Source organism: Festucalex cinctus, chromosome 1 (genome assembly GCF_051991245.1).
Source record: "Festucalex cinctus isolate MCC-2025b chromosome 1, RoL_Fcin_1.0, whole genome shotgun sequence".
NCBI classification, from domain to species: domain Eukaryota; kingdom Metazoa; phylum Chordata; class Actinopteri; order Syngnathiformes; family Syngnathidae; genus Festucalex; species Festucalex cinctus.
Window position 1 is genome coordinate 36,821,703 of NC_135411.1, and position 144,179 is coordinate 36,965,881.

Genomic DNA, 144,179 nt, shown 5'->3' on the forward strand with positions numbered 1-144,179 from the left:
GTAGTCAAGTGTCCGTCCATTTTATGCCAACTACAAGCAACATTGAGGAAAATAACGTGACGGATGGACTGTAATTGCTTATACGATCAGACATCAATTGTTTCTTTACTTTAATAGTACTGTAGGTAGCAAGATCCCTGATTTGTCCAATTCTAATCCATTCTCCTTGAACTCATTACTGATAATCCGTTCTGTTTTCCTGCTTGCTCCCATGCTGCTACTGTCCAATGTAAAACACGGCCGAGAAAGGAAGTCATGATGGAGATGGGAAAAGTAATGACATTCTGCACTAGAGTAAAAGTACAATTACTTGCATAAAAAAAAAATGTTGGTAAAGGTACTAATTCAAATTACTCAAAAGTACATGCTGTAAAATGTACTTCACAAGTATTTTTATTTTTTTTTTTAACCAATGTTTCCTTTTAAAAAAATCACTGAACAAACCCTTAAAACTGACTAAGGCCGAGCTCAGACTGCGTTTTCTTTTTCTTTTTTTTTTTTTGTGTATGTGTCTTTCACGACAGTTGCACAGTCATTTATGATTCATCTACAATTGGTCATCAGATTACCCGATAAATTTGCTCTGTGTTGTGGACCGGACGTGTTGTCACACAAGTCTGAACATGACAAGACACCACCCGATCATGGCAAGATGTCATGCTAAGAGCACGTGTCGGCACTGCTTTTTGGGGAGGCGGGACCAACGAAAAGCAAAGCCTGGCAGAGTAGGGACAGTTTATTTGAATGGAGCGCGCGACAAGTGTGGCGCCACTCTGCATAGGCCCACATGAGCGCACTATTGCTTGCGCTCCGTGCTCAGTATATGATTTTGTACAATTATAACTTATTTACATGTGGTGGGGTAATATAGCCCATTTTGTCAATTAATTTGAAGATGACTGTTTTATTAAAAACTGAAATATTAGGCCTATATTGTGTTTGAGTACATAAATTCTATACTGCTTAAATATTCATATTTGAGTTCCTCGGAGGGAAGGTGGGAGGAAAAAAAAGATGCATGCCAGCACAGCTGTCAAGGTGCCTGGCCTAACTTCTATTAAAAAAAAAAAACATATAGGCTGTATGTCCATCCCAAAGCCGTGATAAATCCTCACATGACCAAATCATACTCTAAAAATATTTGAACAACAGTCACAATATTTTTTTTTGTACTCGACCATTGCACATGACGGTAGCAATGTCGCAAGGCGGCTCCCATCCATAAAATCAAAAATGTGACTTTTGATGTTTGCGGAGTATGATTCTGGGATGATTATAAAAGTGCACATTTGGTGAAGATTGATCACAGTTTTTGGATTTGCACTACAAAACTTTTAAATATAAATACGCCTTTCTGACATCAGCCCCAAGAGTTCCCTTAGCTCTTTCCTCAAAGCACAGGGTGTAGTGTGGCAACACATGGAACAGTAAACAGGAGCTGAGGGTTTGAAACCCCCTTATACTGGCTGCAGTTCAACTTTTCTTTTTTCATTTATAATTCCTTACAATTTCTCATTTGTAATGTACAAACAATTTATCTTTCATTATTCATTTAATGTACGTTTTATTTATTGCATTGAATTTAATGTTCAATGACACTGGTTCTGCGAGACATCTCTCAATTACATTTCACAACACTTCAATGATGACAAGTCTACTGTGGGTCCCCTGTGGGTCAGTGGATAGAGTGGCAGCGCATGAAACAGTGAATTTCAACTCTTGTCTTTTCATTTATAATTCATCGACCATTGTTCATTTCTAATTTTCACACAATTGATCTTTCATTATCATTCGTTTAACAATTTAATGCATTCAATTTAATGTTCAATGACATTCACTGGCATTCAATGACAGCAAGTTCACCGTAGCTTACTGGATAGACTACTGAAGCAGACCTGCAAACAGGAAGTGAGGGTTTGAATCCCACCTTAGGCTGATTGAAGTTCAACTTTTGTCTTTCATTTATGATTCATCTACAATTGGTCATTTGTAATTTTCACACAATTTATATTTCATTATATGTTTAACACTATATTGATATTTAGTGCATTCAATTTAATGTCCAATGACACATTCACTACTATTATTAGTAATTACTAGTTACTAGTAATACTACTACTACTACTAGTAGTAGTAGTAGTAGTATTACTAGTAACTACTAGTAGTAGTAGTAGTAGTAGTAATTACTAGTTAATTACTTTGCAATTTTCACACGTTATCCTTCAATTTACTTCATGAGCATTCAGCTTTGCATTCAGCTTTCAGCATTCCCGTGCAATTTCTTAGAAATTGCACTTAGTCTAGTTCATAAATATATTTTAAAATACCAAGGAAAATGCTGACATTACAGAAACTGCCAACGTGGAGTGAGCATTTTTGGCTAGCAAATTACTTGGAACCAGTTAACAAATAACTTCAATGTGTAGGCTAAATGCTAAAAACATAGCATTGTTTCCCATAATGCCATGGGGTATTGACTTGAGCATTTGCAAGTAATACAACAACACACATTTGGCATATATTACACCAACATGTTTGAAAATAAAAGTAAACATTGTTTATTCATATTTGCATTATTCCATTTGGATTTTTTCACATAATACCAATGAAGTATTATGATAAAAGAAAAAAAAAAAAAAAGATGTCTTTTAGTATTTAACCCATAGATATGATCAGATCACATGAGATAAAGACGTCACTGTATTCGGCCATCTTGGGTCAGGAACTACTCTGGTACGCCGTGTCATCTTTTGTGTCATATTAACGCTGAATTCGAAGATGGGCGGAAGTCGGATATATCTGAGTTGGTTTTTCCCATTTCCGACATGAAAGCGTTCGAGGCAAAAGTAAACAACTAAAATGGCGGATAGTGATACATTGTTTTTTATTTTGGTCCTCAAAACTTATTTTGACCATAAACATATATCTTCTTGCAATTTTGCTTGTTTTATATTATTTCATAAGCATTCCATACAGTTCAGTAGTTGACCGTATAATTTCATGGAGGGAGACAGCTGCAGCATGCTGTCACGTAGGCTACGTTGCTTTACGTGAAGTTATGTTGAATATTTATGAATGAAGAAAGCTATCTAGTTTGTCATATATGTTTAGTAAGGCCCCCGTTGGTCAGGTATGGCCACTACATTTATATGTGGACACTTCCTGCTACGATCAAAGGTTAAAAGCAAGATGGCTGCCTTAGGTTTGGTTGCGTGTGCGTGTGTGGGAGGTGAGACAATAAGCTATAGGCAGGCCTCTTGGCTCGTTAAGGTTTTTCAAGCATTATTTGGCCCTTGTTTGACATTCTGCATGATTTCAAGTCTAAAAGATTTGTATTGTTTATGTATCACCTCTTCAAACTATCCAACATCCATAACCCGCCTCCTGGTCTCATCGCCTGAGCAAACAATTGGTGAGTCAAATGAATGCTGTCCCATTTTTGTGTGCAGCTCCAATTTGGGCCCAGTTGGGTCCACAGTACATTAGACGTGCAGTATGTTTGTCAAGCAGCCTGTTTTCCATGCATGCTTGTCTCCTCATTCCAACACAAGTGATTGCTGTCATTGGAATCACCTGTGTTGGAATAGGGAGATGCCCCGAGGTCCAGGCAGGCTTGACAAACACCGCATGAGACGAACGCACAGTTTCCTTCATCACAATGTGACAAATGTCCACACATTTTTTTGCTCTCAAATGGCTGGAAAAGTCAACGCGTGCTAATGCTGCTTTTGCTGAACTCTAGTCAAGTCTAATAAGTTAACCTCGCTGATGCAGGACATAGAAGGAGCGTCAAGACTGTGTCTGTCCGCTTGCACTCTTAAAGTTGACCTTGCGACCTTGATGTCAGCCAGGATGCAAGCGAGTGCAAATATGGACCTGCTGCACACTTTGACGTCCTTTCAAATGGAGGCCGAGGACGCGCGCATGCACGCGCGCATCAAGATGAGCACAAATGTGTGTGGCTTCTTTACTTGGATACGCGCGCACGTTGCTCAGAATATATACGAGCGTTATCTAAGCTAATAAACGAAGGAACGTGTTGTGCTCTTGCATATCTTCATGTGGTCAAGGTTGGCCACACAAGAGGCAGAAAACCCAAAAAATGGCGGGAGCGAGAGATGAGCTGTCAGATCAGGCCTATCCTCCCTCCCTCCCTCCCTGTCGCTCTCCTCGGCCCTTAATTCGCTTTGGCAAACAGGGCTCCTTCAACAATACTTACCACTTTCAAGAAGAAAAAAAAAAGCAGTAAAGTCATGACTCCCTAAAAGGATGGCGATGCCAAACAAGTGGCAACGTATACGATGGCCGCTCTCTCATTTCATGCCCTTCAAGTCGTCACCAGCAACAAAGTGGCCTGCGGGCATGCAGCATGATGCTGCATGCGTCCAATCAATCGACCCTGCATGCACAAACGTTTTGTTCAATACATAGTCGAGACTTGAGAGGATAAGAAGAAAAGAAGAGTGCAAGTGTCTCCATGTGCACATGCGGGTGAATGCAATTCATGTTGACGTGCAGTCTGCTGAGATTCTAATTGTCTAAAGTGTATATGTTCTCAAATCACATTTCATCGACACAACTTTTTCTTTTTTTTTCTTTTTTACCTAATTCAGCCAAGAGTCATAAAGGGAAGAGGAACACACTGTTAACTTGCAAGCTTATCTCCTTCAGGTTAAGCCTTGCGGATGTTTATTAAAATGGTTCGGCGCGGTTTGCGCGCTTGCTAATGACGTCACACGACAAGCGGGAATGTTTCGTTTCTTTGGGGATTGTTTTGTGGTTATTCAAAAGGAAAACATGGTCACGTTTTATGAAGAAATGTTTCACTTCATACACATACATTAAATCTTATACGCTATGTGGTACGACAGCAGACAGGAAGTGAGCTAAAGCGGAAGTGATGTAGCACCTTGAGTACGTTCTCAATCATAAACATGTCTTCTTTATATGGAGACAAATGCAGCGTAAAAGCGTAAAAGTCCGCGTACAGAAACGTTCTCTCTGTGACGACATTGTGGCTCGTGCACGTGTGTGTGCGCGCGTGCGCGTGTGTTGCGCAGGCCTGTGAACAGAAATCACACCATCTTTGGTCCGATGACAAAGCCTGTGTGGCCAGCCTTGTCTACAGCGTGACGTCACGCGTGAAGCGCTGCACGTCGAGATATGAAAGCGACGCGGGAGGGAGGACGGACGGACGGACACGCTTGGCAGTGCCTGCAGAGAAAGGTGCTCTTCCCCGGTGGGTCTCGTCGGCGCATCCCAGCCGGGTAGCTCGCTCCAGTCTGTATCCAGCTGCTTCCTCTGGAAGCTTGAAGATGAAGAAGAAAAGTGCACGTGGGCTTCTGGCGATCCTGCTGCTGGTGGTCGGTGGCTGGACTCCTCGTGGTAAGGAAAGATTCGTTCAAAACTTGTCTTATAGTTTTAAATTGACAGTCACTCTTTGTGATAGTTGCATGGGTCGTGTCAGTAAATGGGTGAACAATATGTGCATTTTTATTTTGTCTATAACAAAATAAAGGGGTATATTACAAAACGGCAGTTTGCTCTTAGTATAACTGTTACTCTTGATACACAGACAAAACGGATTAAAAAAAAAAAAAGAAAGAAAAGAAAGCAGACATGCTCACCAGTCAGCCACAGCATGCTTTCAACCAAGTCTATAGAAGACAATTATTATAGCGTAAGATCATTAATAAACAATAGAGGCCACAAGCAAGTGTTTCAATGTATTTGCTTCACATTGACAAATTATTTTACGTGAAGGTGTATTTTTATTTTTTGAATCTCGTTTTTTATTTTTGTATTTATGGATTTATTTTTATTTCCATTTATGTTTATTTTTTTATGTAATTTTAAAAGTAGATTTTTTGTTTTTATTATCAGTTTAATTAATTAATTAATTAATTAATTTATTTATTTAGTCAAAGATTTATTTGTAATTTTGGCAGTTGTTTCTAAAGATGAATAGTGGTAAATTAGAGCCTATATTTATTTTTGTGTGTGTGTGTATATATATATATATATATATTAGGGGTGTTAAAAAAAAATCGATTCGGCGATATATCGCGATACTACATCGCGCGATTCTCGAATCGATTCAATAATCGGCAGAATCGATTTTTTTTTTTTTTTTTAGGATTCACACCTTGAGCATGGAAGAATGTTATATGAACGGCACATTAAGCCTTAATATTTTTATTTTAATGCTGTTCAAATGTGAAACAGATTGCAAACTGTTTGTGTACAGTGGCTCACGGTTATAAGCCTCAAGTTTTAGATAAATATATTCATACAAATCTTACAGTGTACATGTACAAATTTACTGATAGTATTTTCTAAATTTGAATGGAAAAAAATCGCAACAATCGACTTATAAATTCGTATCGGGATTAATCGGTATCGAATCGTGACCATTCGTATCGGGATTAATCGGTATCGAATCGAATCGTGACCTGTGAATCGTGATACGAATCGAATCGTCAGGTACTAGGCAATTCACACCCCTAATATATATATATATATATAATAGTGCTGTCAAAGTTAAAGCGTTAACTAATTAATTAATCAATTAACACTATTAATTTTTAACGCAGATGATCCTTTTTAGCCAACAGCAGATGGTTACATTAAAGGTAGCTGTTGGAGTTTGAGCAATAAACATAACTACATGCATTAAAGTAAAGCATTTAATAAATGTTTACATATGCCGTAGGTCATTTTTTTCCCCCATTTAAATTATGCAAATAATTAATTGATTAGAAAAAGCAGGATGAGCGTGTGCAGTGGATATAAATTTTTGAAGCCATCCTCATAATATTCAATGTCGCAAAAATTAACACATAATAGACGCTCTTCAAATTTAGCGGGCAAAATATGTTGGGAAATAAAGCTTTTTTAAGTCAGTGATTAATCATGATTAATCAAATTTCTAAGATGTGATTAATCTGATTAAAAAATGCAATCGTTTGACAGCCCATCCATCCATCCATCCATCCATTTTCTTGACCGCTTATTCCTCTCAAGGGTCGCGAGGGGGTGCTGGAGCCTATCTCAGCTGGCTCTGGGCAGTAGGCAGGGAACACCCTGGACTGGTTGCCAGCCAATCACAGGGCACACAGAGACGAACAACCATCCACACACACACACGCACACCTAGCGACAATTCGGAACGCCCAATTAACCTGCCATGCATGTCTTTGGAATGTGGGAGGAGACCGGAGTACCCGGAGAAGACCCACGCGGGCACGGGGAGAACATGCAAACTCCACCCAGGAAGACCAGAGCCCGGACTCGAACCGGAGTCCTCAGAACTGGGAAGCGGACGTGCTAACCACTCAACTACCGTGCCGCCCTCGTTTGACAGCTCTAATATATATATATATATATATATATATATATATATATATATATATATATATATATATATATATATATATATATATATATATATATATATATATATATATATATTATTCATTTCTATTCATTATGTTGTATTTAATCTGTTTTTATTTTCACTTTTATTTCTTTTTTTCGTTATTTATTAAGTCATTTATTTATATTTAATTTTGGCATTTGGTCCTCCAAAAAGATCAAAAGATGAAATATTATCGCCTATATTTCAAATATTATGTGGAAGTTTTTTTTTTTTTTTTTTTTTACTGCATTCAATGTCATGTTTTCTTTTGTCAGTGTGCAGATGTTGTCACATGACACATTTGCATTTCTTGCGTTTATTATCACATGACCTAAAGTTGCAAACAACCGAGCATGCTGCACTTCACGAGGTCACCTGCATGGGACTACACCAGATTTTGATGGGGCTGTAGCGCCACCTCAGCCAGCTTCTCACCTTGTTATTGTTGTTCCAGTGACGTGCGGCTGCCCGTCAAACTGGAGGCGCAATGGGGAACAATGTTACTTCATCTCCGATGTCGAGAAAACGTTCACGGAGGCTGAGGACGACTGTCGCGCCCGCGGCGGACACCTGACCAGCCTTCAAGACGCCCAGGAGAGAGTGAGGCGCCTCGCTATATATATATATATATATATATATATATATATATATATATATATATATTTATTATTATTATTATTATTATTATTATTATTATTATTATTTTGTTTTAATCCATTTGTATGCACTGATCTCTTGCAGTACTGGCTGAAGTCCTACATTGGACAGGAGCGTTTCTGGATCGGCTTGAGGGACGAGCTCAAGAACGGACAGTTTTGGTGGACTGACAGAAGTCCTGTGACTCAAGTCAGCGTGTTAAGTGCGAGCAGCAGCAGACGCCACAAATTGGCCCAGATCCAAATCTAGAAAGGAGGATGATGATGGTGATGATGATTTCATAGAGAACAACTGCTGCATGTGCACACAATGTACTTAACAATCTTTTGAACAATAAGGCTATTACGAGAATAAAGACAAGATTTTTTTTAGAGGGGGAAAAAAGGTACACCGTAAAAAAAATGTTTTTGCTGTTTTTACGAGGAAAAACTGGCAGCTGTGGTTCCCAGGTAAATTCTGCAAAAAATAAAAAAATACAGTGGAAATGTAAACTTTACAGAACTTGTTAATTTTACTGGTATTGGATGTACTTTGCATTTTGACTACTCATTTGACAGCATGAGGAACAAGTCAGGTTTCATTATCTTGCTCATGGGTCTTTGACACCATCACACTACACTGGGATCAAACCAACAACCTCACCGTTGCAAGACAACCACTCTACCACTAACGCGCGCCACCCTGTTGTTATCAGTAAAGGACTGTTGAATCTACAACTTTAAAAAGCTGAAGGCCGGTTATGATAACACTGAAGGTTGTTATTATAACACTGCAATGATGTAAGTTTAACTGCAACCAAATGTTTTTTTTTTTTGTTCTGTTGTACAGTTTGTGTGTAAATTACATTGATTTGTGAATTCTAAAAAAAATCCATCTTTTTAACATTTTCTAACTGCCAAATCAACAGTTATAACAGTGACTCCTTATTCACTTTAACATTGTCATAGTGATCACTACTTTTTTTTGTGATGTATTGTTTTATCTTATTGGAGTGGTTTTTAAATGTTATTCTTAGGGATGGGCGAGTACCGATACCAGGTATCGGTATCGGGCCGATACCAGCCTTTTTTCAAGTACTCGAGTACTCGTGACGCAGACGAGTACAAGCGACCGATGGCAGAGGGGGAAGACGTTAAGTGAGTCCTCACTGCCTGTAACTGGCGCTAGCTTGCAGCAGTTTTTCACCAAACTTCACCGGTTTGGAAATACTTCAAAATTGTGAATCTTAAACTAAAAGAGCATTTTTGTGTTTTATTTTGAACGATAAGACTATTGAAGCGTGACTGTGCTGTTTTTTGTTTTTTTTTTTTAAATCAAAATTAAAGGAAATATATTTGTTTAAAAATATTTTTTAGTGATTTTTTTTATTTGTCAAAATGTACTACTGGTATCGGCAGTTCGTATCAGTATCGGTGAGTACTGAGGGTCTGAGTATCGGTATCGGTCTGAAAAAAAGTGGTATCGAACATCCCAAGTTATTTTGTACGGTGACCATGAGTGCCTAGAAAGGCGCCTATAAATTAAATGAATTGTTATTATTGTGTTTGGTTCAGAGTTTAGCAAAATATTAATCTAAATTACACTATTCATTGTTTTGTTGTTTTTTGTGTCACGATTTTATAGAAATTCACTCTTAATTCTAGACACAGTGTATTTTTCTGAGAACCACAACGAGAATCAAGCCTTGAAAAAAAAATGCAGAAAATTGTTGTCCATGGAGAACATCACGACACAACCAATTCCTCCAACAATAACGACCATATTGGTCATTTTGACTGTCTCTCACGGCAAGGTGCAACTAAGTTGCGAGTATTTGCGCCAGGCGCCCCCACGTGGCCGATTTGTGCGCAAGCGCCGGCAGTTAACCGGCTGCCTCTTGCGTCAGAGGCCAAAGGCGGCAAAAGGCCAGCGTTTGTCTGCTGCACGCGACTGTGTGTGAAGGCTCGTCTGTTTGCAGGGAGTGGTCCCATGCAGAGCCGAACAACTTGGGTGGAAAGGAGTACTGTGTTGAGATGGGCCTCTATTCCCGAGCTCGCCTGAACGACTTACCCTGTAACTCCCTGAGAAAATACATCTGCAAGCGAGCCTCGGGTGAGTCGCTACACCAATTTGGGGCTGCATTGCGTCAAGTACGCAACAGTGCCACGCTGGGTGGGGGTAAACGTCCAATGTCGGCCATCTTCTCACGTGCTTCTTCTTGCTCCAGTGTTGTGTGACTGTCCCACGGGCTGGCGAAGCAACGGAGACGAATGTTACTTCTTCTCCGGAGACAAAAAGACATGGAATCAGGCTCAGATCGACTGCTGGAACAAGAAAAGTGAACTGACCAGCATTCAAGACGCCAAGGAGAAGGTGACACGACAACCAACCTCCTTCCCTCCCCCACCTCCGCTTCTTGCTAATTAGCATACGATTTCTTGCAGTCATGGTTGAGTAGACAAATTGGCCTGGAGCGCTATTGGATCGGCTTGTGGGATCCCTCATTCTTGTGGGGGTATTGGCAGTGGTCAGATGGAAGTCCACTGGTGAAGTCACAATGGTAAGTAGCATCAACAAGTTCCTCTCAACAGAATTGCTCACAATCTTCATCTTGTCGAGATGAAGGAAAATTAATACAAATAAAAAACATTGTTTTTTTCTGTTTTGTTTTTTTAAAAAAACAAACAAAACGAGCTTATGCAGTCACAAAATCAGACTCTTCCTAACAAATATTGATCACGCGTGTTGTGCAAACGCCAGGCGGCTTTTGAAGGTGCGCCTCCGTCTGCATGGTTGGAAGATGTCTGTGTGAAAAGTTTTGTCTGTTGCAGGGACTGGTACCCCGGTAGGCCTGAAGAGAAATATAAATACTGCGCTGTGATAGCAGGCGACCTGAGCGACCGCTGGCACGACTACACTTGTCGCAGCGACAAGTTTAAATACATCTGCAAGCGCGCCAACTGTGAGTCCTCACCTTTGTTGCTTTGTGGCAGCGGTGCGTTAGCATGGGGGAAATAAAGTGGCGCCCAACAATTTCCACTTTTATTTAGCTGGAAATGTTGACCCATTGAGAAGTTGTCCTTCATACATGTCATCAAATGATTGCTTCCCAATTTGGCTGATTGGATTCTGATCAATGAGGAACTTCAAAACTTTTTGTTTGTTTTTTCCCCCCAGGAAATCAAACAATTTTTAATGTTTTTCAGTTTCACAAACGCTATCTAACAGAATGACGGATGATGAGTTTGGAATCGTGTGTCGCCTTAAAAAAAATAAATAAATAAAAAAATGGAAAAAAAAATGGAGAAGTGCATGTCCAACAAGAACATTTGCGTGTCGTCGCTTTCACCTTTGGCCATTTTTGTCATCTTTTACATTTGGATGTTTTTGGAATGAAACTGAATGCAGACATCCCAAAAACATAAAAATGGACGTGTTTTTCACATAGCAGTGACGATGTCTTCTAACGTGCTTCCATCTGCAGACCAGATCCGAAATCCTCCTCTTCCTTGCCCCTACTGTTCCTGTCCTGCTCCTCCTGTGACCTGTCCGCCTCCTATAACCTGTCCTACTCCTCCTCCTCCTCAGCCAACCTGTCCTATTCCTCCAGCTCCTCCAACCCGCCCCCCCACTCCTCCTCCTTGCCTTCCTCGCGGTGCCCTCCTCCAGCCAGCAGCAGGTGAAGGTGACGTCCCGTCGGTGGAAACGTCCCCTCCGGCACCCCCGGCCAACTCCACGGAAGTCCCCTGTGTGTTTGTTTTGGACGTGCAGCAAGTGAGTTTTTGGTGAATTCCCCGGTGGTGGTCGTGTCTTGCGATAAGAATGGTTTGTGCTGGCGCTTATGCAGGGTGAATTCCTAGCCAACCTTTCCGGTCTTCTGGACGTCGGCCGCCGCATCGTCATCCGAGGACGAGTCCGAGAGGTGGCAAAAAGGTACGTGAGCGCACGCACGCGAGTGCGCCCCAGGTCACGTGACTGAGCTCCTGTTTGCAGTTTTGCCTTCGGCCTGAGCGCGGACGACGGCCCGGCGCTGGTGGTGCACCCTGACCTCCAAACGCAAAACACCACGCTCAACTACAACAGCTTGGTCAGCTGGAAGGTCCTGAGGGAGACGGAGGACGCCGCGTTCCCCTTTGCACCCCGATCTGACTTTGAGGTAAGGAACGTGAGAAAATGCCGTTTTGGGGATCAGCATGGAGTGTGATGTTGACGACGTCTTGTCGCTCTTCAGATTGTCATCGGCTGCGAGGCCCAGCGTTTCCACGTGAGCATGGACGGTGACTACTGGCTGGATTCCGCCTATGGCGAGCGCGTCCAGCCGGGCTCCAGCCTGCAAAGCATCAGCACGCTGGCGGTGGGAGGGGACGTGGATCTGATGTATATCCAGCTCATGTAATCGCCACAAAATGGGAGCTTCCTGTTTTCACCATCATGGTAAACATTGGCGCCAACATTTTTATTCCATTTGTTGTATTGCTGTTTTATTCCATTTATTATCTTCTTTATTGTTTTATTGCATTTATTGTAGTGTTTTAGGAACTCAATTCTGTTGTAAGCACTAATGCGACTTTATTATTCAACCATCAGAAGCACTGTTACCATCACGTTATCATTCATCAATAAAAGCATCCAATCATATACCAGAACTCGTCATTGGCTGAATGAGCTTGGTCTTGGTCACTTGGTCTTTTTTATTTTTATTTTTTTTTATTTTTTGGTAAAACTTAACACCATAAAAACAAACATGGTAAAACACCATAAAATGTATTGTTTACAACATGAATTAACCTGGGGCATTGTGAATTCCAGGCATAGCATTAAGAACAGTATTCCAGCTTAATCAAATACGCTAGCATCAGATGCTAACAAATGCTATAACCTCTGAAATTAAGACTCATAACATTTTTAGCATCATTTTAAAAGAGCCAGTCTTTTGAACGGTTCTTTTATGTGAACGGCTCCCGAATGAACGGCTCCCCTGAAAGAGCCAAAAGTCCCATCACTAACAGACTGCTAAGCTCTTAAATGACTCCTTTTTAACACATTTGCATCCTCAAAAAAAATCTTATTTGCAAGCATTACATTAGGTTACAGGAAATGACACATTTGATTACACAAAGTGCATTAATTGTGCCACCTAGTGGTCAATTTGCGTTCAAGCCGGCACGCGCTGAAGTTTGATATGAGAGAGAGAGAGAGAGAGAGAGAGAGAGAGAGAGAGAGAGAGAGAGAGAGAGAGAGAGACTCTTTTTCACCGCAATTGGTGGCAACCGGGCCCGAAGCAGCCGCTTCCACCGTACCGGTTCCACACCGAAGCGGCAATTTTTGTTCCCGGATGTTAGTGTCTCCACGGGACTTTTTCGGGGCCAAGCCGTTCCGTTGTAATCGCTGTTTAGAACCCTTTCGACAGCGGTTCTGCAGCGCCGGTGTTCTTCGCCAAAGCCTAGCTGCGTTTTTGTACATCGACAAGGAAAAGTGACCTGGAACACGACTGAAATGGGAGATCCATATAAGGCCCTGTTCACACAGAAGCAAAGAAACCTTAATTCCTCAAAAACAATCTTATACAGACAGAAACGTCTCAAGACATGAGTGTCCAAAAGAAGATGCTGAGGACATTTAATGGATGTAATGTATATGCCAAGTCTGGAGTGGCGCGGTAGCGCAGCCACAGGGAGTTGAGAAACGTTTCTTGGGAGGAGTAATATGGCAGCCTCAAAAGTCTTGGCCTATCGGCGCGCTGTTCTCTGCAGCTTGAAGTGAGCGTGAAGCACGTCAGACACACTAGCCAGAGACGCCGGGTCGCGTTCGCTTTACTTTTTCATTGGTCTCATCAAGTAGTTCTTCCGGTCGGCGGGCAGTGCGCTCAGGCGCCATAAAAAAATAAACTAAAATGCGAATGATTCCAGGATAATCAGAATGTTCTCGACAATAGAGCGTTTTCACAACACGTCATCAGGCGCGTCATCAACCCGGAAATAGCCATCTTGGCTATACCTCGTTGTCCACACTCCGAGTCTGCACCACAACAAAGAACTTTGTTGAGGACAATGGTGAACCTTTGTCCATTAGATGTTGATTTTGATTAAAGTGTATTCCATATTCACTTTGGAAATAAAATACCATTAATCATTAATAGATGACTATTTTTTGTTTAGTAACTAAAACATATATTTAAAAAAAAAAACACACAGATGAAATGCTATATGCATCAAGCTTGATTAGGGTGTTTCTGTATTAATAATAGCTACTATCCCGTCTATACCCAGTGAGCTGTTTTCAGAAAAAGCAATGACAGAAGTTTGTTACAATTCAACAATCAGAATGAAAGGATAATAGTAATACAATAGCGGTCTCTAGTGGTGAGAACATCCATTCATTATTTCGTTGCATATACTTGCCTGGACTGCAAATATGTAGCCTCACGATATTTCTAAAAGATTTGCTATTTGTCGTAATCATTGTTACTGTATGGTAGACAACATACAGAATGTCACTCAGTAGCACACACATTTAGTCAAGAAAGCCATGCATCTCAACCGCATACAACAGTGTATATAAGAGTGTATTATAAATTATGCTATGGCATAACAAGCGTTTTTTCGACCTTTCCAAAAAATAAATATATACATAAATTAATTCAACATAATTTCAAACCACAAGTAAACCATCTGAAGTGCAAAACTTCACAGCAGTTCACTGAAATACTTATTAATAATTAATTATTTACTTATTATTATCCATCCATCCATCCATCCATTTTCTTGACCGCTTATTCCTCACAAGGGTCGCGGGGGGTGCTGGCGCCTATCTCAGCTGACTCTGGGCAGTAGGCGGGGGACACCCTGGACTGGTTGCCAGCCAATCGCAGGGCACACAGAGACGAACAACCATCCACACTCACAAGCACACATAGGGACAATTCAGAGCGCCCAATTAACCTGCCATGCATGTCTTTGGAATGTGGGAGGAAACCGGAGTACCCGGAGAAGACCCACGCGGGCACGGGGAGAACATGCAAACTCCACCCAGGAAGGCCGGAGCCTGGACTCGAACCGGAGTCCTCAGAACTGGGAGGCGGACGTTTATTATTATTATTATTATTATTATTATTAATTATACTTATTTAGAGGTTTCTTTCCTTTTTTGATCCAGACTATGATACGTTGATGACTTGGTAATGTGTCTCCCTCACCCATGCACACACCATTTGGTTGTAAGCTTCCAAACCTTTGTACGATTTAAGGTATTCTGCTGTGTACGGGCTCGGCGAGAAAATCAGGTAGTTAGCTCACAATGTCGGGGTATGTAATTGAAGGAAGAATCGGTGGGTCGTCGTGGATCCAAGAAGAGGTGGCCAACTCATACGGATCTGTGCCGCTGCTAAGACGTATTTTTCCAAATCGCGGGCTTTTTCCTGTTGCCAAGTCCGTTCCTATATGCCTTAGCATCTTTGGTGGGCTTTGCCGAGCTTTAGAAGTTGTTTTGACATTGATAAAGACTCGCCAAACAATTCTCATTGTAATTCTCCATTAGCTTGCGTTAACTTGATTACGGCAATATTGCCAATATGGCCGCGCATCCGGGTTACTGCCGAGTTCGTGACGTCAGTGAAAACGCTCTGTAACGCCACCACGCACCACCAAGATATAAAATGGGGTTGTCAGATTGGGGCCCCCCTTGTGGCCGGGCCCAAAGCTGCTGCTTAGTCTGCGTATAGGCTGCAAGACCAGAAGAAATGGGTGAACATTTCTTGACCCCAACACAAAAACTTCATATTTTTGTCAAATTTCTGCAGGTTAAAACTTGTTGAAACTGCGACTTGGCTCTGAATAAGCGGTAGGTAATGGATGGGTGGATGAAAGTTGATGGATAAAATCTGTGAAGCCTATCATTTTTCAGGAAATCTCTTTAATTTGTTGAAGTGGTAAAAGTGTCAGGTGAAAGCAGTCATCAATCAGTGTGTGCACATGTCGTCGTCACTTAATTGTGGGTGGAGTCTGCAGCTAGAAAAAGGTCCTGTCAACCTCAGCACAAGCAGAGTGAACGTCCTCTAATGACAGAACGCAATCCGCTTGTGGAACGACAGCCCGTTTGGACAACTAAAACCTGCTTCTTCATTTTCTTACTTTGTTGCCTAAAAGGATGAGCTGGAAGACGTTTGTGCTGCCCCTGGTGCTGCTGTGCTTGTGGGGGCTCCAGGAGGAAGGAGCACAAGCCTGTAGTTGTTTCCCAATTCATCTGCAGCAGTTGTATTGCCAAACAGACATTGTTGGTGAGTTGAACGGGGTCCCCCCCCCCTTATTTATTTTTTATTTTTTTAAACATTTAATTTAACAGCTTATGCTTACAGCTAACAATTTGGTTACATGTCAAAGTGAAGCATGTGTTCTCAATGAAGACTAGTGTTTACTAGGGGTGTGAATTGCCTAGTACCTGACGATTCGATTTCGTATCACGATTCACAGGTCACGATTCGATTCGATACCGATTAATCCCGATACGAATTTATAAGTCGATTGTTGCGATTTTTTTTTTTCATTCAAATTTAGAAAATACTAATCAGTAAGCTTGTAGAGTGTAAGATTTATATGAAAATGTATTTATCTGAAATTTCAGTCTTATAGAGGTTGTTGTTTCATGTTTGAACAGCATTAAAATAAAATATCAAGGCTTAATCTTCCGTTCATATAACATTCTTCCATGCTCAAGGTCCTAACCCGAAGTCAGACGTTTTGTTGAATATTTTTCCATTAAAAATGGAAGTTTAAAATCTATTCACACACACACAAAAAAAAAAAAAAAAAGGCAATGATGGTAAGACTAACCGAATGAACAATTCTGAGCTCTTAAAAAAAAAAATATATTTTTTTTTTTATTAAATCGATTCGAGAATCTCGCGATGTATCGCCGAATCGATTTTTTTTTTTTAACACCCCTAGTGTTTACCGTTTGTGATAGTATTCTAATTGTTTTTATTTTTTGTAATTAACATGCTAAAAAACGGTTAGAGAACCTTTTTTTCTCCCCCCCCCCCCCCCCCCTGTCTTGATCCCAAATCCTCCAACCTTGGGCCCTATTTGGGTTTTAATGTGTCTGTTGAAAACATGTCGTTTGACTTCCTAGTCATCAGGGCCAAGGTTCTAAGAGTGATGCCTGGTGCCCAAGGTAAAGGTCGACCCACCAAGTATGACATCCAACACTTGATGGTGAGATACTAATTGGAAAATGCATCTTCCTGTACAGTACGCATGTGAGACATGAATCTTTTGCTTTTCAGACCTTCAAGGGTGTTAAAAAGCTTTTTGCTGCCATCTACACTGGACCCAACTCTGCAGCATGTGGAGTCACTCTGACTACAGGCACTGAATATCTACTCATGGGTATAAAAAGCTGGAACATTTACAACATATGTAAAATCAAACTATAGTGCTAAAATGTAAGCCTGAGAGTGCTTACAAAAATTCCTAACAGTTTTAGACTTGTGATATGTATTGTAACATGCGTCCTTTTACTGGATGACCTGACACTTCCCATCCTGTCTTTACAGGCAAGCTGCAGTCTGACGGCACACTGCATGTCTCCCTATGTGACTTCCATGAGCCGTGGGATGCCTTGAGCACCACGAAGAATCTTTTGTCCAGCTATGCAGAGGGCTGTGGTTGCACGGTAACAAATGGATTTTAACCTTTTAATTTGTTTATGCAGTTATTTAGAGGCCCCTTATTCTACTAGATGTGCTTTAAATTTGTCCTGTAACGCACAGATCAAGTCCTGCTTCTCCTTTCCGTGCTGCATGAACGGCCCAACTGAGTGCTTGTGGACCGACTTTCTGCCAGGGAAGATGAACAGTCATGACCAGGCCCAGAACTTTGCTTGCATCAAAAGCAGCAATGGCTGTTGTGACTGGTACAGGGGGGCTGCTGGATCTGTAAAGCAATATCCAGCTTCAAGAGGCTAACTATAAATAAATCAAATCAATGCAGGTTTTTTTTCTCTCTCTCTCTCTGACTCAAGTATTTCTGATTCTTTCACAATGATGGATGTAATGTGTACACAGGCCTATTTGGTTGACCTTATGACAATGCCTTTCAAACAATACAGACTTTTTGAGTGGCAGTGACTCATTACTGTTGGTGTTCAATGACTTATTGCGAGTCATTCACACTAACGATGTCACAGACGAGGCAACAAATGTGTAAGATGTTTAACACTGGCTGGCCTAAAGGTTTAGAGTGGAGAACTTAAATGGCCTAACCCTGCTCAGAATCTTAATTTCATTGTTAAAACAAAACCCGGTGACATGTCTCGTAGGTCGTCTGGGGACCCATTGAACGGAAAAAAAATAAATCCCCTAGATAACCCACATATCGTTTCTGTATACTGACATACCTCAACTCGCGCTTATTTATAAGGCACTTTAAAACATCCATTGCTGCATCAAAGTGCTGTGAATGGAATATATATCAGTCCTGCAGTAGAGACAAGTGAAAAAAAACAAGTTCAAGGCGAATATTTCTGCACTTACCCCACCGAGGACTTGCAACCACTGCATCCACCTGTCCCAGACCATTGTCGAGCTTCAGGAACGGATCTCAATGCTTCATAAAATCCATGACGATGAGAGGTTCCTCGACTCCATGGTTATACTTGGTGCAGCCTCTTCTGCTGCACCTGGCATCAAATTGGACTCCACAGTGCCCGTCCAACCTCTGGAAGATGGCCGTTGGAACGAGCTTGGAGCCAAACCTAAAAGAGTGGGGCGTGTTTCTCTCACTCCGAGTCCTAACATCCAGTCCTCCACTCCCCACTCCGACTGGCAAACTGCCCATAATAACAGGTCGAGTAAATCGCCTCATCTGCCCGACCCGTTGAATCCACGCGATATCCAGCTCTCTAACCGTTTTGGGGTCTTCCATGAGGAGGACTTCCCGCCGCTTGACCGCCATTATGGGTCGGGTAGCCGGGACCAGAGGGGGAATCAGCCGCGCTCTCCCGGAGCCCGTCCAGCGCAAGGCCGTCCGCGGTCTCCGTGTTCGCCGTCGGCAGCCGGATCCGCAGTGACCAAGGCTACACCCGCCGTGACCAAGCGTAGCCGGGACCAGAGGGGGAATCAGCCGCGCTCTCCCGGAGCCCGTCCAGCGCAAGGCCGTCCGCGGTCTCCGTGTTCGCCGTCAGCAGCCGGATCCGCTGTGACTAAGGCTACCCCCGCCGTGACCGAGGCTGCCGTAACTACTCGGGGAACGCGACCGGCGTTGGCTCGTGTCACAGCAGCTCCGACCACTCTCATCATCGGAGATTCGATCGCGAGGAACTTGAGAGCGGAATCCACCATCACGCGCTGTTACCCTGGTGCCAGAGTTCGTAATATTTTAGAGCGGTTTCCTAGCATGTTGGCTAAATTTCCTTATGTTCGGAACATCGTAATACATGTTGGAGCCAACGACACTTCTCTCCGTCAGTCCGAACTTCTAAAGCAAGATTTTATTGATTTGTTGGAAGCCATTAAAGACTGTGGGAAACATGTTTTTATTTCGGGTCCGATTCCTACTCTGGGCCGAGGAAGCGAGCGCTTTAGCCGACTTTTGAGCCTCCATTCTTGGCTACAGTCTGAATGCTGTTTTTATATGTCTTTTATTGATAATTTTAATTTGTTTTGGGAGCGGGCATCTTATTTTAGAAATGATGGTATTCACCCCTCAATACTCGGTGCTCGGAAATTAGCCGAGAACATTGTTTATTCGTTAAATGTGTTTCGTCAATGACTAACTGCCCCCTCGGTGTCTGAAGTTCTGTATCAAATTCCTACAATTAGTACAGTCACTACAGTTAGAATGCATACAGATAACAGTTTCCCAATTTCTACCATCACAGGCAGACGATTTCCCCCCACACACAAACAAAACATTTTTAACAATCTTTTATATGTTAACAATTCTTTTAATTGTGACTATGAGCGCACATTCGGCACAAACATTAAATTGGCTGTGCTGAATGTGCGCTCTCTTTTAAACAAAACTTTTATTATAAATGACCTGATCTTAGACAACAACCTAGAAGGTATTCTTCTATCAGAGACATGGCTCGGCACAGATGCCCCAGTTGTTCTCACCGAGGCTTGCCCATCCAATTTTAACTTTTTATTTTCTAACAGGGATGGTAAACGTGGAGGTGGGACTGCATCCATTTTTAAAGTCACTTTAGCTTCAAGGGAAGTTATTTTTAATACTTATCTATCATTTGAGTATCATGCTTTTGTTTGTAGCAATCCTCCTATTCTCTGTGTTTTAGTTTATAGACCTCCCCATCATTCTACTTCTTTTATTAGTGAGTTTTCAGAGTTCCTATCGATTTTACTTACTACTTATAATCGAATTTTAGTAACTGGCGATTTTAATGTCCACGTTGATAATATCTCGGACCCATTGTCCAGAGAATTTTTAAACCTTTTAAACTGTCTTGATTTTAAACAGCATGTCACACAGCCGACTCACAACAGAGGACACACTTTGGACTTGGTCATAACCTTTGGCCTGTCCATTGGTGTGTCCTCTGTTGTTGACCTGGCTGTGTCTGACCACTATTGTGTATTTTTTAACATCGCCAGTTTTAATCATCAGGATGCCCCGGTGAGAACAGTGAGGAAACGCTACCTAACTTCTGAGGTGGCTGCAAATTTTATTGAGAATCTTAAGAGAATCCCTGCAGACTTTCTACCTGCTTCATGTGATTTTATTGTTGATAATTTTAATAAGAACTTAAGAACAACTTTGGATGAAGTAGCTCCACTTTTAACCAAAACTATAAAATTAAAGACTATTCCCCCGTGGAGAAATGACGAGATTAAAAAATTAAAACGGAAATGCAGGTGTGCTGAAAGGAGGTGGAGAAAAACTAAACTTTCAATACATTATGAAATTTTACGTGAACAACTTAAATCCTACAATAAAACAGTCAAACAGGCAAGAATATCTTATTTCTCAAATTTAATCGCAGTTCATTCAAAAGATCCTAAATTTCTTTTCTCCACTTTCGATCTTTTAACCAATCCTGATTTTAAAAAGCCATCACAGACTCCATCAAACACTCTCTGTGATGGCTTTGCAGACCACTTCAGAAGTAAAATTAATGGCATTAGGTCCAGTCTTTTAGTTTATCAAAATATAATTTTTAATAAATATGGACAGTCACTTTTACCTGAGGAAACACTGGAAAGTTTTACCCTGGTTGATGCAAGGACACGTGGTCGAGTTTTCTCCCAGGTCAACCCAACAACCTGCCTTTTAGATCCGATTCCCACATCACTTTTTAAGACATTTTATGGACTTTTTGAGGATCAGATTTTAAATATAGTCAATTGCTCTCTTCAGACGGGTGTCTTTCCTGCCGCCTTTAAAACGGCGGTGGTGAAGCCCCTTCTGAAGAAAAGCAATTTGGACCCCAACAGTTTTAATAGTTACCGACCTGTATCCAACTTACCCTTTTTAAGTACGATTTTAGGGAAAAAAATGTTTTTATTCAATTTAAATTCATTTTTAGATACAAATAATATTTTAGAGAAATATCAGTCTGGTTTTTGGATGAACCACAGTACCGAGACTGCCCTTTTAAAGATTTTAAATGATATCAGTTGTAATGAAGATATGAAAAAGCTTACAGTCTTGGTGCTACTGGATTTAAGTGCTGCCTTTGATACAGTAGATCACCACACTTTATTAAACAGACTTAGAAGCCTGGTGGGCATCTCTGGTACAGTTTTTAACTGGTTTTATTCCTATCTCACACACCGATATTTCTTTGTAAGTATGGATACATGTTCCTCTGAAACCCATGAAATTAAATGTGGGGTTCCCCAAGGCTCAATCTTAGGCCCATTACTTTTTAATCTTTATATGCTTCCCCTTGGGGAAGTCATCAGGAGACACGGCGTCAACTTCCACAGTTACGCTGATGATACACAGCTGTATATCACCGTGTCACCTGATGACATGGGGCCTATTGATACCCTTTTAAATTGTATTTTAGATATTAAGTCATGGATGGCAGAAAATTTCCTGCAGCTCAACCAGGAAAAAACAGAGTTTTTAGTCATCGGTCCTGAAGGTCAGAGAGAGAAACTTTTACCTAAACTACAAGATTTTAAACCCACGCAATGTGTAAAGAATTTGGGCGTCCTTTTTGACTCTGAGCTAACTTTTAATCCTCATATTAAAAATGTAGCCAAGATCGGTTTTTACCATCTTAAGAATATTGCCAGAGTCCGCCCGTTTCTCTCACAGGCCAACACGGAGGTGCTGATGCATGCTTTTATTTCTTGTCGTTTAGATTATTGTAATTCCCTGCTCTCTGGTCTTCCCAAAAAGAATATTTCAGTCCTACAGCTCCTTCAGAACTCAGCTGCACGTGTGCTGACGGGGACCGGAGGGCGGGAGCACATTACACCAGTTTTAAAATCGCTGATTGGCTCCCCGTGCGTTTCAGGATTGATTTTAAGGTGCTTTTATTAGTTTTTAAATGTCTTAACGGTCTTGGCCCATCTTATTTATCTGACTTGCTTTTACCCTATTACCCCTCGCGGCCTCTGAGGTCTTCTGGCAGCGGCCTTTTAACTATTCCAAAGGTGAGGACCAAGACACATGGTGAAGCTGCCTTTAGCCACTATGGTCCTCACCTATGGAATGGCCTGCCAGAGAGCATCAGGTCTGCAGAGAATATTTATGTTTTTAAGAGGAGGCTTAAGACTTACTTTTTTAGTTTGGCATTTGATTGACCTTTTTTTATTTTTATTTTATTCTATTTTATTTTATTTTATTTTATTTTATTTTATTTTATTTTATTTTATTTTATTTTATTTTATTTTATTTATTATTATTTGTATTTTTTTATCCCCTTTTATTTATTTAATTTTTAATCTATATTGTCTTGTAGCTTTGTTTTTATTTATTTATTTTTTCTATCGTGTTTAACCGTTTTCTTTTAGTGTTTAAATGTTTTTATTTGGTAGTTATAAAATTTTTAGCTCCAGTGTTTTCTCATGGGGGAGCCTCCACACTGAGAGGGATGATTGGTCTTCATCCATCTCACTGTGGATGAACTCCTCCTGGGTGCCTTTCCTTACAGGGTACATCTGTGCCCCGCCATGTTGTGGTTTTCATGTGTTTGTTGGGTTTTGGGTGTGTCTGTGGGTACAATCATGGGGATGGGGGGGCTTTTTCTTTCTTTTCTTTTATTGCATTATGGATGTCCAGCACTTTGAGTTGCATTTTAAATGTATGAAAGGTGCTATATAAATAAAGTTGATTGATTGATTGATTGATTGAAGTAGGTAAGTATACATGCAAATAAAATGAATATTGAAAAATAAGATCCATCCATTTTCTTGACCACTTAATCCTCACAAGGGTCGCGGGGGGTGCTGGAGCCAATCGCAGCTGGCTTCGGGCAGTAGACGGGGTACACCCTTGACTGGTTGACAGCCAATCACAGTATAACAAGTTGTAGGGAAGTGAATAAGTCAATAAAAATGAGTATAAAATAAAATACAGAAGGCAACATAAGAAGTGAAATGATGCTGAAATGATGCTCATGCTGAGTCAAAGACCAAAGAATAGAGATGTCTGACAAAAATATCGAGTTATGAAATTTCGTCCATATTGTACAGCCCTGAATCCAAAAAGCAAATGAAGGCAACTGCTAGCCAATTCCAGATAGAAGATGCTGGGTCACAGAGTCATTCATTCAGACATGGTTGTTTACAGAAGTGATGAGTGCTTTTGTTGCAAATGAACTTTTGAGATGAGTAAATGCAAAATGAAGCACAATTTTTCCCCGATTGTCTTTTGGATTTCAGAATAATCGCGTTTAAGTAAGAAAATATTTCTGAACACATTTGCCGTTGTCAAAACGCCACTGTTCACCCTGAAGAACCTTAGATTTAGGTTGAAGTGTGCCCCACCCAAAGAAATGACGCATATGCTGTGGTCGCTACTCTGTTGTGCATATTTATGAGTAGTGGTGTGCCAAAAAAATCGATTCATAAAAGAATCGAGATTCTCATTTATGAATCGAATCGAAATTAATATCCAAAAATCTATTTTATTTAAATTAGAAATGAAGAAGATGGGGAAAAGGCAGTTGTAGCCCACATGCTGTTTTTGTGGGAAAAGGCACTTACAATACAAAATTAATGAATGTTTAAACAAAAAAACGACACTTTAATGTCTCTATTTCAAGGGTACAAAAATATACATTAACGAGGACTTTACTGACACTGTTAGGAAAAAACGGAAAGAACTCATACCAAAAATGAAAGAAGCACGAGAGAGAGGAGAGATTGCCTACATAAGATATGACAAACTGATAATTCACCCTCGAACAAGCACATCAAGACATCATGACCAACGCAACTCACTAATAAACTGAAAGAATATATAGTATGCTGGGTATAGTATACTTGACTAAGATCTACAAAATGCCAAAATGGCAAATTTGTACACAAAGGGAAATAACCTTAAAATATTTGATTATACGGAACATAAGATATCTGATCTAGAAAATACCCTTGACCCAGATACATTTTTTGGTAGCGACAATTATATCGTTTGTGAGTATTATACAAATGAACAATTAAATGTAAATATAGATAATGATTGTTATGCACTCTCAATTATACATTTTAATAGTAGAAGTTTACATAAAAATGTTGCAGAAATTAAAGAATGCTTGCGTAAAATTAACAAATTCCATGTAATAGCCATATCAGAGACATGGCTTGAAAATGAGATAACAAATGATATAGAGATGGAAGGATATGAACTGTTTACAATGAATAGGGAAAACAGAAGAGGAGGAGGGGTTGCAATTTATGTCGATAAGGTTTTTAAATGTAGTAAAGTTGAACATCTGACAACTGCCATGGATAACGTAATGGAATGTGTGACAATTGAAGTACATATAAAAAATGTACCAAATGTAATTATAAGTTGTATATATAGGACACCTGGGTCATGTCTTGACACATTTAACGATAAACTAGTAGAAATTCTTAGTTATACAAATGATAAAAAAACGCGAATAATGTGTGGTGATTTTAACATTGACCTGTTAAATCCTAATGGACACCAGAAAACAACCGACTTTATAAATATGATGTATAGTAACAGTTTATTCCCTGTCATTACGAAACCAAGTAGAATAACAATTGATACAGCTACACTAATAGATAATATATTTATAAATAAAATAGATTTTAAAATAGAAAGTGGACTCCTTATTAATGATATAAGTGATCATCTTCCGGTCTTTGCAGTTCTTCATGATTATTTTGAAAAAAAAATTATGAAGCCGTCAACTTACACAATTGAAAAAAGATTAAGAACACCTAGGTCCATGGCTGCCTTTAAGCTGGACCTAGAAAAGCATAACTGGTCTGAGGTCTATTCAAAAAACGATCCTAACACTGCATATAGTGAATTCCAGTCAACAATTAACTTTTTATACAATAAACACTGTCCAATAGTTCAAATTAAAAGGAAGTATAAAGGTCCAAATAAGGTATGGATGACAAAGAGGATAGAAAATGCATGTAAAAAGAAAAATATTTTATATAAAAGATTTCTTAAAACAAGAACTATGGAATCTGAAACAAAGTATAAGACCTATAAAAATAAATTATTAAATATTATACGTATAAGGAAGAAAGATCATTACCATGCATTACTAGAGCAGAATAAAAACAATATGCAAGAAATATGGAAAATACTAAATGATGTAATTAAAAATAGATCTAAAAAAATAAATTATCCAGAATATTTTATAAAAGATAAAGACAGTGTAATCGATAAAATTTCAGACATAGTCAATAACTTCAATGAATATTTAGTTGATGTGGGTAGTAATTTGGCAAATGAAATTCCAGAGACAAGAAATAAACATGAAATAGATAAGTACGTTGTAAATAATTCATCCACTATGTTCTTAAATGGTGTTAATGATATTGAAGTATTAAATGTTGTAAAAACATTAAAAAATAAAAAGTCTACCGACTATTTTAATATTGATATGACACTGGTAAAAAGTATTATAGAATATGTTGTAAAACCTTTTACATATATTTGTAATTTGTCTTTCCAAACTGGTATATTTCCATCAAAAATGAAAATAGCAAAAGTAATTCCTATTTATAAAAGTGGTGATAGACATATATTTAGTAACTATAGACCAATATCATTGTTGCCACAGTTCTAAAAAATTCTAGAAAAATTATTTTTATATAGACTGGATAATTTTATTGAGAAACATAAGATTTTGAGTGAATATCAGTACGGTTTTAGAGAAAAACGGACCACCTCAATGGCAGTCATGGAACTTGTAGAGGAAATAGCTACCAACATAGACAATAAAAAATTTACTGTTGGGATATTTATGGATCTAAAGAAAGCATTTGACACCATAGACCATTCTATATTAATGAATAAATTAGTGAAATATGGTATAAGAGGCTTAGCATATAAATGGATAAAAAGTTATTTGGATGATAGATATCAGTATGTGCAGCTTAATAATACAAATTCAAAACAATTGAAGATTACACATGGAGTTCCTCAGGGGTCTGTGCTGGGCCCAAAATTATTTATATTGTATATGAATGATATCTGTTGTGTCTCGACAATACTCAAGAGTGTCTTGTTTGCGGATGATACAACTTTCTACTGTTCTGGAGACAACTTGAAGCAGCTTCTGACTACTGTGGAGTATGAATTAAGTACAATAAAAAATTGGTTTGATATGAATAAATCATCATTAAATTTAAATAAAACCAAGTTCATAGTTTTCGGTACTAGACCAATCACTCATCAAGTTAAAATTATGGTGAATTTAATTGAAATAGAAAGGGTGTATGAAAATAAATTCCTTGGAGTAGTTATTGATGATAAATTATGTTGGAAACCACACATAGAAAATGTTAAAAGGAAAATGTCAAAAATCATAGGGATACTCTATAAAACCAAGGAGGCCCTGAATATGAATTCACTATATACATTATATAATACATTATTATTACCATATTTGACCTATTGTGTGGAAATACATATAAAACAAATACCGACACTGTTTTTAAATTGCAAAAAAGAGCCATAAGGATTATTAATAGATCAAAATATACAGAATCAACACATCCACTATTTATTAAATTAAATACAATGAAATTTTATGACTTGGTTGAGTTTAAAATAGCACAAATAATGTATAAAGTATACAATAATCTACTCTGCCACAGTACTCAAAAGTTGTTTGAAATTAGAAACTGTCCTTATGAGATAAGGGGTACAAGTGTATACAAAAAACCCAAAACAAGAACAAATATTAAGCAAAGGTGTGTCTCCGTTAAAGGAGTTAATTTGTGGAATAACTTGGGAACTGAACTGAAAAGATGTAATTCACTTGTTGAATTTAAAAAAATGTTTAAAAGTAAAGTTCAATATTATTATTTAAATCAGATATGAGTTAAGAAGATTGTAGAAATGATTTATTCATTTACTTATTTTTCTTTGATGTATTGATATGAGTGTAATGAAATTTGTATATATGTGTGTGTTACTATTGTGTATTTTTTATTTTTCTATTTATTTTTTATTTTTTATACGAGTAGGATTATATTTTCTTTTATTAAAATGTAATTTATTATAAATAAGTGATATGATATGAAGAATAAGGGGTAGGACTGGATAAGTTTTCAACTTCTTCCTACTCCCTTGAACATATACATCGATATTTATTGGATGTTTCTTTTATTTTTTACTTTTGTATGTATATATGCATATGTTCAATAAACTTCAAACTTCAAACTATTTGTTATTTTGTCTTGCAAAGCAAACTGAAGTAGATCATGACAATGTTCTGCATATCTGTAAATTGAAGCAGAAATCATTTGTCAATCAAATAATTTGGAATCGAAAATCGATTCTGAATCGAATCGTAGACCCAAAAATCGTAATCGAATCGGATCGTGAGACAGTCAAAGATTCCCAGCCCTATTAATGAGAATAACGTGACCTATTTTGAGATCAACCCACTGTCGTTCGCTGAACCAATGAGGTTGAGCTTCAGCCCGCCCAAATCCTCCAGAGCCCGCCCCCTTCTCTACGCATACAAATCACAGACCTCTACGAGTACGAATCAGTTTTGCTTTTGCACCATTTGTAGCGAGAAATTTGGGGCAAAAGTCACATGACTGGCGACTTCTTTGACTACAAGTTGTCATTTCTACAGGTACAAACACTTTTGCACCATATTTACCTCCATATTCACCAGTCCAGTGTCGCTGCGCGTCCCGCGGCCAGCCGCTTCCGCATTCTGCGACTGGCTGAGTGCGCTGCCACGTGACCGCTTGACACAAACGTTATACTTATCAAATTAAATACATGAATTAGAAATTGAATTGGAAAGCGGGGATTTTTTCCCATTCAGATTAGACACAGTAATTAATGATAGAAAATTGAATTGGAAATATTTTTCCATTACAGATACTTGTTTTTTAGCGTGGGGAATACAAGTAAAGCGTGAGAGCATGAGAATGGAGAGAAATGCGTGTGTCACGATCTTAGAAATTCTGCTCTTTCATAGAATATAATTCTCAAAACAAGATCAATAAGACTGTGGCTTGATATAAGAGTTTAAGTCTGGGTTCGATAGCTGATTTTTGCAGTGTTCATAGACGGATGTCCTCTTGCGACTCTCAGCCATTTTCAAAGTATGCGGTAAGATCAGTGGAGCTACGATGAATGGCTGAATCCGAAGCAGCAGCTCAGCGGCTACATGATACAAACACTCGAAGTGCACATATGCAGCTAGGACGATGTTATGGCAGATTGATTGGCGGGATCGAGAACCAATCGTTAAGATGATCTACCTCAAGGTGTCTCCAAGTTGGGTCCTCGAGAGCCCCTATCCAACCTGTTTTCCATGTTTCTCTCCACTAACACACCTGATTCATGATCGGGATCGTTATCAGGCTTCTGCAAAGCTTGCTGATTAGCTGATCATTAGATTCAGCTGTGCTGAAGGACGGAGACATGGAAAACTGGCTGGATAGGGGCTCTCGAGGACCGAACCTGGAGACCCCTGGTATACCTGGAAGACACAGTGACATAAGAGCATTGAATACACCTTTAATTAAAGGACGAGGTGTGCTTGGGGGTAACACCTGATTTATGATAAAGATGGTTCTCAGGCTTGTGTAAAGATGAGCTGATAATTTAATTTAGATGTGTTGGATTAGGGAGACATGGAAAACAGGCTTGGATCTGGCTCTCAAGGACTGGACTTGGGCACCTGTGCTTTTAAGGAATAAGCATTTCATATAGATTAAATTCATGATAGGACATAACTGCATATCTTAACGCAGTCGGTACAAATTGCGTGTAAAAAAAACCTCTGACTTCCCACTTTCTTGGAACGCAGCATTGTTCATTTTAATGCTGTGCTTTAGTAGATCAGAGAAAGAGAATGAACAGTTGTGTTACTCTTGGGTAGACAGACGCACATTGATACTTAAAAAAATGACAACAACAACAAAAAAAAGTATAAAAATGATGTAATAAATGGTGATAATTTACACCACAATTGTCTCCTGTATGGACAAGACCAGAACAAATGAGTGAACTTTTCTTTACCTCAACACAAAAACTTTATATTTTTTTTGTCAAATTTCTGCAGTTTGAAATTTGTTGAAACTGCGACTTGACTCTCGATAAACGGTAGATGATCGATGGATGGAACTTGGATAAAATATGCAGCCTATTATTTTACAGGAAATCTCTTTGTGTTTAGATGATAAAAATGTGTCAGGTGAAAGCAGTCATCAATCAGTGTGTGCACGTGTCGTCACTTAATTGTGGGTGGAGTCTGCAGCTAGAAAAAGGCCCTGTCAACCTCAGTACAAGCAGAGTGAACCTCCTCTTATGACAGAACGCAATCTGCTTGTGGAACTGCAGCCCGCTTGGACAACTAAAACCTGCTTCTGCTTTTTCTTACTTCGTTGCCTAAAAGGATGAGCTGGAAGACGTTTGTGCTGCCCCTGGTGCTGCTGTGCTTGTGGGGGCTCCAGGAGGAAGGAGCACAAGCCTGTAGCTGTTTCCCAATTCATCCGCAGCAGTTATATTGCCAAACAGACATTGTTGGTGAGTATTAAGCATTAATTTCACAGGATATGTTTACAGCTGGCAATTTGTTTGCATGTCAAATTGAAGCAGGTGCTCTCAATGAAGGTTAGTGGTATTTCTAATTGTATTTTTTTTCCCCCTTTTTAAAATGTATAAACAGTTAGATATGCTTGTTTGGTTTGATTCTTTGCTACTTCGTTGGTGCCCCCATTTGGGTTTTAATGCATCTTTTGAAAACATGTCGTTTGACTTCCTAGTCATCAGGGCCAAGGTTCTTGGAGTGATGCCTGGTGCCCAAGGTAAAGGTCGACCCACCAAGTATGACATCCAACACTTGATGGTGAGAATACTTGTGGACAAAAACAAACTTGTGCATGTGAGACATCAATCTTTTGCTTTTCAGACCTTCAAGGGTGTTAAAAAGCTTTTTGCTGCCATCTACACTGGACCCAACTCTGCAGCATGTGGAGTCACTCTGACCACGGGCACTGAATATCTACTCATGGGTATAAAAAGCTGGAACATTTACAACATATGTAAAATCAAACAATAGTGCTAAAATGTAAGCCTGAGAGTGCTTACAAAAATTCCTAACAGTTTTAGACTTGTGATATGTATTGTAACATGCGTCCTTTTACTGGATGACCTGACACTTCCCATCCTGTCTTTACAGGCAAGCTGCAGTCTGACGGCACACTGCATGTCTCCCTATGTGACTTCCATGAGCCGTGGGATGCCTTGAGCACCACGAAGAATCTTTTGTCCAGCTATGCAGAGGGCTGTGGTTGCACGGTAACAAATGGATTTTAACCTTTTAATTTGTTTATGCAGTTATTTAGAGGCCCCTTATTCTACTAGATGTGCTTTAAATTTGTCCTGTAACGCACAGATCAAGTCCTGCTTCTCCTTTCCGTGCTGCATGAACGGCCTAACTGAGTGCTTGTGGACCGACTTTCTGCCAGGGAAGATGAACAGTCATGACCAGGCCCAGAACTTTGCTTGCATCAAAAGCAGCAATGGCTGTTGTGACTGGTACAGGGGGGCTGCTGGATCTGTAAAGCAATATCCAGCTTCAAGAGGCTAACTATAAATCAAATCAATGCAGTTTTTTTTTTCTCTCTCTCTGACTCAAGTATTTCTGATTCTTTCACAATGATGGATGTAATGTGTACACAGGCCTATTTGGTTGACCTTATGACAATGCCTTTCAAACAATACAGACTTTTTGAGTGGCAGTGACTCATTACTGTTGGTGTTCAATGACTTATTGCGAGTCATTCACACTAACGATGTCACAGACGAGGCAACAAATGTGTAAGATGTTTAACACTGGCTGGCCTAAAGGTTTAGAGTGGAGAACTTGAATGGCCTAACCCTGCTCAGAATCTTAATTTCATTGTTAAAACAGAACCCCGTGACATGTCTCGTAGGTCGCCTGGGGACCAATTGAACGGAAAAAATAAATCCCCTAGATAACCCACATATCGTTTCTGTATACTGACATACCTCAACTCGTGCTTATTTATAAGGCACTTTAAAACATCCATTGCTGCATCAAAGTGCTGTGAATGGAATATAAATCAGTCTTGCAGTAGAGACAAGTGGAAAAAAAACACAAGTTCAAGGCGAATATGTCTGCACTTACCCCACCGAGGACTTGCGACCACTGCATCCACCTGTCCCAGACCATTGTCGAGCTTCAGGAACGGATCTCTGTGCTTCATAAAATCCATGACGATGAGAGGTTCCTCGACTCCATGGTTATACTTGGTGCAGCCTCTTCTGCTGCACCTGGCATCGAATTGGACTCCACAGTGCCCGTCCAACCTCTGGAAGATGGCCGTTGGAACGAGCTTGGAGCCAAACCTAAAAGAGTGGGGCGTGTTTCTCTCACTCCGAGTCCTAACATCCAGTCCTCCACTCCCCACTCCGACTGGCAAACTGCCCATAATAACAGGTCGAGTAAATCGCCTCATCTGCCCGACCCGTTGAATCCACGCGATATCCAGCTCTCTAACCGTTTTGGGGTCTTCCATGAGGAGGACTTCCCGCCGCTTGACCGCCATTATGGGTCGGGTAGCCGTAACCGGAGGGGAAATAAGCCACGCTCTCCCGGAGCCCGTCCAGCGCAAGGCTGTCAGCGGCTTCCGTGCTCGCCGTCAGCAGCCGGATCCGCTGTGACTAAGGCTACCCCCGCCGTGACCGAGGCTGCCGTAACTACTCGGGGAACGCGACCGGTGAGTCCCACGTCCATGGCTCGTGTCACAGCAGCTCCGACCACTCATCATCGGAGATTCGATCGTGAGGAACTTGAGAGCGGAATCCACCATCACGCGCTGTTACCCTGGTGCCAGAGTTCGTAATATTTTAGAGCGGTTTCCTAGCATGTTGGCTAAATTTCCTTATGTTCGGAACATCGTAATACATGTTGGAGCCAACGACACTTCTCTCCGTCAGTCCGAACTTCTAAAGCAAGATTTTATTGATTTGTTGGAAGCCATTAAAGACTGTGGGAAACATGTTTTTATTTCGGGTCCGATTCCTACTCTGGGCCGAGGAAGCGAGCGCTTTAGCCGACTTTTGAGCCTCCATTCTTGGCTACAGTCTGAATGCTGTTTTTATAATATGTCTTTTATTGATCATTTTAATTTGTTTTGGGAGCGGGCATCTTATTTTAGAAATGATGGTATTCACCCCTCAATACTCGGTGCTCGGAAATTAGCCGAGAACATTGTTTATTCGTTACATGTGTTTCGTCAATGACTAACTGCCCCCTCGGTGTCTGAAGTTCTGTATCAAATTCCTACAATTAGTACAGTCACTACAGTTAGAATGCATACAGATAACCGTTTCCCAATTTCTACTATCACAGGCAGACGATTTCCCCCCACACACAAACAAAACATTTTTAACATTAATAATCTTTTATATGTTAACAATTCTTTTAATTGTGACTATGAGCGCACATTCGGCACAAACATTAAATTGGCTGTGCTGAATGTGCGCTCTCTTTTAAACAAAACTTTTATTATAAATGACCTGATCTTAGACAACAACCTAGAAGGTATTCTTCTATCAGAGACATGGCTCGGCACAGATGCCCCAGTTGTTCTCACCGAGGCTTGCCCATCCAATTTTAACTTTTTATTTTCTAACAGGGATGGTAAACGTGGAGGTGGGACTGCATCCATTTTTAAAGTCACTTTAGCTTCAAGGGAAGTTATTTTTAATACTTATCTATCATTTGAGTATCATGCTTTTGTTTGTAGCAATCCTCCTATTCTCTGTGTTTTAGTTTATAGACCTCCCCATCATTCTACTTCTTTTATTAGTGAGTTTTCAGAGTTCCTATCGATTTTACTTACTACTTATAATCGAATTTTAGTAACTGGCGATTTTAATGTCCACGTTGATAATATCTCGGACCCATTGTCCAGAGAATTTTTAAACCTTTTAAACTGTCTTGATTTTAAACAGCATGTCACACAGCCGACTCACAACAGAGGACACACTTTGGACTTGGTCATAACCTATGGCCTGTCCATTGGTGTGTCCTCTGTTGTTGACCTGGCTGTGTCTGACCACTATTGTGTATTTTTTAACATCGCCAGTTTTAATCATCAGGATGCCCCGGTGAGAACAGTGAGGAAACGCTACCTAACTTCTGAGGTGGCTGCAAATTTTATTGAGAATCTTAAGAGAATCCCTGCAGACTTTCTACCTGCTTCATATGATTTTATTGTTGATAATTTTAATAAGAACTTAAGAACAACTTTGGATGAAGTAGCTCCACTTTTAACCAAAACTATAAAATTAAAGACTATTCCCCCGTGGAGAAATGACGAGATTAAAAAATGAAAACGAAAATGCAGGTGTGCTGAAAGGAGGTGGAGAAAAACTAAACTTTCAATACATTATGAAATTTTACGTGAACAACTTAAATCCTACAATAAAACAGTCAAACAGGCAAGAATATCTTATTTCTCAAATTTAATCGCAGTTCATTCAAAAGATCCTACATTTCTTTTCTCCACTTTCGATCTTTTAACCAATCCTGATTTTAAAAAGCCATCACAGACTCCATCAAACACTCTCTGTGATGGCTTTGCAGACCACTTCAGAAGTAAAATTGATGGCATTAGGTCCAGTCTTTTAGTTGATCAAAATATAATTTTTAATAAATATGGACAGTCACTTTTACCTGAGGAAACACTGGAAAGTTTTACCCTGGTTGATGCAAGGACACTTGGTCGAGTTTTCTCCCAGGTCAACCCAACAACCTGCCTTTTAGATCCGATTCCCACATCACTTTTTAAGACATTTTATGGACTTTTTGAGGATCAGATTTTAAATATAGTCAATTGCTCTCTTCAGACGGGTGTCTTTCCTGCCGCCTTTAAAACGGCGGTAGTGAAGCCCCTTCTGAAGAAAAGCAATTTGGACCCCAGCAGTTTTAATAGTTACCGACCTGTATCCAACTTACCCTTTTTAAGTAAGATTTTAGGGAAAAAAATGTTTTTATTCAATTTAAATTCATTTTTAGATACAAATAATATTTTAGAGAAATATCAGTCTGGTTTTTGGATGAACCACAGTACCGAGACTGCCCTTTTAAAGATTTTAAATGATATCAGGCATGAAGACCTGAAAAAGCTTACAATCTTGGTGCTACTGGATTTAAGTGCTGCCTTTGATACAGTAGATCACCACACTTTATTAAACAGACTTAGAAGCCTGGTGGGCATCTCTGGTACTGCTTTTAACTGGTTTTATTCCTATCTCACACACCGATATTTCTTTGTAAGTATGGATACATGTTCCTCTGAAACCCATGAAATTAAATGTGGGGTTCCCCAAGGTTCAATCTTAGGCCCATTACTTTTTAATCTTTTACATGCTTCCCCATGGGGAAGTCATCAGGAGACACGGCGTCAACTTCCACAGTTACGCTGACGATACACAGCTGTAGTTTACCGTGTTGATACCCTTTTAAACTGTATTTTAGATATTAAGTCATGGATGGCAAAAAATTTCCTGCAGCTCAACCAGGACAAAACAGAGTTTTTAGTCATCGGTCCTGAAGGTCAGAGAGAGAAACTTTTACCTAAACTACAAGATTTTAAACCCTCGCAATGTGTGAAGAATTTGGACGTCATTTTTGACTCTGAGCTTAGTTTTATTCCTCATATTAAAAATGTAGCCGAGATTGTTTTTTACCATCTTAAGAATATTGCCAGAGTCCGCCCGTTTCTCTCACAGGCCAACACGGAGGTGCTGATGCATGCTTTTATTTCTTGTCGTTTAGATTATTGTAATTCCCTGCTCTCTGGTCTTCCCAAAAAGAATATTTCAGTCCTACAGCTCCTTCAGAACTCAGCTGCACGTGTGCTGACGGGGACCGGAGGGCGGGAGCACATTACACCAGTTTTAAAATCGCTGCATTGGCTCCCCGTGCGTTTCAGGATTGATTTTAAGGTGCTTTTATTAGTTTTTAAATGTCTTAACGGTCTTGGCCCATCTTATTTATCTGACTTGCTTTTACCCTATTACCCCTCGCGGCCTCTGAGGTCTTCTGGCAGCGGCCTTTTAACTATTCCAAAGGTGAGGACCAAGACACATGGTGAAGCTGCCTTTAGCCACTATGGTCCTCACCTATGGAATGGCCTGCCGGAGAGCATCAGGTCTGCAGAGAATATTTATGTTTTTAAGAGGAGGCTTAAGACTTACTTTTTTAGTTTGGCATTTGATTGACCTTTTTTTATTTTTATTTAATTCTATTTTATTTTATTTTATTTTATTTATCCATCCATCCATCCATTTTCTTGACCGCTTATTCCTCACAAGGGTCGCGCGGGCTGCTGGCGCCTATCTCAGCTGGCTCTGGGCAGTAGGCGGGGGACACCCTGGACTGGTTGCCAACCAATCGCAGGGCACACAGAGACGAACAACCATCCACACTCACACGCACACCTAGGGACAATTCGGAGCGCCCAATTAACCTGCCATGTATGTCTTTGGAATGTGGGAGGAGACCGGAGTACCCGGAGAAGACCCACGCGGGCACGGGGAGAACATGCAAACTCCATCCAGGAAGGTCCGAGCCTGGACTCGATATTTTATTTATTATTATTTTTATTTTTTTATCCCCTTTTATTTATTTAATTTTTAATCTATATTGTCTTGTAGCTTTGTTTTTATTTATTTATTTTTTCTATCGTGTTTAACCGTTTTCTTTTAGTGTTTAAATGTTTTTATTTGGTAGTTATAAAATTTTTAGCTCCAGTGTTTTCTCATGGGGGAGCCTCCACACTGAGAGGGATGATTGGTCTTCATCCATCTCAATGTGGATGAACTCCTCCTGGGTGCCTTTCCTTACAGGGTACATCTGTGCCCCGCCATGTTGTGGTTTTCATGTGTTTGTTGGGTTTTGGGTGTGTCTGTGGGTACGATCATGGGGATGGGGGGGCTTTTTCTTTCTTTTATTTTATTGCATTATGGATGTCCAGCACTTTGAGTTGCATTTTAAATGTATGAAAGGTGCTATATAAATAAAGTTGATTGATTGATTGATTGATTGAAGTAGGTAAGTATACATGCAAATAAAATGAATATTGAAAAATAAGATCCATCCATTTTCTTGACCACTTAATCCTCACAAGGGTCGCGGAGGGTGCTGGAGCCAATCGCAGCTGGCTTCGGGCAGTAGACGGGGTACACCCTTGACTGGTTGACAGCCAATCACAGTATAACAAGTTGTAGGGAAGTGAATAAGTCAATAAAAATGAGTATAAAATAAAATACAGAAGGCAACATAAGAAGTGAAATGATGTGAAGTCTCATGCTGAGTCAAAGACCAAAGAATAGAGATGTCTGACAAAAATATCGAGTTATGAAATTTTGTCCATATTGTACAGCCCTGAATCCAAAAAGCAAATGAAGGCAACTGCTAGCCAATTCCAGATAGAAGATGCTGGGTCACAGAGTCATTCATTCAGACATGGTTGTTTACAGAAGTGATGAGTGCTTTTGTTGCAAATGAACTTTTGAGATGAGTAAATGCAAAATGAAGCACAATTTTTCCCCGATTGTCTTTTGGATTTCAGAATAATCGCGTTTAAGTAAGAAAATATTTCTGAACACATTTGCCGTTGTCAAAACGCCACTGTTCACCCTGAAGAACCTTAGATTTAGGTTGAAGTGTGCCCCACCCAAAAAAATGACGCATATGCTGTGGTCGCTACTCTGTTGTGCATATTTATGAGTAGTGGTGTGCCAAAAAAATCGATTCATAAAAGAATCGAGATTCTCATTTATGAATCGAATCGAAATTAATATCCAAAAATCTATTTTATTTAAATTAGAAATGAAGAAGATGGGGAAAAGGCAGTTGTAGCCCACATGCTGTTTTTGTGGGAAAAGGCACTTACAATACAAAATTAATAAATGTTTAAACAAAAAAACGACACTTTAATGTCTCTATTTGTTATTTTGTCTTGCAAAGCAAACTGAAGTAGATCATGACAATGTTCTGCATATCTGTAAATTGAAGCAGAAATCATTTGTCAATCAAATAATTTGGAATCGAAAATCGATTCTGAATCGAATCGTAGACCCAAAAATCGTAATCGAATCGGATCGTGAGACAGTCAAAGATTCCCAGCCCTATTAATGAGAATAACGTGACCTATTTTGAGATCAACCCACTGTCGTTCGCTGAACCAATGAGGTTGAGCTTCAGCCCGCCCAAATCCTCCAGAGCCCGCCCCCTTCTCTACGCATACAAATCACAGACCTCTACGAGTACGAATCAGTTTTGCTTTTGCACCATTTGTAGCGAGAAATTTGGGGCAAAAGTCACATGACTGGCGACTTCTTTGACTACAAGTTGTCATTTCTACAGGTACAAACACTTATGCACCATATTTACCTCCATATTTATGGAGAGAAATTTGTGTCTTTATTTTCAATCAAACAAAAAAGGAATTTGCAATCAAAAAAAAATTTCAATCAAACAAAAAGGGGATTTGCAATCAAAAAAAAATTTCAATCAAACAAAAAGGGGATTTGCAACCTCAAATAAATTTTAATCAAACAAAAAAGGGTTTTTATATAAAATAAAAATTTGCAAACAAAAAAAAACATTTCAAACATGGATTTGTATTTTAATAAAATCTTTTGCAAGTATTTTTTTCGTTTTGTTTGCGAATCTGTTTTTTGGTTGCGAATCTGTTTTTTGGTTGCGGATCTGTTTTTTGATTGAAACCTGTTTTTTGGTTGTGAATCTTTTTCTGTGTTGTGTGGGCGGGGTCCTCCGTTCAACCGATGATAGAAGCCTTGTCATTGGTCAGCTTGGAAGCCGCTGCGACAACTTTCATTGGTCAGATAGGAATGGGGGTGTGACAATGTTCGTCTGACTATTTCCTGGTTCATTTTGTCCAGTCGCCGCCAGCATCGAGGTAAATATGACACCCCCCCTCACTTCTAGTTTTCCGTTTTGTTTATCTGACATTTATCTAAAAGCAACCCTTGATCTATCGTTTATCCGGTGATTTGTTCTAACCATTACAATTAACGTAATCACTCACTCAGCATTGCTTAGCCATGTTAGCTAGCTAGGTAACTGATGGTCCGATACACGATACATACATACATACATTTGTTTCACATACAGGCAGGGCTGGGAATCGAATTTATTTACACTAGCTGCTTCCCCTTAATTTTGGATGTTTGAAGTAGAGATTAAATTCGTGATAATTCTGTGATTATTATTTATTGGTCCTGGTTGTTTACTGTATGAGTCAGATTGAAACAGAAGGGGAATCTGAGTTGTAGGTGTACTTTTGCAATTACACTGACTAGATTTTTTCTTTTAGAGTGCGAGCAGACCAAGGGGTAGAAAATGTAGACATAGCGAGATGCATGTTTACTGTAAGAGGAGCAGGCCAGGGCAGTTTTATTGCTGGTAAAAGCGTACATAACCAGAGGAAAAAACTTTATATGAGTAAAAGTTCTTGGAGTTACTGTAGCTTTCATAAATGTATTTGATATTACAGATCCAGCAAGCTGAAGAGACACTACCCTTGGACCATCACGGTGAACACGGGATCGTTATACCTGACATCCACTGTCGTTTACCTGAGGAAAGACTTGTTGCTTTACGGCAAATCAATCCAAACAAGGAGTCCTTGAGTTTTGGTCGCGTCATTTATTTGCAGACTCTCAATGTTGCTTCTAGTGCTAGTGTCTCGCGGCCCAAAGGGTCATTTAAATTTATGTAAAAAATGAAAATAAATTCCTGTGTAAAACAGTTTGACTTTTATTTCATAAAAAAAGCATGCATATGAACTAACAACCAGTCAATTATTCAGCATTTTATAGATTTTATACAGACATTTTTCTCAAGAAATGATTGGCCTGCCAACAAGAAATCAAGAAAGCTCAGAAAATGAACTGTTAAACTTAAAACAAACATTTTGGTAGGAACAGCCTGTAATTACTCAAAAAAATGAAATGGATGTGATTTTTTTTTTTTTTTGCCCTTTCAATTACACTGTGTCAAATCTGGCATCAAAGGTGATAGCAGTCAGTAGATGTGATTTAAAGGAATGGTAATCACTCATATGAGCAGTTGGAAATGTAATGGTGTTTGTGCAGGGGGTAACATAATGTGTGACCTGGCATTTGTACCTCACAATTGTGGTCAAAGTTTATTGATATTTTAAATTGCTCTGTCTGACATAAGCAGGTGCTTGTGGCCCTGCTCAGTTATCCACAGCATCACCTCATGAAGAGAGGTGACCAACCACCAACTTCATCTTCTGCATCTGCATCTAAAAAGTAAAGAAAAGTGTGCTTGAATTAAGTACCAAACATGTAAAAAAAAAAAATTCTGACAAAGTTATGTTTGACACATGTTTTGAACATTATTGAAACAGGAAAACTACAATGAAACAATCACAGGAACTAAATGTATTTATATTACGTAATCTCAGTCACTTCCTCTGTATTTCAAACACCCAAGACATAATAAATGTAGCAGAGGCTACTTATTTCAATGACCAGAACTTCTCATAAGTGATTAATAATTAGCATTTTATTAATGTAATGATGTAATAAAATAATCAGGAATAAGCATAATAACAGCTATCTCAGAAGGCCGTTTATTTGGGCCGTTTCTCGTACCAACAAAACATCACGATTCATGACTAGACTAACCAAAATCAAACGTTTACGTGGCCTAGTAGTAGCAATGTCACCGCTTTGACGGTGCATGAGTTCCCCCTCTTTTTCAACCTGACTCGTACAGTAAACAACCAGGACCAATAAATAATAATCACAGAATTATCATGAATTGAATCTCTACTTCAAACATCCAAGATTTAGGGGAAGCAGCTAGTGTAAATAAATTCGATTCCCAGCCCTGCCTGTATGTGAAACAAATGTATGTATGTATGTATCGTGTATCGGACCATCAGTTACCTAGCGAGCTAACATGGCTAAGCAATGCTGAGTGAGTGATTACGTTAATTGTAATGGTTAGAACAAATCACCGGATAAACGATAGATCAAGGGTTGCTTTTAGATAAATGGCAGATAAACAAAACGGAAAACTAGAAGTGAGGGGGGGGGTTTATATTTACCTCGTTGCTGGCGGCGACTGTACTGTAGAATAGAATGCTCCAGGGAGAGTCAGACGAACATTGTCACACCCCCATTCCTATCTGACCAATGAAAGTTGTCGCAGCGGCTTCCAAGCTGACCAATGACAAGGCTTCTATCATCGGTTGAATGGAGGACTCCGCCCACACAACACAGAAAAAGATTCGCAACCAAAAAACAGGTTTCAATCAAAAAACAGATTCGCAACCAAAAAACAGATTCGCAACCAAAAAACAGATTCGCAAACAAAACGAAAAAAACGTTTGCAAAAGATTTTATTAAAATACAAATCCATGTTTGAAATGTTTTTTTTTGTTTGCAAATTTTTATTTTATATGAAAACCCTTTTTTGTTTGATTAAAATTTATTTGAGGTTGCAAATCCCCTTTTTGTTTGATTGAAATTTTTTTTTGATTGCAAATTCCTTTTTTGTTTGATTGAAAATAAAGACACAAATTTCTCTCCATAATCATTAGATTCAGCTGTGCTGAAGGACGGAGACATGGAAAACTGGCTGGATAGGGGCTCTCGAGGACCGAACCTGGAGACCCCTGGTATACCTGGAAGACACAGTGACATAAGAGCATTGAATACACCTTTAATTAAAGGACGAGGTGTGCTTGGGGGTAACACCTGATTTATGATAAAGATGGTTCTCAGGCTTGTGTAAAGATGAGCTGATAATTTAATTTAGATGTGTTGGATTAGGGAGACATGGAAAACAGGCTTGGATCTGGCTCTCAAGGACTGGACTTGGGCACCTGTGCTTTTAAGGAATAAGCATTTCATATAGATTAAATTCATGATAGGACATAACTGCATATCTTAACGCAGTCGGTACAAATTGCGTGTAAAAAAAACCTCTGACTTCCCACTTTCTTGGAACGCAGCATTGTTCATTTTAATGCTGTGCTTTAGTAGATCAGAGAAAGAGAATGAACAGTTGTGTTACTCTTGGGTAGACAGACGCACATTGATACTTAAAAAAATGACAACAACAACAACAAAAAAAAGTATAAAAATGATGTAATAAATGGTGATAATTTACACCACAATTGTCTCCTGTATGGACAAGACCAGAACAAATGAGTGAACTTTTCTTTACCTCAACACAAAAACTTTATATTTTTTTTGTCAAATTTCTGCAGGTTGAAATTTGTTGAAACTGCGACTTGACTCTCGATAAACGGTAGATGATCGATGGATGGAACTTGGATAAAATTTGCAGCCTATTATTTTACAGGAAATCTCTTTGTGTTTAGATGATAAAAATGTGTCAGGTGAAAGCAGTCATCAATCATTGTGTGCACGTGTCGTCACTTAATTGTGGGTGGAGTCTGCAGCTAGAAAAAGGCCCTGTCAACCTCAGCACAAGCAGAGTGAACCTCCTCTTATGACAGAACGCAATCTGCTTGTGGAACTGCAGCCCGCTTGGACAACTAAAACCTGCTTCTGCTTTTTCTTACTTCGTTGCCTAAAAGGATGAGCTGGAAGACGTTTGTGCTGCCCCTGGTGCTGCTGTGCTTGTGGGGGCTCCAGGAGGAAGGAGCACAAGCCTGTAGCTGTTTCCCAATTCATCCGCAGCAGTTATATTGCCAAACAGACATTGTTGGTGAGTGTTAAGCATTAATTTCACAGGATATGTTTACAGCTGGCAATTTGTTTGCATGTCAAATTGAAGCAGGTGCTCTCAATGAAGGTTAGTGGTATTTCTAATTGTATTTTTTTTTCCCCTTTTTAAAATGTATAAACAGTTAAAGATATGCGTGTTTGGTTTGATTCTTTGCTACTTCGTTGGTGCCCCCATTTGGGTTTTAATGCATCTTTTGAAAACATGTCGTTTGACTTCCTAGTCATCAGGGCCAAGGTTCTTGGAGTGATGCCTGGTGCCCAAGGTAAAGGTCGACCCACCAAGTATGACATCCAACACTTGATGGTGAGAATACTTGTGGACAAAAAAAAAAAAAACTTGTACAGTGTGCATGTGAGACATGAATCTTTTGCTTTTCAGACCTTCAAGGGTGTTAAAAAGCTTTTTGCTGCCGTCTACACTGGACCCAACTCTGCAGCATGTGGAGTCACTCTGACTACAGGCACTGAATATCTACTCATGGGTATAAAAAGCTGGAACATTTACAACATATGTAAAATCAAACAATAGTGCTAAAATGTAAGCCTGAGAGTGCTTACAAAAATTCCTAACAGTTTTAGACTTGTGATATGTATTGTAACATGCGTCCTTTTACTGGATGACCTGACACTTCCCATCCTGTCTTGACAGGCAAGCTGCAGTCTGACGGCACACTGCATGTCTCCCTATGTGACTTCCATGAGCCGTGGGATGCCTTGAGCACCACGAAGAATCTTTTGTCCAGCTATGCAGAGGGCTGTGGTTGCATGGTAACACAAATGGATTTTAGCCTTCAATTTGTTTGTGCAGTTTTAAATGACCTTAATTTTTAGTAGATGCTCACTATAAACACATGGACAAGTACTGCTAATTGTTTTATAATTGAAAGCGATACTTGACTCATTGAGGCATTTTCAGCAGTAAAAAGTTAATATTTTGTCTAATGTGATAACTTAATTATTTTTCATGAACAAGTAATACCTTTTACAAACTACTTTGCCACTTGCTGTCACCTGAAGATGACATCACCTGTGCTCAGGAAGTCAGTAACAACCAATCATGACTCAGTTTACTGACCAAACCCAGAAAACAGGTGAACCATGATTGGTCGTTACCTGCTTCCTCAGCACGGGTGATGTTGACAGAAAGTAGAAACATTACTTTTTAAAGGTATTCATTGTACATAAAAATAGTATGAAGTTATCAAATTCATTCTGGACAAAATATTAACTCTTCACTGCTGAAAATTGTTCAGTAAAGACACCTTTAAGATTCTAGTAGCCATGTGGTGTGTGTTGATTAAATCCCTCTCCTTGGTCACCCACAGATCAAGTCCTGCTTCTCCTTTCCGTGCTGCATGAACGGCCCAACGGAGTGCTTGTGGACAGACTTCCTGCCGGGGAAGAACAGTCACGACCAAGCCCAAAACTTTGCTTGTATCAAAAGCAGCAACGGCTGTTGTGCCTGGTACAGGCCGTCTGTAAAGAATCCCTGGCTTTGAAAGGCTATAAAGGCAAAATAAAAAATTAATAAAACCAATGCAGGTCTTGTCTCTGACAAATCATATGGCAATGGCTGAAGTTTTTGTGGTAATTGGAACATTTCTGATTCAGTCACCCCATTTTTCACCTGACCATTTAGTCTATTCCTTGTGCTCCTGTGGCCAAACTTGGGCCTGAGTCCTATAGGTTTTGGCTGTTCCCCTTCAAAATATCAGAGCCACATGATCGGCTCATCACCAAGCTAGGGTAAAGGTGGGACATGCCCGGAACACCTGTCCAGGAGGCATCGGAACCAGATGCCCAAGCCACCTCAGCTGGCTCCTCTCAACGCGGAGGAGCAGTGGCTTGATTCCAAGTGCCTCGCGGCTAACCGAGCTTCTCACCCAATTTCTAAGGGAGAGACCAGACAGATTATTTTAGGTAACTAAAACAAACAAATTCGGACACGCTTTTTTAAAAACAAACTTACTGAAACTACATTTTCTGTTTATAAAACTATAATTGTAGCAAAAATATCAGTTTTTGTCTTTGGTTATTCATTTAATGCATGGGTGGGCACGAATATCTTTACCAGCTAAAAATGCACTATTCAACAAGGAAACGGTGAGTAATTGTGCAAGAATATGGCGTTAGATTTGTGCCACAATTCCGTGCGTAACAAAATGTTTCGTACGTACCAAAAATGTGTTTCGTGCGTACAAAACAGTCCTCGCGCACGCTTGCTACGTCTCTCCTCAACACGTACGAAACTTTGATTTATGCTTGCAAGGGTCGAGGCCTAATATTTTTGCCACAATTCTTAACCAATCAGGAGTCGGACAGGAGAGCAAATCCTGATTGGATGTTTAATATCCAATCAGGCAGAACTTTGACAACGTGTCGTCACACCGCGTTGCATCATGGGCGCTTCGATTTATTTTTCTTTTTTTAACAAGCACTCGGTCCTTTCCTGTTTGAATTCTTGTCTGTATTTCTGCTGACTTTTATTTACTTAATAGAAGTTTTATGTTACGGGATGAATCTGCTCCTAACTGCTTTCCTGCTTAGCGGAAAGGAGGGAAAACAAGTTTTAGCGCTCATGGTGATGTTGGATGACGGCATAAAATAGAAGAAAAAAGAGAAGAGGCTAACCTGCTACTTACGTTTTCATTATGGTAAGTTACAAAATACTGTACTGTATTTAAGTCGGTAAATCCTATAGTTTTGTCCTCTTTTGATCGTGCTACTATCATTACAATCTTAAACAATGCATGCCATGAGTGGCGTATAAGAAGTAGAAAAAATGTTAGACCATCCATTTTTCTTTAGTAATTAGTGCCTGGTACCACTAAAGGTATATCGTGAATAATAGAAAACATTGAATACATAAGAGCACTGTGTTTGGCAGTCCAATGCCATAGTTATTGACGTAAGAATTGAATTCATTTTGGTTACAAGACAACCATACACCATGACTAGCAGCTGTTGAAATAAACATGTTTGCCCAAAATAATTGTTTTACTAATGTGAGAAACATGGTTGATCTTGTCATTTTTCCATAACAACAGATAGACAATTAAAAATCTGAGCGCTAACCTTGGGTTTTGTTTTTATTACCAGACAACAAAGATGACAAAGGACCCAGAATGCACCTGATGACACCACAACAGAAGTGTCAAAAACACCACGAGAAGCAGAAGATGAAGTGGAGTGGAAAAAATATTGATATCGCGCTATTGGCCCATGCAATGTGCATATAACAGACATGCAATAAGTTTCATATGGAATTTTTTGCTTTTATCTGAATTTGACCAGTCAGCCACTTGCTAAAATGTGCACCACCATCCACTAGTTGAACATTATTGAAGTCATTACAATTAAATAACTCTGAATACATTTTACTGCATGAGAAATATAATTTGTTCATTAGTAATAAAATCATCATCCGTCATTTCTTTAGATCCATATTAAATATTGCAATATCTATTGCTATATTCAGCAAAATCGCGTATTGCATGATTTTCCAATTTTGTGCAGCCCTAATTCCTGACGTTTTTGAGCCAGCTGATGAGACCAATTTGACTTTGTCATTAAAATGTCTGTAGGAAGAGTCAGAACGTGAAGCTTGAGCTTGACAGCAGAGAAATCAAGAGCTCCTGAAGAATGACATTAACATTGGACTATCATAATTTGAAGTTCGAATAGTTGTAATGGCCTGTTTTGCAGCATACCAAATCAAACATTTTTAAAATATTTTTTCTCCTGTAAGTTGTCGACACTTTTACTGAACTTATTTAAATGTGTCTTGCAAACAGTATCATTGACAATTAGAAAAATAAAAAGTGTCACACACACTGTATTCAGAACAACCTGTAAACAATAACCAAAATACTATTGCAGGTACAGTGCCAATGCAGTACATGACACATTTATGGTTTCAAGATTAAAGTGCGGAAGTGCACACACTGCACATTTGCCCATCATTGACCAAGAAGACCTCAGAGTACTGTACTCACGATGATGTATTGAGAATGCAAGACCCAAGAGGTTCCACAGATGAAAATATATTACACATTGTATTTGTAATTGACACTTAATGATGCATTATCGATCAACAAACAGCAAACTGTACATTTTGTTTTTAAATCAAATGAATCGTCCTCAGTTACAGTGCATCTTTGCAGTTTTTATTTCAAGTTTTACACACAGTAGGCATGGTAGACTGCTATTGTGGAGCCATCCATCGCCGTCCCATCCATCTCAGCTGTACTCTCTATCCTTAGACATCTTATTGATGACTGTGACCCGGATATAGAAACGATGCGCAATCTGGATTGGTTTACCTGGTAAATTGGAAACAAACAAAAGCTCAAGGTTATTAATTGTAAAACGTGAAACAATCATATCCATCCATCTTCATGGAGTTATGGGAAAACAATGTGACCATCCATGTTTCTACAGTTTCTTGTTCATGTTAAATGTCTAGTACAACTAAGGGTAACCACTTCATAACCTCTGCAGCTATAATCTGATGCTCTTTTAAGGGAGAACAGTCAGAAGACCTTTGCAATAATCAAGTCTACTGGAAATAAAAGCATGAGTCAGGTTCTTCTGGTATGGAGCATGCAACCCTTCGGTCGAAGTCTTTTAGGTGGTAAAAGGCTGCTTTAGTGATTTGTTTGAGATGGCATTTATGTGCACAAGTATACAGGTAATGACAACAAAATTAACTCGTGAATTGAATTCAAGAGCTGATATCTCGTAATTTTCCACGATTTTCTAATCAATATCACTAACGTACTTACAAATCAGTAACTATGGCATTGTGTTAACAGTGCTTTTGGACATTCCATGTTTTTTTCTGTCTGTTAGTTACACGATATACATTTGGTGGCACTAGGCACTAAAAATGCATAAGAAAATAAAGAAAGGGGGTGGCGATTTTTTTTTTTTCTTCATCATAACTATGCACATCAATTGCCAATGTCGTGTATGTAACTATTACATACAATTTTGCTTGTCTTGGAAGCCTGTGTGTGATAGTGGCCAAGTTAAAAGATGCTATTTTTATGCTACTTACCGTTATGAAAATGTGGAAAGTAGTCTTCGATTCGGAAGTTAGCGTCGCCCCCAACGGTCATCCAACGGTCCCATGAGGGCTAAAACTTGTCTTCCGCTAAGCAGGAAAGCAGTTGGGAGCTGCTTCACCCCGTAATATAACAAAACTTTTGTTAAGTAAATAAAAGTCAGCAGAAATGCAGATAAAATACAAACAGGAAAGCACCGAGTGCTAGTATACAAAACAAAAAAAATAAAATAAAAATCGAAGAAGCGCCCATGATGCAACGCGGCGTGACGACACGTTGTCAAAGTTCTGCCTGATTGGATATTAAACAGCCAATCAGGATTTGCTCTCCTGTCCGACTCCTGATTGGTTAAGAATTGTGGCACAAATATTACGCCTCGAACCTTGCATCGCAAGCGTAAATCAAAGTTTCGTACGTGTTGAGGAGAGACGTAGCAAGCGTGCGCGAGGACTGTTTTGTACGCACGAAACACAATTTGTACGTACGAAACACATTTTTGGTACGTACGAAACACATTTTGTACGTACGAAACACATTTTTGGTACGTACGAAACACATTTTGTACGTACGAAACACATTTTGTTACGCACGGAATTGTGGCACAAATCTAACGCCATACAAGAACAGAATTAATTGCAGTGTCTATTCGTCCATGTTAGGTTTGTTTGCCCCGGCGTCGACACAGGCTTCCTGGTGTGGTGGTTGCACACTGGACCTGCACATTTGCTTTTATTTTTGTGAGCCGCATTTCCTGTGGCTGTGCTACAGTGCTAGTGCTTGACTTGACTTTTTCAGGTTGGGCAGGGGTCCTGGGAGTGCACCTGCAGCTGATCAGCAATGAACGCCGGGCTATAAAACCTCTGCAAGCGGGTGCCAGATGATTTCGACTACTGACGTGGTATTCGGACATTGCGTTGACAGGGTTCCCACGAGGTCTTGAACAGTCGTAAAAGCATTAACTCATTCAGTGCCAGCCATTTTAGAAAATTTCAAAAATTTCAATACCCATGCGATATTACGGTCAATAAACCCAATAGACTCCCTACTTTTTGCCTCGTTCCGTTCTTTTATAATTGACAGTAGAAAAACGTAGGTTTGTCAAAATACAGCCATTTCTCCCATGGACTTTGAAACTGTGTTTATTTCGTATAAAATGGAGCAATTATGTCATCTACCGGTGGGTGGGCATCAGTCAAGGTGTTTCCAAGTTTGACATTTAAAGTGGAGCATGCAGATTCTCCCCCATCTATCCCCGCTCTAAAAAGTATAATTGACAAGTATACTTGTCAAAGGCAGTGTTCAATTGATGAATTTGAATTTGATGACCGCTAGTCACTGTTTGGAACATACTCACTGAAGTCATTAGTTGCCTGGTGTGATGTCACTGCCACCAGTACAAAGTATGAATCTTCCTTTTGATTATTTAGGCTATTCGTTTGTGTGGTGAGCAGTGTTGCCACAGTTACCTTGAAAAAGTAACTTAGTTACTTTACTGATTACTTGGTTTTAAAAGTAACTAAATTGCGTTACTGATTACTTGGTTTTAAAAGTAACTAAGTTAGATTAAAAGTTACTTTTTTAGTTACTTTCAGCAGCTGCCGATAACACAATCTCAACATAAAAATAATGCGGTAGAAACGGAGTTCCAAATACATGAAAATAAAGGTTGTTGTTTTTTTTAATGAAAAACCAAATAGGCAGTCTCTCTTGACTTCTTGTAAATACTTTTTATAAAACAAAAAATAAAAATCTATCCAGGTTGAAAATGAAAATCCCCTTAATTCCTCTATTGTTTGTTCCGCTATTCCAGTGTGTACACTTGAGTCGACTCGTGCATGCTGAAAACTAGGGGTGGGAATCTCTGAAATGAGGCCGATTCGATATGTATCTCGATACACAGGTTGCGATTCGATTGAAAAACGATTATCTTTCAGAACAGAGCGGTTCGATACGGTTCGATTAAGTTTGGGAACGATACAATTTTCGATTCGATACGATTCATTTCAATATTCACAACTTATAGTGACATTTGTTGCTTGTAAACATTAATCTTAAAACACCACAAATTTTTACAGTATCTACAAATGTGAACAACAACAAATATGTCTTTTATATTTTTATATTTTTAAATCAATTATTTAAATATACCGCAACAAAGGGCTGGGCGATATGACTGAAAAATGTATCAGTTTAAATATTTATTAGTAGTTATTGACAGTTATAATTGGTTTTTTTTTGTGTGTGTTTGTTTTTTTTCTCTTCAAAATAAGGATCAGGAAAACAAAAGGTTGATCATTTAATGTTAAATATAAATATTTAACCTTTAGACAGACACCAACACAATTAAACAGAATATGTGCACATTGTGAAGTATTTTAGAAACATAAATTTAAGACATGAAATAAACCTACCGTCCAGCCAAAAGAAATATGAAGCCACCTTATGGAACAATAAATCTATCAAACACATTTTAACCACTTAATATATGCAAAAATATTTCCAAAAGTTCATTTCCCTTTTTAAGCAACAATTTTTGTTTTTAACAATTTTTGTATTTCTTTTGCCATGACATTCATTTTTGGTTAATGTATGACATCTTTTTTGTTTTTGTTTTTGTTTTAATCTGAGACACGATGACCGCAGAATCACTACTGTTTATATTTTGTTTTTTTTGGGCTGTCGTTCATTTTGAGTTTGATGACGTAATCGCGGGCACGTCTCAGTTCTCCTATCTGCTGATCATGCTAGTTGTAGACATTGACAGGGAGCCACAAACTGAGAAATGAGATACTTGCAGTGTGCTTTTAGCATAGCTGGTGTGTTGGCTGTGGGACATACCTGTGTCGTTTGAATCCATGCATAGGTCGCTTGCACATCGTAATGCATCATGGGAGTTTTTCCTTCGGGCGCCATATTGGGTGTCCGCCGGTTCACAAGGTACACTCGCGAGTTACACGGTAGAGCTCATCAACCTGATGTAATTTTCGCAGTATTTTCACGATTTACCGGAAGATCAAAAACAACGATACAGGCAGAAGGTGTCTCTGTGTGGCGGGATTGATCCTAATTACGTCCTGACCAAGGGTGATTTTTTTTTTTTGACGGAGAAAGCTTGCTGGCCAAATGTGACATCTCTGGACATCTTTCCCTACCTCGTGTTGACAACATGCTCCATAAAACGCCCACAAATCCTTGGAGGCTTACAATTATTTTGTAAGCGGGTGGATACAGAGTGTAAACTTTAACATCGCATCAGAAGAAACTGTTGCTGTTGCACGTAAGTAAACCACATGGTGTTGGTAATTCTGCACACAAAAATGTTGATTTGTTCTCAGGCTTCCTGTTATCATTGTGTTTACATGCACAGCTAGGTTTACCTGATGTGGTTTTTCTAATCATTTTATAACAGGCAAATATGGCAGAGCGTATAAGAATAAAAAGTAACTGCACAGCCTCCCCGTGGCTTAATTAAATGTAATGCTACCCTTTCACTAGTTACATGTTACTTAATCAACTTATTCTAAATGGTTAAGGTTAACCACTCTCAGAGGACGTATTTTTAGTTTCAGTTTCCAGTACAATAAAACGTGTTCATGGTAACTACTGAGCATACTGACAGCTTTTCTTATGATCTCACGGTTAAGGAGGCTGTCACAACACCCAATTTCTGTCTGGTGCCGGATGGCAACAATTCCCATCACTTGTCACGACAACACCAATAGTATTACCAGGTATGTATGGCTTTACTTTTTGTAGTTTCTTATTTAATTCTATGTTTCATATTTTCATTACAATGTTTGTAATATTTTCAGATTCAGGCACAGATGAGTTTAACTGGACGGGACTTCTGCGACTTTGTGGTGTGGACAAAGTGTGATTGAGCGAGTCCACCCAGATCGCTCGTTTTGGCCAGTTGGAAAAGCCAAAGAGTTTTTTTTCCCCAAAATCCCCTCCTTACCTGAACTGCTCGGGAGAGCATTTACTAGATCAGCAGTGGACTTCCAGTGTTCCTGCTCAGCCGCTGTCACCTACCACTTGCTCATGTACTTCAAAGATGCGGAATAAAGTAGTTTTTTGTGCTGCAGCAGATTGTAAAATCAAATGATATCACTTGAAGTGTGCCAATCTAGACTGCCAAAAGGACAGTGGTTTTGTGACAAGTGTGAAACAAGGATTATTGGGAAAACTGTAACACAGTACTGGTACTTGTCTTACATTAAACAAATTTAAAAGAGAGCAACTTTTTCCTCTGTGCATAGTATAATGAAAGTCATTGCGTACCCCATCAACATTACATCATACCGTCATCAGGATGGTAGGCACCTGTGCTAAAATAAATACATTAACAGTTCAATTTTATCCCTGAAATTACTACATCTAATCATTATTCACTTCATTTTTTGTGCTTTTAGAAATAATAGAGATTTATGCCATTACTTTAAGAGGGACCATATTGCACATTGAGCCAAATCCTGTCATTTGTATTATGTATAGCTTTGTAAACAAACCCAACAATAGAATTTGTATAAACGCTGCCTTTATTAGCGCCAAACAAACAGTCGCATGTTGTCCTCCTCCAATGCTTTGATGCTCGCCTTCGTTTCCATCATGTCATTGGCAATCAAGTCGGTGTGGCATGAGATCCCTAAAGAAAAAAATAAAGAAAAAATCACAAACAAATACGGTACCAGTAATAGGTTTAATATAGTAAAGTAGTATAGTTTTTTTGTCAGTGTAAAAGAAATGTACACATTTTGTTGCATTTTTTAATGTATGAACATTGCTACAGGCAAATACTTATTTCTATAAACACTTCCAAATGTCTCTAAAATATAAGGTGCGTGTACACACACAAACAAACACATACATTCACTCATGCATACAATATATCATGTAATGAATTCTGAGTGGCATACCAGAGTCAATGATGTCAGCAGTACTTGAGGGTACAGGTTACTGGAGCCATCTGGCTGCATAACTGCAACAATCTCTGCCACTTCGAGTCGTCTTTTCTTTGCTTGTCTCTCCTGTGCACGTTCATATCTTGGCACCGACTGGGCTGAGACATAGATGTTGTAACTTGGGACCCAACTTTAATGTTGGAGCCCAGTCGGGATGATTGGACAGAAAAACGGGCGCAGGGCGACCTGTTAAAATAAACAAATATATAAACAAATAAAATATGGAAAGACTGGTTATTTTACCGCAGTAGGGTGGCCGTGAATAAGTTCTTTAGCATGATGTGTAGGCTACCGGGGGTCTGTTTTCTTGCATCACCCCCGGGGGTCTGTTTTCTTGCATCAGCCCCTTCTGTCTCTTTTTTTTCCCAAGTTTACATTTTGCCACCAAAAAACATGTTATCGGCATTAAAAGCCCAAGACTAATCAATCCAATTTCAGCAGTAAACACTTTGCACTGGCACTACTTGGGTGAAAATGTTCGATGTTAGTTTTCGGCTAACGTCCGCTAGCCAGCTTGTACTACCGAACTTGCTTGCTCATGAATCCAAAACATAAGCAACTTGCCCATATATGGGCGGTCGAAACGTTATTAATCCTCATGCATTAAATAAAGGTAAACAAGCTTACCGCTCACAAAGTGATCGCTGCACACACGAGCCCAAAGTAACGACTTCCCTCCGGAGTCCGCACTCCTCTGTCTCCAGGCCCTGGTTCCTAATTATTTTCGGAATTCGGAAAAAAGACCGACCATTTTCCCCCTTGGCTTTGTTCGAACAGCCAACGATGCAGCAACAATGTACCATTTTAAACGCAGAAAACAAACGTGATAGATACGTGTTAGACCGAATCGCTACGTAAATGGAGGCCACCCAGCATGGCGACTACGAGAAATCCGAGGCGGAAGTGACGACATGTGCAAGCGACCTATTGGATCGTCACGGGAGTTATTCTTTTTGGCTCGCGCGCAGTACCAACGCCGGCCCGGGACATACAAGTGCACAGAGAGGACTCGAGAGCCATGGGAAATACCGAGATGTACGGCACCGGCTTCTGCTAACTGTCTCCACTGTTGCATGTTGTCACTCGTTGTGTGCGCGCGCGCGCGCGAGCACGGCGTTGACGGAAGGCTCCCCCCCCCCAAGGTGCGTAACGTCTTTGCATTATGTTTACAACATCCGGGGAATGAAGCGTCTCTGAGCGCTACTTTGCTAGCTCTCTGTAAACAGGGAAGTAGCTTGAATAGTGATGCTACTGAAATGTAAACAAAACAAGTAGAGCACGGCGCAGAACTCTTGCTATTGTTATGAAACCATAAAGCCTCACTCGCAACCGATTCACAGCCACGCGATATCCGGTCCACTACTGAAAACGTGACTTGTCTGACCTCACTCCCCCTGGCAGAGGGCGGAGACGACCTCATCCCATAATGCTTCACGGACCAGGATGGAAATAAATTATTATATTTTTTACCACTTTTATGGTCCATAATGTACACTTTTTTTTGTTGCGTTGTGTGCCTGTTGGTTAATAAAACTAGTAGAAAAAGTATCATCACTTTTGTTTTGAATGTGCAAACCATTCAAGACCAGACCATGGCTGAACTCAGTGTGGTGATCAATGACCTCCGCCTCATCTTCATAGTTAGCGGCAGTTGTTTGTGATTGTTACAACAGTGAGATATTTTGCTTTCTTCATGAAAATGTGGAGTAACGCATTGAATCTCTGGACAGTGACTTTAATCAGACTACTTTGTAGAATAAAGTAACGCGTTAGACTAATAGTTACTTTGGAAAGCAAATTTTTGAGTAACGCGTTTTTAGTAACGCGTTACCGGCAACACTGGTGGTGAGGTGTGTGTGTTTTTGTTGAATGTCTTGCTTCATTTGCACACAAACTTAATATAACACACTTTTCTCCCAAACTGTTTTTTTCCCTCTCTCTTCTACATCTGCCATTTATTTGATTACTCTATGTTTCAAACACAAACTACACATACAGTAAAATGATTGTTGGTTGGGTCATTTCTGACACCTAGTGGTGACAATTGCACACAGCAAAATCTGCTCTTAGAAATCAAAGACACAAAGGGTTGTGCATGGAGTCATAGATGAACAGAAAACATATAAGTCGGCAAACACAAAATGACATTTTGTTAAGAATGTTTTCTTTATTTTTTTATTGACTAAATCAACAATCATGAATTCATATTCATGTTAAAAATATCAAATTTAATATTTATTGAACATTTCTATCAATCTACAATGCGGCAGAAGACCTGATTCAAAATGACATTAATTGTAGCAAAACAAACTCCAACATTCATCGTCACTGATTTTGAGTCGTAACATGACGTGCAAGTGGAATTATTTGCAGAGGAATTTCATCATATGTCCAAAAGTATGGAAACAATTTCATGCTACCAGACAAATGTGGCCAAGCGGGAGAATTCATTTTGCACAATTCAGTGTTTGTAAGCGATTCCGAGAATGAAACTGATCTTTCGTTACAGTCGACATGAATTTGGATCCTCTGCAGTTTCACTGGCGGATTCCACAATCCAAGTGGGTCAGTAAACTTTCTGTATTTCTTGTCACGAAAAGCGATGCTCCATTGCAACATTGCATCTGGAAAACAAGGGTCCCCCCACGCCAGCCCCACTCCCCAGTCAGAGTTGTCTCCCACCTCAACATCCCACGTGTGTGTTCCAAAGGCCAAAGCAGAACCGAGCACAACGTTACAATCCAACCTCTCTGGATTTTTGGGACGTTCCTGTCCTTCTTGACAACTCACACTGGTCAGATCTTCAGACAGAGTGAGATTTGGATCGGCCAGGTTGGGGTCCAGAATGACGGGACTGTAGGAGAACTCCTGCTTCATTCGTTCACACACGCTGATGTTGAGGTTGCCCACATGCTTGGCTTCATCCAGCAGAGCTCCTTTGAGCCGCTCGGGCTTGTCAGGCAGCTCTTGGATTCTTGTCAACACAGTCTGGAAGTTCATCATGAAGGAATTGGGATCAGACATCAACTGCTCCTCTGTGATTGCGATCACATCTGAGAGAGCTGCCATCTCTCTGTCCAGAGCCTCAATCTTCTTCTTCATCATCCGAGTCTTCTTCTGCTCATCCTCCATCACAGCAAACAACCTGCCCACCTTTTCAGCCCGCAGGAAGCGATGAAGCCACTTGAAATCCTTCTGAATCTTGCTTTCCACCTGCTTCCTCTGGACCTTGATGTACGCCGCTTGCTCATTGCAGTTGTCTCTTATCTCATTGTAATCGTTTAGTCTTTGCTTTGCGTCCAGCAGGGCTTCCCGGAGTTTCTCTCTTTTCTCTTTCACAACTTCATCGACAGGATGGAACTTGTGGCCAGCGTGGAGTTTTGAATCTCTGCAGATGAGGCACACAAGCTCCTGGTGGTCCAAGCAGAAGAGTTTCAGATTCTCCTTGTGCAAGCTGCACGTGTGATTCAACTCCACTGAGGCTTGTGAAAGGGTCTCGCACACATTCCTCAGTACCAAGTTTGAAGGTACATCAATCAACGTACACTCCGTCCTACAGACTGGACACGTTCGATCTTCTTTCTGCTCCCACCACTGATGCACGCACGCACGACAGAAGCTGTGACTACACGGCAGCACGACAGGATCCTTAAAGATCTCCAAACAGGCCGGACATTTCAGATCGTCCTCAATTCTTCTAGCCATGGTCCTTGTGAAGACACCGACTCAGCAGCATTCAAGCTTCCATTCTCACTCAAGAGAGCCGGAATGCGTCTGCCTCAGTCACAACTGACTTGACTGCAACAGAAACCACGCCGTTATCTGGGATCACACAAAAGCAATTTCTTACTATCGGCCATCAGCCATGGCCACTTATCGTTCACTTTCGTTCCACAAATCGGGGGGGTGGACCAACCACTTTTTGCGCTATTCTAAAGTAAATTCTACTAGCACCTCACTGCCAAAAGTTCTGTTTTTTTTTTTTTGTTAATCATCACTCACTCTCTCACACAAGCTTACATCATGCAAGCGTTTCTTTTTTTGTAATTTGACATTAACGTTCGTTATTTTATGACGTGTTTCGCGTCACGGCTGGTCATGTGACGGGACGCCGACCAATCAAAGTATCGGCTTGGTCAAGTAAACGGAAGTAAACAATCATTGCCGCCTGGGTGAGCCTGTTGTCGCGTTGCATTCTTCTTTGTTTGCATTGCTTTTTTTCCGACACAATACAGCCCAGAATGATCCGTGAGTGTATTATTCATTATGGATGTGGTGATGGCGAACGCATTTTCTCCTCTGCAGTAGGAGAAATTTCTGATCAATGGTTGAATGGACGACTTGGCTTGCAGAACGACACAGCACGCAACAATAGACTACCGGTACTTGTTGATGCACATTGCTTGAAATTCAGACTCTGAAGATTCATAATATGTGCTTACTGGCGATTTGTTGACTAAAGTGGCTGAAAAATGACGTGCCATGGAGGAGAAGTGCAGCTAGGATGAAGTTGAAGCTGCAGTGGATATTGCTGAGGAAGGAGACGCTCTGTCATTTTCACCGGAAAAGTTCAGATCATCCTCTCACTTGAAACACTTGTTGCCACTCACTTTGTTGCCAGTGCCAGACCACATATTTTTCCTACTGCCTACGTAATATGCAACAAAGTGGAACGCTTTGACCAATCGAAGAAAACTGGTTAAGGATCACTGAAGATTACGGCAACTTCAGTAGTACCCAGTTATTGTGATTGCTTCACACTAAATAATACACATTTCCATAACAGTACAGTACAATTGTATTAAGCCTAACTGTAGTTTTAAAACCCAACTTTGTCCACACCATATGAAGTTGTTGTATGTATATACCTGCTGCAAAATGTACAAATTTGGATTATATTTGTAATTTTTATTAATCTGCAGGGATATATCACTTCCTTCCCAACTTCATAAAAATAGTCTTCTTGCTGTGAGTAGATTTAGAGAGAGATGTATTTTACTGCAGATTTATTCAAATGTTAAAAGTTTTAAACAAAGGACACTAAAATTACAGGTCATTGCTCACAATTATCTATATTTTGTTTTTCAGGGAAAGAAAGCCTGCGCTCTATGAAGAATCATACTGTGCCTTGTGTCATCATTGGACAGGAGATTCTGCGTAGGACAAAGCTGCTCAAACTGTTTGTCCAGTTTGTGCTGACTGAAGGGACATGTCATTGTGGTTAGTGGTGAGGATATATTTATATTTAAAGGTGCAGTCTGCCGGATTCACTAAGGAAAATGCACTTTTAAATACAGGATGTACACACTTTAACTTTCTCTCAGTCTATAGATCTGTGTTTATGTTGATCTTTGGTGGTGATTTCGTCCTGAACCCCCACCGCCCCAGCCTGTATTTTGCCATTTTGTGTTTGTTTTGTAAACAGCGGGACGTTTCTGTGGAAAGACAGTGTTTACACCCCTCCAGCCAATCGCAGAGCGGGGGGTGGCGTGTCGCAAACGGGGCCGGGCGAACGTGTCAGCTGCGTGACGTCACTCCCGCGGCAATTTGAAAGCACGCACGGATTTGTTTTTCTTCACTCACTCATTCACACACGTAAGCTTCTGTGAGTGAGTGAGTGAAAAAATAAAAATAATCCGTGCATGCTTTCACATTGCCGCGGGAGTGACGTCACGCAGCCAACACGTTCGCCCGGAAGAAGACTGATTATCTTCTGTGTTTAATCAAAATAAGACATTTGCAAACGTATTTTTACTTTAGAAAAAAAATGACTGAACTGGTATCATAGTACAACATCAATCCCCTTTTTTTTTTTTTTTATCACTATACGAATATGAAGTACGAAAGTAACACCAATCACTGGTGAATAAACAGTAATTAGGAGAAATGCTTTTGTAACACACTTTAATGCAGCATTAAAATGAATCCCATTAGTCAATTAATCAGTTGAATAATCGATAGATTAATCGATTCAAAAAAATAGTCAATAGTGACAGAACTAGTTGATGGTGACCTACATATACTGTAAATGAGAAACTTTTTGCTCACTTGATCATTTCAGATTACAGTTCAAGTCTATATACCCTCAAGATTATGGCTTGACAGTATTTGTCTGTAATTTGAGTTTTATATCTGATAATAAAGTAGTCATATTTGTACTATAATATATTGACTTCTGTTGGTTTGTCTCAAACTTGAACCCTCACCTGAAATTCCATTGTACTTTGCATGAAGAGTTATTGAACAACATACGTTTCTTACTTTAGCACTGCCATGTAACCTGTTATGGGACAAAGTTCATATTACATAATTTTGTAGAAAGTATCACTGTTTATCATTTCTTCAAGTTTCAAGAATGTGTGACCCCCTGATCAGTATGGAAGCCCAAAAGTGTCAAAATTCAATAAATAAAAAGGCCTTTTTGAAATAGCTATCCTTTTGATAAATAACAGAAAATTATGTAATATGGACATTAAAATGAGGCGTTAGTATTATGAAAAGTGTTATGCTATTCTTTAATATGTAACATATTTTATTTTCATTAAATATTTCAGAATGATTATTTTAACGTCATACTCTTTAAAACTCTTTGACTGCCAAAGACGTTTCATGATGATTAGTAAAATTCCAATGAATGGAATGCAATCTTTCATTGAGTAGCCACATTGTATATGTAGTAAAGGCAAACAATATTCTTTTTGCCTTGAAAGATGAGTTAAAATGCTCAAAAGCGGCTGGCACTGTGGATTTTTTTGTTTTGTTTTTATAACGCCTGGCAGTCAAAGAGTTAAAAATGACATTTAATTTATTTTCAAGGTTTTATAAGATAAGAAAACGTTGTTTTACAAAGTCCGTTTTTGTTTCATAATGTCCTTTTTCACAATGGTCTTCTTTTACATAATGGCGTTTTACAGCCGAATGACTTGGCCTGTCAATCAAAGTCAGTGGGTGGGACCACCGTGTGAGCCGAGATCGCCGTGACGCCTACCCCATAGCCTGACTGAGAAGTTTAACAAGGCCTTTACGTTATTATCCGATTCTAAACGATTTGCTACTTCTTGGAGTACTTCTGAAAGTGACTTATCTTCCGTATCCATGCTTTAGCAAGCCTGTGACCGCCAGGCGCTAAACTCTCCACGCGTGAATCGATACTGCAAGTGCTGCTGCTCACGTCTGTATAAGGGACTCAGCCAATCATGTAACTGGCTCCGCCTCATGTCATTTGATTGACAGACCAAATAATTCGGCTGTAAAACGCCATTATGTAAAAGAAGACCATTGTGGAAAAGGACAGTATGAAATAAAAACTGACTTTGTAAAACAACGTTTTCTTATCTTATAAAACCTTGAAAATAAATTAAATGTCATTATTTGTTAAAAAGTATGATGTTGTTAAAACAATCATTATGAAATATTTAACCAAAATAAAATATTTGCTACATATTAAAGAATAGCATAACTCTTTTTATAATAATACTAGCACCTCATTTTAAAATTAAATGGCCATATTACATAATTGCACGTTATTTATCAAAAGAATAGTTTTTTCAAAAAGGCCTTTTTATTTATTGAATTTTGACACTTTTGGGCTTCCATAGATCAGGAGATATAGGGTATAAACATGCCTACAAACACCAAAATGTGCTATTTTTACCCTATCATGCTATGTTTAGAGGGCTGGTAAAACTGCAAGGATTCAAGCTAAGAACTTTTAACACAGTATAATTAAGGGTCTTTCTTACAAGAAAAAATAAAAACCAGCTGGTCCCAAAAATGTGGAACGAAATCCTATTTTTAGCCACATGTTCTTTCATGGCTGATGGCCTATACCACTTGCTGGGGGAAAAAAAAAAAGAGAACATTTCTATCCAAGTCACACCAAGTAAAACCGAGTGAAGAATAAAAAAGAAGAATAAATCAAAGTTGAATATGAAGCCATCATGAAAGAAAACAAAAGCAAAATATGGTCATGAAAGCAAACTTTCTCAGATTAGAAAAAAAAAGAAAAAAAAAAAGAGGAGTCTCATAGAAAAGAAAGAAAACGAGGAGAGAAGGGATTCAAAAGAAATGTCCGCTTACCCTTCCTGCTTGGTGCTTGATGTGCTCGGAGCAACGAAATAACACAAAAGAGTTTGCCTAAACGGAAGACAAGCCCGCCAAACTCGTTTCGCCACATTACAAAACTTTATTGAATGGATATTATGTTTGGAAGCAGATATTAAAAATAGAAATACAGGTATGTGAACAACAACAACATAAACACACACACACACACACACAAAGACATCACCAGGGTTGGTATATCGACCAAGATTAAATCAGGTGGGGTAGATTAAACCCAGGTCAGATCCAGAATTCGGTATTTCAAACCACATTTAATCTTGAAAATTCAAATCCAGATTTGGAAATCCAATGGGCTCTTTGCACAAATCCAGCACTTCCTGAACTCAACACCAGTACTTAATTTCCTGTCTTTCATGAGTGGACAAGATGATTAATCCAGGTGTGCCTGACCTAAGTAATCAGGACGACATTGGTCAGACACACCTGGATTAATCAGTTCGTCCACTCATGAAAGACAGGAAACAAAGGATTGGCGTTCAGTTCAGGAAATTGTCGAGCTGTGCAAAGAGCCCATCCTGCCTTTAATCCAGATTTAAGCCTATGTTGGGTATTTCAAAACTTTGTTCCCGAATCTGCATCAATTTGATCCTGAAAAATAACATTAAAGTAATCCCGCCTCGGGGTAGGATTAGACTGTGATCCCATGTATTAGTTACACATACAGTATACTCATCAGTAAATAAAGTATCTCTTGCATTTCCCAGAATTAATTGTGTAAAGAGCTATTCGTAATTAATTAAACCTCATTATGTACTTTTTTTTTTAATTGAAAAATTCCAAATGTGTGAAAAAACAAATAAGGAAAAAAAAAAAAGCTATTCCTTCAACCCGAATTTTAACAGCAGCAACGTTTAAAGAGGAAGTCTGTTTTTTTTTTTTTTTTTTGTTTTTTTTTTCCCTGTCTTGGTTAAATGATGGGTGGAATCCCCTAACCGCACCTGCCTGCAATCAACTAGCTGTACCTGTTACAAATTAGACTTGGCTGATATTTAGGTGCAGTCCAAAGTAGGTGTGGAACTGCCAATGTGGAGTAAACATTTTTGACTAGCAAATAGAAGTTTAGACTTTTAAACGGTTCTTCATGTTGGGAGCGAATGGTTACTGTTACTACAGGTAATAATGGGGTACATGCCACGGAAGAGGCGGGACTGTTTTTTGCACAACAGTTTGTTTCCATTTCAGTTTGCGACGTGTGGGCTGCGTCAAAAATACTTGTGCTTCCGACTTTATGCCCCTGGGTTGCGCGTTCGCAACCCGGACCGGAAATAAACTGTTGTGCAAAATCACGTCCCGCCTCTTCCGTGGCATATACCCCACTCGCGTCCAACATGAACAAAAACGTATGTGCATAATGTCATTCGGCATGCTGGGAAATCCAGCTTCAAGTTCCGCCTACACAAGGTTTTGGGTACACAAAATTGGGATTTTTTTTTCTCTCCAAGATTTCAGAATTCCTGTGATTGGCTGGCAACCAGTCCAGGGTGTCCCCCGCCTACTGTCCAGAGCCAGCTGAGATAGGCGCCAGCACCCCCTGCGACCCTTGTGAGGAATAAGCGGTCAAGAAAATGGATGGATGGATTTCAGAATTCCAATTTGTGTAGATTGTTTATTCAGTTTTGCTGCACGTGCTCTATGCTACATACTCGCTAATTCTCAATCACCTTTGGAATAAACAAATTGAAACAAACACATAAATATCCCTGCAGCTATTGCCGCCCTGAATAGTAGGCACTGCTGACCTGCCAGTCTGCCAATTGCCTTTATATGTCTTACGTGGTTATTGTTATGTTTTTGTTGTGTGATGTGCAATTGCTCTGTCTCCCTTGCAAATAGTCAGCAATAATGAATTTCCCTATGGGAACCAATAAATGTAATCTGATATTAAATTAAGAATTGAGACAATTGAAAAACAGTAAAATACACACTTCATGGTACATTCCATTATTTATTATATTTTGGCAAACCACAACGTGACATATTGCTCAGATTGAGTTATTTCTTCCTCGAAAATGTAATCTTTTCCCCCTCTCTTTTTTTTTTTATTCAGGTCAATCAGTTCAGAAATTTCCCTTACGCACTGAGTCGTAACATGAAGTGCAAGTCGAATTATTTGCACAGGAATTTTATCACTTGTTTTAAAGTCAGGAAACATTTTCATGTTCTGCTACAATTGTGGCCAATCGGAAGGTGTTTTGCCTAATTCAGTGTTCGTAAGCGATTCAGAGAATGAAACAGATTTTTCGTTAGTGTCCACATGAACTCGGATCCTCTGCAACTGTACTGGCAGATTCCAGTATATCTAGAAAACTTTATGTATGTACCATTACAAAAGCCGACTTCCAGACTGTGAGAGATCCCACACGTGTTGAGAAAAAAAATAAATAAGAGTGAAGAGACACGGTCAAATCAACACATTACACCAGGGCTGGACTGGCCATCTGGCATACAGGACAGATGCCCGGTGGGCCGGCGTCTTTTGGGATAGATGCAGTGCTTTTCACTTATTTTCCTCCATTTTACCCCAGGAGACTGGCCCACAATTTTAGAGGGACTAGTCCATTAATCAATATTGAATGTAGACAGCAAACTGAACCAACAACAGTCAAAATATTAGTTGCAGAACAATGTGTTAGACAGGTATGGTCATCAGTCGAGCTGGGCCAGTGAGCATAAGTCAAAATGCCAGGGCCGATTTTTTTTTGTGTGTGCCAGTCCAGCCCTGGTTGTGGGTGTAATTTTGGCAATGTTTAATTTCTTGTTTTTTTGATTGAAAGAGTACACCGGTTACATTTGCAAATGAGTGGAAAACTTTTATTTTAATTAGTCAAGCCACACAGCACGGGCAAATTGTAGCAATACACAGTATGAGGTTAACAGACCCACGCAGTCACACATGCACTACAACTTTGGAGCATAAAATTATTTTATCACTAAAGCACAGTTGCAGTACTATATGAGTTGAATTCTCTTTTTTTATTGCCAAGTTTGTTCATGTTGATGACTGTCACTAACAAAAAAATAAAACAAACAAAAAACAGCACTTTACACATCCTTTTGGATTGATATTTTCCTCAGTTTTTCACTGAACCCATATATCTTTTCTGTATATTATCAACATATCTCAAGTCAACCTTATTTATAAAGCGCTTTAAAACATCCATTGCTGCATACAGTGCTGTGCATGGAATAGAAATCAGTCTTGCAGTAGTGCAGTAGAGACAAGTGAAGTAAAATAAAATTAATTATAAGTATCACAAGTAGGTTAGTATATAAGCACATAAATATCAATATTAAAAAATTATAACAAGATGTAGGGAAGTGAATAATAAAAAATAAGAGTATCAATCAATAACACAAAATACAGAAGGAAACATAAAAAAAGTTAAATGATGTGAAGTCTCATGCTGAGTCAAAGACTCAAGACTCAGCAGAGTCAAAGAATAGAGGAGTCTTTCCTTCAGACAGTTTACAGAAGTGGCAAGTGGTTTGAGTCGAATAAATGCAAAATGAACTACACAATTTTTTCCGTTTGTCTTTTAGATTTCAGAATGAACTGCTAAGAAAAGAAATAAGAATAAAATATTTCTGAGCACATTTGCAGTTGTCACAATGCCACTGTTCAAACTGATGAACATTAAATTTAGGTTGAAGAAGTGTGAAAAAGAAATGTAATGATAAACATGCGCGAGGTGGACATGTTGGATTGCCGATGAAGTGTCAGTTTTTTTTTGTTTGTTTTTTTCAGCTTGGTGACGCTGTTAATGTGAAATTGTTGCCTGGTGAGTTCTTTCAAATCTGATCATACAAAGGCTTTATTGTACATTTGTTCAATCCGGATTTATTTCCCCTTTAGGTGTGCTCAAAATGCCATCGAAGTTGGCAGTTTCACACAAGTCTTGGCAGTGTTAATGTACAATAGCAACTTAGCAGCTGCCGTCATGTATACAGTAAAAAGTCTTCTTTATGGTGTTGGTCAGTTATTAAATTTGACTGTAACATCTATTAAACCGTAGCAGCATAAATTAACAAAACAGATTACGGTATTTCCCCCACATTTTGTGTGTGCTAACAGTTAGCATCTGTTGATTTAGCCACCATGTCCAAAGTGCAACATTGGTTAAGCATTGGTTCCTCTTTTGGTAGCTTGGGGCATGCTCACTTTTTTTTTTTGCCTCTTCATGTGCCAGCTGGTCCACAACAGCTCTCAATCATTGTTCAAGTGTGGCGTCTGATTGTTACTCAAAGTGGCAGATATGTTTTCTATCATGCCAAAATGGTTGCACTAACGGCCATTTTGGGACACGTGACGTTAACGTCAGGATCTCTATTGTCCGCTGCTCTCCTTCCCAGCACATTTGTGCAGCTTGATTTCGTGCTGAAAAGTGAAGTTTTTATAACAGACACTGCAACTGAATGGTTTTTCACCAGTGTGTGTTCTCGTGTGCCTTGTTAAATTTTCCTTTAAATAAAACGTTTTGCCACATACTGAGCAGCTAAAAGGTTTTTGTCGAGCATGTTTTCTTACATGTCTTGAAAATTGCTTCTTTTCACCAAACCCTTGCCCACAAACTGAGCAGACATATGGTTTCTCTCCGGTGTGTATCCTTGTGTGTACTGTCAAATTGCCTTTTGCAGTGAATCTTTTCCCACAAACTGAGCAGGCAAACGGTTGCTCCCCAGTGTGAGTTCTTTTGTGTTCTTTCAAATGTGACTTAAGAGAGAATTTTTTACCACAATCTGAGCAAGGAAAACGTTTCTCTCCAGTGTGAATGATTGTGTGTCTGGTTAGATGGGTCTTTCTCGAAAATCGTTTACCACAAGCTGAGCAGGCGTAAGGCTTTTCATTAGTGTGTATTCTTTCATGTCTTATTAAACATTGCTTTGAAGATACTGTTTTTCCACACAAGGAGCAGGCAAAATCCCTGCCGTGTGTTCTTTCATGCGCTTTTATATCATTTTTTCGTGAGAATATTTCACCACAGACTGAGCAGGAGTAAGATTTTTCTCCAGCGTGCACTTCTGCATCCTCTTCTTCCAAATCACCTTCTGTTTTAATATGTTGACTTGAACTACTGCTTGGAGGCTCCGCCCTTCTGCTCTCCTCACTTTGAACTTCGTCTTCTTCACTCTTCAAAGACACAAAAGTCAATTGCAAACGGGCGATATCATCCTTCTCTTCCTCTTTAATGCAGAGGGGCTCTTCATACTCCTTTTTAATGTGAGGGTACTCTGGCTTCCATTGCTCAGGACGAAGATATTTTTCACTGACGTCTGCAGGACATAAAAACACAAATAATTTGGTTGGTGACATCAGCGCTGTGACTTTTATGCTATGTATCGTTTCTACAGTGGTAGATTGACTTACGAGTAATTCACTTCCCAAACCAAGTTTGTCACCCAAATTAATTGTCGTGTTCCCTCGTTTATCGAGGAGGTTACCTTCCAAAAACCACCCATCAGTGCACAACAACAAGCCGATCACTCTATATCAGCAAAAAAAAATCCATCACCGTAGCCGCTATGGTTCTCACCACTCCAGGACGAAGCAGTCGATTAGACAAGGTTGAGTGAATCAGACTTTAGCCCCTCCCACTAACTTTGATGGGCGAGTTTGACAGATAAAATAAATTCACGAAACACCACAACACAGTGACCATGAAATAATTAAATAGAGAAATATATAAATAAATAAATAACCATAGGGAATTTAATGAATTAATGACACATGCAATTAATAAATGACACTTTTATTTACCGTATTTTCCGCACTATAAGGCACACCTAAAAGCCTTCAATTTTTTTCAAAAGCTGACCATGCGCCTTATAATCCAGTGTGCCTTATATATGGATCAATATTGAGCCGCAACAGTTCATTGGTATCGCCCGTCCCTAGTCGCAGGGGTGCTGGAGCCTATCCCAGCTGGCTTTGGGCAGTAGAACTGGTTGCTAGCCAATCCAAAGCTGTCTATATAATTAGGTTGTTTTTGTTGTTGTTGTTGTTGTTGAAAAACTGTCATTTGAATAGGTTATTTTTTTATTGTGAGGTGGTTGATACACTTAAAAAAAAAAAAAAAACCCAGCCCCTTAACTGACCAGCAGTCAAATCCAATCACATTCAGAGCCAAAACAGGAGCAATCTGTTGCATAAAGCATGTATTTTCACAATTTGGACCCTACACAGAGCAGAAATTTGAGGAAACCATTTTGCTCATAAAAAAAATGCACCAAAGTGTTATGGAGAAACACTAATTTCAATTTAAATACTTAACTTGTAAATGTACATATTTAGAAAAGCTCTACAGTATTTAAAACAAGTTTGTGTCGCAGATGTCATTTTTAGTATGTCGCCGGCCACTTAAAAATTGACCGTGGGCCACAAATGTCCCTTGGGCCATAGTTTGGCCATCTCTGCTCAAGACACTTTAAACGGCACGCCCCGTGAGAATGAAATGTACAAACCTGCTCGGCGTAACACAACACGAAACTCCTTGCAAACGGCGGCCACCAGTTGATGACTTTGTTCCTCGTTCTCTTCCTTTGGTTCAGGAAGTTTCGCCACATACTGTGCGGTCGTTCTTGCACACATATTCATGCGAAAATCACACTTTATCTCCGTCCTGCGACTTGTGTCTCTTTGCTTGCAGCTAACGGGTACGAACGCTCAGCTCAGCTCAGCTCAGCTCTGCCGAGAAGTTTTAACTCGCACCAAAACGGATTCATCCTGGAGTAAGCGGTTAAGAAAATGTATGGATGGATGATTTAGTTCTTCAAATTAGTCAAGGACGAACTGTGTTAGGGATTCGATCAGTTCAGAACGAGAAGAATATTTAGCGGAGGAGGGCGTTATACGGAAGTAGAACTGCAGCGGAAGTAGAGATGTTATGCTCGAGCCTTCCTGCTCAAATCTGATTCGAGCAAATGAAGCGGAGGCGTGTCGAAGCAGTGGTCCGACAGCTGCTTCCGACATGCCGAAAATCACGTGACCACTGCAAACGACGCCTCGAATGTCACAAATGTGTCAGCGACTTCACGCTGTTTCGCAGGAAAGGTGAACTCGGGTGTTTGACAAACCTGCCTACAGCAATTACAGCCCCAATTACTTGATACAAAAAATAGGAAAGGTAATTATCATTCGGCTCAAATATTTTCTCCATTCTAGGATTATGGAAATACGTATCCTATAAAACAATATCCCTATTCACAAGCACCGCACTTACACATTCAATTCTGTCAAGTAAATTTAACTCTAGACTGCGACCAAATAGCCAGTTTCAGAGTAATATTTTCACTTGGAAGAGAGTAAAATAAAAAAAAAAAAAATACTAACAGTCAAAAATGGAACTCACGACCTCCAGTTAATTGGGAGACAACTGCTCTTACACGATCGGCCACGGAGCTCCTGACGCCAGTGACGTGTTTTAGTATATCATTAGTATATCACTGGTTAGCTGGAATCTTCCTGCAAACTGGCAGTCTCCAAAGCTGAAACTGTGTTCGTTCCTCAAACCATGAGAGAGGCTTTTATCATGTATTTTTTTTCCAATTCTTTATTTTATTCTTTTCAGAGTGTAAATAAATAATAGCCTACTCTAAAAATACCGTTTTGAACACCAAAGACAAAAACAATACACAGATTTGAAAGTTCAACTTTACTTGTGTAAATCACACTTTAAAAGGACGACACAATCCCACAGTTGAAAAAGATAGACATCTACTGAAACTTAATTGAACTTATGAAATGCCGAGGCATGAATCTTTGAATCTTTGTAAACAGCTAGTGATTCTAAAAATTCCATGTGTGCAGGTTTGACCTGCAGATGGAGCTCTTGCAGTGTGTCAAATGCCTCGAAGCAGTGCTTCGTTTTACGGCAAAGAAAGGCAATTGACCTTTCGCAAACTCCGCCCCCCAAACGAGCATTAACCAATCACACATTTAGCAACCGTTGCTATGTAAGCATCGTCCGTCATGCTTTACTCAGCTCTCGATGACGTCCATAGTCTGATTGATTTTTATTTGATGGCTTACGAGACTGCTAACCACCATAAAACTTTACGGAATAAGAGTGACAACCATTAACAAGCTCCGGACCTCCAAAATGATGAAGCGGCGTGCCTACGGAGTATGTAAATCGGACTGTGCTAAGGTAAGACTATGCTAACTCTATCGGGCTAACTCGCTAGCTGTAGTGTAGTTTGCTTTCGGGGCAATAACAAAACGATATCAAAGAAAAGAACGTGTGCTACAGCCGTCCCGCTATAAATGCTTGATCCGGGGGCCACAGTGAAATAAAGGCATATCGGTGACCCAAAGGGAAAGGGAATCGACTTTGTTGCCCCCCCCTTACCACGTATATATATATTACTAGAATGTCATTGCCATCTAAGTTAAGCTTGTTCAGTCAGTGGTTAATGTTAGTTTAATGTCTTCTGTTAGCTTTTGCATTTGTTTAAATGTTGCGAGCTAACGTTAACACAAAGCTTGGTCAATTTTGGAAAACTTAGCGTCCTAATAAGTGCCCCGAGCTTATCTTGTTTTCATTTTTCATGCAGCATTTTGTGACACCCGTCTCCGGAGTATCCCAACCTTGTGCTTGCTGTACAAGTGTTGAACCAGACAAGGGAGCAGCCCCCCCCCCCCACTAATGTTTAGCTAGCTATAAACACCGAGGTTTAGCTAACTTGCTGACCTAACAGTAATCCTCATATTTTAACAATACTAGACAAGAGCACGACTGGTCCATAATGCTGTGCTGGTTGCATCTGAAGTATAGGTCGTGGGGTTTTCTCAGATTTAGCGTGCGTCCTGTATGTTTCCCTTTCGCTGGCTAATTTAATATTATGACTATAACCCTCCACTGCATATTGTAAACCTTTTTGCCTCGATCTGGAGGATATTGCACTGGTATTGCTCCAAAAGAAATCACTAATACACGCCGGTGTAAGTCTTCCCGTCACGGCTTGTGCTGTCGGAGTCACCAAGCTTGACGGACTAGCAACAGTAACTAAGGGGGGCGGAGCTTATGCGAAAGGTCAATTGGCTCGAAAGTGGTTCATTGTTTCGGAAGGCCTCGGTTTATCCATTCCTAAGCGGAAGCGCGTCTTCTTTGTTGTGTTGTACAGAGGTCGGATTACTAATGCATTGCCGCCACCGATAGATCTGTATTAAATACTATTGCTGCGAATCTACCCGCCTCTTCTTTTTACGGAGTAAAGCCAGCCGCTCTTCATTTCAAATTTGCCCTTTCTGTTCGCCCATTTCTATGATTTAGTGTGCGTGAATGGACGGATTGGACGCTGGCGCGGAGAACACTCGTTTTTCAAAATAAAATGTCACTGGCAAGCTGTTTATTTTTATTTTTATTTTTTTGAAAAAATGTTTAAATTATATTTCACTATAGGGCGGCACGGTAGTCGAGTGGTTAGCACGTCCGCTTCCCAGTTCTGAGGTCTCCGGTTCGAGTCCAGGCTCGGACCTTCCTGGGTGGAGTTTGCATGTTCTCCCCGTGCCCGCGTGGGTCTTCTCCGGGTACTCCGGTCTCCTCCCACATTCCAAAGACATGCATGGCAGGTTAATTGGGTGCTCCGAATTGTTCCTAGGTGTGAGTGTGGATGGTTGTTCGTCTCTGTGTGCCCTGCGATTGGTTGGCAACCAGTCCAGGGTGTCCCCTGCCTACTGCCCAGAGCCAGCTGAGATAGGCGCCAGCACCCCCCGCGACCCTTGTGAGGAATAAGCGGTCAAGAAAATGGATGGATGGATGGATGTTTCACTATAATACAGCACCAATTCACGTTTCATTGGGTATGCACTCTTGTGGGGTAAATATGTATATGTATGTATTGAGCAAGTTGAATGTACATACAATACAATATTAAGTTCATTGAAAACAAGGGAAAGGTTGAAATGGGAAAAATAACCAACCAGCTATCATGGAGCTATGATCTAGCACTGATTTGGGGTCAATAGGTCACATGACCGGAAACCTCTTGAGTAAAAGAAAAAAACATATGTGTGTGTGGGGAGTTAAAATGAAAAAAATGATAGGCGTATGTCAACCAACCCATATGGCACTATGAGAGAGAGAGAGAGAGAGAGAGAGAGAGAGAGAGAGAGAGAGAGAGAGAGAGAGAGAGAGAGAGAGAGAGAGAGAGAGAGAGAGAGAGAGAGAATTGTATTTAAGCTATTAAGAGAGAGAGAGCGAGAGAGAGAGAGAGAATTGTATTTAAGCTATTTAGTGAAAGCAGCATAGCTGGATGAAAAAAAAAGTTAGTCACACATAAACAAATTCTTCAGTGGTTGTGAATCACCAAAGTGTTTTAATCTTCCGAGAAGAACGAGGAACATTTTCCCCATATAACACGCAAAACGTGTTTGTCGAAGGGAAAATGATTGACGTGTCTGATAAGGTCTCCCATTTCCTACACAAATCATTGCCGTGTATTGCCCATGCAGCTTACTTTATGGCTTGCCCGCACAATAAATGCCATAAAACAAACATTACATTCTTAGTTTATTCATTTTTTTTCCCTTTCGGACACATTACAGTTTACATCAATCACATCACATCATTTGCAACATTGACGTTTGTGAAATAATCATTGCGTTGAAGTATGATTTTAATTCCAAGACATTAGATCATTTTAAACTATCATACGAGTGTCAAAATAAAAGGCATACTGGAAAAGTAGAATTAAAGCAGCACAAAGGAACTTTCAGATTTCATTGATTATAACGGCACCATATGGATAAAAGCGGTGGTGTTTGCGTGAAGGAAGACCACATTTCCCATGAGAACCAGCACCTCCTACACTCCAATGTTAGCGACAAAGTAAGTACAAAATAAGCCCAAAGTAAGCCAGACCGGCCTCGGCGAAAGTAAGCACAAAGTCAGCCCACTTGAGCCAGTCGGGTCCAAGCCGGTGGGCTTACTTTTGACCAATCACCGCTGCGCCTCCCGGAGGACCCGGAAGCGGCGAAGGGAGATGTCGGCGATGATGACTGTCTGCCTGGACTACTTTTACAAGCGGTAAATTTAAACATATTACCTTGTTTTAACCTCCAAATGTGTTTGATATGTACTGCATTTTGTGCCAAAATAGTTAAATATTGACTGCATCTTATTGTTGTTGCTGGCATAAAATGGGTACCTTATTTCGCGTCGTAAACGCCACATCTCCTTGTAGTACTTCTTACTATGCTTTGAACTTTTGTATTTGTCAGGGCTCCTCACTGACCTAAAAAAAATGACTGGAAGACTTGAAGTCGCTTGGCCGCCATCTTGCTCCTCCCAGGAAACCTTTCTTGGACTTCGCGTTGTGTCCGGAAATGACTACGTGTGCAGCAGTACACTGCGTAAATCGCCAGTACCAAAGCTGTATGTCAACTCGTTGTTTATGGTTATTCTCACAGTTTGTTGAATCTGCTTTGTGAAATACACCCCTGGACATATGACAAGTAGCAGAAGACACAAGGGGACCGGGATGATGAGCACAATGACAACTGGGACACATGACAACTGAGATCTAACCAAACAAAATACAGATCATGATTGACAAAACACAACAAAACAAAACAGCAAAACTAACCCAAACCCAACAAACTTGAGGAATAAGGAATAGTGCTGTGGTGGAAATTAATTATTTAGTAAGCACCAGCATAGCATTTATATTGTTTATTGTGACCTTTTGTCATTTGAAGATAAACTTTTATAAGATAATTCTCTGTTGAGCTAGAACAGAAAAGCTCTTAACTCATTCACTGCCAGCCCAGTAAATCTTTGACGTAGGGCTGCTCGATTATGGGAAAAATAATAATCAGGATTATTTTGGCAATAGTTGAAATCACAATTATTCAAACGGTTATTTATGTTTTGGCACAAAACAAGAAAATGTTTAAGCGTTTAAAAATATTAGGACTAAAAAAAAAAAAAAAACACTATAAATAAGTTTTGGACCAAACAGAATTTATAATAATATATATTTATTTATGTTGGCAAAAACGTGAAAGTTGGAGTGCAGCATAAGAACTGTGCAGTAGGGCAGTATTTTTTTATTTTTTTTGGTACAAAACAAGAACATTTTTAAACATAAAAAACAAATAAAAAAAATATTAAGACAAATAAAATTATTTGAAACACTATATTTACGCAAGTTCCTTTTGATCAAATTAGTTATTTTAAAATTAAAAAAAAGGTTCAAATGTATACATTTAAACAACTCAATCTTTTTACTTTACGATTATGCAGATTTTTTAATTGTGGAGTGTAATAATTGAAATTATGATTGAATTTCAATTTATTGCACAGCCCTACTTTGACGTGTATAGCCGTCAATGGCACTGAATGAGTTAATTGTTAAAAGACAAGTCTGAAGTTGAACACATGAACTTCTCACCCTGTAGGAGCTATTTCTGTCACCTTCATCTGAACTTCATATAAACAAGCTGCATTAAAAAAAAAAAGAAAAAAAAACCTGCCGTACACTGTTGAGATTTTGTTTTTTTCTAGGTTTTGTTACTTGTAAAATATTACACGGCCCCTGCGACCCTAATCTCATTATTTCTGAGGTAGGCCACCTTCCTGGAGGCTTTGCTACAGAGAATTCCACATGGAGTTGCTCCGGGTGGTGGAGTGGCACCGTCACTTGCCTGCAGGGAAGGCAGCGTGAGTTTGCTTCCCCACTTGTGAGACCGTACTTGTCAGTGTGAGTGAGCTGTAAATACAAAAACAAAACAACAAAAATAAACTAATCCTGAACAGTGATAATCAATTCCATTTTTCCACAGCTTTGTTGAAAGAACCAATTGACAGAGAAAATGGCACTTAAATACACTTCTAGCACAACAGCAGACAAACAGCTTCATAAAAATCCTTTGAGTTGCACCATTTAAACACTGCCCTTCATACTCTGCAGATACAAGTGCGTAAACGATCCCATAAAACCCATTACGCTCTTGTCTTTATACATTTGTAATGACAGTGAAGACATGTTCAACATCTGACAGTCTCACACATTTATACACAGCTCAGAAAAAAACAATTTTTGCCATGACAACAATTATTGTTTTTGGGAAGAGAGGCTATCAGTGATTCATATTTTCATTATTTCCAGTGGAACAAGGTGATATGAGATAAAAGTGTTTTGGTTAAAGAACAAATGCTGTAATTCACTTCATCGCAATGTAATTTTTCATTTCAAATAGCCTGTCCTGTTTTATAAATGAAATGGAGTGTTGTGAACGTTTCATTTTCCAATTGGACTCACATTCGATTTGAGTGTCATGTGTTGCCTTTTAAGAATCAGTGGTGTTTTTTATATGTTAGTTTAATTGGCTGATGTTGCGCAACAGTGAGGTTTGCTTTTTTTAAAAAAAAATTGTTAGAGCTAACTTCCTGGTTCACTTTTGTTAATCATCACCTCGCTTGAGCAGTACTTGACAGGTAAACGAGTGGATCAAAGGGGAAATATGTGACATTTATCTGACACACCCAAAATAAACAAACAAAAATAAATAAATAAAAAGGCACCTGCGTTTAAATTAATTTGGTTCAGGCATAATAGTTTTTTTTATTTTTTTTTTTATTTTTTTTTTTTTAATATACAGGTAGTTGTAAGGTTACTTTGGACGTAATTTTGGAATGGTCAGATTGACAGCTCCATGGAAAAGTATTGAGACACAACGTGATGTACAGTAAAATGTCACACACCTGATGTGGAATGTGTTGGGTCACGAGCTGTTCTTTTTGGACATTTGATGTGGCATGCTTTGGATCAGGAGCTCTTATCATAGAGAGAGGTTGGACAGATACTGTGATATGCTTTGGATTATGAGCAGTTCCTTTCTTTAGAAACATGTTGGACAGGGATATGATGTGGTATGCCTTGGATACTGAGGTGTGACTTCATTTATTTAATGACGGAAAAAGAAAGAAAACAAAAGTACATCAATCCGAGCAGGGCCGGCCCTACATGATTTGGTACCCTAGGCGAAAATGTACATGGTAGCCCCCCCCAATCCCATAAAAAAAAAACACAAAAAAAAAATTATAGATATATTATATTTAATAGCACACCACACAATAAATACCAAATTCCACAAACAAATAAAAATAAGAAAAATAACAGAAGTACAATGCAATGCAACTTTTTATTGCAATTTTTGCAAAATGACAGTATTTAAAACCTCAAAATGTTTTCACTATGTACATTAATAATTGTGTAAGATACAAAAAATAGTAAATGTATCAATATACAAACTTTGATATATCGTAAAACTTTGGCAATAAGGTGATTCACAGATAATGTGAATAGTGTGCAAAAAAACTTCACTAAATAACTTAGGAACATAACGGCAAATACTTAAAATAGTGCACGCCGGGACCTCCTTGCAGAAAAGGCATCAATTGGTGCGTCCAAGGATAGCTGCCTGGATACTTCTTGATTGATGCTGATAAGTGCCACTCTAGTTAGCCGTTCTTGTGACATGGTAGACCTTAAATAGTTTTTTATTAGTTTAAGCTTGGAAAAGCATCTCTCAGCTGATGCTACAGTCACTGGTATGGTAGCGGCCACTCTGAGTGCTACCCACATGTTGGGATAGATTTCTCGAAGTTTTTTCTCCTCTAGAAAAACTAAAAGTTCCATGCTTGACATATTGGATTTTGGCCAGGTAAGAAATGACTGCATCTCTGCTAAGAGTTTGTTTTTTGTTTTTTAATTTATGAGAGTACATATTGCACAAATAAGTAGACCCCGAGAAAAAGGCTTGTTAATTCCAGGCCTAGCAGACATGTTGCTTCCCATAACAGTCATTGTGAAGCCAAACCTGTTGTCTTAAAAAATAATTAATTTTATAGAGTGATTAATGTTTATACAAGTAAATATTAAGTTAAGCATATTAATATTGTAATGTTGGAAAATAAATATGAAAGTAGGAACTAAAATTAGTCAACAAATGTAGATGATTTTTAGACTGATGGGAGTAGGCCACCTGTTCTGTCCAGAGCATTTATGGCGTGGCACCACTTTGTGTCAGATGAAAGTCAGCCTTGTAGTTAGCAACCACCTAGCAGCACCATGACACTCTGGAGTATCACTGACAGATGTGTTGTGATCAGAGTGCAGGGCAAGCTTCCACAAAAATTGAAGAGGCAGCCGGTAAGAGCAATATATATTAGTGTTTGTCTAGCGATGCTAATTGTTTGGGTGTGATTAATTGTTTGAGTTTGAATGTATCCGGGCCTGTTAAAGTGACTTGGTGAGAGGCACGGTGTTTAGGAGTGCGAGTTTACTATAAGGATGTTGGTTGCTGGTTAATTGTTAAACTGTTTGAATTGATATGCTCGGTTTCTAGCCTGCTTTTAGTCACACGTGGTGAAGAGTTTATTGTGATGATTCTGAGGGAGGAGTTGAATGAGGGCTTAGGTGGTAGCATTGATTTAAGTTTATGTTATAAGATAAAATGGGGGAAAAAAAACAATAGGAAAAAAATATTTGCAATTAAATAAGTTTAAAACATGATTGAGTTATGTATTAAAAACTAATGTAAATGATTTAAAAAAAATTAACTTAATGTGTTTATTGAATGAGTCATTGTATTGATATAAAATGGTTTGTATTGAATATGGGAAATGTTAATGTAGGATGTATTTTGATAAGTCTAGATTGTTTCAATGTGCTTGTAATATTTTGTGTATATTGTTTTCTTGTTTGAAAGGTTTTTCACCTAATGGGCAACCTAATGGTCGACTAATGGTCAATACCTTGAAATTGAAATAAAAGGAAGAAAAGAAAAACTTTTGTCATTGAGTGAATCCCAGTTGGAGTCTTCAAGTGGACGCTTGTTTCTCTTTCAAGTTGGAGGAACTGCACTTGAGTAGAATAACTTGACAGTCATGGAGCTCATAGAAAATACTAGATGTAGTCGTTTTTGTTGTGGGTTGCTTTTTTTTTTTTTTTTTTTTTTGCATTAGTTAATTTGATTAAATTGGAGATTTTGTAATCTATGCATCCTATTACAACCTTACTTTCATGTTGTGAGTCAAGTGCGTATTCTACAGAAAACATTTTGTCAATATTTTGGAAATTGTTCTTATGTTTATTGAGATATTGAACATCCATCCATCCATCCATCCATTTTCTTGACCGCTTATTCCTCACAAGGGTCGCGGGGAGATATTGAACAAAATCTTTACATTTTTCAAAGGTGGTATACTCATATATGCTGAGCACTGTACATGATGCAGCAATAGCTGATATAACTGAAATAGTCACCTGGATCTAGAAGATCGAGCTTTGTGTCACTCAAAGTACTGCTGATTGGTGCTTGACTGGCTGTTGCTTCAGCTGTACATTAAACAAAATACATCACTTCAAATTATTTTGGTGTTAAAGCAGGGAAAACAAAACCATTTGCATTATGATAGAATACAATGTCAGAAATTATGGCTGTTTGTATTAAATGCACCATCCATGCACTTACATTCAGTAGCCTTTGGTGAAGATGACACTGAAGGATTGTTTACCACAGCTTCTGCAGGTGCTTGTTGTGGCTGCAAATATTTTCTCAGCGCATCTAGTTAAAAAAAAAAATGCATTGACTATATCGATGTTTACATTAAACCAGCACATAATTCTTATTTTCAATAAATTAATAAATTAATGTGGTTATGTGAAACAATGACTTGTGCAAATCCATTTGCAGGTATCTGGACTTACTGGCTGTTTTAGTTTAAACTCAGCAAGCGTTGCCCCACTCTTGTGTGCAAAGTAGCTACTAGCATGGATGTAATGGTGCAGTAAACAAGTTACAAGCAAGCTAAGAAGCTAACGCTATTTTCGTGTTTATTTTATAAACAATGATGATTGACTGACATACATACCTCTACCCTGGGCCCGTTTTTCCTCCTCCTCCTTTCGCCGCTTTCTTAATGCAGCACGTGAAGGCTTGGACCTTTTCATTGTTGTCGATGTCAATGTATAAACAACACAAGTGTGCCAACCATCTATCTTTCTAAAGTGCTTTCACTACACTCTGAGATGATATACGACCCCTCCCCCTACCTTTCATTCATTGTAAGCGGGAGCAGCGGGTCAGGTTCAGGGCGCCAGGACAGCAGGTCGTGAACTCACAGTCATTTATTTGAAATAGAAGTAATAAAAAAAAAAAGGAACTCAATAAAATATATTTGCTATATAACATTTTATGCTAGAAAACACGAGAGGGGGGGGAGGGCTTTTTGTGTTTGTGTTTTTTAAATTTTATTTTTTTTCCTTTCTGCAATTTGGCGCCCCCTCCACAAGATGGCGCCCTAGGCGACCGCCTAGCTCGCCTGTAGCCTGGGCCGGCCCTGAATCCGAGTGAAGTGAAGTTGAGAAGATGGCAGTAATGCAACAATGAATATGCAAGCACGCACGTGACAAAGCGGCTCTCGGGTCACGCCCCAGCCACCCGCCCACCTGCACTTTGAGTAAAAGGTTCAGTGGGAGTGCGACACTTGTCATGGGGGATGCACGCACACATACACACACCCACACACGGTGGAATGACGACCAGAGCAGGACAGCCAACTTGAGCCTGCCTGACGGACGGCTACTCTGTAAGTTCACTTTGTCAACTTTGAAAGGTTTTCCAGAGAAAGAAAGACAGAAAGTTATTTTCATTTCTATAGTGAAAGACTTTGCGACAGATTAGAATGTTTTTCTCCTATTGTGAATTCCTCCCACATTCCCCAAACATGCTGAGTTCATTGAAATGGCAAACTGTCAGTTTTGAGGTGTCCACTTCTATTTCTATCTGGTCTGACAAGCTGAATAGTCACTGCTGCTTTTCATGAATCAGAAATGAGATTCATTCTTTTCACTATCGTTTTGAAACATGATTTCTTTGCCTGCGTAAAGGCCAACGACTAAGTAACGATTTATTCATTTTGTTTGTTAGTTTTTTGGAAGAGTGAATCAATAGAAAGAATTGAATGGCTAGAAAAACAAAACAAAATCTCTGCATCTGTTTGCCCATCAAATGCAACTTTTTTTCGCAACATTTGCAACATTTTCACTCATTTGCAAACTTTCACACCACAAACCGCCTCTCTCTCTCTCTCTCTCTCTCTCTCTCTCTCTCTCTCTCTCTCTCTCTCTACACACATATATATATAGCTGTGTTGCTGTGTTATTGTAACCCACACTATCATACACCATTTGAAGATTATCACATCATTTTAAAATAGGAAAATAATGATTCAATTAAGTGTATGGCATAGAATATTTATATAAACATTTTACCTAAATATAAAATTGACAAGAAACAGTTCTGAAAGGTTGAAAGCAAAAGAATTGTTCGAACAGGCTGTATGCGTATAGGTACACGCTTCATTCCGGTTGATTGTCATGTTTGAAATCATTTCCAACTGGAGATAAAATTGATTTTATTCAGCAATTCTTTCATGTAAGGGTACCACACTTTGTGCATGCACTTACTATAAATATGTAAAAAAGAAAAGAAAAGAAAGGAAGTCATGAAATAGAACTAGTCAAATGTTCACCATCTTAAACATTTGAAGGCTTATCCAACCTTGGTGTTTTTTAATCTGTAATGTCATAAAATATTAACTAGTTTAACCACTGCAAACACAATAAGAAAGATAAAAATCAAAATCCATTAAGCTTTCCAATATTACAAAGTCATGCAACTATAAAAACAAATTTTAACTCTAACTTTATTGATTGAACTGCCGCTTTTAAGTGACAGAAAATATTTCTGAGCACTTTTGCAGTTGTCACAATGCCACTGTTCAACCTGATGAACATTACATTTAGGTTGATGAAGTGTCCCCCCCCCCCCCCCCCCCAAAAAAAAGGTAATGCCCCTCCTACAATTTCTTTCTGGTGACGGGTCTGCATAGACATCTTCACTAGCATCACAGAAATGGTGTAGTTGAGCAAAGATAGACTCTCCAAAATGTGCTGGCTTGAAACACCTATCTGCTTCAAACTCATTCAGTAGTACCAAGCTATTCATCAATTCAATCCATTGTTGGGCGAGGACATCCGGTATTGTCATCCCAGCCCAGCTTCATTCTACACAACTCTTGTAGAATTTGTTTTGTAGATAGAACCACTGGTGCCGGCATTCCTAACGGGTCATAGATAGAGCTCACCATAGAAAGTATATTTCTTCTTGTGAGTGGTTTGTCATGAAGGTTAATTTTGTATTTAAAGTGTATGGGACAGCTCAGGACATTTTTTTAATATGTTGTTTGGAACGATATAATATACACGACAAAATGGGCGGCTCGTCGAGTCAAAACATATTAAAAGAGTATTTCCTTATTTTTATCTTACCCGCGCAAAATCTGGCCATTTGGCGCGCTCCAGCGGCCGAATCGGATATTACATCAGCAGAAGAACGGAAGTGAGTGTCTTTGCTTTGCCACTGCAAGCTTATGACTGCGGTGTGTTTTATCATCAACTGAATTTCTACAACGCCGTCTCGTTGCGTGACCGGATTTTGTTGTAATCGAAGGGAGGGTGGCGTGAGCCTTTTTCAGTTCCCTCAAGATGCAGCTCTTGGCGAAAAATGGACAAAGCAAGTACAACAGACGAGAGATAAATGGACACCTGACTCCAACGACAGTGTTGTACAGCGCTCATTTCGAGGAAGACTCGTTTGACCCGCTCCCGGCCCTGAAGCTGTCACTTGGCTATAATGTGGGGTAAGAACTAGAATCTAGAAAGTTAACAGCACTTATTTTAGCAGCTCATGGCAAAAATAACCACTGCCAAATTAATATACAGTCAATGAAAAGGTACCAATTTCTAATGAGGAACTGCTAGCTTTCCATCTGTTGTCTATTTTATTTTGTATTATGTATTGTGCTGTGCATATGTGTTGAAGTTAACAACAGCTCAAACTTTGTTTCAGATGGTGGATGAGATGCTTATGGAGTGAGTATGAGTCGAATGAAAGTGCTCCACAGGCGACATGTTTGGAAGATGATTTGGGTGATGTATCTGGCGTTTGCATCCAAAATGTGAGTACATTTATTGTACACTATACATGATTGATAACACACCAATTTATGGAAAAACAAATTACTCACCCCACCTAGTGTTCAAATTTGTCATGTACATGTAATTTACAATTGTATTGTGCATTTTTCAAAGAATAAAATGGCTGTATATGTGTAAATATTACCTGGATTCATTACAAATCAACTGAAATATTGCAAGCCTTTATTGTTTTAATATTGCTGATTAGGGTTTACAGCTCAAATATCCTATCTCAAAATATTAGAATATTTCCTCAGACCAAGTAAAAAAAAAAAAAAGCCATAATATTCAAATTTTCCGGGACGGTCCTGTATTGTGCGCAAAGTCCTGGGGCAGCCAACATTTCACATGTATTTTTTATTTGAAATATCAACATCCACAATTAGAATTCAATCTAATTACAACATAGTGGGAAAAAGTAGAAATAGAAATGAAAGTTAATTCTAATTATTTTGCATATATGCACAACATGATTAAATAATTCAATGGGTATATTATTATGTACAGAATACAGAATATGTGGAGGATCTTAAGAAGATTGTGGAGACCATCTGTCAGGGGACCAATCTGGATGAGGACACACTCCTTGAAAGCTGCCGCTGGACCAGGAAATGCAGAACGAATGCCGACCACTGTGTGCAGGCTTTCAGAAGCCAGACTAGGCAGAGGCTGTGCGGTCATACAATTCACACTTTACTTACCGTTAACTTTTTCAGTGGAGTAATAGCTGAGTTTTAGACATGACAATTTCAGACTCGGGTATTGGATTTTGTGACCAATTGTAGGAAGCGCAATGAGCTACTGCCTTTCGATATTTTTATTTTTATTTTTTTTTTGTGGAAATGAATCACTGGATAGTTTGACTGACGACTCGCAAGATGCAATTTGTACATTTGTAAAATAAAATTGTAAATTTATAGGCATAGCTGATTGTTCTCTATTCATTTATAATTTGGATGAAAAGAAAAAGGCATGTATTTCTTTTGTATAATTGCATTTATTTACATCATATTTCGTGGTATCCTTTGTAGTCATTCGATGGAAATGTTCTCCTTTTTACTGACACTACACAAGAAGGAATCGGTAAGCGGTCTGCAAGACTTCCACACTGAGGCAGACCGCTTTGAACGTCCAGTGATGGGTGATGCACTGGTTCTGCTGCGCTCCGGACTCTGACAGCAAACGCTCTCCTTCACTGTTGCCATTGCTACATAGTTACCACAGGTACACCTGCAAAGCACAAGCAACCCCCCCCCCCCCCCCCCCCCCCCAGCCATTTATAACATTTACAAAGAATTATTTGAGAATTACTTGGATTATGTATTTCAAGCACTTTAGGAGAAAAAAAGTGTCATGCATCTGACTGGTATGAGGTCAATCTAATTTCCAAAATGCATGTTGTAAACTTTTTCCATTGTGAAATGAGTCTCACAGTGGTTGGCATGTGCCAATGTAAAAGGGGCAGTGGTGGCTTCACTTCTTACGACAGCGAGTAAGCAGCATTTAGTTTTTGGTTTGCATTTTAAGATGGATAAGTTCTATTTTGCTACTACCAATATAAATTAGCTTTTTACTATAACAAGCATAATAATTTGAGTGTATTGGACTAAACCAAGCTACATTTTGGCCACAAAGCGTTTGCTATTTCGCCCATACAAAAATATAAACAGCATTGTTAGTCCATAATTTCCTTTTAAAATGAAGAGTAAGATTTACCAGTCTGTGTTCTGGAGCCTGCCGATGTCGTCCTCTACCTCGGCAGTTTGAAACTGGTCACAGCCACCTTCATTGTAACGCAGACGACCAGCACCTTCATCAAGAAAAGGCTCAAACCGATACAGCTGGATACATTCCTGGGCTGAAATATCTTCGTCTGAAGACTGCTTGTGTAGTCGGGGACGTCAAATTCCAAATCTACACTTGATAGCGAGTCAGAAAGCCCCTTACTATCCGTGTAGTTCTCCATATCCTCGTATTGTTTTCGCCAACTTCCGTGCTCGCGGTGATGTCACGAGTGTCTTGCCTCGAAAAAAGGGGGCGTCGCCAGTAAGCTGCCATGTTTTGGAAATTCACGATAAATATCTCATTTTTACAAGCACTTGTATTGCGTTTTAACACAGTAATCATTGAAATCATATTATTTGTACTTGTACTCTTTTTTTTTTCTTTTTTCTTTTTAAAAAAAAATACTTTTAGGGTGACTTTTTTTCGTGTTCCATACACTTTACAATCTGTCTGTACACACCATTGCACTCCAAGGGGAGTGATTCGGTTATGTCATCTAGATCCAGGTCTTTTGCTTCTTTTACTAATTTTCAGGTATGGTTGCCAATACCATCCGACTGTTGCTTATCCATTTGGTCAAATTGAAGCCCCCTTACTGACAAACAGCTTTCAAGTCATGACACAAAAATATAGCTTCCTCCACGCTACTGACTGATTTCAAACAGTCGTCGACATAGAAATTTCGCAGTACCGTGTCGACCACTTTGGTATCGAAGAGATCCTTATTATCTTGTGCACAACGTCTGAGAGCATAACTAGCACACCTTGGTGATGAAGTAGCACCAAATATATGCACAAGCATCCTGTACGCTGTCAGAGCACTATTTGTGTCTACCTCTGACCACCATAGGAATCGCATCAGATCAATGTCTTCTGGAGGCAATATAAACTGGATTGGAGCCATCGGTATGTTGTAATTGTTTCTATGCATAGAGAACAATTAGGGTTATGTATGGGTTACAAGCCAAAGGACATATCATACAAGTCATAGTTATGATGCTATTCTTCCTTTACGATGATGTATGTTATTACTTATGCTGATGTATGTTGTGTTCAGTAAGAAAGTCAGTCAAGCAGTGTTGAGCTGCGGAGACACAAGGTTTTCTTACTTTTTGTCACGATGTGGGGGTGTTGGAGGGAGGACCCAAATGCAGGGGGCAATAAAAACAGGTCAAGGCAGGGATGAAAGTAAAAAAAAAAAGGGGTTTAATTAACAAAAAGGCAAACGAGGTACTCTGTGACTAAAACAACAAAGTCGAAAACACACAAGGCATGGCATGGAACACAGGGACAACAACAGGAACGGGAACAACAACAGGCACAATGACTCAACAAGAACTGAACGGAAAACAGGTAACTAAATACACACAGGCTAATTGACAATGACTAGACACAGCTGGGCAAGACACAAGTGGCAAGGGAAGCTGATTGGTGGATACACTGGGAAGGGAAGACACACTCAGGTGGACGTGGTTAGACATAACGGGACAAGGGAAGAGACAAGGCACACATGACAAACAACCAAAAACACCAAAAGAAAACAAAATCTCACCCTCACAAAACCAAAACATGACAGAACCCCCCCCTCAAGGGACGGCTTCCAGACGTCCCACCAACATAAAAAGTCCAAAAACAAGGGCGGGCGGAAAGGGGCACGGAGGTGGGAACACGGCCCACCCATCCGTCCCAGACAAAAGGCAGTTCAGGAGGGCGTCCATGGCGCCAGACGAGAGTCCCGTCGGGGCCGTTCAGGAGGGCGTCCGCGAAGCCCGACGAGAGAGTCCCAGCGGTGCCAGTCAGGAGGGCGTCCTCGACGCCCGACGAGAGAGTCCCAGCGGGGCCAGTCAGGAGGGCGTCCTCGACGCCCGACGAGAGGTGAAGGCAGCCGCAGGGCTTGCGCCGCCGGGACTTTGGGCGGCACCTGGCGAGGTTCCGGGACTTTGGGCGGCGCCTGGCGAGGCTCCGGGACTTTGGGCGGCGCCTGGCGAGGCTCCGGGACTTTGGGCGGCGCCTGGCGAGGCTCCGGGACTTTGGGCGGCGCCTGGCGAGGCTCAGGGTCTTTGGGCGGCGCCTGGCGAGGTTCAGGGACTTGAGGCGGCAGCAGACAAGGTTCAGGGGCTTGCAGGCGTAGACGAGGTTCAGGGGCGAGAGGCGGCAGCAGACAAGGTTCAGGGGCGAGAGGCGGCAGCAGACGAGGTTCAGGGGCGAGAGGCCGCAGCAGACGAGGTTCAGGGGCGAGAGGCCGCAGCAGACGAGGTTCAGGGGCGAGAGGCCGCAGCAGACGAGGTTCAGGGGCGAGAGGCCGCAGCAGACGAGGTTCAGGGGCGAGAGGCCGCAGCAGACGAGGTTCAGGGGCGAGAGGCCGCAGCAGACGAGGTTCAGGGGCGAGAGGCCGCAGCAGACAAGGTTCAGGGGCGAGAGGCCGCAGCAGACAAGGTTCAGGGGCGAGAGACGGCGCCTGATGAGGTTCAGGGGCGAGAGACGGCGCCTGACGAGGTTCAGGGGTGAGAGGCCGCAACAGACGAGGTTCATGGGCGAGAGGCGGCAGCAGGCGAGGTTCAGGGGCGAGAGGCGGCAGCAGGCGAGGTTCAGGGGCGAGAGGCCGCAGCAGGCGAGGTTCAGGGGCGAGAGGCCGCAGCAGGCGAGGTTCAGGGGCGAGAGGCTGCAGCAGGCTAGGTTCAAGGGCGAGAGGCCGCAGCAGATGAGGTTCAGGGCCTTGAGGCCTGTCTGACCAGTCACTCCAGACGCCACGGACCAAAGCCAGTGCTTCCTTTAGCCCGGCAATGGCTCGGGCGCCGGCTTCAAGCCCCTCCTTCTGCCAGGGCTCCAATTCGGACATTGCCCCCGCTGGGTCCAGTTCTGGTTGAGTCATTCTGTCACGATGTGGGGGTGTTGGAGGGAGGACCCAAATGCAGGGGGCAACAAAAACAGGTCAAGGAAGGGATGCAAGTAAAAAAAAGGGGTTTAATTAACAAAAAGGCAAACGAGGTACTCTGTGACTAAAACAACAAGGTCGAAAACACAGAAGGCATGGCATGGAACACAGGGACAACAACAGGAACGGGAACAACAACAGGCACAATGACTCAACAAGAACTGAACGGAAAACAGGTAACTAAATACACACAGGCTAATTGACAATGACAAGACACAGCTGGGCAAGACACAAGTGGCAAGGGAAGCTGATTGGTGGATACACTGGGAAGGGAAGACACAGGTGGACGTGGTTAGACATAACGGGACAAGGGAAGAGACAAGGAACACATGACAAACAACCAAAAACACCAAAAGAAAACAAAATCTCACCCTCACAAAACCAAAACATGACACTTTTGTAGGTGCAGTTTGCTGCGTGTTCTGGCTTACGCGCATCTATTGTACTTCATCATAAGGTGCGTTTCCATTACCCTTTTTCGCAAAAATAAAAGTGAAATTGTATTTCGATAAAGTACAATTTCGAATTGTCGGTGTTTCCATTGACGAGAGTTTCGCTTCTGAGGCGCAATTCTCGGAATGTCCCGTCTCGCGAGACTTCGCTGTTCTGTAGGAGGTGCTCATGATGTTTACGGTAGATGGACGCCCGGTGTAGTTATATTACTTTAAAAAAACACTCACCCCTCATCGGGCGGTTTCGGGCATTTAGTGTTGGTGTTGTTGTGTGTGCCCCTCGGCAGTCGGCATTGCAAGCAGTTCTGACACAAAAGCGAGTGGCACCGTACTTCCTACTTCCTGTAATCCTAAAATGTAGCTGGGTAAAAGGCGGGTTACAAATTGTTAAAAGTTTCTGATGTTTTCTGGCGTCCTCCCTGCTAAATTAACCAGACATAACATGACAGGATTTCAAGCTCTCCTCTACTTCAACTTCTCGAAGGAAGCTCGCTCGATTAAACCTCTCTCTCTTTTGCGCTCATGACGTGCAGTAGCTGATACAAATCACTTCAGCATGTAAAACAAAAATACAAAACCGAAATTAATCATTCTCAAAACAAATAGTAATTGCAAGTTTATTAAAAATACGTATAAACAACGTGTTAGATTCCTTTCCTCCGTGACCGGGCGGGTATCACATGACTACTAATGCGTAAAAAGTGTTTCCATTACACTTTTGTGAAATACTTCTTTTTCGATACGTCTCAAAAACCACCTCATGAGAGCACAAACACTTTTTTTGCGATATTTGAGAGTTTTTTCGCAAATCCGGTGTTTCCATTACCAACTTACTTTTGCGAAACATGCCTTTTGCGCAAAACTGAGGGTAATGGAAACGCACCTATTGTTGTTAAGAATCCTTTTGAGTCCATTCTTGTCTTTAAGATTGATTTACTTACTAACAAAACAAATATACAGTGAGACACGGTAAGAAAACCGTGTGTCTCTGCAGCTCAACACTGCTTGACTGACTTTCTTACTGAACACAACATACATCAGCATAAGTAATAACATACATCATCGTAAAGGAAGAATAGCATCATAACTATGACTTGTATGATATGTCCTTTGGCTTCTAACCCATACAGCTACTATGCTTCCTTTCTATTTAAAGATACTGATCCTCCAGTCCTATTGGGAGCTGTACACACCTATCAATTGTGATTGCATAGACAAGTTGCCATGTAGCTGTAAATAAGTCCAACTGTACTAACAGTCTGTTAGTAGCTCTAATCTTTTTACAGCTATTCAGCAGAATTTTGCTTCTCTGGAAGGTAAGATGTGAGAAACTTATTGGCTGCTGAGTCGAAGGAAGCGCGGTTAGTAGTCTGATATTGTGACATCTGTGGCTGCTTCAGTTTCAACTTCATATCAGTTACAGTTTAGTCATAGTACAGCTGTACAAAAAAAAACGTTATTTCCACTTTTTCTCTTCCTTTCCATAAATAGATAGCTTCAGTTACTGGTTTGTTTCATGGTAACTGTAGTCGCCATAGTATATGTCACCTGGTGTGTGTGGTTGCTATGGTGATGTGTGGGTGTGTTGGTCACATGACGGGTGGTGATTGCCGGGAGCTTCAAATAGACGTGTTTCCCGTCAGTTAGTAGTGAGTCGAGCTGGGTAGCCGTATTTTTTGTTGACCGCAAGACACAACGCAAGCCCGTTAACCTGTATGGCGGTTCTGCACCATTGCCCATAAAAAGTTGATTAAATCCACCAAAGAGCATTTGAGACTCGATCGTGCCTCTTTTTTGATTTCACAAGCCGGACATCGCAACACAGCGCGTCATCAAGTACAGGACCCACCGTCTCACTCTCGGAAGCGACAAGGCTGCTTGGGGTCGCTACATTTTTGTCAACAAAAAAACTGGCATCTAAGGAAAGACATCACTCGCAATACAAGCCACGAAGGAGTCCGGACATCGCAAAGTAAGTGCGACCTTGCCACACCACTTACGTCGTTCACGCGGAGCACCGTGCCACACCCAAACGCCACCTTAAAAACAGGTAAGCCACCTGTTTCTTGTTTGCTTGTGGTTAAGGAATCCGACTTGTGCATATTTAATGTTGGAGTGTCTTGCTGCTGGGAAGTAGCTGGATGAATAAATGCTCATCGGATAAAGTGGCCCGTGCGTGCGCTTGTTATATGCGCGCTGGAATGAAGTCCGTTGTTGTGAATTAAATAATGCGATGCGATTGGAGTTTCAAAGGAAGATGATGATGATGATGATGACGCTGTTTTGTTGAAATTAAAAGCCCTAACGTCACACACTGTGGATTTATTTGATGCATTTTTGGAAAGCTGATTAATAAGGAGGTCAAAATGAGTCAAACAAATAGTGGAGCCTCGTGTTCTGAAATGGAAACAAGGAAAAGGAGAGAAAGTAAACTCACTGAAAAGGCGTTGGTTTACAAGTTGGAAACATTGCAAAATAAACGAAAAGGATTTGTGAATAAAATAAAAGGATTGATACCAGATATGAAAGAGCTAATAAGGAAAATGCTTTTCAAATAAAGGAATTATTGGGGACATTGAATAGACTTTGTGAATGTGCTTACAGTGTTCATAATGAATTGTTACCACTTCTGCCACAAGATGAAATGGACAAACAAGTGGAATGGCTGTCGAGTGTAATGAAATATGCTCAAACATTTCAAAATGAAACAAAACGCTGGATACAAGAAATTGAACAGGAAACCGCTGAAATGAATGAGACCAAGTTCATTGTGGAACAAACAATTGTGGAACAAACGGAAACAAACCAACCTGCGTCAAATGTTTGTGATGCACATGAAGACGACATAAAACCAAGTGACAGTATCTCCAATGTTGGATCCCATGAAACCTCTTGTAGCATGCGCTCTACAACCTCATCTGCATGTTTAAGAGCTGAAGCTGAGCTGGCTGCTTTAGCCACAAGACAAAGACTATTGGATGAGAAACATGCCTTGGAAGAAAAGGAACAGCAACTGCGTAAAAGGAAGGAACAATTACAACTAAATACAGAAATTGTGGAGAAAATGGCACAGTTAAGCATACTCAAAACACAAAGCACCACAAGTAGGAAAACCTCAAAGGCTTCGGATGGAATGAATTCATATTTGAAAAAAGACAAGTCTCAACAGCAACTTAATGCAAATGCAGATGAATTCCATCCAGCAACTGGTGCAAAGCAGAAAACGAACAACGATGGGAAACAAAAAATGGTTCATCCTACTGTAATTGATAAAACATCCTCATATAACCAAGTTCAACAATCTGCATTTAAAACAGAACCAACCAATACGCAGTATGTTTCTCAACAACCCATCTCAAATGAAAACACACCTAATGTGGGAAATGAAGTTCTTGGTATTATGAGAAAGCAAAATGAAATAACAACTCTGCTTATACAGCAGCAATGCCTCGCAGCTCTACCAAAGCGAGAGATCCCTGTATTTGATGGTGAACCATAACAATATCATGCATTCATTAAAGCATTTGAAAATGGAGTGGAAAGAAATACCACAAATAATTCAGATCGTCTGTACTATTTGGAACAGCATACTAAAGGACATGCAAAACAACTTGTGAGGAGCTGTCAATACATACATCCAGATTATGGATATTCAAAAGCCAAAACATTACTGCAAGTGCAGTTCGGTAATGAACAAAAGATTGTCTTTGGCTACATGAATAAAGCACTGTCATGGCCTGCAATAAAACCAGAAGATGTGAAGTCACTGCAAGATTACAGTTTATTTCTCAGAGGATGCTGTAATGTTATGGAGGATGTACAGTATCTACATGATTTGGACATGCCTTCGAATATGCTAAACATCATAAAAAAGTTGCCATACAAGCTCAGAGACAAATGGAGAAGCCAAGCTTGTGAGCTTCAAGAACAACAGCAACGAAGAGCAAGATTCAGCGACATTACGGATTTCATTGAAAGACAAGTCAGAATTCTATCAGACCCTGTTTTCGGCAATATACAAGATTCTCCTATAATGACAAATAAAGGAATATACAAACAAAGCTTACCACCTCATTCCAAAAGAACAAGTTGTGCTACCACCGTTGGACCTGTTGATAAAAAAACCTCAGCCTGTGGAGGCGGTTAAAAAAATCAAAACGTCAGAAATTAATACATGCATTTTCTGTGGTGCAGGACACACACTAGTCACGTGTGTACTGTTGGGTAGAATGGCACATGAGAAGAAGATTGAATTCTTAAAGGAAAATGGCATTTGCTTTGGCTGTTTGTGTGTAGGACACATTAGTAAGCATTGTCACAAAAGGATTTCCTGTCTAAAGTGTAGCCTGAAACACCCGACTTTACTCCACAGAGAAAAGGATTCAGAGCATGCTAAGGGAGAGGCGGAGGTTGGTGTCGATAGGCTGGTGTCAAGTGGTCTTACAGGGGCTGGAGAGCAAGACTGTAAGCTGCCGATTGTGCCTGTCCAGGTGAAATCAAAAAAGGGATGCAAAATAGTCAACACCTATGCTTTTCTGGATCAAGGGAGCACAGCGGTGTTTTGCACAGAAAGTCTAATGGAAAAATTGCAACTGACAGGAAGAAAAGGACGCGTTCTTTTACGCACTATGGGCCAGCCAAAGATTGTGAGCAGCAACACATTGTTGGGATTGGAGGTGGCTGCGCTACATGGGGACGAGTTTATTGAGTTGCCCAAGGTTTACACACAAGAATCCATGCCAGTATATGAAGGAAATATTCCCACAAAAAGGGATATTAAAAAATGGCCTCATCTAAAACACATTCACCTACCACAAATCGATGCAGTAATCGAGCTCCTGATTGGAACTAATGTCCCAAGAGCCCTGGAGCCATTGGAAGTGGTGTCTAGTGTAGATGGAGGACCGTTTGCCACAAGGACTATGCTGGGATGGACAGTGAATGGACCTCTAGGAAGCAGCAGTGAAAACCACAGTAAACAACCACAGGTTTCTGTCAACAGGATCGCTGTTGTGACTCTAGAGGAGCTTTGGCAACAACAGTTCAAGAATGACTTCCCAGAGTGCACTTTAGATGAACAACCTTCCATGTCAAGAGAAGATCAGCGTTTTCTGGATTCAGTGAACAACACTGTAAAACATGTGAATGGCCACTACCAGCTTAGCCTTCCATTGAAACGAGACACCATCTGCATGCCTGATAATAGAAAAGTGGTGGAGCAGCGTCTACAGTATCTGAAACGGAGGTTTCAGAAGAACGCAACATTCTACGACGACTATGTCACCTTTATAAACACTCTTTTTGCAAAAGGCTATGCTGAGAAGGTGCCTGAGGAGGACCTGGACCGTGCTGATGGAAAGGTGTGGCATGTTCCACACCACGGAGTCTACCATCCCACCAAAGCAAAACTCAGGGTTGTGTTTGACTGCGGAGCAAGTTACCAAGGAACATCACTGAATGCACAACTTCTCCACGGCCCTGATTTGACAAGTTCCTTGATTGGTGTGGTGACACGCTTCAGGAAGGAACCTGTGGTGATGATGGCAGACATTGAGTCAATGTTTCACCAAGTAAGAGTAACCCCTGATGACACAGATTTGCTCAGATTCCTCTGGTGGCAAGATGGAAATTTGGAAACGCAACCTGTTGAGTACCGAATGAAAGTGCACATATTCGGGGCCACATCATCTCCTAGTTGCGCCAACTTTGCCCTTCGAAAGTGTGCAGAAGACTACGGACATCACTATGATCAGAAAACGGTACACACGATCCTTCACTGTTTTTACGTTGATGACTGTCTTGTTTCCGTATCCACAGAGGAAGAGGCTGCGTCATTACATCAGGAACTGGTCTCTTTATGCTCCAAGGGAGGATTTACTCTCACAAAATGGATGAGCAATAAAGCAAGTGTGTTGGAAACCATCCCTGTGACACTGAGAGCAAAAGGGATTGAGCAGCTGGACATGGAATTAGATGACCTGCCTATGGAAAGAGTGCTTGGACTTGAATGGTCTATTCAATCCGACTCATTTCGGTTCAGGGTTAAGCTTAAAGACTCTTCAAATACATTTTAGTTCATCTAACCTTTCCTTTTTTCCTAGGCTTAAGTAATTAATTGAGTAGTATTGAGTACTTTTACAAAAGTTTTTTTCCCCCTCCACAATTGTACTTTCACTGAATTCCCTGCTAGTTTCTTCTCAAGGATTTGTATTTTTTTTAATTATTTTTTTTGGCGCAATTCCTTTGTAGCACACGTGGGCTGCCGATCATAGCTGTGCATGACATACTATGACAATGAGTCATACTACGCTTCGTTTGAGCTTTTACAACTACTATTTGGGCTAAGTATTCGTGTAGCAAAACATGTAAGTGTCGTTCATGTAATGTGACTAGACTAGAGGAACTTCGGTGGCTGACGTTTCCTTGAATGCAGAAGAGTGACAGGGTCTAAGAATATGAAGATGATTACTACCTTACAAAATTAAATAACAGCCCAAGTATGTTTCCATTGAGGATATTATATTATATATGTTTAAGAACCTAACAAGAGAATGCAATCTGCCCCCCCCCCCCCCCCCAAAAAAAAAAGGCGGGGGGGGTTATTTGATAGGACAAATGATTTATAATACCATAATATTTTATGAACCTAAAACTACTTGGCATCGGTATCGGTGATATTGGCAATATCTATACCAAAATCTCATGTAACGCACAGCTCTACTGAGGGTTAGAACCATCATTTTAAGGTGGGTGTCATGGCCCCTCCCTCCTCCACTGATCAGTTTCCCAGACAAGCAGGGGAGGGCCCTCTTGATTGGCTGATTGGAGCCACCTGGCTCATTTACTAGAACAGTATCTGTGTGCTCCTCCTTGCTAAGTTCTCACTCTGCCCTCACTCAGGTAACACTCCTCTTGTTTGTTTGTGGTTTTGTGTGGTTGTCTCATTTGCACATTGTTTCGTACACAGTTATCATTTACAATGCTGTGTGTCCCCTGATTTTTGCCACAGGCTTTGAGTTGGCCTGTGACACTTAAGTAGTTTAGCTATTTTTGTGTTGGATTTTGACTTTGAGTACAGCACTGTATGTGGCTTTGGTTATTTTTAAAGTTGAGTAGAGCAAGGAAGGAAGTCTATGTAATGTGGCTTTTAAAAAAAAAACAAAAAAAACAACAACAACAACAAGCAAATCAATATCAGGCGTCAAATCCTGAGTAACAGCCAGTTGCCACGCACTAAACATCCGACATCCAATAGACCTCCAGATCATGTTCATATTGCGTCGGCCGGTCGTGGACCTTATTTCTCCCTATGTGACCGCCAAAATGGGTTGACTTTTGACCTCTAACCATGCCCTTATATGGATGCTGAGCACCAAATAAAAATATCATATACACTGTTTATTTTTTTTGGTGTGTGTGTGTGTGAGACACTCAACTTTTATGTTTCGACTCATATGTGGAAATTCTATCTTGGGTGTGGCGCATATACATAGCTGATATATGATCGGCTCCTCAACAAGCTAGCCTGATAATGATCCTGTTGATTGGAATCAGCTTGTGTTGGAAGAGGTCAACCTGCAGGACTTCAGCCCTCGACGCCCGCCCCCGCTCTAGACTGTTTGAAGTTTGAAGTTTATTGAACATATGCATATATACATATATAATTATATAAACACAAACAAATAAAGAAAGTTAAAAGTAAAAAATAAAAGAAACATCCAATAAATATCGATGTATATGTTCAAGGGAGTAGGAAGAAGTTGAAAACTTATCCAGTCCTACCCCTTATTCTTCATATCCTATCACTTATTTATAATAAATTACATTTTAATAAAAGAAAATATAATCCTACTTGTATAAAAAAAAAAAAAAATAGAAAAATGAAAAATACACAATAGTAACACACATATATACAAATTTCATTACACTCATATCAATACATCAAAGAAAAATAAGTAAATGAATAAATCATTTCTACAATCTTCTTAACTCATATCTGATTTAAATAATATTGAACTTTACTTTTAAACATTTTTTTAAATTCAACAAGTGAATTACATCTTTTCAGGTCAGTTCCCAAGTTATTCCACAAATTAACTCCTTTAACGGAGACACACCTTTGCTTAATATTTGTTCTTGTTTTGGGTTTTTTGTATACACTTGTACCCCTTATCTCATAAGGACAGTTTCTAATTTCAAACAACTTTTGAGTACTGTGGCAGAGTAGATTATTGTATACTTTATACATTATTTGTGCTATTTTAAACTCAACCAAGTCATAAAATTTCATTTTATTTAATTTAATAAATAGTGGATGTGTTGATTCTGTATATTTTGATCTATTAATAATCCTTATGGCTCTTTTTTGCAATTTAAAAACAGTGTCGGTATTTGTTTTATATGTATTTCCACACAATAGGTCAAATATGGTAATAATAATGTATTATATAATGTATATAGTGAATTCATGTTCAGGGCCTCCTTGGTTTTATAGAGTATCCCTATGATTTTTGACATTTTCCTTTTAACATTTTCTATGTGTGGTTTCCAACATAATTTATCATCAATAACTACTCCAAGGAATTTATTTTCATACACCCTTTCTATTTCAATTAAATTCACCATAATTTTAACTTGATGAGTGATTGGTCTAGTACCGAAAACTATGAACTTGGTTTTATTTAAATTTAATGATAATTTATTCATATCAAACCAATTTTTTATTGTACTTAATTCATACTCCACAGTAGTCAGAAGCTGCTTCAAGTTGTCTCCAGAACAGTAGAAAGTTGTATCATCCGCAAACAAGACACTCTTGAGTATTGTCGAGACACAACAGATATCATTCATATACAATATAAATAATTTAGGGCCCAGCACAGACCCCTGAGGAACTCCATGTGTAATCTTCAATTGTTTTGAATTTGTATTATTAAGCTGCACATACTGATATCTATCATCCAAATAACTTTTTATCCATTTATATGCTAAGCCTCTTATACCATATTTCACTAATTTATTCATTAATATAGAATGGTCTATGGTGTCAAATGCTTTCTTTAGATCCATAAATATCCCAACAGTAAATTTTTTATTGTCTATGTTGGTAGCTATTTCCTCTACAAGTTCCATGACTGCCATTGAGGTGGTCCGTTTTTCTCTAAAACTGTACTGATATTCACTCAAAATCTTATGTTTCTCAATAAAATTATCCAGTCTATATAAAAATAATTTTTCTAGAATTTTTTAGAACTGTGGCAACAATGATATTGGTCTATAGTTACTAAATATATGTCTATCACCACTTTTGTAAATAGGAATTACTGTCCTATATGTCACTGCAGTTGAGGTCCTGAGGCTAGAGGGAGGGTGCTGTTTAATGTTTTGACTGACACTGGGTTGTTTATATAGTGATTATTAGGTGAGACTCACACCGTGAGAGTATCACCTGACTGTCGGGGGACAGCAATGCACTTGCCGTGCCTAGTCTACCGGAAATAAGATGAAGACTCGCTCGCGCATGTGCGTTTAGGAACAGGAAGTGGTCCTGCTGATCGGCTCAAAGTAAGTTGCCCCTTTTTATTTATTTTTTTTATAGCTACGTTTATACTTTTTCGTTTCAATGCTGTATTGTGATGTGATCTGTCACTGCAATAGCAATGACATGCTGAGCTCTTTTTAAAAAAAAAAAAAAAAAAAAAAAAAAAGCTATGCGGCTGAAAAATGGTACACGTGTCGGCTACGTGCTGTGCTAGCCAGGAGCTATAGATAGCCACACACCACCACCGGTGTTCGTTGCCACTGTTAACACTTTCTAGATACTTTTTGTCAAATAATTATTCACCTCTTCATATGTTCTCCTTTTCAGATGTATGCTAAAGCGGCGTGGGAGTCTGAGGGTGGCGAAGAAGTGGAGGGCACGTTGCCATTCATTTGGGCCGAACCATTCGATTCCGATGGCCACGTATCAAAGCACACATATGGCTTTAAAACAATAAACCTATTTTAACAAACTGGATTAGTGCACTATATTTTTATTTCATGTATTTTTTTTTATCATTATTTTTTTACACATTTGTCATTTTAAATGATGAATATAGGCCTACATTTTTTAATTTTGGCCTATATAAAGTGACCCGATTTCAACTTTGAATAGACGTCATATATGTCACAAATCTATGGTTGAAATGGCGTTGATGAAATTACGTAATCTGACATTGCAATCTCTACCCAAATGTTTTTTCTACGAATGCCCATTACGTAGAAACAATGTTTATACGTCTGCTTGCTCAGTGGGCAGTTCTACAGTGTCCTTTAAGTGGTTGTCAGTGCATCCTGCAGTGGACAAATTACGGTAAATGCAATTGAAGAATTGCGATTACCCCACTCCTGCAGACAAAACCCCCCCAAAAAACTAGAGAACACACGCGCTCTAAAAGGTCAGATCTTGACCACGTGTCGTGTGATGATTGGCCCGCAGGTTACACATCCCTGATTGAACTGGTCTGTCATGTGCCTCCCCTTAGGATGTGTCCATTATGCAGTTGGATGGAAACTGGCAAAGCCCTCAAAAGGAAATTGTTCCTCTTCGCCTTGGCCACCTCGGTTGTCATCGTTTTCTGGTCGAGCAGGATTGGAATTGGTGTGCTTAACCTCACTGTGTTCATGGGGCCTGCCACCACGTGCCTTGTGCAGGTAAGCGAGGAAACAATCATCCGTCTGCCTGGCACCAAGCATCTATTGGTGTCTGCATACGCGGACCACAGGGTGTCCGGCAAGGATGTGCGCATCATCGGCATCTTCAAGAGGGATTTGGCGCAGGGGTTGCATTGCGTCTTCTGCTGCCAGGGTTCCTTGTCCCGTCGGAGCCAAGCAACGGTTCTACTGCATTCCGACAACTTTGGCTACCCCTATGTCACCACCGACGTACTGTGTCAGACACCGGCCGGCTGCCGAGGGTCGCACGTGGCCCTGGTGCCGTCCCGTCAGAGTGCTACCGCGGAAAACCTGGTGTGGCTTCTTGTGAGGAACCAAAAAGAAGCAGGACAGGAAGAGACAAGCCTGCCGTTCAACTTGACAGTGTGCATCTCCGTCCTGTTCGGAAAGCTCAACAATGTCCTGCAGGCGGCGCAGACCCTGGAGATGTACAGGTTAGCATTTCTCACTTGGAGTTCTCGGGGCTTTGGCGGTTAGGGGTCACTCCATTAGGATATGACGGCATTTGATACAATTACAACACTATGCGATTCAATTCAAAAAGATATTGCATGACAATTCGTCCCAGTACTTGTGCTTCCGCCTTTGTGCCCCTCGGTTGCGCGTTCCCGTAGACGCGTGCGAGTGTGGAGTGTGTGTCTCAGTTGTCTGAAGCATTTCAGAGAGCAGAGATGACCTGCTTGCTCACGCCCATCGGCGGGGTTGCAGGGGTGGGGGTGCAAGTGTTGGAACGTGGCCGGAAACAGCACTGATGTGGGATCATCACTACTGGCAGTTCGAGCTCGCCTCAAACTGCCAGTAGTGATAATGACTCAATGGAAAACCAGCCAAAAATGATTGAGGAGAAATTTGGATTGCCTGCCACATGTAAAGCACTTTTGTTTGGGGGTTTCCTCATTGTTGCCACTCTAGTAAACTGTTTTTGTTTTTGTTTTTTTTGTTTTTTTAATATAAAGTCTAGTAGTGTCAGCACGTCACGTAGAAAAATTACGTAAATACACACTGCACCGGCACGACTATTGCCTTCAGCGCATGCGTAAGGAGTAATTCCCATCCATACCATCGGCGGCGGTAGTCATTATTCCTAAAGGCAACCGAAAACATCTCTTGTGGGGGCGGTACATAAAAAAGTAAATGATACATATCAGTTACTTTTCCTCTCACGATGTCCTCCCACGTGAATGAAACCCTCTGGCTTTTTGCACAGTTTCGTAAATAAAAGTAAATCCTACCTACTTATATCCAGTCGTGCCCCCATGTCATGCCATAGTTTGGCTTCCATACCTTTTATCAGCATACCCTTTAACGGTAATATTATACAATGCCGGCCTCTCTTCAACCAAAGAGACAAAGTCATCTTCTGTCCAGACAGACATTGTACGTTCAAATGTGGAGGGTACAGCAGGGTGACGATGCCCTAAATGAGCGGGAAAAAAATGGTCCAGGCTTTCCATCAGTACTATTTATCCGCGTTCATCACTTCCTCTTCTTGCCCCGTGCGCTGATTCGCTAGCTAACAGCTGTAGCAATTATTGCCCTGTCACCCTCCAAAGTTTTTGTTTATTCCTCCTTTGGAAACATTATACTCTGGGAAAGGTGTGAACGTTCCTCCACAATACCAAAAACCAATCAAGCGGCCAAAACTCTTTGAATTCCATTCCAACAATGGACTAAATTCCACTTTTATAGCCACAGGAAACGCATAACTAGACACCTGTGGAGATCTGAAAGCATTTATTAGGCCAGACCAGCATTTATAAAGTGCCAGAACTGTCTTATCAATTTGTCCAGTTCATTTGTTTGGGGCTACCATAGAGCAAGATCACGCTCAAGTGATAACAATCGGAATTAACCTCAAGACAAGAACCCTGCCCGCTCATCTAATCCAAATTCCACATAATTTTGGATATGCAACAGACTGCGTGTATCTAAACGACATCCAGTGTTTACTTTGTGTATAATGTGTGACCGTGACGTACTTCAGGAGCGCACTGCCAGACGTTGGCCAGTCCCATCTTGTGCGCACGCGAGACTTCACGCCGGCCCCTCAGCAGACCCTGGCCGGGTGATCAAATTCCCCGACGCCGATTCAACATGTCGAATTTGCTGGAACCCCCCGACGTATTCCAACTCAATCCTACTTTACGACAGTAATTTATACACTGATCGGACGGCGCACGCCATCGACCCAACGCTGTCCGACTCCCGACGGGATTCGTGTATCTAAGGTCTTATCCAACTTCCGCAAACGTTGGCTTTTGGGGGAGGGGTGGGTGGGGATTCTTTGTTTTTGTTTTTTACATAGGTGCTTGGTTATCACTGTCAGACATTTTACCAGAAAAAAAAAAAACAAATCAATGTGTGGGGCGATACGTGAGTAATCAATTGAATATTCAACAGAATTCCAAAAAAAAAAAAAAAAAGTGAAACCCCCACTTTAATTCACTCAACACAATATGATGGAATATAATCCAATTCACTGCAATTATAATACGGTATGATTTCACAAGGCCCGCGACCCTTGTGAGGAATAAGCAGCCAAGAAAATGGATGGATGGATTTCACAAGGTATACTCAGTCCGGGGCACATGGTTGTGGGTGCAAGGCCAATTGCTCACATCACGTGCACAGCCGACATCATCCACAAGACGAGTTTTTGCAGTTTCTGTATTAGTGCACTTTGCGCGCCTCAATGTGCCTTATGCACAGACCAGCGAATCAGTTTCTTCGACTGGCTAGTTTTGAATGCAAAAATGACAGGAGCCGCTACGATTGGTCGTGACTCGGCTACTTTCTATCCCACAATGGTGCAAATTTGATGAGCATGTAAAAATATAGCCCTTAGTCTTGACTTTTGACAATCGTCTCCTCAATTTCTCTGTCCGGACTCGGTCTTGAGCATCAAATTCTTGGGCTTGACTCCGTCTAGGCCCTTTTTCCCATATAGACAACCACCACTCAAAGTTTTGGTCTCTATTCCTGATTGAATTGTCGTACCTGTCTAACCAGAGCCATCTACTTCCTCAGGTTGCTTGGTGTGAACAAGGTGGTGATCTACAACACCAGCAGTGGCCCAGAGCTTGATCGCCTGTTATTGAGCTACAGCCAGGATGGCTTCTTGGAGATCGTCCCTTGGCCCATTGACCAGCATCTGACGCCCTCTAGTGGCTGGCTTTTCTCCCAGAGCGGCGGCGATGTGCACTATTTCGGTCAGCTGACCACGCTGAACGAGTGCATCTACAGGTCCATGCAGCGTTCGCGCTATGTCCTGCTCAACGACTTGGATGAGATCATAATGCCATACCAGCACGACGACCTGCCCTCTCTAATGAGCGATCTCGAACGGCAGCATCCTGACGTATAGTCTTTTGTATACCGGCACCAGTTTAGCGTCACCGTGCTGTAGTAAACTCATTTTTGATCTCATGCATCCTCCAGACCAGCGAGTTCCGCATTGAAAACCACATATTCCCTAAGACGCATGTGGAGCCCAGTGGCAGGTTCCAACTACCTCAGTGGAAAGGCGTGCCAGGAATAAATATCCTGCAGCACATCTACAGAGAGGAGCCAGACATGACTATTTATCACCCATACAAGATGATCATTCGGCCAAGGTGGGCTACACAACTTTTAAGTCAGAGGCAATTTTCTTTGTGATCATTTCAGAGGAGTTCTTGTAATTGTGACAGTTTGAACGATTAAAACGTGATGCTTTTGACAGGAAGAGTAGAGAAGTTTTTTTTTTTTTCTTGGATCACAGTTCTGGAATTTGGGCATAAGTTAACCATTTCCATCCCAGGGGAATCCAATATCTGATCTGGAGTTTTCTTAAACTGTAACAACAACAACAACAACAACAAAAATAGCCAAGATAAAGTTTTAGCATAAACACTGTCACAAATCCCCCTGGTTCACATTTGGGGCCCTATTTACAAAGAAGCATAGAAAATAGTGCCCCAGCTGTATAGTTCCAGGAAAGAAGTGGATGTACTCGGTGGTGCTCTCTTTTGTTGATTTGCTAAAGTGCTCTACAGTAGAATGTGTTCAAAAAAAAAAAAAAAAAAAAAAAAAACTCTTCACAGTGAAACACTAGCGAAGAAAGCCTTCCGGAAAGCTCCCCCCGCTTTTGGTGTGAACGTAGCATTAGACTGCGCTAGACTTGCACTGGGCACGAGAATTGGCTCTTGGATTTAAAAACCTTTTTTAAAAACAGCCTTTTTCATGTGTATCCAATGCGTGACAGAATGGAAAAACTACTGGTACTAATATGAAATGGAGATTGTGTCTCCAGGAGGCGGGACATAATGTCTGTGACAAATCATAACGGTATTCTGAAGTTTTCATCAGCAATTTTTGCTCAGTAGTTTCCTGAATAATCGTTTTAAAAATTCTTGGTTTGGCTTGGTTTTGTTATCTAATTTATTTTTATTTTATTTATTTTTGTAATTCAGCCCTCAAAGACCATTTCCTTGGCAACATGAAGTTTGGTAGGCTCATCTTTCACAAGTAAACCCACAAAAATTCAAAAGTAGTCATGTGCGAAGATACACAGGATGTCTTCCATTTTGGTTTCAACTGTGACTGCTGCAAAGGGATGTTCTCAAAACTTTCCCTACCTCTAAAATTGCCATGAGGATTTGTCACAGCTGTCTGAAACATTTTTGTGAGTCACAGAAACTGCTTGAAGACGCAGTGACTACGGCACGAATCAAATCAATAACACTGACAGTTGTTTGTGCCTTTGACAGGTTGGTGGAGCAGACTTCGGTGCATGAAGTGCAGCGGCAATTTGGGCAAAGCTACAAAGTCCCACGGGAAGTGTGCCGGCTCATTCACGTGCGCTCCCCTTTGCAGAACTCCCTGAAGCTGGAGGACCTCCATGTGGATGTGAGACTGTGGGACTTCCATCAAAAACTGATCCCCAATGTGGATCGCGCTTTAAAGAGAGCGGGGCTGCTCAAAACTTAACTTATGACTTATTATTCAATGTGGCTGGAATCCTGAAAAACTCATCAGTCGGGTCACCTGTATTGCAAGTATTTGTTTTTAAAGCTGCAGATCTGAGCTTGACTGACTGATGGATTTATTTTTATTCATTTAGCTCCAGTGAAGAATAAAAGGTGTTTCAAAGTTGTACTGGAAAACAAAGGCAACTGGAAAGGCGTAGGTACTGAAACTGCAGCTTATCAAGATGATGCATTTGCAAATTTCATTTCAACAAAGAAAATCATCAAACCAACATTTACCAGCTCATAGACTGAAATTACATCCTAGAAAATTTTTAAATTGGGAAATCGAATGAGCTTATACAGTGCTTTCTCCACCAAAAGCAAAAATATTTTTTTGTAAAAAAATTTGTTGGACAGAAATTGTCCACTCAGCCTTCAAATACAGTAGTGATGGGATTTTTGACTCTTTTCGGTGAGCCGGTTCAATTGGATCGGCTCAGTGACAAGATCGGCTCTTTTTGGCTCTCAAACGGCTCTTTTAACTTTAGCTTTTTAAATATTTACGACAAATTTACCATACGTTTTGATAAATGACTCGGTGAACTAAATATTGCACTCCACTGACTGCAAATAGCAACAATTATCAAGCAAAGAAAATGTTTTTTTTCTTCCTCATTTTATTGAACAAATTAATAGGCTCCATACAAGAAATAAAATTAAAACTTCAACAACAATCAAAATAAAAATAGTTTTTGTTGAAATAAAAATGAAAAACGGGAAACGAGCCCTAGTGTCTATTTCGAGGCATCTGACAGACAATGATCTGAGAGCCACCCTCGGACATTCTCTCCGAAAGTCCTCTTATAGAGTCAAATTAGCTACACAGACGTGCAGCGATTTCACTGGACGTCATGTCATGCCGTTATTTTTCATTTCCACTATCAAGTTGTGATAGCCATTTAAAGGCCTCGAAATAGACACGGGGGCAGCAAGCTGCCACTGCAGCAGCAGCAGTGACGCGCAGCAAAAGATGAACGGCTTCCGGGTCAAGGAGAAACAAGCTTGCGAAAAATGGCTTACGGCCACATTTCATCTCCCGATTTGTGCTAATTAAACACCTAATAGAACATCGGATAAGGGCTTAATCTCGGGCTTGTTTTCATTTTCATCTCAACAAAAAAGGGAGACGACTCGCTTCTCTTTATTTGTTCATATACATCAAAACAAAAAACAAATCGTATGCATCTTATGTTCAAGTGTGCAGATCCCAAAAACATGGGAAGGAAATCAAGTTTGATTAAATTTATTCCAAAACACAGCTGCAAAAATACAATAGTACACTTACAATGGAAGGAAAGAGCTTGCAAAAGGCAAGAATCAAAACCACCGAAACAAGAATACCCCCCCATTAAAAAAAATAAATAAAAAATTACCACAAAACTGAGGTGAGACTGGAATCAAAGGTGAGGTCGAGACTAGTTGGGCAAAGTCGGTGGATCAGCAAGAGGTTTAGTCCGACAAACTGGTGTACTCACCTGCCAAAGGCAGCCTAATCAACACAAAACACAACACAAAACAGGTGTGTGGGAAGAAAGAAGAAAAAACGTGATGCTCCTCCGCTCTCATTCGTTCCTTGAAGTACGAAATGCATCTTGGGATATATTCAAAGCCAAGCCTTCACCAAGCAACAACCGATGCATCCTTGGTTTAAGCTAGCAATAAAGAACGACATCGTTTATGACAAAGTGTGCCTTAATTGTTTGTAATTGAATAATTAATTTTAAAAAAGAAAAAAGAACGACATCCGGGAATTCAGTGTGGTCTTGGCTTATGCATACTTTCGATTGGAACAGTACTTGGGCCGCCATTGATGACGTCTCGCGAAATCACAAGGATGTAAGTAAAGTTTTTAACCGATGTATGTTGCACAAACACATTTTGAAACATCCAAATAGTAGTACAAATCCATTGAAAGCAAGTCACATGATAAAACTGCGATGAATTACGGAAATACGCCAGCGAGATATGCGTGCTTGGGAAGTACGTTCTTGAGACCGGGTTTACCAAGACGCTGGTCGTTGCGTCACAAGAATGTACTCTCTGTTCTTGATATTGAGAAACGGCCAGCGTCTTGACATCCGTGCGTGCTGTCGAGTTGCGCCGGGGAGTGACGTCATGCATCCGAACAATTTACCCTTTGGAGGACCCAGCCTTGTGAATTTGGACACACACAGGCACAGACAAGGCGAAGCATTGATAGGGTTTCTGTTGTTCTTTTTTTGTTTTTGTTTTTTAAATTATTATTATTATTATTATTATTATCTGTAAATGCAAGGGGTTTAAGAGACATAAAAAGAAAAGGTTTTTATCTGTTTTGTAAAGGAAGAAAGGCAAACATTATTTTCTTACAAGAGACTCATTCTACAAAATTGTCTACACAATGGAGGGAACAGGGCTACAGGCTACAGGCGAGCTAGGCGGTCGCCTAGGGCGCCATCTTGTGGAGGGGGCGCCAAATTGCAGAAAGGAAAAAAAATACAATTTAAAAAACACAAACACAAAAAGCCCTCCCCCCCTCTCGTGTTTTCTAGCATAAAATGTTATATAGCAAATATTTTATTGAGTTCCTTTTTTTTTTTTTATTACTTCTATTTCAAATAAATGACTGTGAGTTCACGACCTGCTGTCCTGGCGCCCTGAACCTGACCCGCTGCTGCCGCTTACAATGAATGAAAGGTAGGGGGAGGGGTCGTATATCATCTCGGAGTGTAGTGGCAGCACTTTAGAAAGATAGATAGATGGTTGGCACACTTGTGTTGTTTATACATTGACATCGACAACAATGAAAAGGTCCAAGCCTTCAGGTGCTGCATTAAGAAAGCGGCGAAAGGAGGAGGAGGAAAAACGGGCCCAGGGTAGAGGTATGTATGTCAGTCAATCATCATTGTTTATAAAATAAACACGAAAATAGCGTTAGCTTCTTAGCTTGCTTGTAACTTGTTTACTGCACCATTACATCCATGCTAGTCGCTACTTTGCACACAAGAGTGGGGCAACGCTTGCTGAGTTTAAACTAAAACAGCCAGTAAGTCCAGATACCTGCAAATGGATTTGCACAAGTCATTGTTTCACATAACCACATTAATTTATTAATTTATTGAAAATAAGAATTATGTGCTGGTTTAATGTAAACATCGATATAGTAAATGCATTTATTTTTTTTTAACTAGATGCGCTGAGAAAATATTTGCAGCCACAACAAGCACCTGCAGAAGCTGTGGTAAACAATCCTTCAGTGTCATCTTCACCAAAGGCTACTGAAAGTAAGTGCATGGATGGTGCATTTAATACAAACAGCCATAATTTCTGACATTGTATTCTATCATAATGCAAATGGATTTGTTTTCCCTGCTTTAACACCAAAATAATTTGAAGTGATGTATTTTGTTTCATGTACAGCTGAAGCAACAGCCAGTCAAGCACCAATCAGCAGTACTTTGAGTGACACAAAGCTCGATCTTCTCGATCCAGGTGACTATTTCAGTTATATCAGCTATTGCTGCATCATGTACAGTGCTCAGCCTATATGAGTATACCACCTTTGAAAAATGTAAAGATTTTGTTCAATATCTCCCCGCGACCCTTGTGAGGAATAAGCGGTCAAGAAAATGGATGGATGGATGGATGGATGTTCAATATCTCAATAAACATAAGAACAATTTCCAAAATATTGACAAAATGTTTTCTGTAGAATACGCACTTGACTCACAACATGAAAGTAAGGTTGTAATAGGATGCATAGATTACAAAATCTTCAATTTAATCAAATTAACTAATGCAAAAAAAAAAGCAACCCACAACAAAAACGACTACATCTAGTATTTTCTATGAGCTCCATGACTGTTATGGGTAGCAACATGTCTGCTAGGCCTGGAATTAACAAGCCTTTTTCTCGGGGTCTACTTATTTGTGCAATATGTACTCTAATAAATTAAAAAACAAAAAACAAACTCTTAGCAGAGATGCAGTCATTTCTTACCTGGCCAAAATCCAATATGTCAAGCATGGAACTTTTAGTTTTTCTAGAGGAGAAAAAACTTCGAGAAATCTATCCCAACATGTGGGTAGCACTCAGAGTGGCCGCTACCATACCAGTGACTGTAGCATCAGCTGAGAGATGCTTTTCCAAGCTTAAACTAATAAAAAACTATTTAAGGTCTACCATGTCACAAGAACGGCTAACTAGAGTGGCACTTATCAGCATCAATCAAGAAGTATCCAGGCAGCTATCCTTGGACGCACCAATTGATGCCTTTGCTGCAAGGAGGTCCCGGCGTGCACGATTTTTTAAGTATTTGCCGTTATGTTCCTAAGTTATTTAGTGAAGTTTTTTTGCACACTATTCACATTATCTGTGAATCGCCTTATTGCCAAAGTTTTACGATATATCAAAGTTTGTATATTGATACATTTACTATTTTTTGTATCTTACACAATTATTAATGTACATAGTGAAAACATTTTGAGGTTTTAAATACTGTCATTTTGCAAAAATTGCAATAAAAAGTTGCATTGCATTGTACTTCTGTTATTTTTCTTATTTTTATTTGTTTGTGGAATTTGGTATTTATTGTGTGGTGTGCTATTAAATATAATATATCTATAATTTTTTTTTTGTGTTTTTTTTTTTATGGGATTGGGGGGGGGGGGCTACCATGTACATTTTCGCCTAGGGTACCAAATCATGTAGGGCCGGCCCTGGGAGGGAATAACGTTTACTGTAGCCATGGCACATCAAGATCAGCAGGGGTCGCTATCTTACTGAATAACTTCTCGGCTGAAGTTGTAACCTGCACAACTGATACAAACGGACATTGGTTAACTTTAATAGTAATTATTGATCATTTATAGTTTGTAATTATCAATGTATATGGTTATAACAACACAAGAGACAACAAGTTATTGCTGGAAAAGATTTCTTCACAACTAGAAGAAATACGTTTTTCACATCGAACAGATAACATTATAATTGGGGGTGACCTAAATTTAACACATCATGACTTCCGAGACAGATTTCCTACTATATTCTCGATTAATCATCCTCATCTAAAATTTACAAATGTTTGTGAAGAACAACAAGGAGTAGTTGACATTTGGCGCCACTTAAATCCGGGAATACGTAAATATTCATGGTTCAGCTTCAGCCCCAATTATAAATTCAAATCAAGAATTGAACTTCGGTTGGTTGCCAATCAGATGTTATGTTATAATATCAGTGCGGATATTTCTGGAGCACCGTTAACTGATCATTGTATTATTGAAATACATTAGACCAAAAACGTAGAGGACTCGTGCAAATTAAGTACTGGAAATTTAACTTAAGTCTGCTAAAAAACGAGACTTACTGAGAACACATTAGATTCGTATCACTACGCGGCGCCCCGCATACAGCTGATAGACGCGCACTAATCTACAAGTTGTTTGTCTTTTCGAAGGCAGAAGGATCAGCTGTCTGCAGCGCGTCAATTAGCTGTCTACAGGGCGACGCGCAGTGATACGAACGAACAGAAAAGTAGGGCCTAGCAGTAATGGAGTCTGACTTTTTTTCAGAAAAGGAGTTTAATGATGCAAATGTATCACTCTTTTGAACACAAATAGTTTTTAGAAGAAAAACGCTTTATTTCCGAGACCCCAGCCAGCTTGCTGGACTATTTTCCTCTCGTCCAACACCGGACCAGAACTCGTGTCACAGAACGCTGTCAGGTGTAAGTCAGTGATGATTGCACACACCGGAGGTGAGGATGAAATAGAGATTCATGTCAAAAAAGCCAAACTATCCCTTTAATATTGAAGACAACATCTGTTTGTTCTGTGATAGTGATATTGAAACTACTGACCATATGTTCTTTTCATGTCCAATAAATGAATTATTTTGGGAGGATGTAAGTCTTTGGATTACGCCTGTGTTCACTTCATTTCCAGCTTCTTTATCCAGAGATCACATAACTAAAATGAGGAAATATCTATAAATCTCATTTTATGTATGGCAAAATTCTTCATTCACAAGAAAAAGTTTAAAAAATCGCACCCCGTTTTTCAAAATTTTGTAAACAAATTTGGTATGAATATTAAATCTTTACAATTGATTAAAAGGCCTAAAGTACAAAGTATATAGCCTATAATATTTTGAAGAAATTACCTTTTGTACCGAGTTGAATGTCCTGATTTCATTTTTTTGTAATGTCATTTATATTTTATTTTTGTTTTGTGTGTGTAATTTACTGCGATTGGCTGGCAACCAGTCCAGGGTGTCCCCCGCCTACTGCCCAGAGCCAGCTGAGGTATAGGCGCCAGCACCCCCTGCGACCCTAGTGAGGATAAGCCGTCAAGAAAATGGATGGATGGATATGTAATTTACAATTGTGTGTCCATTGTATGTTTGATTCTTTGTGAACTACTGTTCCCTTGGCAGTTATTGTTGATCTGAATTGAAAAATGTTTGATTGTTGCCAAGTTTGTATGTCACAGTAAATTTAAAAAAAGAAGAAGAAGATAATGATAATAATCAAAAAACTTTCGCAATGTCTGTTTCATTTTGTGTGTGAACATGTTTTGACCTATGTTGTTGCTGTAGTTAGCGATCCAAGATGGCCGATCGTCTGCGCATGCGGGTCACAGATCGTGCAGGGGTCACAGTTAGCGTCTTGACACCACTGCTTGACACCTATACACATAGCATGGACACAAGGACAATTCAACGTTCGATAAACACAGATATATGTCCCGTCACACGTCCATAGACATAAGACATAGGCGCAAAAACATATTTTTGGCACTCATGAAACCCCATAGGATTCCCCAACCGTCTGTCCGTGGCAGTCGTCGGTCAAAAGCACTCATTCACGGGGGCATTTGCTCAGAAAAGAAAATCGCTGCGCATCAAAGGTTTTATTGTGATGTACGCTGACATGTGTGACGTTTGATATACCTTTTGTCCTTTGAGGCCACCTTGCATAGTGACGTCAGAAGCGGGGTAGGCGTGTGTTTCCAGAGCTGTGTGTACTCCCCGCCCACTCCCAAGACTTCAGCTGCTTCTCGGGTTCAGTGATTTCGAGGCACCACGTAGGCAGCAATTATAGAGTGGAAAACGCAGCCGGTGGTGATTGTTTGAAACGCTGAACCTATGGATTGACATTTTTATTTTATTTTTACACTAAAGACTTGGTCATTTGTTGTTGAATAGCGCAGCAACGATAGATTTTGTTTTGTTTAAGTAGCGTGGAAGTACAAGCAGGTGAGTTTTGCAGTAGTTGTACAGTTTAAATGCACTCGCGTCTCTTTCTCCTCGCCGAATCTTGGAAGTCGAATTTTACTTCAGGTGCAGTTAATATTTCAGGTGCACCTAATAGCCTACTGATATATAGGAAACCTGATCTAAATCGACATTTCTCCCAACTGTTGTGTTAAACTGCAGGTTTTATTTAATCGCCGTTTGTTTTACGGATAAGGCAAACACAGGAGTCGGGGATTGGGCATTAGGGACGTTTCTTTGCATGTTGTCATTGCAGTAAGTAGCTCATCAAAAGCAGACCATACTGACTACGACTGGTGGTTTTGTTTTTGGCAGTTGGTTTCATAGAGCAAGTTATTAACACGACGCCCAAGTTGGCCCCACGGTCGCGCTCCCGTCAAATCATCTTTTCATACCACCTTGAAAGTCGCAATTGCGCTATCTCGCCTGTAGATAGCAGCGTTTGCCATTGCGTCGTGTTATTAACGGACTTGTTAACGGCCGTGTCACGCAGGAGGGTTACTGGAAAATATAGACTTAGAAATATTTTTATTTTAGATGCTTGAAGGGCCTTCATGTGTTTATTCGGTAAAAGGATAGGGCAGAAATGACTTGACAAAAGCACCAAAATTACAGTCAGCCTTTAGGATCTCCACACAACCGTGGATAAAAAAATAAAAATAAAAAAACAAAACAAAAACGTGACACTGTAGTAGGAGGGTGGCTGATCCAAATCAGGATTGTTTAGACACTATAGTCTTACCTATTGTAACATACTTTAAGCATTGGTATCCACTTAACTCCATAGCATGGCACATTTGCGGATGGATTTGGTAATCCAGCGTTCTAATTTACAAGCTGACTCGTGTTTTCCTCCCCCACTCTTGTCTCTCCAGGCCTCCAGTGACGCTGCAACAGTCTGCTGCCCCCAGGCCACACGGCCCTTCTCATCCGTGCACACTTGCCCTCACAAGCGAAGTCAGGCAGGAGTGGAACTCTCAGGGTGGATTCTTCCACTGGTCTGGACAGCAACATGGGCAACCAGTTTACAGACATTGCCCCCAACACCACATTCCTCCCCAACCTTCAGTCCTTGCACATCGTTGTGATCGGTTTGGACAACGCAGGGAAAACCTCACTGCTCTACAGACTCAAACTGCGGGAATTTGTCGAGACGATCCCCACCAAAGGCTTCAACATGGAGCGCATTAAAATAGCCATGGGGAATTCCAAAGCCAACACATCGACTTTCCAGGTGTGGGATGTTGGCGGTCAGGAGAAATTGAGGCCTCTCTGGAAATCATACACTCGGAGGACTGACGGGCTGGTGTTTGTGGTGGATGCAGCTGAAGCCGAGCGAATGGAGGAAGCCAAGATGGAGCTTCACAGGATAAGTCGGTCTGCTGAGAATCTTGGGGTGCCTGTGTTGGTTCTGGCAAACAAACAGGACCTGGAATCAGCCATGTCAGCGTCGGAGGTAACACCCCCCCCCCCTCATTAAATTGTGTTAGGAATGCTGCGATTGACACTTGTACACAAAAAACAGTCCTTGTCAAGTATTGGTGGGGGTTGAAGGCAATGAAACCCTGGGGGACACACTTTTTTTTTTTTTTTTTTTTTTTTGGCCATACTACAATAAACTGTAATCGCACATCCACTTCAGTGGGTGGCAGTGGCTCTTTCTTTCTTTTTCTTTCTTTCTTTCTTTTTCTTTCTTTTTCTTTCTTTCTTTCTTTCCAGGCAAATTGATGCACTTCAACTCAATTGAACAGACTAAAAAACAATGTTAAAGTATCCTTCGTTCTAAGTTGAGCTACATTTGTTTATTTTTGTTTTCTTTAATATTAATAAGGGTACAAATTTACTATTTATAGCCATGTCAAGTCATCTTTATAGCACTTTCAAACAATTACGGTAGGGGAGTTGGTCAGGGTGAAATATTTTCTTCTTTCTAAGGGAGGCATTGTGTGAATTTCCTGCAATGAATTAAACAATTTCATTTTATATTTGGCAGTTTACAGTGTGTTTGTTTCTCTGGTTTAGAGATTTAAAACTAAAACAGATATTTATTTAAAAAATTTGTCTGACAATAGTAGACTTGAGTGTCTCATGTTGCCAACTACTGGTAGGAATAAATATTGTAATTCTAGTGCCATTGTGCTGGGGAATGTGAATGAATAGTTCTGATAAGGGCGGGTCTGTTCACCAAACTTAAAAAAAATTATGACGAAACCGCAGACGTTCCCCCCCCATTAAGACTTTTGAAATTAAACCTTCAAATATATTTCTAAAACTGCAGCGACTATTTATTTTTGCTATTTTCCTGAAAGGAGGAATTATGAACCCCCCTCCCTTTGAAAACAGTTCCCATGTGTCCTAATACTAAATTTGGCAAGAATCAAGAATTACAGCATTCTTCTCTGTTAATAACCTTTTTGAAATAACTGGTTTCGAGGTGTGGTTTTATCTCATGCAAATGAATCAGCACTGTTCGACAACAGCTCCCCCCAAATGCAAGGTGTGTTAGAAGCAGGTAGGGCTACCATGATGACCAGGGGCAGTGCTAGGTGGGGTGTTGTGTGTACTTGGGCTCGACTAAGTTCATAGTTTGAAACGTACTTTGGAACTAAGAACAAAACAATCTGAAAAAATAATGTGGAGAATGTGAAATTTTATTTCCAGACTCCAATATACGTGGAAGCAACAAACTTTAGCTATCAGCAGTCTGGTAGTCCAAATGTTTGTAATTCAACTGTTAGTAGGGTATCGTGTCATTCTATCATCTATATGTTTGACTGCTATCAACAATCATTGTCACTGGAAGAAAACACTCTGCTCTTGGTGAGCACTATGTTTTGAGCATAAAATAGTATTGGTGTTTGTGGTCACCATTTTGTTACCAGTAGAAATGGTGCTAATGTGGCTAATCTTGTGGTTCCCTCTCTCAGGTGGAGAAAGTTCTCTCGCTCCATGAAATGAGCTCATCCACGCTACACCACACACAAGGCTGCTCAGCGCTGGATGGTCAAGGCCTGCAGTTGGGCCTGGAAAAACTCTATGAGATGATCCTGAAGCGGAAGAAGATACTTCGACAGAGCAAGAAGAAAAGATGAGGGGAGGAAGGTGGCGTTAAACGTTGATGGGAATGCAATTGTATGCACAGTTACAGTGGAAATAATGTCACTAATTTGGAAGGATACAGTCCGCTTGTTGAACAGGGATGACATTCCGGAAGAGTACGAGCACGAATACGAGCACGAATACGAGCTTTCCTCATCTGCCTGTTGAAGAGACTTTCCCTTCTATAGGAACAGACAGATTTGAACGTGTGCAATATATGATACGCTCACTGATGCACTCACTCCAATGTTGAAGGATTTGTTGGACTTTTTTTTTTTTTTTTTTTTTTTTTCCTTCAGTAGTTTTAGGGTAATTTTTGTTCACTTTATGTTGCATGTTGTCACCCAGTACATGGTTGGGAATATAAAAAAACACTCGCACGCATACCTTTGTTTGTTCATGGAGGAAGTGTTACGCTATTAGAAACTTGAAACTACCCAGTATTTGAAAAGCTGGCTGAGATCTGTCATAAAAACGCAAACTGGACATTTACTAACCATCGAAGACTATGACTGACCAGTAATGCTTGTGGAGTTGCCCCCCGTTCTCACAGCTGGGTGTTTTTCATGGTTGGTTTAGTTTCTTTGCTAAAACAACTTTTTATATCTTGTTTTGTAAAATGTTGAAAAATAAATAAATTATTGACTGACATTGGCATTAACATTTGGTATTTGTTTAAATTGGTCTTTTATGTTAACCTCATCCAATTTAGTTGTATCAAGCAGTACAATTACAAGATGGTGCCTACCAAGTCGAAATGGCGAAAGTTCAAGTTGAAGTCAATTAGTTGACTTTTTTTTTTTTTCTTCTGCTTTTTCAGTACATGCCATTGATATGGACTCTGTGAAGGCTAGTTTGGTTAAGTGGTTTTGAACATGAATGCATTGCAAGTGTAAAATATAAATTTAAAGGAAGAAAAATAATTCAATAATAAATTCCATAATTTACATGTTCAAAGGAGTAGGAAGTCGAAGTACTAGTCCTACTTCCTATTATTTCTATCATGTTAATATCCTGATAAATTGGTCTAAAATTAAACAATAGAAGAAAAAAAACATGCATATCTTAAGTGCCCAGATAATATCGATATGAGTTGTAAGCGCTTATCCATTACATATATGCAAAGAAGAGAGAAGGTAAAGCCCTACATACAATTAGTTCCCAAAACATTAGTTGTTGAACATATGTGGGCACACATTCACATGCCCATACATGTGATGTGTGATTGTAATGAAAGCAAGAGAAAATAAAAAATCCTCTTGCTTCTGTGTGCTTGCTGCTAGGACATAACATTATACCTGGTACGCACAATGATTTTTCAAACCTTTTTCATCTGTGAGAGACCCCACACATAAAGATAGAAACTGAGGCCTTTCACTTTTATTCAATGTTGGTCTGCTCCGATTCTGTCCTTCCATCCATCTCGGAAGTTTAACAAAGTCCTTTGATGCAGCAGTCTTGCCTAATTAGATGTGACGTTTAACACAAGCAGACACTTTAAGGCAGGGGTGTCAAACATAAGGCCCGCAAAGGGGTTTAATTGGGCCCACGAGAGGATTTTGTAATGTCAAAAAAAAATTGCAATGCCGGACTAATTAATCAGCCGGTCACAATCAAAATATATAAAATTTGTAATTTCACAAGCAGTCCTCAGATGAGCAATGCAACTTGAATGGGGGGGGGGATCGTCCTGGATGTCATTATTTTACACACAACTTAAAGTTACGGTTTGTTTAATTATTATTATTATTATTATTATTATTATTATTTTTAATCATAGACCGAAAAATGTGTTAAATACGACACAATTACTGGTAACACAAATAGATATGACAAGGATAATAACGTCATTAACTGCGCCACGCAATGCATTCTAGGAACAAAATATGCAAAATAGGTATATTTAACACGTCCAGAACTCAGTGTTTCCGCATTCCATTTGCATTTGTTATTTTTTATATGATTACATGATGAACAATATGATTAGAGTTGAGCTCCGTAATTTTAGGGCTGGCACACAAATAGAGAAAATCTAGTCAGCTTGTCAGTTGTAAATATTTAAATATTGAACATGTATAAGATTGTGGGCCCAAGGAATTTCAGACCCTATTATTGACAAATCCAATCTTAACATACATTAGACCAAAGGATAATCTTAAAACATGAGTATGAGTATATGATTTATAAATATATTATGGTATATGTCAAGGAATTTCATGTACATATGTTGCTGGCAGGTTTATACATTTTATTTTAAAAAATATTAGCCTAATATTGTATTAATAATGAAATAAGTTTACGTATGTAATGTATAGGGGGTAGGACTTGATAAGTTTTTAACTTCTTCATACCCCTTTTGTGGGGTTCTTCTTTTCTTTTTTTTCTTTTTTTTTATTTTTGTTTCTCTGATGTTTGTTTGTATGTTTATTTGTTCAATAAATCAAATCAAATCAAAACATAATATACACTAGCTGGACATGCACATCCTGGTCAGGAAGGGGCTAATTAGGGACAAAAACTTTTGTATTATTGTGTGTACATGGCATTAGAAAAAAACTTGGCCCAATGAGTTCAAACATACAGCAAGGCGTATTTGCAATGCAAGCATTTATTTACTGCCACAGGGAACAACGAGTCCGATCCACCCAGTCCACTCGGCAACCCTCATGCATCATGGAGCTGTTTTCCATTAAACTAAAAGTTCCCATTCAAAATTGACCAATACTAACCTGGCAATAGCAGTAACAATCTGGTACTTTTCCACAGTAATTTGGTTGGGAAAAGGCGGGACATTCTGTACAATAATTCGACCTGATTGGACGATTCGACATTCTACACGTTTGTTTTAACCAATCACGGCCACGGGTGACAATTTCATTTTCGTTCTTGCCGAAGGGGGGAAAGCACGAACATCTCACCAGCTAGAAATGCACGAAGCGCCCCTCGCTGTTCAACATTCAACAAGGAAACGGCGAGAGAATTAATTGCAGCGTCCATTCGTCCATGTCAGGTTTGTTTGTTAGCTCCGGCGTCGGCGCTGGCTTCCTGGTTTCGTCACGGTTGCACATCCCGCCCCCAAACACAATGTCGCTCTGTGATTGGTCCGAACCACTGCGGCGGTTATCAAGTGGGAGCGGTACAAGATGTATTCTCTGGAGTGTGTGAACTCACAAATACCTTAAGAATTCATCTTGCAAGAGCAAGGTTAGACCAATACAAGCTGCAGGGAGAAGATTGTTGTTGCTTGATCCTGGCAAGTCCATGACATGGCGTTATGAGAAAACCTTGGTTAGATATCACATCAGACAGACAAAATAGCAGCAGGAAATTCCTATTCTGGAGGAATATTGTGGAACCAGATTGTGGTTGTTAAAAAAAAAAAAAAAAAAAAAATGTTCATAGGACTCCCTTGCTGATGAGGACAATGTGTTGTTGTTGTTTTTTTTAAAGTTATTGTGCAATATTTTAAAAACATTCTGAGTTTGATTTAAAAAAAAATGCATTGTAATATTGCTGTTACACTTTTCTGTATATTGTACTTGATCTACTTTTCAAGTGTAAAACGAAAACTTACATCATAAAAATGAAAAATGCTTAAGCCCAATCATTGCTTGTATAAAAGCAAAGTACAGTATGTCATGTGTGTTTCTGTGAAAGGGTGTGTTTATTTACAGTAAGCAGTCCTGTGACGTAACACTGATGACAGCACACGAAAGGGCAAAAATATAAAAAGAAAATAGTCCCTTTCGCTAAAAGCAACTAATATGATTGATTCACTCAAGGCACCACATACAGTCCCCTCCAAAAGTATTAGAACAACAAAGTCAATTTCTTTGTGTTTGTTGTATACTGAAGGAGTTGGGTTTCAGGTTACAAGATGAGTATAAGACAAAGTTCACAATTCCAACTTTTACTTAATGGTATTTACATCAAGGTGTGTAAAACAAATCAGGACTGAGCACTTTTTTTTTTTTTTTTTTTTTACCCACCCCCTTTTCAAGTGAACAAAATTATTGGAACATGTAGCTGATGGGTGATTCTAATTGTACACGTGTTGCCTATTGGATTGATTGCTTAAAAATTAGCGTATGTGTTTGGGTTTCACCTGTGAAAATTGCATTTGCTCTTGAGCAAACATGAAGACCACATAACTGTCTATGGCAAAAACACAAATTTTCAAGTTGAGAGAAGAGAGAAAATCGATCAGAACTATTGCACAAACATTGAGCATACCCAAAACAAGAATTTGGAATGTCCTAAATAAGAAACTACTGTACTGAACAAACAGGTTGGCTAAGTGTATCCATAGCAGTTGATAGCAGAGAACTGTGAAGAAACACCTAAATACAACAGTCAGTGACATCTCACTCTAAAAAGAGAATTGTTGATTAACCACATTTGCGGTCCCGTCTGAAGGTTTGTCATTTAGTTTTTCCTTGCCCTCTTGTGGTTCGATCGGGGGATGTTGTTAATATTTGTCAACTGTGGGCATGTGAAGCCCTTTGAGACTCTTGTGTGATTAAGCGCTATACAAATAAACTTGGCTGGACTTCACTTGTTGAACCAATTTGGGATTACAAATTGAAATGTTGACCAACTTAAAAAACAAACACACTTCAATCGATAACACACGATTCAATTAATTTAGTCCAAAGTGAATAGCTTAAGTTTAATTAATTATGAGTTCATTAAACTTGAAGGTCTACTTGACTCAATGAACAATTTTCAGCAGTGAAAAGTTAATATTTTGTCCAGAATGAATTTGAAAACTTCATTATTTTTCATGTACGATTAATACCTTTAAAAAGTAATTTGTCTACTTGTTGTCGACTGATGATGACATCACCTGTGCTGAGGAAGTAGTTAACGGCCAATCATGGCTCACCTGTTTTCTCGGTTTCGTCAGTAAACTGAGCCATGATTGGTCGTTACCTATTTCTTCAGCACGGGTGATGTCATCATCAGTCTACGGCAAGTAGAAAAAATACTTTTCAAAACGAATGAACTTAAGTCACACCACAGTCCATCATCTACCTACACAACTTAATCCGTCCTTACATTTGCACCATTACCATCCGTAGTCATGCGCTCATATCCCAGCATAGATTGTTTTATGGCATATATTGTGCTCCGTTTTTTTTTCTTTCCTTACCTTTCTTAGCAATGTTCTCCTACGCTGCCTCCCTCTTTTTGCAGCTGCTGCGGTGTTGCATTTTTTTTTTTTTCTAAAGACATGTTCAAATTTGCCATACGATCGCGTTAACATTTCTAGTTCGAGAGGGGTAAAAAATGTGGATGCAGCTCTGCTTCCTCGTTTCCATGGTGACTTTTTATGGTGGTGGTTTACGCGTTGAACTCCAGGTGAAACAACACTGCGTTGATCAAACTAACTCAACTCAGCTGTCCTGGAACCGAAAATGTAAAGTTTCCTATCTCAGGGAAGGTCAAGGTTCGTCTCAGAGTTTGTTGAACCTGCTTTTTGAAATAGACACCTGCTTATGATCCAAAACACACAAGCTCATCTCTAAAGCATGGGTGCTTCTGTAGTGAGCTCACTAGTCTTTATTGATGTTGTAACTCATGATGGTAGCAGCAGAATGAATTCTAAAGTCCATCCATTTTCTTGACCGCTTATTCCTCACAAGTCGCGGGGGGTGCTGGCGCCTATCTCAGCTGGCTCTGGGCAGTAGGCGGGGGACACCCTGGACTGGTTGCCAGCCAATCGCAGAATTCTAAAGTCTACAAAACCATTTTTCCCCTGGCAATTTACAGAAAAATGCATCCAAACTCATCAGCATGCAACAAGAAAATGATCCAAAACACACTGCAAACACAACAAACTGCTTCATCATGGGAACAAAATTGGAATGTTTTTATGTTTGTCACTTTAAAACTCCTTATCGTGTGGCTGTCCCACCGTTGGCAAAACAAAACAAAAAAAAAATCGAAAAAAAAAAAAAAATCTAAGGGTTATCTTCAAAAGAGACCAAAACTATGCTGATAGTCCAAATGGTTCAAGAACAGCTTCTAATTTACTTTGGGTGCACCTTTTTTAAGGCGTTTTTGACAAAATTGCCCTAATTATTAGGTGTTAAGTTAAATTAATAATGACTGTTGAGAATGGGTGCAAGGTTCAATCAAAAGGTGCTCTGTCCTCAGATGTTTAACACATCTAGATGTACGCAAATACCATGAAATAAAATCTGGAATTATGAACCTTTGTCTCATATAAATCTTTTGATCTGAAACCCATATTTTTTCTTCATCATACTGTACAACAAAAACAAATTAATTGAGTTTGCCGTTCCAATACTTTTGGAGGGGACATTATGTATAAAAGTAGAATGCCGTCTCTACATTGAGGAGGTTTGAGAAATCAAATTACGTAACGTATCGTCTGACACGAGCAATGTCCTGAAATCCCTCCCCCAAAGATTGCCTCCATGTCGACATATTTTTCTACATGAAACGTGGCCCTAAGAGCTGTTTTGCAACAATATGCGAGTGGACGACCGATTGGTATGCAGGACAGACAACAACAACCTATTGTCACACCAGTGACACACCCACCCAAGCATAAATATGCAAGAACAATCCAGTTGCCTGTTGTTCAACCTTTGTGGAGGGTGTTTCAAAGATCAAAATTATTCAACCCGAGCCACATTTGCAGTTAAAGTCGTTTTTTATTTGTTCAATGGGCATGTTATGGAAGGAAATAAAACAAGAAAATATGAAGGCTTTGGAAGTTGTGCAACATTTAGAAAAAGTATTTGCAAGTAATATGTCCATATCAGAAAATAACGTATCTGAATATTATGGGTACTCTTAAATGCAAGTCTTGCATTTAAGGGTACTTAAAGTTTGTGTCATGACTCTACTCTCTCTGTGGACCTGGGCGCAGAGCTTTATTTGCTATTGGTGGCCAATAAGATCAAAGATGTGATACTGTAATTAATTTTTCAAAGGTAAATGAAAGCATGGCTGTGGACAGGGTAGACTTCAAACAAACACAGTCACACACATATAATAAATAAATAAATTAACAAACGAACTGTAGTACCAGTATTAATTGAGGCACTGGGGGCAAGCTGGTTGGATGGCTCAGCAGATACCTGGAACAACATCTGACATCTCAATGCAGAAGAGCGTAACGCTGGGAACAGCTAAAATCATGCGCAGAACCCTCAAACTCTCAGGCCTCTCGCAGAGGACCTGAACTTGAAGCAGATACTGCCTAGGTGGGCAAGGAAACAACATAAACAATAAAATAAATTATGAGAAAATAAAATCTTAATCAATACAAATATTGTTAGATTAGAGCTCTTAATGATTAGGTAGGTGACTTGAGCTAGTCAAGGGCTAAAGACATCAGGTATGTTGCGAACAAAGACATTCCATGGCTTCAAACTGCCATGGGGGCATCCTGGTTGAGTGGCCCATCCTCCAACTGCCAGTAAATCATTGGTCAAATCCTCCACTGCCCCCTTACAGCTCACTCAATCCAATTACACTGATTGTAGACTCCCTGCTGCTGTTAATCAGCTGTTGGATAATACGGATTAGTTAGTCAGTAAAACTAATGGGAATGCTCACCAAAGCATCAATTCACTTTAGTTTCATTTCATACTCTTTTATTTTGTTCCCCTTTATTTCACTCTTTCTTACGGAGCCCCAAAAGGGGCATGGGAGAGAAACAAATTGAAATATGTCTCTCATTCGGACGAGAAACGTTCTCGTTTTAACAAGAAACTTTCTCATTAGAACGAGAAACCAGCATGTGTGCGTGGGAGACCAACTATAGCTGCTTTTCCACCAACAAACCCAGGATGTTTGAGTTCTGGGTAAACGGAGTTCTTGGTTGTAAAAGTTCAGCAGGGAATTTATAATTGTGTTTCCACAGCATCTTAGAGTTCAGCCAATGTAAAAACAACACCCCCCCAAATCTGACCAACCAATCAGCTGTGGTCATTGCAGCCCGCCTCATCAAAGTTTTTGCCTGGCTCAACAAGACCCTGCTGCTGAGATAGTACTTGGATGCCCCCTGGGGAATGTAATTACCCTGGAAATTTTTGTTGATGGAAAAACGCGCAAACTGAATTTTACCAAGGTAAACTGAAAAGTTCTCCAAAGGTTCCGGTGGTGGAAAAGCCCCTTATGTTTCAGTTTGTTTTTCTGCATGTGTATAAATGACAGCACAGGAGCTAATCAGGTATTTTCACCTGGGACTTGATTATAAGGACATTGCTGCTTTATTCACAAGTTGGCACTATTATGTTGTGTCTGAGAGACATTTGAAATGAATTTAGAAGTCTTGCTACTGCCCAAAGCCTGCTGAGATAGGCTCCAGCACCCCCGCAACCCTTGTGAGGAATAAGCAAGAAAATGGATGGATGGATGGATGGATGGATGGATGGATGGATGGATGGATGGATGGAGTCTACTGCGTCACAAATATGGGGTATGTCAAGGCGCTATCTGTATCGCCTGCACGATCTGTGACACGCATGCGCAGATGATTGGCCGTCTTGGATCGCTAACTACAGCAGCCACATAAGTCAAAACACGTTCACAGGCGCAAAATGAAACAGACATTGCAGAAGGTACAGGACAGGTGCACATTTGTTTTTGTTTGTGTTTTTTTTTTTTTTTTTTTTTTATCAAAGCAGTTCTATACCCAAGCATGTCATGTACGAACAGAATTTTTTTTAATACATACTGTAATTATAGTTTCTGTGAGAGTGGGTACGGTTTATTTTTATTGTCTTTAGAACAATGTGTAGCCAATATCATAGCACAGGGGTTGAGGCACACACACCGCACTTACTGTAAAGTATAATAATGCAGACTCACTGGAAATGTAATTGCCCGTATTTTACGCACTATAAGGGGGGTCAATTTTTTCAAAAGCTGACCATGCGCCTTATAATCCAGTGTGCCTTATATATAGATCAATATTGAGCCGCAACAGGTCTCGGTGTCAAGACGCTATTCGGTGACCCTGCGCGGTCGGTGACGCGCATGCGCAGAAGATCCCGCCATCTTGGATCGCTAGCTAATACGAATACTTTACCTCAGAGAAAATAATAAAAAACCTGTTTATTCATTTGGGGAGTGAATGGAGTTGTCAGAAAGGTGGTTTGTAATCTATTAATAAAGTTTGACTGACCTATCTGACTGTTTTGTTGACATTCCCTTTAGCGCAGCACCATCTAATGGATGCATAACGTAACCCCAGCCTCTACTGTAGCGCCTTATATATGGAGAAAGTTGTAAAATACGTCATTCATTGAAGGTGCGCCTTATAATGCCTTATAGTGCGGAAAATACGGTAGGTCAAAAGTCAATGGTCATCTTTAAATCGTATAGGATTAAAAGTTACTGAGTTTAAAATGCATCAAGTATGTAAATTTTATCAATGCTATAATACATTTTTATGAACCCACACTATCTTATTGCGCAGGCATATTATAAAGGTGTTTCTTTGTGTTTGCCGTAGTTAGCGATCCAAGATGGCCGATCTTCTGCGCATGCGAGTCACAGATTGTGCAGGGGTCACAGATAGCGCCTTGACAAGGTACATGCCACGGAGGAGACGGGACGTCCGACTTCTTGGTTTTCACACTTCAGCTTTGATTCTGGTTCCGGTTTGCGACGTGTGGGCCGCGTCCCAATACTTGCGCTTCTGACTTTGTGGCCATCGGTTGCGTGTTCCCGTTGACAGGTGCGAGCGAGTAGTGTGTTTGTCTCAGTTGTCCGAAGGGACCGCAAATGTGGTAATCCCCCTTCCAGGATGACCAGGCTGCAATGGATGCCAAATGGGCAACAATTTCCACAGTTTGTGAGACTAAACCATATTAACTAGAATAGTTCGAAGTTCCATTGAAGAAGTTGAAGCACTGCAAATAAGACGTCGTCAGGGAAGTTGGTCCTCATCCAAACTCGCCCAGTAGGTCAGGACAGCTACATCCATGCACTGTAAGAAACAAGTTCAGTTTACTTAAAAATATATGGAAACACATTGCCTTCAAAATAAGAAGTAAACTTAACTTGAGCTGTTAATATTGATTCTTAATGTCCAATTTATATGAAATGTGGTTAATTTGATTTTGGGGTCAAATGATGTCCACAATGGGTAACAACTGGCAATACACCCAATTTGAGCTTGCCTGGATTGCAAAATGCATCACCTCCTCCATCTCTCTTTTTAGCATGGCTGTAGATTTCTCTGCATGCTGGTTGCCTCACTTATCATAACGATCTGTTAATAATATCCAGCAATAAGCTTGCATGAGCCTATAGTTCATACCTCCAAGTCTAGAAAGGTCGAGCAAGTTAAGGGAGAGGCTCCTTCCACACTAGATTGCATCTAAAACATCATTTCCTCTTTGGAGTTAGAAAGAAAAAAATATGTCCTCACTTCTTCATAGAGTAATTTCAGTCAAACAGTGCATTAGACAGTATTGGAGAGAACATTATTCCCATTACTACTACACTACAACGACTACTACTTCCACTATGCTGCCACTTTTGTGCTGCCTAATATTATTTTATGAGTTTTCTTTTCAATCAGCGGAAGGGTATACAATACATGCAAGAGGAATTTGGTTTAAAATCAAACTTGCGTGCCCAAATTTAAAATCAGATGAGGAATTTATTAATATCGTCAAAATTTTCTTCGTGGGCCTTTGGTTATCTTCCCATACTGTACTGATAGGCATGCATGTGACAGGCGATGAGTCTTCTGTTTGTCATGTCTTGTTAGTTTCACACACTAAAAGAAAATGAAAAGAAAATGTTATCTCATGGAGATAAAATCTCGACTGTCCCCATGTCAAGCATGTGAATGATTTCACCTCTGTGCTGCTTCAGGTTACTAAATACACTGTAGCTTGTATCTTGCATGAGGAAGAAAAATGTGAATGGTCATTTCTAATGGCAGTGTATTACACTCTGTTGTCATGAGATGTTAGTAGGAAATTATCCTTAGAGTAAACAACTATACATTGTTGGAATTGACTTAGTGTAAAAAAAAAAATGTAGTCAAACTCAAATTTCAGTGTGAGAAGGTAGTGGAATTTTTTTCCCATTGCATTTCCTGTTGTACTAGTTGTTTGTCAGAAGTGAACATAGATGGAATTTTCCACACCTTTCAGAATGGAAACATAATGGAATAAATACATACATAAATACCATAAAACGGTCCGCTACAGTATGTAAAAACTCCTCATTTATTGTGGGCTATTCATTACGGGAAAAAAAAATCAAGGCTGTACATGAGTTACTAATGACTCACTTCTTTTTCATGTAGTAGCATGCTTGCTTTAACTGTAGCGAATGGGCAGCAGCAGCCGTAAATTCTGTGTTACATCATTTACTGTAATTTTTTGTTATTGCATTTTGGAGCAGTGGTTGAAATAAAAGGACTGTCTGCTTACTGTGCGTCTGCATATCCCTGCTGGGGGAAAGAAGAGAGACCATCACACTTTATTTGACATAGTTCTACTGATTGTTTCAGCTTTATTCTCACAGAAGTTTCAGAAAGATGCTACATAAAAATAAAATTCTATGCAACAATATGAACAAATGTTTGGTAAGTAGTTTACATGAAAGAGAAACCAAATGTCATCAAATAATCAGATAATTGCACACATGTATGTGTGCATTTTTATTCAACATTTATTAATAAAAATTTTTTTGTCTGTGTAACAACAAGATAAAAAAAAATAGATAACAGGCTTGCAGTGCCAAGGCTCCACACACACCTGTTTGTTTAATGCAGGCGTAGGAAACAAGTCAATCTGGAAATACAGCACAGGCATCAGCGTGACCAACTGTTGAACAGGCTGACCTTCGTAGTCCAATAGAAGGTTCATACATGCTATCGATTCGTGCATCACACAGCAAGCAGATTCAGATGTTACTAACACTTTCAATGGAACTCTGTGTTGTTTGAAGGAGAAGATCAAGGGCCAGGATAGAATGTCCTACACACAACAGTATTAGAAAAATAAGAACCTGCATGTAGATTAAAAGAGGAGTAATATGAAACTAATCATATCTTGCATGGTGAAGTTTGGTGTTTGTATAATAACAATGGTGGGGTGGTGTAGTTTCATCTTTCATGCCCTTGTTATATTGCAGAACAGGTTTTTAACGTTGGAATTACATTCAGTTAAGTGCAATGTATTCTATATACACAAATCCGAACAACGGAAGTTGTCCCAAGTCACTTCAGAGAATGGAGCAGGTCTGGAACCTTTCTTCTCACATCAGGAAGGAATTGGGAGTTCTTTAAAGTACTCACACTTTTATTTATTTCATTAACGCAAATGTTCTTTCAATTTTAGATTAGTTTTTTTTTGCTTATTCTTGCTAACGCGAATAAACTTGTATCTAAGCAGGCTTCATCAGTTCATGCACTTACTGTGTAAATTAGGGCAGCTCGAGCCTGAGAGTTGGTGTGGTAACTATTTATCATCAATGTTAGAGGCACACCACCAAAATCTTGCTGCTATTTCTCTTTTACCCCATTAATACACTAATCTCTTATATGGATGCGAGTATGAACTGACTTATGCATGTGCTTTTATTTTTTATGTTCACGTTCGACTAAAGTGGACAATAGTAGTTTGTAGGTCTCACTACACCAAAACTTCACAACAAGTTAACAAGTCAACCACTATATATTCAATTAATAATTAGGTGGGCCCAGTCATAGTATTAAGACAAATCGGTGTTTATTTGTTTGTGTCTGACATTTGGTTTATTTTGTTTCCAATGAGTATTATGTAAAAGTGATCAGGTACACTTTGTGTTTGAAAAGGGAAAGTGTAGCTATTATGAGCCATGTGACTGAGTGTCCTGTAAGAAAGCTTCAACTCACATACTGTATTTCTTTGTTGTTGTTGTTGTTGTTGTTAATCCTGTGGGCTTGCTCGATAAAAAGATCCAGCTCACCCGTGACCTTGAACAGGAAAAGTGGAGTAAAATGGATGGATGAGAGCCGAACAACAAACTGGTTATTACCACTTGCGGAGCATCAGTAGAGTCAGCGCTTCATAAAAGAGTACTATAGTGAGGAATTTTTGCTAAAAAAATGAATTAAAAAAAATGTTTTGTTTGCAAGATGTATCATTTCGTAGTGATCAATAACATCATCATCCTACAGCTTGAATTGCCTGCCTATACTTTAAGCCCTGGTGGGATTCTGGGTGCCTCTATTTCAAGGATTGCATCATCTCCAGGCTGACGCTCCACACTCAACAGCCTACAGCAATGCTTGCAACACACCAAGGTTGTGATTTGGCGCTGAGATACTTTGTGGAAAAATCCAAGTCTTAACCACTGCAGATTATGGGTATGTGCAATCTTGTGGCCTGTTTGATGCCTGAGAGCCAAGAAAAACCAAACTGCCACATCTGCATTTACCAGCTGTGTGGAAAAAAAAAAAAAAAAAAAAAAAGAACACACATGGACACAGTCAGCTCTGTGTTTCTCATCTGGGAAACGTCTGTTAAAGTCGCTGGGTCATGATGGGAGATTTTACAGCGTGAGTGTGCAGAGTGAGATTTTTGATTCTCTCAGGCAGATTGACGAGTTGTGTTTTAACTACTTCCCTGTGGCATTGTGAAATTCTGGGTGCTTATGTGCGCGCGAATAAGTATTTGAAAAGGTTTCAGGAAAATAAAGGCATGGAAAGCCGTCATTCTGAGATTCGTGTTTATGTAGGCGCACTACTTGCTCTTCTGTTAGGACTTGGGCTTTAGCAGAGGTAGACGTTCAAGCCCTGCTGCAAAAAAAAAAAAAAAAAAAAGGTAACTGGTTGTGAGAGAGATGCTAGTCTGCTACTGGCGGTTGTTGAGGTGCCTTTGAGTGAATCACATGCCCATCCTTCAAGAGGGTAGCTTTCACTGCGACATCTGCATGTGTGTGATCTGGTTCTCTTTGTGGTGTGCAACCCAGAATATACAGGAGAGTGTGAGGTTGAATTTCCCCTTGAGAGATTATAATGAAAACGTAATGTTGTATTAGGAACATCGATGCTAAAGTGACACTAGGCCATTACAAATAACTTTTTGGCATGGTATACAGTCGTTTCTCTTGTTTAAACACAAATAACCGTGTCTAACCTGAGCATCCCAAAATAGTACAATTGAGAAATGTAGGCCTCTGGACTTGTCAAGCCTATATGACGTCATGTGAGACATCAACATGTCAGCGTAGTTCATTTCAGCAAACATGAAAGGATTAAATCTGCAGTGTGTTTTGTATTTTGCAACACAAATCCTAATGCAAGAACAGGCTGACAAGATGATTAGAACAAGCTGAGAAGAAAGATTTACATCAGAACTTAATAGGGATGGAACGATAAGCGCAATATCGTGATATCGTGATTTTAAAACTGCCGCAATATCGTTGTCGTCATGTTCATAATATTTAAATGCAACACATATGTAAAAAAGTCAGGTTGATTTCCATCGCGTGCAGTTCTAGCACCCTCTGGTGGCTAGGTTTTTAGTGCAATTTAATTTTCATTAGGGATGTTGTTGCCCTTCTATGTTTAAAAGCTACGTTAATTGTCAGATAATGGTGAATGTAATATGCCCGTGAAGCAAGCCATTATGTGGAGGAACTCAATGTGTGCGTCCATTAACAACATAACATAATAATAATAGCATAATAATAATAATAAAACATAATAATAATAATAACATAACATTGATGTAATGCACAAAAGTGTAATGTGCTTTTTTTTTTTTTTTACTATGAGCTCATTCCTTTTACAATATTGTGCCCTTTTTTAAATATCGCCGACCTCTCCACAATATCGTGATAATTATCTTATCGTGAGCTTCATATCGTGATATCATATTGTGATATTTGGATATCGTTACATCCCCAGAACTTTAACGTAGTCATATTCAAAGAACAACGAGTGTATCACTTTACATGTCATCACGTGCTATCCAAGTTATTGTTTTATTGTTTTAGTATAACATTGGTGAGCTAATTTTGACTTCTAAGAACGTTAAAATGTAAAACACAAACACACAAAGAAATTCATTCAGAGTAAACGCTGTTTCATGATGATGACAATGAAATTGCCCATCGCAGTCCCATATGGACAATTGATTAAATTTTTCTTAATTACATTTCTTTTTACATCTGTGCTGCTCCTCTCTGTCTCATTATTAGTTTTATTTGTGTCCTGTCATGGTCTTTGCTAGGCTTTGGTATTGTTGGGACCCAATCACAGGGAATCAAGTAAGCGAGAATCCAAATTGTATTAATCCAAAAGAACAAAATGGTAAAGAATATGCAGTCCCAAACGTACAATAAGAAGATTCAAAGTACCAAAAAAACAAATGGACAACAGGGTTTTTACTTTCTGGACCTGAATTCTCCACCTCTGGAAGCAAGGATGTCAAATTACTTGAAAATCAATTAAATGGCCATCCCGCATCATCTGATCTCTGGGAAACATCATGCCATAAGTCAGTGCTTCTCAATTATTTTCTGTCATGCCCCCCCCAGTAAGAAGAAAACATCTCGCCCCCCCGCGACTATACATAGTATCATTTGTCTATAAAATTGTTATAAGCACACCTCTGCATAACACTGTACCTCTACCCCACCTAGCGAATGCTCCCTGCGCACACTCTGCCAATAATGAGAGTGCCACTGCCCCCTAATGTAGTGGAGGTGCAATTGCACTTTATTCTAGGACAGTAAAAATAAAAAAATAAAAAAATAAAAAAGCATGTTCCGAGAGGTCACACGCCCTCTTGGAGTCTCGCTACTATTTGGGAAGCACTCCCTAAGTCAAGGCAGCACTACTTGCATATATGCATATGAAGGATAAATATATATATATATATATATATATATACATATATATATTCGACCATTTTTTCTCACGAGTTCATCTTGACAATTGTGTCATAGTCCTATGCCCATGTTTTCCATGCCACAGTAGTGTGACCGGTATCTGAAGGTTACACTAAGGTCCTCACAGTACTATAAAGATTTTCCAAAATGACTCATTTAATCACTTTGCCTAAGATGCCATTTGCAAAGGAAACTGATGAAATTACGATGACTCACGTGTTCTGCATCCATGGATTTCATAAGGATCACACCGTGTGCACAGCCGCCTTTACCTACTCATAGGCCCCCAGGCTAACCATCAAATATAGTCCACCCCTCCCCAACCCTCAACACAACTCCGTATATGAATGGACTAACAATGGCGCTTATTCACAATCGTGAGAAGTCAAGCCACTGATAACTGGCTTATGTTGCCGCTCGCTAAGCTCGCCTAACTTTAATACATTGATTTCTCCGCGGCATTTACTGCCTCTATGGTGAAAATGCTAGTATGTGGCGTATGAGAAGCACTACATCTACATTTAAGTGCTAAGAATATGATTTTTAATTTTCTTGTATTAGGTTTATCTCAAAGTGCTACTCAAAGATTGGAGTGAATCATGTCAGACACATCAACTATCAAATGAAAGTAAGCCCATCAGGAAAATTGGCTACAAAATGTAAACCTGCGAGTCACGATTGGCAATACTGAGATAGTAGACGCTGAATGGTCAATGCAAAAGAGGGTACAGGTCAAAAACGAGCTCCGTGCTACGGCCACAAGGTAGCTCGAGAGGCCCACTACCGGCCTAGCCACCTGGGAGGGCTGCCTCGCATCCGTAGCTCCAGTTGGCTACTGGGTGTGGGCCTGCATGTGTGTTGGGGGTGGGGGGGACACATTCCTGATCTCACCTCTCGTTTGACAAGTCTGACAGTCTTGGAGTTCCTGTGCCCATCAATTCTCTAGCGAGAGTGGACAGGTTTTGAACTGATTTGGTGTTGTGGAATTTTCAGTAGCGAGGCGAGATCAATATAACAGACTGGAAACCAATTAGGTCTTTGGGTTCTTTATATTTGAAGCGTCTTTGAGAGAGTACGCAGTAAATTATCATGGGAAGATTCTTATGCAACCTGGTTTGGGTTAGGGAGTTGAGTTAGACAGGAAGGAGAGCAGTCTTAAAACAAAGGTACTTCTTCTGTTTTGAGCAATCTTATCTGCCAAGGTCACACTGTACTGGCTTCATGTACAAGAAGTAAAAGGCTCATTGTTAAAAACGCAGGTGTCCACAATAAAATATAAACATCCATCCATCCATCCATTTTCTTGACCGCTTATTCCTCTCAAGGGTCGCGAGGGGGTGCTGGCGCCTATCTCAGCTGGCTTTGGGCAGTAGGCGGGGGACACCCTGAACTGGTTGCCAGCCAATCGCAGGGCACACAGAGACGAACAACCATCCAAGCACACCTCGGGACAATTCGGAGCGCCCAATTAAGCTGCCATGCATGTCTTTGGAATGTGGGAGGAGACCGGAGTACCCGGAGAAGACCCACGCAGGCACGGGGAGAACATGCAAACTCCACCCAGGAAGGTCCGAGCCTGGACTCGATCTTGCGTCCTCAGTACTGGGAGGCGGACGTGCTAACCAGTCATCCACCGTGCCACCCCAAGTATAAACATGTTAAGTTAATATGTGTTAAATAATTATTGTCCATAACATTTACCCCTTTAGATTTTATATTGATCCACTAAAAATACAGGGTTACAGTCAGGGCTTGTCCTAGTTCAGGAAACCTGCATGTATGGGGATATATTTAGGGGGAAGCTCCAGGGTTGGAAACTGTTCCAAGGTAACAGGAATGGTGAAGACCCAGGGTGTGCATTTATGCAACCCCTAACCTTAGGTGTCAACTACTGCCGATATTCTCGAATCAGGATACAGTGGCCGTACAAATAAATGATGTTCGACCACACTTTGACTGAGAAAAAAAAAGTCACAATTTGGATTTGCACTAAAATGAATTTCTTTCCTCATGCTCCACTCCTACAAAGTTTTGTGAAGATTGATTTTGTAGTGTCACTAAATAATTAAAAAAAATATCCAACCACTTAAGGGCATTGAACACATTAGCTCTCAGAGGCAATTAAGCACATACTATACAAACCATAGCATGAGGGACAGATATTTACAGTAGCTTTATAGTGGGTTTAAATCCCTGACATCATGACAATATATCTTCTCCAACACTTTGTGTCTGTTTCTGCTGTCATTGGGGACATCTCATCTCCTGAAAACATCATTAGTGTTGCTACCACTCAGTCATCACTGCAGACCTTTGTGACCTTTGAGGCACCTTAAATCACACACGAACCCGCACGAACGAACGCCCCATACAGACATCGAGCCCTTTGACTGTTTCACACCCATCCCCGTCTCACAAGTCATAAATGAGGCCCCCTGATACCACACTTTACTCACAATGGAGGTAAAAGAAGTAACACATCCTGTTCTTCTCTGCTCTTTATCTGTGGTGCTGCTGGAATTAGAGCCATGACAGTTAATGAGGCTGCTGACAAAGAACACTCGATTTGCGTTATGTTGAAGTGTTCCATTTAAAGTAGTTGTGAGGGAGACACCAAAGCAGAGAGAGAGAGATATTGCTTCCAAGAAATGTAATCTATGCATTATTTTTACTTATGTATGTTATTTACACCTTCGTGCCCTCCTTCCAAACCTTTTAGCAAATTATCTCCGTTAGTAATTGCAGTGTCAGCAAGTGGTGCTAGCCATTAGACATTGGTTAAGGGTGGGAAGAAACAAAACCCGTATGATATAAGGATGTCTTTCGTCTACACGGTGTGCTTCACTTTCTAATTGTGTCAACAAAAACGTTCAGCACATATACAACCCCCGAAGTCTGTGACAGCTTCATATTGTTCAAGGCATTTTTAAACAGCATTCCTTAGATCAGGGGTGTCCAAACTACGGCCCGGGGGCCATTTGCGGCCCGCCGTCCATTTTTTAGTGGCCCGCGACATATGCTAAAAATGGCATTTGACTAATCAAATAAAATAAAAACAAAACAAAAATGTTCGGAGATGGTCAAGTCAGAAGGGAGGGTATCGAAAAACAAGTGCTAATAAAGGTTATTTTAGTTAACTAAAACTAACGAAATAACTACAACTAAAATTAAAAAAAACACTTTAGTTAACAAAATAAAATAAAACCAAAAATGCTTTAAAAAACGAAAACTAACTGAAATTACATTTTATGTTTACAAAACTAACTAGAACTATAATTATAGCAAAAATGTACTTCGTTTTTGTCTTTGATGTGATTTTTAGTAGATTTATTTTGTTATCAACCGGAATAATGACGTTTGAAAGTATGTCACACAGAAGTGACGTCATCTAGCAGCAGCCAATAGAAAAGCACCAAAAGATGACGTAGCTGTTTTTTAAATATTGCATAATACACATTTAACAAAAAAAATGATAATACTAATACTGAAACTAACAAAAACTAAACTAAGACTAAGCATTTATTAAAGAACCAAAATTAAATAAAAAACTATAATAACCGTACTGCCATATTACAAATAAATTGGTTTATATACTGCAGCATTTTTCTAAATATGCAAAAGCACAAATAAATTATTTGTACAATTTTTAGGACTAAACACAATTTCTCTTCATAACATTTATGTGGCCCTTGCGTCCTTCTGATTTTCTGTATGTGGCCCTCAAATGAAAATGTTAGGACACCCCTGTGCTAGATCCATAATGCTCAGTGTTCGACTCAACTTTACCTATAGAGCACTTTAAAAACAAACATAGCTGCATATAAAGCACGTACATAAAGTAAAAATCAGATATATCAAAACAAAGGTGTGTTTAGAGTGACGCCATTCCAAAGAGAGGGTCCAGCAGCGAAAAAGCACAATCTCCTCCAAGGCTCCACTTAGACCTCATTACCTCCAGTAGCGTCTGGTCTGCTGACCTAAGGCACCAAGCAGGTGCGCATGGGTGGTGACCACAGGAAGGTAAGGTGTGGCAAGACCATTTAAATTTTTATTCAAGTTTATTCAGTTTTTTCTTTCTTTCATTTTTTTCTGTTTTACTTGACCGTAGGTTACATTCAATCTTACAGTGTTTGGACATGTTTTGTTGCAATTGTCTATATTGATTGATTTGGGATAGATGAAGATAAATAAACCCTATTTTTAATAGTGTGTAGTAGGGATGTGCGAGTACCGATACCAGGTATCGGTATCGGGCCGATACCAGCCTTTTTTCAAGTACTCGAGTACTCGTGACGCAGACGAGTACAAGCGACCGATGGCAGAGGGGGAAGACGTTAAGTGAGTCCTCCTTGCCTGTAACTGATGCTAGCTTGCAGCAGTTTTTCACCAAAACTTCACCGGTTTGGAAATACTTCAAAATTTCTTCCTGTTCCAAAATGTGCAAAAAGTGATTACTGTTGAATTACTGCTGCTCCCAACAATTGATCCTCAAGCTTATTCAAATTAGCCGTTTACCATTGAAGAACTAATAGTTTTAGAGTTTTACTTTGCTACAATTGATGCATGGCATACACAAGTGAAACTGGACAGCTTAGTTCTTTTGGTGCTCACCTCCTCATTGAATCTTGATAAATCACTGCCAGACATGAAGTTAAGTTTTATGCCTTATGTTAAAATGTGATCCGTCCGACGAGGAGGAACAGCTTTTTCCTGTTGGCCTTGCAGAAGCCTGCTTTCTACATCAGTGGAGAGCAAAATTAGCCTCCATACGATAGCCCAGTCTAGACTGAGACTGTGAGGTATGAACCCTTGATTTTCCAAACACATGAGTACACAGGAAGGGCTCCAGGTGGAGGAATGGAACCGTCACTTGCCTTCAGTGCCGGTTGCCGCGGGTTCGCTCCTCCGCCTGGCTTGTGTGTGGGTGTGTGAATGAGTGGTTACAAAAAAAAAAAAAGTACACAGGAAAATGCACTTTCGCACACAAAAACATCTGACGCAAACTTCAAAATTCGTCAGGATATCACGAGGTGTGTGCATGTGACACATTCAACACCTGGAAAATAAATCGGTCTTTTGTTGTTTGTTTTAAATTCAGTGCCAGATGGTGAACAAATAAATGTAATGTTTTTTGGGGGGAAAAATACATAAGAAAAGCAAAATTACAAGAAATGGTTAAACAAATGCTGATCATTTCTATTTGAGTTGATGAAAAACTAGAAAATTGAGACTTAATAACACATTACAATTTAATAATAGACTACCTTGGACACTGAATCAGTAAGGTTTTTCGCCACTGCTTTTGCATATCCGAATTTTTTTTAGCAGCTTCAATGGCATATTTTGTTTTTCTTTCTTTACATATCAGGGTCACTTTCCCTGTGACCAACACTCCACGCCATTTCATAGGAGTCGCTCAGCCGCTTGGTGCTCACTGGCATTGAAAAGTTACATATATTAATAATTATAAAGTGTGATCATATTACAGTTTTTTTTTACGATTGCTTAAGCATGAAAATAAAAAACTGGGTTCCGATTTTCAAATCCCTACATGCAATTAGCACAATCATGCACACGAGATGCAGAACATCTCAGATCCCGTGCAAAAGGAAGCACTCTTGTCAAAACTCTAAACACACGTATATAATCCATCTTATGTTCCCATATGACATACACACGTGTCATAAGGTTTAACTGTGTTTGAACCAGTTACACACTGCAGTGTTTTACTTAATCAACTTTTAGCAGTCACAGTAAGCGAAGTACACAAGGAAAGTACAAATGCACAATATGGCAATTTAGTCAAACACAAGATCAGCGCTACACACTATTGAAAATAGGATTCATTTTATTCATTCATATTGCTTGTATACTCACTTAAAATGTTAGTCTTGTTCTTGTTTTACTTATTCTTTACTGCATGACCGATTTCTTGCATGTACAGTACTTGTATACGGCAATGCTTATTTTAAAATATAATAATAATAATAATAATAATATATAATATTATAAATAAAGTTGAGTTGAGAGTTCAGTTCATAGAACCAAAATCAGTCAAGACAGACAATCACAACCCCAGAAAATAGACAAAAATCCAAAATTAAAAAAAAATACTGTACAGTTTAAAGTTACTATAAAAATTAAATAAATTAATAAATAAAGAAAATTTAAAGAAAAATAAAAAGAGTTCAGGGGTAGGCAACCCTGGTCCCAGAGAGCCGCAGTCCCGTGTGTTTTAGATGTCTCCCACCTCCAACATAGGTGAGGATTGATGTCAGGCTTCTCCAGAGCTTGCTGATGAGTTGGTCCTTTGAATCAAATAGAATTCGAATTGAATTTGAATAGGACCAGGGTTACCTATCCCTGGCCTAGTTGGATCTGATCAGCAAATTTCATCAACATCGTAGGCAATCTTCTCGTTTATTAAATCTGTTTTAAAAGCCCGTTGTCTTGTTAGAAGGCCTCCCTCAGCATCAACCCATTGTTGATGACATTCGAAAATAGTGTTGCACAAATTTTATTTGACAAATATGAATTCTCTCTTCTTCTTTGAGGGCGTTCTCGTAGTTCAGGTTTTTCTCAACATCTACCTCCTGCTCATCCTCCACAGATTCCGCCTCTCACACTCACTTTTCTTCCTCTGACTTCTTCCATTTTGGTTTGTAGCAGGTGAACTTACCTGCTGCATTTTTGTGGTGTTCAAACCTGATCGGTTTGTCTACAATAAAACAGTCATGTGTTGAAACAGCTAATGTATGTGTTTAATCAACTGGTTCATGCGTGTGGTGATTTGTCAGTCAGTGCTTTGGAATTGCAAGGAGGTGACATTATGACATACCTCTGTGTCTAATGTATAAAAGTGTGTTCAGTGTTTCGCAAATCATTGTGTGTGTTGTTCTGCAAAAGGTGTGAGGCTGACTTCGTGTTTATAGTGGTGAAAATCGTGTCCAGGGTTTTGCTCCTTCAGTGTAAGGTGTTGATAATTATGTAATTCTTTTGTTTTTAGTGTGTATGTAATCGTAAAAAAATGTAACTGATATATCAACTAATTAAAAATAAAACTTTCAAATGACAGCAACTTCTTGTTTAGAAACATTTTCAAACTTTAAATGTACATGTACAATGACAGTGACATGAGATTTACTGTACATTCCTAACAATTATCAGTTACCTCAGTCTAGTAAATTACTGTGTATGAGTTTGATACAGAGCATCAGGGGACAGCAATGTGCACCAACTATTGTAATGCATTCTGGGACTTGTGGTGTATCTGTGTCATTTGCTGCCTGGCAAGTTTGGATACAGATAGTATGAAGGCAATGAAAATAAGACAAAAAATTGGTATGTTATTACTTTGATCATTTCTAGGGATGTTAAGATGCAATTTGGACATGCTGGACATAACCTGCCCTCACCGAGTTAGATGTTGCAAATGCATGCCAAGTTTGGAATAGGTGTGCAATATACAAGTATTAGCTGCACTTACTCATGTGTGCTGCTGGGTTAACAACATAATATGTTGATTATTATTATTATTATTATTGTGGGAATGCTGAAGCACACATACGTTATTGAGATTTTTATTCTCCACACTTCTTCGCCGCGTAACAACTCCCACATAATACTTCCAATTTACATTGTTCAAATTTCAACTTGCTTCAAAAATTCACACCTCCGGGGTATATATCGTCTGATTCCACATACTTACAGTATTCACACAATTTAACGTTAAATATAAACATTTCCCCATTCATTTTCAATTGGACAGACAGTGAACTTTTTCTAAGTATCACTTTCCACGCCCACTTCCATACATATGACTTATCATCATTAGCAGGTGTCTGATACTGCTCGGTGGCACAGTTGGTAAAGCGCACTGTCCAGTAACTAGGAGGTTATAATTTCATAATTTATTCATGCATTCAAATCTTAGCATTCAGCTATTAGCATTCAGCATTCCCACACAATTTCTCTAGAAATTGCACTTAGTCTAGTTATTATTATTATTATTATTATTATTATTATTGTTGTTGTTGTTGTTGTTGTTGTTGTTGTTGTTGTTGTTGTTGTTGTTGTTGTTGTTGTTATTATTATTATTATTATTATTATTATTATTATTATTACATTATGGACAATATTATTGTCCATAATAACATATAATGATGCTCTTTAGTTACATAGATTTCTTGTACTGACTTATTTACAGTATGGCCTTGCAAACATCAATGAGGATCCAAAATATTGTGTATGCACATTTCTCAGAATAGAAACAAGATCAAAATTAATCTTACCTCAGGAGCACAAGAATAAGCTGTGGTGGTGATATTCTAAGTTGTGCCTCGTGGGAAAAAAAGTAGCCTACTGCAAAAACTAACACAATGAAATGACAAAATCTTTTCTTAAACCTTCACACAGATGCCAAAAATAGCTTTCATTTCCTCGCAGTGTTTAGCCTTGGATCTGCAAGTCAACCTTGTCTCCTTGTAATTAGACCGCACTGAGGCCCTACAGCATGAAGATAATAGTTGGATGTAATCACCATGTTTATTTATGTGGCTGTGTATGCCTCTGTAAACGTTAGTATCCTGCTGGCAGACCTCTTGGTGAAGTACTGTAGATTTTACATACGGTATTAGTGGCAGCTACAGGGCATCCAAGTGAACGTCAGCAGCTTGTCATAACATAGACACACTTGGAAAAGTCTTTGCTTATGTATGAGCTTAAGCTATAGTACACAGACAGCAAAAACCTTAACTATTATTCAAATGCTAAACGTCAAATAATTGATGTAGTGGTACTGCGCTGTCGTACATCCCCTACAGAACTGCAGCACCTCCCTTTCTTTTACGACTAAAGCATAACTAAGCAACAGAACATAAAGGTGCTTTCATTTTGGATGTGACGAACCTACATGGTACGTCTCACACATCAGGGAACACCCTCATTTCAAGGTTGCTCCACCCATGAACGTGTGCAAGTGACAGACACGTTAGAATCTGTGCAGCCTAAAAAAATGCGCAACACCACACCTTTTCTGACTTACGCAACTTTGGAGAATGTCCCACAAAGTGAATAATGTTATTGGTGTTCATGTGACTTAATCTTTTCATGACAGTTCATTTTGCTATTTTAACTGTGCATGCAGACAGATTGAAGTTGACAAAAGGAGTATCTATATGCAGTAAAACATATACGCACCGTATTTGCAGTCCAATGAAATGACATGGACGTGTCTTTCGTCTTTGGTCTTCTCAACGACAAGCAGATTATAGGCTCACGCTTCCATGAAGTAACATCTGCTTTCTGTTTAATATCATTAGTGAATGCAGATGCAGGAAGGCAATACTTAGAAAGTCAAAAAAAAAGAAAAAAGAAATCACTAAGTTTGATCATGGTGACATCTCTTGGCCTCCGGAAACCACAGAGAGAACCACTAACCGTATACACGTTCTTTCCATACATACAAAGAGGTTAAAAAAAGAACAGAAAGAAAGAAAGTCAATAAAAAAGAAACCCTTTGCTTTGATGTATTGATATTATACAATGACTTCCCTCATAGTGGCGGCAAAGTGGATGACTGGTTAGCATGTTCGCTTCCCTGTGCTGAGGACGCAAGATGGAGTCCAGGCTTCCTGGGTGGAGTTTGCATGTTCTCCCCGTGCTCGCGTGGGTCTTCTCCGGGTACTCCGGTCTCCTCCCACATTCCAAAGACATGCATGGCAGGTTAATTGGGTGCTCTGAATTGTTCCTAGGTGTGCTTGTGAGTGTGAGTGGTTGTTTGTCTCTATGTGCCCTGCGATTGGCTGGCAACCAGTTCAAGGTGTACCCCGCCTACTGCCCGAAGCCAGCTGGGATAGGCTCCAGCGACCCTTGTAAGGAGTGTGCGGTAAAGAAAATCGATGGATGGATGGATGGATGGATGGATGGATGGATGGATGGATGGATGGATGGATGGATGGATGGATGGATGGATGGATGGACTTCCCTCATTCCTTCCTTGTTTCTTTACTGGTTCTCACATTTCATGAACTGAATTTAATTAAGCTCCATGATAAGTCAGTCAACAAGTATACGAGGATAATAAAGTACAAGTCAACTGTGTTTTCAAAGCTAATAATAATAAAATCCCTTGGTTTATTGACATTATTGCAGGGTTATTAGAACAAATGCATTTGGGCTATGTTCAGATCAGATGATAGATAAGTTGTAAGCTCCCATGTTTGTTGCAGCTGCTTTGGCTCAGGAGCGTTTCTCCAATCTAGGACTAAAATGCGCCATCAAAACCAGTGGTAGCCATGCCAAAAGCTCAACGGAAGACTACCACACCTATCTACAATTGCCGGTTTGTGTTGTTACTGTGTGGCTCCAGAAGTTTTGGGTCAGTAAATACTGGAGTGCTCGCCAATGGAGAGCCATCGACATATGAAGCAGTGAACTTTTCAACCAGTACAGGAGAACTGACTTCTTGTCAGTGCTGTTATTACTTTACTGTGTTTTAGACTGGACTGTACTACTGCAGAAATAACATATTTTAAATATTCTGGCCTTGCTGAAATCACCTTGTGTGGAGTGGGCAGTCTTGTTTCATGGAAATTGTCCACTGCAAATCCTGTCCCCCATAGTAGTTAGTTGCACTGTTGATTTTTTTTTTTATTTTTTTTTTTTATCAGTACCTTTTAAAAAACATTCTGAACTCTTTTGCGTTTATAATAAAGGTGTCAGTCGATTAAAATTTCTAAACCTCCTCGCCTCCTCCCGCCCATCCTCCTCTGCCTCCCGGTCCCTTTTCCCTTGTCGCCCTCCCTCCTCCTCCCCCCCCCCCCCCCCCCGCCTCCTGCCCTGCAGCCGCCCTTTCGCCTTCTTGTCGTCTTCTCCCCGCTCCCCCCCCCCCCTTCCCTGTCTGCCCTGCGGCCCCTCCCCCTCCCTCTCCCTGGGCCTGGGGCTCCCTCCCCGGCCCGGGCGTCGGGCTCCGGGGGCCGGGCGAGGGTTTGGGGCCTGCCCCACTCCGGTATAACTCCTGGCGCCCCGGGCGGGCTCCGGTGGCCGGTGGGCTGTCCGGTAGCCCTGCTGCGCTGGCTGTCCGCCCATTGTGGTGCCGGGTGGATGAGGTGGGGGGCGGGTGGGGGTGGGGGTGCTGGGGGGCGGGCGTGCCACCTACACCCGCCGGGTTGGGTGAGGCCCCGCTGGTCGCTCCTCTTACTCACTTCACTAGCTTGCACTATACACTTTGTAAATATACACATAGGGCACACAACACATTTCTTGGTGGGGTGGGGAAGGGTGGAAACACCGTCTTCACCCTTCAACTCCCCTCCAATTTTAATGCACCTCACGTCCAAGGGGAGGGGTGAGTTGGGGCGGGGAGCCATCAGAGGGGATGGACTGCAGTGCCTGGCAGCGCTGTGGTCCCCCCCATTTGTGTCCCTGCCCCACCACTTTGTCCCTCCATTCCCTTTTTTAATGCACCACACATATACATATTCATTTTTTTGGGGGGGATACGGGTGTGTCGGAGTAGGGGAAATTTTTTCCCTCTGCTCCGACTCACCTGCTCCCAATTTTAATGCACCACACGCACACACTTGTATATACACTGGGTGGGGCCACATTCACGGTGTAAGGGTAGAGCTCGCCAGTCGGCGAGCTGGCGGACTCAGTAACAGGGTTAGGTGTCACTAGTACTCTGGCGTGACGACCGGGGCCTCTCCCCACCGGGCTCGGTGTTCTGGTGTTCCGCCTTCTCCCCTGGTGCTTCCTCCTCTGCTTCCCCCCTCCCGCCGCTGTGCAAATCTCGCACGGCTGGAGGTGGGGTGGGCACATCTTCCCTCTCTGCGCTGCTGCCCGGTGCCGGTTTCCGGGGGGGGGGGGTGGGGGGTTCTCGCGGGGGGCCGGGTTCGCGGGGGGCCGGGTTCGCGGGGGGGGTGGCGGCCGTCGGGGGGGGGCGGCTTGTTTGGGGGGGGGTGGAGGTATGGGTGGGTGGGGGGTTGGGTGCTGGGGGTCGGGGTGTGTTCGGGGGTTTGGGGGTCGGGGGTGGTGGGGCCTGGGTCGTGGTGGATGGCGGGTTTGGGTGGGGTGCGGGGGGGTCGTGGGGGGATGGGGGCTGGGGACCGGTGGGGCGCTGTGGGGGCCCGCTGGGCCTCGTTCTGCGGCCTTGGGCTCGGGGGTGTGGGCCGGGGCTGGGGCGGGGGTGTTCCGGGTGTCTGGGTCGGCTCGCCGACCGGTGTCCGCTCGGGTGGCTTGGGGGTGGCCTTGGTGCTGCCGCGGCCTGGGGATTCCGGGGGGGGGGGGGGGGGGGGGGGGGGGAGTGCTCGCTTTGCTGGACCGCGGTTGACGGCTTCTTTCTTTGGTGGTGGTCCTTATGCATGCCAGATCCGTCGCACCAGCATCTACTGAAACTCAACAGAAGTACCCTCTCCCTCCCACAGCCCCTTGAATCAGTTGGTGCTGGTGTCTGTGGTTCTCACTTTGCTTTATCTATCCTTCCCTCCTTCCTCTCTTTAGTTTTTCCTCTGGTCACTTGAGATCTTAATTTATTAGAAGTATGAGGTTTCTGGGGTTGGCATAAGACTCTGGTTTTGTAACCACGCAGGAGGGGTCTTGTTGGTGCTGGACTTCACTTTGATGGATTGGATGTACTGGCTTCTATGGATCTCACTCTGCCTTATCGATCCTTCCCTCCTTCCTCTCTTTAGTTTTTCCTCTGGGCTCTTGAGATCTCGCTAAATTTGCTGGAATTTAGAGGCTTCCGGGGTTGGCGTAAGACTTTGATTTTGTAATCATGGGGAAGGCAGGAAGTGTTTGGTCGGTGCTGGATTTCACTTTGATTTACCTTTCTTTTCTCTTTATTTCTTTTTTTTTCTGACCTTTTCTCTGGTGTCCTGACCATTTAAACCTCACGACTCTGGCAAGATTCTGAAGTACCTGGTTAAGGCGAAGGGTAATGGGATATTTATAAGGTTTTAGGTGAATGAATGAGTATAAATTTATACGTATTTGCACGCACGCACACGCACGCACGCGCACGCACGCAAGCGCACGCAAACGCATACACGCAAACGCACGCACGCACACATACACAAAAAAAAAAAAAAAAAAAAAAGAGCAATGATGACAAGACGTTGAATCGGTAAGACTACCGAATGAACAATTCTGAGCTCTTTAAAAAAAAAAAAAAAAAAAATAAAAAAAATAAAAATAAAAAAAATAAAATAAAATAAAATTTCTAATCGTAATTAATCGCATGACTTCAATAATTAACTGACTATTAATCGCACATTAATCGCATGTTTTATACTTCAGTTTATATCTAAATTTTCATTTTCATTAATTTAAATATGGTTTATTTTCTGGTCATTGCTACAGTAATTTCGTCACAATTCAATAAAAAATACAATTTAAAATATGTATTGTACGTTAAAAGAAAAACAAACAAAAAAACAAGTATGGCTGATTTGTGTTAATCATTTTTCTTTCACTACAACATGGCATCAACATTAACTATTTTTTAAAACTGTAAAATACAACCTAGTCCCCAGAAATATATGAATTGTTATTTAATTTATTACTGCGAAATTGTGTTAGTGTATTCCTTTGCGGAACGCGGAATGCTTTTATTTTGTTAAGTTCAATAGGATGCGCATTGCAAAACGACGTTTCTTTTCTGCATGCGAACCAGAAACGATCAATGTGTACTTTTCATATTAAGAGCTACCTAATTTTAAACAAGTAACTTGCACGTACTGATTTTTTTCACTCACTCACTCACTCACTCACTCACTCACTCACTCACTCACTCACTCACTCACTCACTCACTCACTCACTCACTCACTCACTCACTCACTCACTCACTCACTCACTCACAGAAGCTTACATGTGTGAATGAGTGAGTAAAAAAATAAATAAAATCTGTGCGTGCTTTCAAATTGCTGCGGGATTTGACAGCACACATTGATCTAGTCCGGGTTTCTTCGGCAGTGGTTGCACCACAGCATGTTTAAATCTCCACCCATGTACATCATGATCTGCAAAAAAAGAAACTAGACCACTGAGACTTGAGAACTGAGCAACAAAAGTAATCTTCTAGGGTTATTCTCACTCTTCGCCTATTGACAGTCTGTCTACTGTATGTCGTAAGAAAAATGAAGTCCGTTCAAATCCAGCTGAGTCTTTGTATTTCTTTCCATGTACCCATACATATGCAGACATCTTGATTGATCAACACTGAACTATTATGAGAGTGGGAGTTATTTGTGAAATGTTCATGATTTAAGTCATTTTTAACAACAAAAAAGATGCTTACACACATGCACACACACGCACGCAGAGCTTTAAAAATAAAAAAAATAAAAATAAAAATAAAAGTCAATTTCACTGCACTGTACTTTCCACCCAGAAAATTCTACATTCGCCTCTTCCTGCCCTGGCCGTTCTCTTGTTGTGCAGAATGCATTAAACATATTATTTAAGCGACACTGAAAAAACTGGCAGCTGCGGACAGCTCTTGGTGCCATTTAAAGACAGCAGACGGGAGGAGGAAGTGCTTTCAAACACAATCCTGAGCTGACCTTGTACTTTTACATGGCGTCAATCCCTTAGTAGGACATTTGCTCATTTGTAATGTTTATTCTTGCATTTACATATAGAATTGGACCCAAATGTGGAAGATCTTTGCCAGCCATAATTTTATCGACATTGAACAGCAACAGACCTAAAAGACAAAATACTGTAAATTGTCTTATCTTCTTATCATTTCCCCTCTATTTTTGTGTAGAAAAAAAAAAAAAAAAAAAAACTTAGAGCACAAATGACATGTTTTGAGTCAATTACTTTAGTGCAGGAAATGATATGCCAATGGCGAAATACGACTGTCATTTGTGTGAAACAAACACTGGGCCTGATTCAGCAAGTCCTGCTAATTCACACCAAAAGCGGGGGGAGGCGGTTCGGCGGCGCGTTTGCATTGTCGTCAAAGGAGTTCGCGCACACCAGAACAAAAGTGCGTGGGGAGGACGCGTTTGGCATGCTGGGACGCGGTGCGCAGCAGCGAAAATCCGCACATTCGCCTATTTGCCGAAGTTAAAAAAATGTAACTTTTTTTTCTCATTTCGCCTCATGGCAGCCAATCGGCTTCGAGTACGGGCTACGTCACACACAGCGTCCTCTCTATTGTCACCCCGAGCGCAGCAACACGCCAGGCGGGACAGAATGGTGAGTAAAGAAGTAGTGCTGGTAAGTCTGTTTACTTGCTAATGAACCGTACCGAGGAAGCAGCAATGTTTATCATCCATGTCAAAGCTATTTTTGGCACAACTGCCGGCCGCCAGATTGCCACTAAAATAGAAAAAGTGCTATCACGTACCTAAAAAAAAAAAAAAAGGAGAAAATGGCGCCACGGCTGTTTAGTCCCAGGAAAGAAGTGGAAGTAGTTGGCGGTGCTCACTTTTGGTTGACTCGCTAAAGTGCTCCACGGAGCTTGTTCACCAAGGGACACGCCTCCTCCACTCCGGGGCGCACGAAAGCACGAATGAGCGGCAATCGTTCCAAAAAACTCGGTGAAACGCTCGCAAAGAAAGCACAAATTTCCAAACACTCAGTCAGATATCCATCCATCCATCCATCCATTTTCTTGACCGCTTATTCCTCACAAGGGTCGCGGGGGCTGCTGGCGCCTATCTCAGCTGGCTCTGGGCAGTAGGCGGGGGACACCCTGGACTGGTTGCCAGCCAATCGCAGGGCACACAGAGACGAACAACCATCCATACTCACAATAACACCTAGGGACAATTCGGAGCACCCAATTAACCTGCCGTGCATGTCTTTGGAATGTGGGAGGAGACCGGAGTACCCGGAGAAGACCCACGCGGGCACAGGGAGAACATGCAAACTCCACCCAGGAAGGTCGGAGCCTGGACTCGAACCCGAGTCCTCAGAACTGGGAGGCGGACGTGCTAACCAGTCTAGCTATCAATATCAGTCCAAATTTCTGTCTATCCATAAAACTTTCAATTTATACAATTGTCTATCTATAAAGCATACAATATTTTACGTGACTTTTTTTTTTTTAAAAGTTGCATACAAGAAAGACGCAGTTTTTAAACATACTCAAACTAATACTAAAACTAACAAAAACTAAACTAAAATGAAGCATTGTGAAAAAAAGATGGACAATAATTAAAAATGAACACACCCACTCGACAAATGAACCAAATTGAAAAACAGAAGTCAAAACAGAATAATAACTGATGTCAATGAATCCCAAACTATTACAACTCTAGTGACAGAAGACAGGAACAGCGATCTGACACAGACTAATAAAAACAACAACAACAAACTGACAGG

At 40.1% G+C, this 144,179-nt stretch overlaps 8 protein-coding genes and 3 long non-coding RNA genes across 21 annotated transcripts; 6 read left to right on the top strand and 5 right to left on the bottom strand.

The window, feature by feature from the left end:
• The first annotated feature begins 4,762 nt into the window (after positions 1-4,762).
• Positions 4,763-12,691, top strand: LOC144026644 (macrophage mannose receptor 1-like). Of its 2 annotated transcripts, none has more exons than XM_077533510.1 (11): positions 4,763-5,385; positions 7,872-8,017; positions 8,159-8,271; positions 10,032-10,165; positions 10,281-10,426; positions 10,498-10,613; positions 10,885-11,015; positions 11,664-11,827; positions 11,901-11,986; positions 12,047-12,209; positions 12,285-12,691. In XM_077533510.1, exons 1-11 carry the CDS (start codon positions 5,316-5,318, stop codon positions 12,447-12,449), a joined length of 1,434 nt encoding a protein of 477 aa, XP_077389636.1. In that variant the 5' UTR covers positions 4,763-5,315; the 3' UTR covers positions 12,450-12,691. The 2 variants fall into 2 exon arrangements, with proteins under 2 accessions (XP_077389636.1, XP_077389626.1); XM_077533500.1 differs by having other exon boundaries at positions 4,765-5,385; positions 11,538-11,827.
• A 3,386-nt stretch (positions 12,692-16,077) lies between these two features.
• Positions 16,078-18,038, top strand: LOC144026709 (metalloproteinase inhibitor 2-like). Its single transcript, XM_077533636.1, has 5 exons — positions 16,078-16,328; positions 17,180-17,262; positions 17,334-17,436; positions 17,604-17,722; positions 17,820-18,038. The coding sequence occupies exons 1-5, from the start codon at positions 16,199-16,201 to the stop codon at positions 18,012-18,014; spliced, it is 630 nt and encodes a 209-aa protein (XP_077389762.1). The 5' UTR covers positions 16,078-16,198; the 3' UTR covers positions 18,015-18,038.
• Positions 18,039-29,977: 11,939 nt separating this feature from the next.
• On the top strand, positions 29,978-31,696 carry LOC144026695 (metalloproteinase inhibitor 2-like). Of its 2 annotated transcripts, XM_077533615.1 has the most exons (5): positions 29,979-30,234; positions 30,474-30,556; positions 30,620-30,722; positions 30,890-31,008; positions 31,106-31,696. In XM_077533615.1, exons 1-5 carry the CDS (start codon positions 30,105-30,107, stop codon positions 31,298-31,300), a joined length of 630 nt encoding a protein of 209 aa, XP_077389741.1. In that variant the 5' UTR covers positions 29,979-30,104; the 3' UTR covers positions 31,301-31,696. The 2 variants fall into 2 exon arrangements, with proteins under 2 accessions (XP_077389733.1, XP_077389741.1); XM_077533607.1 differs by having other exon boundaries at positions 29,978-30,234; positions 30,474-30,722.
• Positions 31,697-39,508: 7,812 nt separating this feature from the next.
• Positions 39,509-77,669, bottom strand: LOC144026731 (uncharacterized). Of its 2 annotated transcripts, XR_013285287.1 has the most exons (4): positions 77,536-77,669; positions 77,136-77,228; positions 76,928-76,999; positions 39,509-40,040 (listed from the first exon to the last, which is right to left on the bottom strand). It is a non-coding gene; the product is annotated as an uncharacterized LOC144026731 (long non-coding RNA). The 2 variants fall into 2 exon arrangements; XR_013285286.1 differs by lacking the exon at positions 77,536-77,669 and having other exon boundaries at positions 77,136-77,244.
• Positions 42,236-44,044, top strand: LOC144026715 (metalloproteinase inhibitor 2-like). The gene is made up of 5 exons (XM_077533650.1): positions 42,236-42,487; positions 42,729-42,811; positions 42,887-42,989; positions 43,157-43,275; positions 43,833-44,044. Exons 1-5 carry the CDS (start codon positions 42,358-42,360, stop codon positions 44,004-44,006), a joined length of 609 nt encoding a protein of 202 aa, XP_077389776.1. The 5' UTR covers positions 42,236-42,357; the 3' UTR covers positions 44,007-44,044.
• LOC144026720 (uncharacterized) lies at positions 52,094-53,565 on the bottom strand. Its single transcript, XR_013285282.1, has 3 exons — positions 53,162-53,565; positions 52,490-52,720; positions 52,094-52,218 (listed from the first exon to the last, which is right to left on the bottom strand). It is a non-coding gene; the product is annotated as an uncharacterized LOC144026720 (long non-coding RNA).
• On the bottom strand, positions 54,736-58,023 carry LOC144026664 (E3 ubiquitin-protein ligase TRIM35-like). The gene has a single exon (XM_077533548.1). It carries the CDS (start codon positions 56,237-56,239, stop codon positions 54,860-54,862), a length of 1,380 nt encoding a protein of 459 aa, XP_077389674.1. The 5' UTR covers positions 56,240-58,023; the 3' UTR covers positions 54,736-54,859.
• On the bottom strand, positions 63,443-67,540 carry LOC144026679 (uncharacterized). Its single transcript, XM_077533584.1, has 2 exons — positions 67,118-67,540; positions 63,443-65,929 (listed from the first exon to the last, which is right to left on the bottom strand). Exons 1-2 carry the CDS (start codon positions 67,248-67,250, stop codon positions 64,983-64,985), a joined length of 1,080 nt encoding a protein of 359 aa, XP_077389710.1. The 5' UTR covers positions 67,251-67,540; the 3' UTR covers positions 63,443-64,982.
• On the top strand, positions 68,619-101,662 carry LOC144026613 (uncharacterized). 8 transcript variants are annotated; one of them, XM_077533458.1, is made up of 6 exons: positions 68,619-68,802; positions 71,877-78,252; positions 96,403-97,026; positions 99,620-99,950; positions 100,031-100,206; positions 101,341-101,662. In XM_077533458.1, exons 3-6 carry the CDS (start codon positions 96,404-96,406, stop codon positions 101,558-101,560), a joined length of 1,350 nt encoding a protein of 449 aa, XP_077389584.1. In that variant the 5' UTR covers positions 68,619-68,802; positions 71,877-78,252; position 96,403; the 3' UTR covers positions 101,561-101,662. The 8 variants fall into 8 exon arrangements, 7 of the variants coding, with proteins under 7 accessions (XP_077389584.1, XP_077389602.1, XP_077389578.1 ...); XM_077533441.1 differs by lacking the exons at positions 68,619-68,802; positions 71,877-78,252 and adding an exon at positions 85,065-85,600 and having other exon boundaries at positions 96,403-96,571; positions 96,643-97,026; XM_077533487.1 differs by lacking the exons at positions 68,619-68,802; positions 71,877-78,252 and adding an exon at positions 86,999-87,192 and having other exon boundaries at positions 96,403-96,571; positions 96,725-97,026.
• LOC144026727 (uncharacterized) lies at positions 81,682-83,399 on the bottom strand. The gene is made up of 2 exons (XR_013285284.1): positions 82,421-83,399; positions 81,682-81,934 (listed from the first exon to the last, which is right to left on the bottom strand). It is a non-coding gene; the product is annotated as an uncharacterized LOC144026727 (long non-coding RNA).
• Positions 101,663-108,587: 6,925 nt separating the features above from the next.
• On the top strand, positions 108,588-112,601 carry LOC144026736 (ADP-ribosylation factor-like protein 4D). The gene is made up of 3 exons (XM_077533692.1): positions 108,588-108,835; positions 109,729-110,309; positions 111,781-112,601. Exons 2-3 carry the CDS (start codon positions 109,866-109,868, stop codon positions 111,943-111,945), a joined length of 609 nt encoding a protein of 202 aa, XP_077389818.1. The 5' UTR covers positions 108,588-108,835; positions 109,729-109,865; the 3' UTR covers positions 111,946-112,601.
• The last annotated feature ends 31,578 nt before the right edge of the window (positions 112,602-144,179 follow it).

Coding starts and splice junctions, on each gene's coding strand:
- LOC144026644 (XM_077533500.1), top strand. CDS start 5,316: ATGAAGAAGAAAAGTGCACGTGGGCTTCTGGCGATCCTGCTGCTGGTG. Junction 10,166..10,280: donor CATCTGCAAGCGAGCCTCGG/GTGAGTCGCTAC, acceptor TTCTTGCTCCAG/TGTTGTGTGACTGTCCCACG. Junction 11,987..12,046: donor GTCCGAGAGGTGGCAAAAAG/GTACGTGAGCGC, acceptor TCCTGTTTGCAG/TTTTGCCTTCGGCCTGAGCG.
- LOC144026709 (XM_077533636.1), top strand. CDS start 16,199: ATGAGCTGGAAGACGTTTGTGCTGCCCCTGGTGCTGCTGTGCTTGTGG. Junction 17,263..17,333: donor ATGACATCCAACACTTGATG/GTGAGATACTAA, acceptor TTTGCTTTTCAG/ACCTTCAAGGGTGTTAAAAA. Junction 17,437..17,603: donor CACTGAATATCTACTCATGG/GTATAAAAAGCT, acceptor CTGTCTTTACAG/GCAAGCTGCAGTCTGACGGC.
- LOC144026695 (XM_077533607.1), top strand. CDS start 30,105: ATGAGCTGGAAGACGTTTGTGCTGCCCCTGGTGCTGCTGTGCTTGTGG. Junction 30,235..30,473: donor TTGCCAAACAGACATTGTTG/GTGAGTATTAAG, acceptor TTGACTTCCTAG/TCATCAGGGCCAAGGTTCTT. Junction 31,009..31,105: donor CAGAGGGCTGTGGTTGCACG/GTAACAAATGGA, acceptor TGTAACGCACAG/ATCAAGTCCTGCTTCTCCTT.
- LOC144026715 (XM_077533650.1), top strand. CDS start 42,358: ATGAGCTGGAAGACGTTTGTGCTGCCCCTGGTGCTGCTGTGCTTGTGG. Junction 42,488..42,728: donor TTGCCAAACAGACATTGTTG/GTGAGTGTTAAG, acceptor TTGACTTCCTAG/TCATCAGGGCCAAGGTTCTT. Junction 42,990..43,156: donor CACTGAATATCTACTCATGG/GTATAAAAAGCT, acceptor CTGTCTTGACAG/GCAAGCTGCAGTCTGACGGC.
- LOC144026664 (XM_077533548.1), bottom strand. CDS start 56,239: ATGGCTAGAAGAATTGAGGACGATCTGAAATGTCCGGCCTGTTTGGAG.
- LOC144026679 (XM_077533584.1), bottom strand. CDS start 67,250: ATGAATATGTGTGCAAGAACGACCGCACAGTATGTGGCGAAACTTCCT. Junction 65,930..67,117: donor TGTTGTGTTACGCCGAGCAG/GTTTGTACATTT, acceptor TATGTCCTGCAG/ACGTCAGTGAAAAATATCTT.
- LOC144026613 (XM_077533441.1), top strand. CDS start 85,525: ATGGAACACAGGGACAACAACAGGAACGGGAACAACAACAGGCACAAT. Junction 85,601..96,402: donor AAGAACTGAACGGAAAACAG/GTAACTAAATAC, acceptor GCCTCCCCTTAG/GATGTGTCCATTATGCAGTT. Junction 97,027..99,619: donor CAGACCCTGGAGATGTACAG/GTTAGCATTTCT, acceptor CTACTTCCTCAG/GTTGCTTGGTGTGAACAAGG.
- LOC144026736 (XM_077533692.1), top strand. CDS start 109,866: ATGGGCAACCAGTTTACAGACATTGCCCCCAACACCACATTCCTCCCC. Junction 110,310..111,780: donor CAGCCATGTCAGCGTCGGAG/GTAACACCCCCC, acceptor TCCCTCTCTCAG/GTGGAGAAAGTTCTCTCGCT.